Raw genomic sequence first — 113,814 nt, 5'->3', positions numbered from 1 at the left:
TATGAATCAAGGTGCTTGGTATGCATTTTAAAGTGGACGCTGCCATTCACTGACTCATCTGAAGATAATTTTCACCCCGCATAGTCAATGTATCCCAGAGCAATATCTACATGCTAAAATTCAGACCTGATGCTTTTCTGCTTAAGTTCTGTAATTTAGTTCCCCTACAAAGCTTCTCACTTCTCATGTGAGGAAGCATAAGGGCACATATGAGAAGAAACTTGGGCTAATAAGACTGCAGGTTTCTTTCATTTCTGTTAGGTTCTTGCACCCAACACTGCCAGGTCCTGTGTGAAATCCCTCAGATCTCATCCCAGAGGGCTGCAGCCACATATTGCACCAGAATGACAAATTTTCAGTTCTCTTAATCTAATCAATACTTTTTAATCACACACACTCACACCAAAAATAAATAAATAAATAAATAAAAATTGTACCAAAACATTTCAATACAATGAAAATTTTCTTCTGAAGCCCCAAAAATTATTTCCAGGAACCCAGTTCACACACTGCTTTTGTGACAAGCCAAGAATATAAGAAAGCAAGCATCACAGAATGTGCTGGGTATTTCACATACTGCCAATGAAGCAAACAGGAGTTATTCTAGACAAGTTGCTCCTTCTGCTTTAGACTGTGTTTCACTCAAGTTTCACTTGACTTCCTTTTTGCTCTGTATATCTCTTCATATCCCATTTTAGGAATTATGTTGACATTTCATCATTAAAGTTCTACATTTTCTAAAAGAGCATCTCCATTAAGGCCTGTGAGAAAAATTCCTTTCCTGATGTCTGATAAATTCTGAATGTACTACAGTTAATTGAAAGAAACCATGGGTAAGCATCTGCATTAATATAATAATAATAAACTAAAGCACAGCAATAAAGTGACTTTTTCTTTAAAAACCATTCGTGCCTTCAAGGCCATGTACAACCCTGAAATGAAGAGTGAAGGGAATTACATAAACAACAACATTCCCTTGTTTTATGTCAAATTATGTTATCTACTAATGATAAATGATAAAATCACTATCAAGATTACTGATGAGTTGTCAGAGAAAGAAGGCCAACAGACAGTAATTTCAATGTAATTAACTTTTAATATGATTTTTCAAGGAAACAAGACTTATGTGAATGTGTTGTAAGTGTATTTGTTTCTGACCGTCTGGTTTCTCCTAAAAACTCTTGAGAAGCTTGGCAGATATTAAACAATGTTTGTAGAAGGGTTGATGTGGTTTCTATGAAAATAGATGGCCAGGCAAAAAAAACAGACCATACAGTTTTTTGAACTTTGAGAAAATGTGCAGAGTCAGTTTGTACGTTAGTAACCAATAAGAAATCTGCATGGGAGAGACATCTTATAAATACTCCTTCCATAGGGAAAGTTGCTTCATTTCTAGAAACCAAAACAAGTCAAATGTGAGGCACACATTGGTAACAAAATAAACTTGTCTTTGCGATCACTGGGCTACCAGGTTTGGGAAACCACAATATTTTTGAAAGAAAGTAGTAATATCTACCACTTTTTTTTTTTTTTTTGTGAAAACTGTTTTGTTGTGTTTTGTTTTGAGAATAGTCTATTCCTTGCTGGACAAGTAAGACATTATTACTTGTTGTCACTCTAAATATTATGTTGATCCTGGCAAGAATCTATATTTATTCTGCTTCTGTAATTATTGTTTTATGTCCAACCTAATGTTTGCTGGATTGATTCACTGGATTGTAAGTTATCTAGGCCAAGGAAACAATTTAAATTTTTGAAACTGCTATTCTCCTCTGAGTTAGAAAAAATTACTAAACCCAGCAATATGCTAGTTTAGGAAAAGATGGAAATAAATAGCTTCAACTTTTCTTCCAGAAGAATATTTTATTTTCTTTTATCTAACTATACTGTTCTCAATAGATATTATCTTTGTGGGTTTTTGCCTGGAATTTGCTCCTGTATCACTGTTCCGTACAAAGGTGAAGACATCTTAGAAAAAATCTTCAGTAGCTGGATTTATTTTTCCTCAATGTAATGCTGTCAGCAAAGCAGAGGCTTTACCTGCAAGGAAAACATTACAGCACATGACAGTACATCTCTTATTAGCCTGCTAATAAAACAGGTTCTTTTAAGTTCATAACCCCTAATGTTCTTCTGCAAAATAACTTGGGCAGAGCTCAAAATCTTTCATTAGTGACAGCCAAAAGTAAATAATCTATTGTAAATGATGTAATTTTCAAAGCTTATTATTTTGTCTTTGTAAGTGTCATAACAATGCTTGATGGCAGCTTTCATAGCTGACACCTCACAGAATCCCTGTTGGCAAAATTAATCTACTGTTTTTAAAAAGTGCTTATTATCTATACATACCAATGAAACCATTGGAAGATTCCCCTGGGTTCCAGTGAACTTTGAGTCAGGTCATCCACAGATTAATGGGCTTTAAGACTAGAAGGAATTGTTAAGATCATTTGGTATGACTTGATGCACATGGTAGATCAGTAGCAATTTAGCAAATAAATGCAGCATCAAGCCAGCAACTTGTTCTCGAATGAGAACGTATCAGTTAAAAATGAACCCCAATGTAATGGTATCAGTACAGATAATATTCTATCAGCTAAATTGTAGAAGCTTAATGGTAACATGCTGGGAAGAGCTTGGAAGAGAGTCATTGAACATGGATTCCTGCTAATCAAAATGACACAGCACCACTCTGATTTCATAAACCACATTTAAAGGGAAAAAAACAGGTGCTAGAGAAAGTATAGATACATGTCTAGGCTTTCTGCTGCCTTTGGGGTATCCATCCTTATTCAGAGATGCAAATATCCTTACTTTAGGCATAGGTGTACACTGGTCATCCTTGCAGGATGGCTGTGGCTACTCAAAGAACACTTTATTAATAGTCAGCAAATTTCTTTTAATACCCAGTCCAAGATTGTTCAGGGTCAGGCTATATCTATTTGTTCTTGTGCCAACATTGTTCTTTTACTTAAACAGTTCTGTTCCCTTGTGGTGTTTATCCCTGAGGAGAGCAATCTTATCCCCTCTCAGCCTTCCTTTTGCAAAGTTAAACAAGTCACACCCTTCCACCTCTCATTAGTCAGGTTCTCCATTCCTCCTGTCACCCCAGTAGGATCCTTCTCTGCATTGAAACAAACTAGTTTCTGTTCATTTTCTTGCATGTCTTTGACCAGAGTTGTGACTATTCCAGGTGACTCCACACCAAGGCCTAGCACCATCAGCCTGCTTCTTGGCTGTCTTCCTGGAATTTTCCTGGTGGGGATATTTCAAAGGTACATTTGCCTTTTCTCATGGCTCTATGGCAATTTATAGCCATGCTGTATTTCTTCTCCTTAACTATTTCCCACTGAGAAGGTGCAAACCTATGACAAATGTTTTTTTGTTATCAGACCCCAAATTGCATGCTCACAACAGGTAATGAAACTCCATTCAGATGACATTCTGGACTAAATCTCTTCAGGACAGATGAAACAGTAGCAAGAGACTTGCATGCATGGGTAAGAGCAGTTAAAGATGAAAGCATGGAGTAAAATTGCTAAATCTTCTCATTTAACCACAATAGGATTAAGAGTAATGCTTGCTCATACAATAATAAGCATTTAGAGAGAGAGAGAAGGAAGGAAAAAAAAAAAACTTAGTAGCATCCAAGTGCAGATAAATAAAAACAAATATTGTAAGTCAATCCACAGTGGCTAGATTCTTTTGCTGGTAAAGTCTTTTACATTTGGTAGGATTTTTTTTATATATTATTATTATTATTTTATACAGTGAACTTATTAAAATTCTTAATGCTTTCAAACCTTAAAAATAATGAAAACATAGAAAGAAATATTTTTTTTTTGTTTCGCCTACACGCCAACCTGTGTAGAAAAGGCTGTCTTAGATTAAAGTTATAGAAAAACACTTCACAACTTTCTGACTGTATCATCTCCCACCTCTTAAGTGAACAGCCTTAACAGTGGAAAGTGCTCTCAACCTATCCTTGCAACCCCTAGTAATTAAACACTGCAGTGAAACAGGAGTCAAGGTGTCTCATTCCTATAATGAATGCCCCAGTGCCCAAACAGAGTCAGCATTTTCCTTCCTGTTTAGTGTGTCTCATTGTTTTCTTTCTGCAGTTTCCACAGGATGGATGGTAACAAGGGTAGTTAAGATAGCCATTCAACACCGAGGTAGTCAGGGTACTCTAAGGTAAAGGGACATTATTTCAAAATCTCTCAGGTAGAACAGAACACTAAACACCTGAGTCTGTGTGTCTAAATAAATACCTTCACCATCCAGTAACAGGAAAGGAAATGTGATCTTTCACTGGTTCACTTCTTCCTTTTTTTTTTTTAATTTTATTTTTTTTTATTTTCTTACAAAACCTGAAAAGCATTCGTTTTGAACAAAGTGTTTTGCTAAGAAGTGTGGGGCGAAAGCAAGGACCAAGCTGTTGTTTGTACAGCAAACAAAACATATTTTGATTCAATAGATTTTTTTTTCTTTGAATTTTCTGGATCAGCAGCCAAAACAGAGAACTTATTTTCTGCTTCCTATTCCACATCTTAGCCACTGCAGCTTCTTGCAGCTGCATGTTTTGACACTTTGACAGAAACTTCAAGGTCTGCCCAATGGCTAAGGAGGAATGACTCTCATTTGGAAGTGCTGTCTGAGGCATGGGGACTGCTTTTTAAAGGGGAACTCTGATCTTGAGACTGAACTAAGTTTTCCCTTACATTTTAGGTCCTTATATATATGACAGTGAAAAAAACACTCTGCAGTGACTTATTTCTTATACTAGAATGGTATTTGCTACCACCAGAGAATACTGGCCTTTTGATCTGATTGTGCATGAAATGTTATTATGGTATTACCTATTACTGAGGTATACCTCAGGCACTGCCTTTCGCTCTCCCAAAAACTGCATCTGATCAGCTAGAATTTCCCCAACAGCAATTTATAAACAAGGTGATTGTGTTTCCTTGTGCATTCGTGCAAATTTAAGGGCAAAGTACTACCTCATAAGGATAACTGCTTTTGACAGTTTATACTGGATGAAGTTTATTTTAGTCTCCCAGTTCAAGCCCTGAATCTTTTCTTTAATGTATATCTATTAAAGAAATCATGGGGAAAAAAAAAATTAAAAACATTTTGCATTTACATTGACCACACCTTCTGTGCTCACCATGGCTAAGATATTTTTTTTCAGATTCAAAAGATATTTTCAGATTCAAAGATATTTTTTTTTCAGAATTGTCACATCACTGTCTCTGACTTCTTTAATATGTAATCCCTCACTCCCTTCGTTTGTAGTGTAGGAAGTCTTCAGCCCAAAGCATATCTTATACCATCAGACATCCCTCAGAGATACACACTGGAAACTTCCTCAGAGGGGGCCACTGCTTTCTCTTTTGAAACGTTCATTATTAACATTTTGTCAAGCAGTAAGAATTGTGTTTTTTGTATCAGACAGTTTAGTTCCTGTTATTTTCTGTACAGTTCTGCAGGGTCTCAGAGGTTATCTGTCATTTGTCCTAGCTTAAAGAATATGCTTTTGTAAGCAAGTAGACTTGGCTAGAGGTGTAAAGCTGAAATCAGTTCAGCCTTTTTTTAAGAACATGTGGTATATATGATTTTTTAATTCTTACCCGTTGCATATTAAATCTGAATTCTCAACCGAGTAACACCAGCTTGTCAAAGTAATGACTAAATTTGCATTAGCAGAAAGTTTAAAAAAATAATAATAATAATAATAATTCCTTTTGTTTGTATAAGAACAGTATAAGCATGAAAAATAGTTTTCAGTTACACCATTCAGCAGTGACTTTGCAATTATTTTTTATTATATTTTTGTTTAGTTAAGATTGCTATTTCCTAAAACATTTTTTTAATTGTGGTTGTTATTTTTGTTTTCACAATTAGAGGGTAGCACGTGAGTTTACTTTGACTTAACAGTATGCAATTACATGATGCAGTCTATATTACATGATTGTGTCAACTAGAAAAATAGCAGATATTTTAGAAGAGCTAGAGCACCACATCTATTTAGGCCCTTTTCCTCATCCCCTCCACAGGGTTAAAAAGCAGAGACATACATTGCACAAAACACAACCAAAATAAGTTCAAAATGGGTTTGGTAGCAATATTTAAAGACTAATTCTGAAAGATGTTAAACCCATGAACTGGAGATGTCTCAGACTTTTACAGTCCTTATTGAGAAGCCTCAGAAAATATTTGGGTCAGTTCAGTTCAGTAACCAGAAATTTTAACATTTTCAGAAGCCAGAAATTATTAAGAACCTTATTTTTTGATATTTGATACACGTCAAGGTTTTCCAACCCTGTTGATTTGTATTTCCCTTTATTGGAAAGCAGATAGATTTGAAGGCTCTTTATACGTGCAATTAAAGTAAAAAAAAATACAAAGAAATGGAAGTATGAAGTATTAACACATAGGATTGCCAAAATGAAATTTGTTATCTACTTTTCCAGATAATTTTCCTGATAATATCTGTAATTTTTGAAATTACAGCTGTGGGGTTTAACCACTTCTCCTTCTCAGTGAAAGTTTTGCAATACTTGCTGTTTACAAGATGTTAAATACAACTATTAACGTTTCCGTATCATTTGGAATTAAGATGAAAAAGGAGAAATGAATGTAAGCTTTCCATTGAGTTTTTCTGAAGTTCTTCCACACTGTCATGGAAACTCTAAGAACCATTACTGCTTCCCACTTTCCTTCCTTCCTTCCTTCCTTCCTTCCTTCCTTCCTTCCTTCCTTCCTTCCTTCCTTCCTTCCTTCCTTCCTTCCTTCCTTCCTTCCTTTCTTCCTTCCTTCCTTCCTTCCTTCCTTCCTTCCTTCCTCCCTTCCTTCCTTCCCTCCCATTTTCCTTCCTTCCTTCCTTCCTTCCTTCCTTCCTTCCTTCCTCCCTTCCTTCCTTTCTTCCTTCCCTCCCATTTTCCTTCCTTCCTTCCTTCCTTCCTTCCTTCCTTCCTTCCTTCCTTCCTTCCTTCCTTCCTTCCTTCCTTCCTTCCTTCCTTCCTTCCTTCCTTCCTTCCTTCCCTCCCTCCCTCCCTCCCTCCCATTTTCCTTCCTTCCTTCCTTCCTTCCTTCCTTCCTCCCTCCCTCCCTCCCTCCTTCCCTCCCTCCCTCCTTCCTTCCTTCCTTCCTTCCTTCCTTCCTTCCTTCCTTCCTTCCTTCCTTCCTTCCTTCCTTCCCTCCCTCCCTCCCATTTTCCTTCCTTCCTTCCTTCCTTCCTTCCTTCCTTCCTTCCTTCCTTCCTTCCTTCCCTCCCTCCCTCCCTCCTTCCTTCCTTCCTTCCTTCCTCCCTCCCTCCCTCCCTCCTTCCTTCCCTCCCTCCCTCCCTCCCTCCCTCCCTCCTTCCTTCCTTCCTCCCTCCCTCCTTCCCTCCCTCCCTCCCTCCCTCCCTCCTTCCTTCCTTCCTTCCTTCCTTCCTTCCTTCCTTCCTTCCTTCCTTCCTTCCTTCCTTCCTTCCCTCCTTCCCTCCTTCCCTCATGATACAGAAGGTGAGTGGTCTCCTCTGCCACATGCAGAGTGCGTTCTTCAAGAAGCACCTGAAATAAAGCCCCAGATTATCGTCAAGGGTGTCTGAGATTACGGTACTTTCAAGATGTCCTTATGTACCTGTTACACAGTAAACAGAGAGATAGGCAACAGTCACCTGATACAAATGTTCCTTCAGCTACTAATTACTAAGAAGCCCTAAATAAGCCTTCTTTCTCTCTGGCTGTGGCAGCAGCAGTAAGCTACACCCCTACAGATGGGAAGAGGCAACTGGTAAATCATACTTTATTCTCTGTGACTGGAAGGACAATTGTTAGTAGCAGCAGAACCCATTGTATTTCCTTTCCCTATATCCTTCTTCCTCTTTTGCTCTGATTCTGGCAAAAAGCTGATACTGTTTGGGAACAAATAGATTTCAGCGATGTCAGGTTTTCTGTATTTTTTTTTTCCTTGCACAGCAAATAACACATCAGTACTCTGGCTCATGAATACTCAGAAATGCCAGTGTCCTAGAAAAACAAATAATATGATTCACTTTGGGGTTTTAAAGGGACATCATTCACCTGGAAAACAAGTCCACATATGTTTTAGGAAACCTCTCATTTGTCATGCTAAAAATTATCATTTGGCTTTGCCTATTAAAATTTATTGCCACATTCCAATAGCCCACCAGAAGCTTTGCAGGCCCGCTTATTTGTGATATTGTACTTTTCCATAGACACTTTCAAGAGTACATTTCTTTTCATATGATACAAATGCACAACCTGGTAGGCTGTTCTTGTAGGACCTGATCTGCTTACCGTATGTTTTCATTTGATCCGAGAGGCAGTACTATCTTACCGACAGTTGTCAGCATGGAAGGTTGGACTCTGCCAACATCCTCTCTGTATAGCAGTGCTCTTTCATGGGACCACTGAACTTGGTAACTGTCCTTTTTAACAAAACAGACTGTGAGGAACCTGTCACTAGAAACAGCAGCAACTACAAAACATCTAATATTGTTGCAGTTCCCAAGAAGAAAGCATAACTATGGCCAGCATCCACACACATAACATGGCCAAGTTCATGGCTCCAGGGTGTTTGCAATCATATTTGCTGCCTCTGAAAAGACTTGCTAAAGTCTGTTGAGCCACGCTGCTGGAATGAGCTGATGAAATCATAAGAAGCAATAGCAAGTGTTATGTTCAGATTACTAGCAGACACAGACCTCGCCTCCTTTTCTCCTGAAGTAACCTTCTGGGGCATATTTGTTCTATGATTGTTTTCAAGGTGTTTTATCATGCCTACTGTCCCCACCCTCTTGGGATCATAGCCAAAACTGTCTCTGCATCTGCAGAATGTTGGCAAATGGCCATTGTGCCATTCAATAGTATTGGATACTTAAGCTGAAGTAGTTTAGCAATTATAAGCGGAGATGGTCTCTACTGAGTAATATGTCATTTGGTCTCCTCAGGGAACTTCTCTGGCTAGGTGCTGTGGAAAAAAAAAAAAAACATCTTGCCAGAATTGAAAGTAGACCACTGTTACAGAAGGAACAGATAATCTCTGGGAAATGGCCAGCAACTCTTGAGACTCTGAAGAAGTTATCTGAAGTGATCCTAGCCTGACTAGTGATTATCTTCCTCTTCCACGTCATTAATGTTCTTAAAGTGATGGGCTGTACCTCAAGGTCAGAGTTTGGTTTAGGCAAATTCATATTCACCAATTCCTGGGATTCATGTTGCAAAACTTCCATATTAGTGGAACAGCTTCCTTTTCTTCCAAAAGTTAACTTTCTTCTATTTCTCCTTCTGCAGTACTGCTCAGAGGAATACTGCCCATGAACAGCCTGTACTGCTGTTCCTAGAACCATAAACTCAGCTTGCAGCATTGGGAATTGTGAGGCTGCCAGATCAAGCAGCAATATTGCGTTATCAGAGGTATTTTTCTCTCTTCTTTGAGTCAAAGGCTATTAATAATTCCCAATACTCTTTTTCATCATTCAGAAAGTATACTTATGTATGCAATCAGCCTGCTCTCGTGCTGCTACTATTTCTGTTCCTCTTGGCAGTCTCTCCCCAGCACAACTGTAAACAGGCCCAGTTTCAAATGACCAAATTTTCAACTATGAGGGGCAGACTGCAAGTGTGACCACAGTTTGCTATAGTGAGCCAAGAGCATCATCAGTGTGAACTCAGTCAATGGATACATGCAATAACATGTAACAGAAGCAGAACTTTCTGACATCAAACTGAAATGAAATAATAAAGCCCCAATAGTATATTTTTTTTTCAATTATCTCAAGCATGTTGCTGGAAATTTTGTTGAACCCAATGCAATTTATGTGGCTTCAGTTTACCAGTATTTTCTGTGGGAAAACACCATTCATGAAAAAAAATTGACCAATTTCAGAGAAAACTTAGACACTCATAGATCTGATCTTTAGAATATTCTCTGATTGCCTGAAAAATTTGTCCTCTGTTCAAGGGTGCCGGTATTTAGGAGCAAACTGAGGAGCTAAAATCCTGCTAAAGACACATGAATGAACAGTCACTTGATTTTACTTGTGCAGTAAAAAGTCTATATAGCAACTATTGGCATATATGCACTACAGCTAAATTGTTAGTGATGAATCTATTAAGTAAACTGAAATGCATAGCAGACTCACATGTGCCAGAGGCAACATTTTTTTTTTAATCTTCCATCTTCTAAATACAAATATCTTCCAGGAGTCATCCTGAGTTAATAATTCATTTCATACTCTATAGCTGTAAACATCCTGGTATGACAGACAAAATATTTAAATTATTCTTGATTTATGACCTTATTTTATTCCATGGCTAGGATGCCTCTAGCATGAGTTGCTCTAAGGTTAGAGAGCATTACACTTAATCTAAAATTACTTCACAATGGGTTGAGAATTAATCATCCATATGATCTCAAACATTTTACACTACCCTGAACTCATTAACTTCTTGTTTCCTATGTGTGTATGACGCAGATACACATCCACATATATGTTCTGTCACCTCAGCATAATTCTTGGACCCCATGATTGTTCAGACTTTCAACAGGATATGACAGTCTTTATGCCACAGGGAAACTCATCTACTAACAGGAAATCTCCACATGTTAAACTTGGGCAGAGTTGTGTCTCAGGGATTAGAATTCACTGTTACATTATTCAACGCTCTTCCAGAAAATCTGGGTTTCTTATATGTTCTGTCAGTGGGTATCTAATATTCCTTAAAGCATCTAAAATTACTTGGGGTGCCTGTGTTTAAGCAAGTGAATCCTTCCTAGTATTGTCTCTGAACTTAAGCAAAATCTGTATTATGAAATAGGGCGTAAGTGAGGTTTAGTTCAGTATTGGACCCCTGAGCAAAAACTGATATGATACTTTCTATCAAAAATTCTTAGGGAACAGGAGATCTTCCCAGAATAGTTACTGTTCAAAAGTCAGGATATTCACCCTCTTAGTACACATAGACGAAACCCATGACAGACTTCCTGCCAACTCTGAACTAAGGGAAAAATGTAGTTATAAGGGGTAAATCTACATTTTTGTTGACTATTGTTTATTTTCCAATTACTGTACTAAAGACAATCTATAAATACAACAAAGTTCTTACAGTTTCAATGTAAAGTTGACATTTTCTACCTATCTGTATAGTCCAGTTTCTTAAACATATGGGTATAAGGCCTGAGTTTATTTTTCTTTGGATATTTGGAAGAAAAAGAAATTTAGTTACAACTTTATGATTTATTTTGCCTTTATGATTTACTAAATTGTGGTTACCACATACTGCAGATTTCCTTTCCTCTGTTTCTTTCTAGTTCTGGTTTTCTTATTCTGCATTAATTCTGACTCCGTGTGCCTTTCAGAATTACAGCATTGAAAATTCAGCTGGATTCCATAACCAAAAAATGCTATCTGATTCCAGATAAAGAGACAGAACAGAAGTTGTCTCACAGTGGGCTTATACTCAAGTTGATTTATTTACCTCATTTTTTTTTCTCAACTAAAATACATTTTTTAAACAGCAGTCACAACAATTCATTGTCATGATAACTGACATCTCCTACTAATGCAACTTCTAAGTCAAATGAGCAACAACAAGCCCAAAGAAGAATTCAATAGATTCACACAGATCTTTCTCCTACTTTTCCTTCTGCACCTATCCCTCTCAGTTCATGCTCTTCCTGAAAACTATTTTTGCAATATCTAGATGAAATAATTAATCCTCAGTTATCACCAGACAGATTTGTTAATCATGGTTGGTAACTTATGGATTTTTATTTCCCATAGTGTTAGAAAGCGACCTTTGAAAATAATTAATTAGGTTAGAATTTAAATGAATCATGTTAGTATATATTTTAACTTTAAAGTTTAAAAAAAAGAAAAAACATAAAGATGGCAATTTCTGCAGCTACATAAATTGATCACTAAGTCTAACATAAACAAGCATACTTCAGGAAGTACTGATTTCAGTGCCGTAGTCTCAAAACAAGGGCAGTCCCCTGAATCAGAACAGTATTAATATACAGCCTGACAGCCTCATGGTTAAGACACTTTCTAGAGAGACATGGATTTTGGTTTATTCGTAATGTTGAAAGTCTTGAACTGCTTGGTCCTATACTCTACCAAAATACACTAATCCTTCAGGTATTCTGCAAAACAGAGCACAGTTTTCAGGTATTCTGCAAAACAGAGCACACCTCATACCCTTTAAATTTAAAGGAAGTGGCCAAAGTGGCCATATTTTGTCTGAAGTTAACATGTAATGGGACAGGTAAATACTTGGGTAGATAAATTTCCAGACTACCGATCAGATTTAGGTTTCAAAAGTCCATCTTAACTCTAACAAGATGGCAGCCACTGAAGGGAAGAATGGGATCTTGTGCATGACTACCAGAAATATAGTCTGTAACACTGTTCAGCGAGCTTTCAAGAATCAGTCTTGGATTTTGATTATTAAAACTCATCTTCAGCCCCTCTTTTAGCTTTTTAATATTTTTGTAGACGTTGGCTTGAAAATCCCTGAGTCCCCTGAACCAGAGTAATTGTACTGCTACAAAGAACTGGAGAGGTTTACCACAGGAAAGCTGCTACTACCTTTCACCACCTTGTTGTCTTCAGTGAGGCATGCCAAGAGCTACTAGTGCTAGTAGTACAGTATCAGCTACCGTTAGGACTGCTTCCTTGGCATGACAAGAGCTAGTGCTTGTAGTACTGTATCAGCTAACCATTAGGACTGGTAATAATGGTTGAGAGATGTAGAGCAAAAGGCTAGTATAGACACATCTCTGATTGTTTAGGCTGATTATTTGTTCTCAGTTACAGCAATATAAGGAAGCTATGCAATGAATTTGTGCAATAAATTAAAGGTGTTAAGCAAAGTGTTTTCCCAGCTACTGGTTCTTTCTCCAACTTTGCTGATTTCTGAAGCTCTCTCACCCTTTTGAGTTTGCTACTGTGTTAGCTCTGACTGATTAGTCATACACCTAAGTGAATCAGCATGAAATAATTCAGCTTCATTGGATTACATTTAGTCATTCAATATTTGATATGTCTTGGTTCCTAGATTCCTAGTGTATGATTTTCAATTTGCACATTCTTACTCTCTAAATTTTTGGAACTCTTTGCTGGTTGTTGAGACATCCTGCCTTGAACTTTCTGTGCTCCAGATGCCAGATGTGGTTAGTAACTTTGAGCTAGAGCCCAGGCACTAAAAAAAGACCAAAAGGTTCTGGAAAAAGAACCTGCAGTGGTGCCAAAATCCACCCTCACTTTTCGTATGAAGTAGGTACTCTGAAAGCTTGAAGCAAACAAATGCTCCATCCACAGGCCCAAAGCTGGAAAAAAAAAAGAAGAAAGAAAAAAAAAACTGCCAAAGAGACCCGGGGGCTCCAGCCTAGCAGTAAAATTTGTATTTACTAGCCACTTCTAATTCATCACATACAGATTTTACTTTTGTGCACTGTATCTGGGAATCCCCTACATAATTAACTTCAAGGTAACATATTTCAGGTCTACAGAAGTTAGACATAAATTAAATGAAAAGGAAAAAGGAATAACCAGGCTTACTTGTAAAAGCAAAAAGTCCAAAATAAAATAAATATACATATTCAGGAACGAAATACACTATGATAATAAGAGGCATTGTACTATTTTTTCCTATAAAAAAACTCATTCTTTTATATAATTAAAGATAGTCAATAGGCATTACAAAGGCAAAGAATAATTTTAGCATATTTTATTATCTTGTAACTTTATAATTTATGAAAATAACATATTTATGAAATTTTGTTCTAACCACTGCTAAATTTTTCCTTCATCCACTACCAAATATTGATTACCCGTTTTTATTCCTTCATCCCCTACCAAATATTGGTTGCCTGTTTTTTAAAAAAACTTATTATAAACTCTGCAGTGATATTGTCTTTGGAACATGGGATCATGATCCTACCAGATTCTTAGTTCTTACAAGCATAATAGGCACAGCTTGTACAAAACTAATTTAGATTCATACAGAAACTGTGACCTTAGTGCTTGACCTTAATCTCACTAATTCCAAGAGGAGAAAGAACAAAAACCTGTACTTTAAAAGTGCTAAATGTATCACATATCAGAGTTTCTTTCTCATTTGAACAAGAATAATTTTTCTGAGGTATTGAATCAGATAAATTCATTAAAAGGCACTTTGAGATATATATATGTGCTTTTCTTGGCACTGAACTATATCAGCCCCACCTAATGTCACCTAAGCCAGGAAGAAAAGTATAAACTCACTCTGTAAATATTATTGCCATTTTGCCAGGTTGTACCAGTTTGGGGAGTTCATAATGGGATAATTTATCTTTCAAATAGAAATTAGTGACATGGAGAACTGGACTATTTCCTAGGTTTTGAAAGGTGTATACATATGCAAATGAATCAATTGATTCAATGAATCAATGAAATCAAACTTGCTTCAAGAATAATGTTTTCTCTTGAAAAAAAAAATCTGAGAAACATGGAAAAGATTTAATTCACTTAGTGTACATGATAGTGCTGCTATAATACTGAAAACATGAGTGTACTCATTCTGAATAAAGAGCCACATATCTCACAATCCTGTCTTTGACAGTCATCAGAGCAAAACAGAAGATATACATTTTGCAATTCTTCTACAATGTACTATCCCACATTCACTCCTAGTAACTTTGCATTTAATTAAAATAAATTTTCTTAAATATTTCCTTAACCCATGTAAAATTACCACATTGCATGGCAATCAGTTACACAGCCTAGCTGCATTATGTATACTGTAGTAATTCTACAGCCATTAACATGGATATGCAAATGTTCCCTTCAAGTTAAACACTGATGCTCAGAAGTGGAGCTGGAGCCAAATGAGCAGACACCCAAAGTACAGGGTGCAGATCTGTGCACTGCAAGCATAAGATCTACCCTTGCTCGCAAGCTCAAAGCAACTCAGCAGAAAACTTTCCTCTTTAGATAACCCATCTAACTTTCTCCATGAAGTGTATAAAAAGCCTAAATGCATCATTTAAGTGGTCTGAATCTACCAGCTGGGACAAGGTGCCTCATATTTTGGTGTTGCATCACTTACTTGGGGGCGGTTGAATTCCATATTTTGGTCATTAAATGTAGATTTATACATGATACATATATATGTATAGCAATGCCAACTGGCATCGTAAGCCTGAGAAAAAGTTCTGTTGATGTGGACTTCTTTAATTTCAGTGCTGGATTATGAGTATCTTCAGATCACCAGAGCACTTTAATTAAACTCTGTTGAAGACTTCTGCTGCAATACTGTAAATTACCTTACACATTTTGCTGTCTCAGCTGCTTAGAAATGGATTACGTAGTCCTTTGCACCTAGACTGTGATTCACAAGCCAACCTAAAATTTCCCTCCAAAAGTGGTAGGATGATGTTTTTATTATATCCTTGTATATCTAATAAAAGGTTATACAGGACATACTTATCTTGTCAGAGCTTCATGATTTGAGGCAAAAGAAAAGGTAATAATTAGAAAACATTAAAAATTATTAATTGAAGGTTTCACTTACAGGCATGCAGTCAAGTAATATTATGAGGCTGAAAAATTTATCTTTGTTTTTCTCCAGGCTGACAATACATCTAAACACATTTGTCTAATAAGCCTTAAAAACCCATGACAAGGATGGCAGAGAATTTGAAAATCAATTCTATGGAAAATTCTCACATTTCACAGTTGTGTTTATTACTGGAAAGGAATTCACAGCCGTGAAATCTCACAACTATTCCTGGTATGGAAATTCTGGGCGGGAAAAAAAAATTAAAAAAAAAATGAAACATAACAAGAAAGAGTACATATAACAGAAACTATACAATGGCATAATACAACTAATAAGGTATAAAATCCTAAATGAACAATAACAATGCAAATTCAGAATGAGACATTCATTTTGCCAAAATGAATCAGGTGGTTGTTAACGAAATAAGAATATTCTTGTTCTAACATTATTTCTACACTTAGCAAAACAAATGTGGTTCCATAAGAGAGAAGGGATTTCCTAATATGGAAACATCGAATATCCCTGCTTACAGATAGTGACCTGGAACGTTGTGTGGTCCAGGGAGCTAGAATAATGAAATGATCTAGTCTGATTCCCTTCACATTTACAGAAATGCTCAGTGTGTCACTGAGCATTTGAGTGTGTCACTGAGCATCTGAGTTTCAGAGATTTTTGGCTGAGTATTTCTCTATGTGCCTTCTCATATTCCTATTTTAGATTTTTAGCTTCATATTTTTCAGGATTTTTTTTCACTTCCCATTTCAAAAGACTAAGAACTGATCCTTAGTATATCATATATTATACTGTTATTCAGTAATGTTACAGGGCATGAAATAATTAAAATAGGAGTAATATTTCTTAACTGATAGAGAATTTCACAAAATCAGCTAATCTTATTTAATAGTATAACAGTAAGATATTGACAATCACCATTCCGAGAAATTAAATTCAGTCACATACAGCAGAACTTGTAGATCCATAAAAATACATCTATATCTCAGTATTTGTATACATGTTTCATTTATATAGACCTGCTAACTCCCTCAACAGCAGTGTATTAGGAAATGCAAGAGGGGAATTAGGTAAAAAATAAATAAACAGTCTGCCTAGCTCAATACAAATTTGTTCAGCTCATTCACTGGTCATGTTTCAAACTTTAAGGCAATAAGTAGAAAACAATAAAAGGAGGGTAATTGTTGTGTCCTCTTTATATTTCACTTTGAGTCTGGCTTAATGAAATTCCAGTGTTGCCCTATATGACAAAAAAGGCAGAAGCACTACTCAAGGACTAAAGCAGCTTAAATTTCAGTGGGTAAACAACACCTCTCAAATGGGAGATGTGTGTATTTTTTCCCACTCCCTCACAGAAAAAAAAAAAAAAAAAAAAGGAACCACAGACCAGGCAAATATTCTACCATAGAATTATTTTGACAAGTAAGAGTTGCACAACAGCATCAGCTACTGAGCGCTGCCCCAGTACTGTCTACAAAGGCTAGCTCAGTATCTGTGCACACCGCTTTCTCACGTCACAGCACATAGGACCAGTCAGGATTCTGGCAGACTCCACACAAATGGGCTTATGCATGTACTAGACAAAGATTAACACAGTCAGTGAGACAGCTTTCCTGGTAAAAACAAAAACATCCAAAGGGTGCAGTGGCTGAGCACGTGTTTGAAAACTACTGCAGTCCTTTGGCAGACGTAGCTCTGCGTGTCACAGCCAAAGTACACAAGAAGCATGCAGCTGAGGGAAAAATAAAATATGAATGTGTGTTTGAATATATGAAAGGTCACAAGAATTAGTCATTCCTTTTAATCATCTCACCCTATGCTGCATTGACAGTTTGAATATACCAGATAAAGTATTTAGTTCATATAAACATCGCTAGCAATGTGCTTACCTGTTCTGGTGTGTTCATCTTCTCCAAGGCACCCACTGCTTCATAATCTCAATGTTGATGTATTCCTTCCTTAATCCCACCACCAAAGCAAATGTTGTTGTATTTAAATGCAACATCCCTCTGTAAAACTAACTTCCATTTAAATGTCTTAGTTCCATCTTCAACTTATCTGTCTTAATATCTTTTTGAAAAAATATTTTAAATTAAATAATTCTTTTTTAGTCCTCAGCTTTCTAATGTACAGTTTTAGCATGAATTATCATGCTCAAAATGTTAAATTAAGGAAAAGTTTAGGAAATGAAATGCTATTACATCTCACAATTTATCCCCAAAAGAGAGGTTTTTGACTAATTTGTTCAGACTCACACAGATTTCTCAAAGCTGCTATGAAATAATAACCAGAACAAAGCAGAACTAGGAAAAAAAATGATAATAATAACCATGAAATCTATTGTTAAATCAACACTATAATTAATATCTATCTATAAGTATCAAATCTATGTTAAAGCTATACTGTAATTAGTAATGGGAAAATATTCAAATGTTGGCTGAGTCAAATTCCATGGAAGCACATCGTATGCATCAGATACATCTGGACAATACTTACATTCCAAAGCAAGGCAGCTTCCTAAACAAGGAAGCTTCATATGGGTTTTACTGTAATCCAGCATATTTTGTTATTAGTATTGTTTCTTCACAGTAGTAACCAATTGCTGTTCTAGTTTTAAGTGCATTATTTTGCTGAACATCTTTTAGTTGCTGTAATCTGTAATGCACATTCAAAGGTTCTTGGTACAGCTGTATTACTCCAGCCATTAAAAAGGTGGTAAGGGGATCTCCTTTCTTCTTTGTTTCCAGAGAATGAGACTGGGTTGTTCTGCAAATGTGAATGCATAATGTTATGTTACAGAGTGGCAGGGAGAAATCAGTTGTGCATGTTTATAGCACATTTATATCCATAACTCTGCTGTACACTAAAAAAAATAAAATAAAAATAAATAATAAAAATAAAAATAAAAATAAAGTCTAATAACAATTATATTCCTTCTAAACAATAAAAAATATATATATATTAATATATTTGCTGGTGAGTTAGCTTGATGAACTTTTAAGTGCAATGGAAACTGTCCTTTTGCTATTTGTAACACAAATGTTGAGTTCGCAGGAACCTCTAGAGGCCATCAAGTTAATCCCCCATTGCGCAAAGCAGGATCATCTAGAGTAAGTTGTCCATTTAAACTCCATAGGATCTCTGGGCAACATTTTCCAGTGTTAGACCATGCTCACAGAAAAACAAACAAACAAAAAAAACTTTTTTAAATTTGCTTTTTTTAACGAAATTTCCCAATTTTCATTTTGCCTCTTGCCCATTGCCTCTTATCCTGTCACTGGACACCACTGAGTCTGAATGCATCTTCTGTACACCCTCCCATCAGGAATTTATAGATATTCCTGAGATTCCCATTAGCCTTCTCTTCAACATGTTGAACACTCCCAGCCCTCATTGCCTCTCCTGGTATGTCAGATGCTCCAGTCCCTTAGTCATTTTAGTAGCCCTTACATGCTGGTGACATTACAGAATATCCAAGTATGTTACCATATTTAATGTGGCTGTGGATTCTAGTTTTACATGATTTCTGAAGCATCTTGGAAGACTTATTTAAAAAGCTTCACATAAAAATAAAATAAAATAAAATCATATAATGTAGTATAGGTTTACCATCTCCACAAAACTATGTGAGAAATTTTGAGTTTTATTACATAGCCAAGATGTAATTTATCCAGTAGGACGAAAGCCTTTCAGATAACTTTAATTCTAGAAAGAGATAAGAGTATTTCTGCGTGTTTAAATAGCAGAAATGTAAAATGGAAGAGATATATATTTATTTATATTGTCTTAGAGGAATGTACTTAGTATTATTTCCAGATATCCATGGTGAGTCTGAACTTGGCTCAGTACATCAAAGATTTTAGCTTCTTCCTAATGGTCATATTAAGTAAACACTCTTACACAATTGGGAACTAATTCATAGTTCTCTGCAAATGAGCTCAGCATATGCAGGTGGAGCCTGACCTCCACATAGACTTGTACTAAATACTTCTGTCACAGCTTTTAGTATGAACAGATGGCTGAGTGTGGCTGCATTCACAAATAATAAAGGTGCTTATATCAGCATAATACGCTCCTTTTACCAAGCTGCATAGGTGAGTTCTTTAAAAACATGAACTCCTCTGTAAGTCAAGAGAATCTCAGCTGGAAAGCACATAATACATTTTTCTTGATCGGCTATCAATTGCAGTTTATTTTGTAGTTGTAAGCATTTAAAATAATCAGAAACAATATTCAGTAATAGACTACTTAGGGTTATCCATGTCTGGATTGTTTTTTTTTCATTTTCACAAAATAATATCAGTATTTTCATTTCCTTAAGAAAATAAGTCCGGTAGTTTTATATAGTTATTTATGTTTCTTAGTTTCTGGTTTGTTTTTATGTACAAATGTTATGTATGTTATGTATTTTATGTATGTTTGTTTTTCTTAAAAAAATAATTTTAGATTTTCAACTCATTTACTGATTTCATCTTAATACTTTGAGCCTGAAATTGACAGCAATGTATGAAGCAACATGTGCTCAAAGTTTTTAATCATTAAGAATGTATTAGACTTCTTGGATTTTAAACATATAGACATACTTAGAAATTTGCTAAAGAATGCTTTATTATAAGTATTCTATCTGGCATTATTTAATTATTTACAAAGCTATAGTATTAATTACCATAATTGTATTTCTTATAGAAAATCATTTATTTGTGCAATCACTTAAGTTTTGAAGAGATTCATCTAAATGAAAATATTGACTTTTTACCATTCACAACATTATTTATTTATCCTGGCAGACTTTTCACTAAGTATATCAGTAGAGGTTTTTCTTTTATCCTCAGATGTTCCGAACACCTCTCGAAAAACAAACAAATAATCATTTATGGTCAAACAAATATAACTCCCCGTGCTACATTAAAATGTCTTACAGTTTGGATAACCAGGATATCTGGTTATTTCCTTTCATATTGCAGCAAGAACCACAGTTTATTTTTAGGGTTGTCATTCCAGAGTTAAATTAAAATAAAAGTAACAGCAACAATAAACATTTATGACTTAAGAACTATAGATTATTTTCTCACTGCTGCTCTTTTTCTAGAGTTCAAACAAAAGGATATTCTGCCCCCATTAGTAAAAAGGAGGATGACTAATGAGGGTACTTATATTGCACTTTCATTTTGTGTTCTACCAGGATGTTGCTCTTGGCACTCCTGTGGAGAAGCAACACAAGATTACGGTCCAGAACTCTTTCTTACCCACTCTGTGATGAGAGGAAGACCACAGCAAGTGTTATTTCTGGTAAGTACATCTCTCCTTAGTTCTTTTTCTTACTTTTTTATATCTTTTGTTTGAGTTTTGGTTCGCTTTTCTATATTATTTCTGAATGTCACTGCATCATTCCTTTGACGTCAATAGTGCATTACAAGCACTCTGCAGCACTTCCAGGATTTTGCACACAAAATTGTGGAAGCTCTCTGACTTCCCTAAAACATATGTGTAACAATCACTTTGCAGCACAAAATGCTCTGCCATCACCTCAGAAAAAGCTCTGTATGTGATACTTTTTCCCAAAACAAACTGCCCAGAAATTGATGTACCCAGACAGTGATTGCATGTAGAGAAAAATAGGAGAGAGCAAAAACATTAGCTTGTAAGACAACTATCTCTGTCTGACCCTACAGAAATTTGGAAAGCAGAATAAGGAGAATTCATTAGATTCACGGCTCCCTGCTAATTCATTATTTTTCAAAGTTGGAGTGAAATTTTTCTGGGATTTTTCTTTAATTTTTTTCTTTTTAAGTTCTTACTTTTTAAAAGTTAAATCATAATCAAAAACATATGCCATCTCTCTTCAACTGCATATTTTTCAAAGAAAGCACACTGGTATTTATCAAATAAGGATTAATATGAATCTAGCATTTCAACAAATGCCAAAGAGAATAAACATTAGCTATGTGGATACAATCCTTTAAGGAGGCAGACAACTCACAGTTACACTAGAATTATACAGTTCTAAGAAGCACATTTTCCAATATTGTGGATAGTGTGGTTTTAATTGATCAGGCTAACTTTTTAAGAAGCCTTTCAGTGTAGGCATACAGTTACTTTCCAAGTGTATAGATATTTGCATTGCTCAATGAGTTGATAATCAAATGAATAGTGTAGACAGTCCTTCGTATGGTGTGTTGCCAAAGTTGCAAGAGGCATGGGAGGGGTTCACATATTTTTGTTGTGTTTTTATTGCCAGCTGCCATACTGCTGTGGTGTTTAAAGACAGTGCCAAATACAGGGTTTTAAAGGTTCTCCTGTAATTATATCAGATAGAGAGAGGGCAGGGCATGCTTTAACACTGAATCCTGCCTTATTCATTTAGAGCCTGGCTCCAGTCTTGAGAAGTTTAAGGCCTGGCAGAGCTGCCTGCTAGTGAGGAGGCCTGTGCGGCCTTGGCAGTGCAAACTCGTGCTCACATTCGTGTTCTTCTGGTACCCGGCACCTTTTCAAAATCTGTTGGTTCTCAGGCATGGAATTACCCCCCATGTTCTAGATGTCTAGTGACTTCTTAAAAGCATTCTAAATCATACTCATGTCCTCACTGGGCACTGTGTTAACTTACTTGCTTCATGTTTGTTTGCTAGCTTGGTTTTATTTCTTTAAAACGGTGGTAACGCTGAGCATAAAAGCAGGATCTTGAGCTTGCAAGAAAAGGCATGCTGGAGAGCTCAAAACCATCTCAGAATAGGAACCAAGACTGGATCCCCAAATCCTCATGTCAATAGCTTCCTGGGAAGCTATTTCTCTCTTCACCAGATATTTCCCACTAAATAATTTTATTTACCATAAAACTTTTCTTTCATCAATAGTAGATGTTTTCACCAACTTCTTGTCACTTCAGATAAGTGACAGAAATCTCTCTCTTATAATTTCCTCTTCTCTAATGTGAATTAAAGGCAATATAAAAACCAGTCATCACCTACCTCACTTCTCATTTTCTGTAACATGTTCCTCACAAGCCTTGAAAAATCTTTTCACAAAAACTGCGTGCTTTCTAGGCATTCTTACAAATCAGGAAATTGCACATCACAAGTTTCTCATTCCCGTTTTGAATGTTTCTAGTGACTTTTCTTTTTGACTTTATAAAGTAAAGTGATCTAGTCTTCTCTTTATAATCTTCCTTATGCAACTAAACCAAGCCTTTTTATTCTCATATTCTGCTAAAGCACTGACTGTGAGATTTTTTTTTTTTCTGCATGTACTTCTGTTGTTCTGGATGAGCAAAATATTCCAGCCACTGAACTATCATGGGCTGTGATGTTGTTCTGTAAATATACCTTTTGGCCAATCTTTGAGCCTGTTGTTCATTCAGTTTCTTGCCCTTTAAGTTAGTTTGACAACTTTGGCAACCAGTCTATCTATCAGATGTCTTGAATTTTTCTGTATACTGCAAGTTATAATATCTGAAATAAAGCATAGCTGCATAACCTCACCTTTTTATGCAGTAATTGCTGCCTTTCTACCCTGGTGCACAAGAGAGAGATCATACAGAAATGACATCATGAAAAGAACTCTGGGACATGAAAAACTGTTATACTTGCTGAACAAGGTTTCTTGTTAAAGAATGCCTGGTAACACAACACTAAGTCTGTGACCTGATTTATCTTTTACCTCTCCCACATAATTTTAGACATTTGGGACATTTCTCTAGCTTTGTTTTCCATCTTTCCTTCCCAATAGAAGCTGGCTAAAGGGACATACAAAAGTACACATGCTGTGGCAACTGTGTTTGAATGGCCTCCTACATTCATTGCCTGATAATCCATTCAGAGCTGTGATATTGCTTACCTAGTTGTCATAGCAGCTTGAATAACACCTTGCAGAGTACAGAAACAGTCACAGAAATTAGGCGTGGATCTCTTTTCTGCAAAAAAACCTTTTCTGAGTGAACAGGGTGACACATCTGAGAGAGATCATATTCCTATCTTCTTTTTAAAAATGGGTTAAAATCACCTGGTAATCTCTACATGCTTTGATGCCATTGTGTTCTGTGTGGAACACTGGAACATAAGCCATGGGATATTGAAAAGAGTAAATATAAGTAAATGGCGGGAAATGGAAGAGGAAGGACCATAGCAGCAGAAGGAAAACAAAATTAATGAAATTTTGCTAACAAACACTAGTACTGGAAAGCAGTAAAGTGAAATCACATTCTGCACATAAATAACATAAATATCACATGCATTTAGCATTGCAGTCAGTGGGGCTGGGTGGAAGATTTAATCTGAATGGCTTCAACATCTAGGGCATTATTTAGTGTTATTCATATTTTTAAAATTTGAACAGAAAGTGCAGATTACCTGCATGGAATTGCTTGTCGCTCAAAGCACCCAAATCAAACTTTCATGCAGTCATTTAAAATCTTTTCATGCCTGTGATTTCAGATAACAGTCGTTTGTGATTTTTATGAGTCCAGTTAGCATATTGTATGACAAACCCCTAGGGCAAGTAAAAAAAAATAAAAATAAAAATAAAAATAAAAAGACACATAAAGGTGCTATGATTTGGTGTGACTGTACCATTAAATAATGCAACATCATTTTTATCTCATGTTTTCTTAAATAAGCATAATCAGCTTCCACCACATACTAAATAAGATACCCAATGCATGTACTCAGTCTCTATAACTATTTAGGAAGATAGATCCTTCATAGTTGCTTGTTGAGACAGATCTTCCAAGCTTTTATATAAAGTCTGATATGGGTTTTTCTTAAGGATAGATTATGTGAAAATGTGGACCAACAAAAAGCAGAAGTCCTCATACTTCTCTATTCTTTCATGAATATTGAAGGCAAGGTTCAAAAACTGCCAATTTATGAGTCATGGAAAACAAACCCTTCATAACTAGCCACCCAAGTTTCAGCAAGAAGTCTACGAAGAGATGCTAACTCTGGATTTCTAGCAATGCAAATGTCTATAAAGAGCTTTTTTCTATGGGCAACATTTAATCCTTTATGCAGTTGATCATATTACAGACCAATGTTGTTAAAGGACTATGCCAGAACAAAATTCTTCAGAGTCACTGCAGTGAGTTATCAGCAAATTTGGTGCAGTGTGAAGGAGCAGAGCATATATATCCCTTACAGCCAAACAATCTCTGCTGGCCCTGGTAAATCACAATCATCCTTCTGGTACTTCCTCCTGTATTTGGAGGATTGGCACATTCTGTTCTAGCTGAGAATGCTGTCTTTGATTTCAGATATATTTTTGCCTAGGTTATAGGTATTGATGTGGAACTTTTTTTTTTTTTTTTTTTTTTTTTTTGGCCTTCTTCCACAAGTACATAAAATGGACCCTTTCCATTATTACATTCAGTGAACAAAATCAGATTTAGAAACCTTGGGTTAGTATATTACAATACTTCAATTTCTGTAACTTCAACCTACCATGTCCAGGATTATATTCAGCCAAGCTGACTGCTAGAACACAGACTTGTAAGATTTGTTTAACGCAGAGTGTGTGCACTCAAATCTTAAAGCATTCCAGTGTCACTGAAGAGTCCAATTTGTTCTCAATTTGTTCAACAATTTAGAAAAGAGCCGCCAAAGGTCATACTGACTACAATGATTTGACAACACAAAGGCTTTTTTTATTGATCTTTTCCTTTGCGTAGCACTTTAAAAAAATATTGATACGCAGTGAAAATAAAGACCATGATGGATGTTGATTGTGACTTGGCCAAAGGTTGAGGAAGGGGAGAAGTTATCGGGGTTGCGCTGAGGGTGAAAGACTCCACTATAATGTTATTGTTTGGTCCCTGTGTGGTAACACTGTTCTCATGATGTGCCTTTGACTGGGCACTGTACTTGCCTCTCAGCAGATTAGGGAAGCTGGCTCAGCTGGTTGGGAAAGACTTCATTAGGCATGGCAGTTTAGGTGGCACAAATTTCACAGCTCCAAAGCAATCTGGAGTCCTCCCAGAAATACAGGTATCATAGTCAAACAAATCACTAATCCCAGAGACCAGCTCCGACTGCTTTTCTGAAGTACTGTGAATCATGATCTTTAGGAAAACTAGATGGCTGCTGTCCAATTTTGCAGCTGGATTATATTAGTTCACATTTTTAAGGACAAAGGTTATAATAACAAGTTCTTGTGTTACTCAATTTACTCAATTAGGTAACATAGTTACCTTAATAGTTCTGTAACAGTTTGCTGGTGTTAGGTGTAATATAATTTGTTTCTTCTAGGGGAAAAAATGAATTGAATTAAGGGTGTTACATATATGAAGGCAGCATAGGAGAAAACAGGCAGCTGGGAGGAGAAACCAAACAGGTGTACTGTTGCTGTCGCTGAGAAGCAAGGAAACACTGCAACAGACAGTAATGACAGAGATGAAGTCTGAGTCAGAGTACCTTTGGGCCTCGAAAGCACAAGCAAAAAGTTTAAACGTGATACACCAGGCAAAAGAAAACAGAGCACCCCAAAGAAAAGCGTGTTGTAATACACAGATGCATACCTGGCATATGTACGTTTACGGCGCTTAAGGCTGGAGCGATGGATTTTCCCATCTGCCCAACACTCCACCGCAGTGGGTTTCCTGTGGGATAACATTTGTGAGCCTCCAGTGAAATATTAACGAACAAGAAACTTGATTTCAGCTTTTTGATCTATAAGACTGCTCTTATTTCTAACGCACGGTGATATATGTTACTTGGTCTTGATACATTCGCTTTTAATCAAACGTAATTTGCGCTCTGTAGGGGGATATTCGGCTTGCAAGCTGTAAAAGTGGTTAACCATTTCTGGAAGCACAAGCCGCGTTACACACAGACCCGAGCGTTTCTCGAAAGCAGTTATCTCCATGTGCCCGCCGTTCGCCCCGTTTAATGACCGCTTCTTCGCTATTCCCGGCTGTGAGGAAAGGACAAGCACCCTGTGCCTGTTTGCTTTTCGGGACCGGCTTCCTTCCCCCTGCTGCTCTCCGCCTGGCCCACCCGCAGGGCTCTCAGCCTCGGCCGGCTGCCGGGAGCCCTCTCGGAGCCCGCAGCCTCCTCTCAGCCCATCCGCGGCGGGCCGGGGGCTCTGCCCCAGCTCTGGCTGCCCCGGGGCCGGCAGGGGGAGCCGGGGGGGCTCTTGGCCGGCCCCCGCTGCTTAGTTCTTGTCCTGGAGAGCGAGTTAGCAGGGACCGAGCTGCTCCGCCCCCACTCCCCCCGGCCCCGGGCGGCTCGGGGCCGTACGCGAGGGGAGCGGGGGGGAATGGGCCGCAGCGGCACCGCCGGGGGGAGGAGGAGAAGAGCGAGGAGGAGGAGAAGGAGGAGGGCAGGAGGGAGGGAGCGAAGGAGGGAGGAAACTTGGGGCAGGTGACACGGCGCTAGGTTCCTCCGGCGGGGCGGGAGAAGCCTCCTGTGCGCCGGCCGGGAGGGACGGGCCGGCAGCGCCATGCACGTCAATGGCAAGGTGGCGCTGGTCACCGGCGGGGCGCAGGGCATCGGCAGGGCGTTCGTCCAGGCGCTGCTGGGCAAGGGAGCCAAGGTAAGCCCCGGGCAGCGCCCCCGTCACGGGCACCGGCAGCCCCCGAGCCTCGGCGGGGCTCCCCTCAGCCCCGCTCCTTCCCTTCCCTCCCTCCGTCCCCGGGCAGGTAGCGCTGCTGGACCGCAACCTCGAGGCCGGGCAGGAGAGCAAGGAGGCCCTGGACGAGCAGTTCGAGGCGCAGAGAACGGTGTTCATCCAGTGCGACGTTACGGACCCCGAGCAGCTGAAAGGTAAAGGGCCAAGCGTCAGCGCTGCGCTCCGGCTCAGCGCGCCGAGGGAGCCCGGGCTGCTGCACCTATAGGTGCGCAATTATGGGTGCTGCAGGACAGCCTACTCCCAATCGCTCCTGACAGTGACTCAAAAAGGATTTGTTTCTGAACCTGCAGATGTGAAATATGACTGCCAGCGCGCGCGTATTTCACTGTGTTACTTGGCACATCGTAAAGAAAAGCCAGAGAAATCATTTCCATTGAGCACTGTGTGACATTTTTGCATGAAAGCCTCTGCAGAAGATAGTTGTTATTTTATGAGTAATATACATAAACTTTAAAGCACGGACTTGCTTTTTATGAGGCTTCAGTACAGACTCCAAGCTGCATTCTCTCATCACAGGAGTAATAAATCTCCTCCAGGTTGCAGTGCTCTTTCTGTACAGCATGCTTGCCTTCAACGTCTGCTGCTGTGCCGAAAGAACAGTTGGCAGTAGATGGCACGCTGCTTTAGTGTGGGGTTGGATAAGGATCGATAAAGTTTTGCATATGTTTTGCAGATGCAGGGCATGGCAAGGAGCTTCCTTCACATGTGATTGCCATTCATGTTCTCAGTGAATAAATCCTGCTCCTCACTGACATCTTGGAATAGTTTGTAATTTTGACATACCCTTCACAACATCTCATAGTCACCACAACACTTCATTAAAGTTTCATTCTTAGGTTACATTCACAGGTAGTGAGTCACTTTCAAATTTTGACATAGCTGTTGTTAGTACCCTTTCCCCAGATTCATTTGTCAGGCTAGATGCGAGTGTTGTTAGTTCTACTTGCACTACACTTCACTCGCTGCTTTCTCAACGGTAGTGACGAAGCATATCCATTCCTCTTTCACAAAGCATTGCGGATAGTCCGGAACTCAGCAATATTGTTCCCAGCTCCAAGCTAGCGTGATTATGCCTAATTCCAGTGTTTTGCATGGGAGATACTGGACTTTAAACGTGAGATCTGCTCTGATCAGCAAACTTTTTTGTTTGTTTATCAGCTAGGTTCATTACTAACTTTTTCTTCAAGTGGGAGGAGTAACTCAGGAGCAAAAATAAGCATCTTAGGGGTAGGAATAGCATGTGCTGCAGTATGGCTGTTACCCCAGCATGCTTTCTCTCTCCCACTTCCCACATTTCCTCCTCATTTTAGTGCCAGGCTAGTGCAGGGCCTAAGGGCTGAGCCCTGGGAACTGGAGGGAGAAGGATGGGTCAGTGGGGGAGGATTTGCAACTAAGTTATCAGGAAAAGAATGATCAGAATAAGACTGGAGTGATGGCAAGGAGCAAGAGCAAGAAGCTGCTTATGCTTCTCTGATATTGCATTTTTCCCGTTGCAGGTTGCTTAGCAGAAATTTGCCATCACAACTGCAAATGCTGTAGGGCTTCTGTTTTTTACTGCTTTGTCATCTCTTCTCTTTCCTCACTTGCAATTGCAAACTGCTGATTAATAAACCTAATTTCACTCCTATAATTTCATGTGTTTAGTGGATGCATTGAGTCCTATGCTTGCTTTTTACAATGTCATAAGTTTTCTTAGTTTAAGTCTTTCAATATGAAACAAGTCACAGCATTAGAACTAATATCTGTAGGTATATATTGCTTATGGGTAGAAAAGCAGCTGCTTTATCCATATTCAATTCTTGCCTGTGCTTTTTTCTCTGTTGGCACTCTCACATATTCCCCCCAAAAAATCTTCAATCTTGTTCCACTTTTTAAAAGTTACTATACACTGAATTTTGCTTTCCCTGAAAACTTAGGAAGCTCACTTATGACTGATATTTAGGCTTACTTTCCACTGTTTTTCTTACCTCTCCATTAAAATGGATCCTCTTCTTCATTGTAATGATCAATGTTCTGCATTATCATCTGCTTTTATTTTATATGATTTCATAAGACAACTAGTCTGCAGTGTAAACAGAATTATTCTATATTCAAAAAGTGAAGAACAAAAAATCAGTTTAGAAAGATGTGTGGGTGATAAGATTCTTAAGAATTTGTAGTGAGAATCTTCTTTTCTTTGGGAAGGTAACAGATGGACTATTGTAGCCAGGTAAACTTCTACCAGAAATATATTAAATTTCATAATCATTCTTTATTTTAACATAGATATGCAAACAGCTGAAAAACACTTTGCTATTTTCTTAAGGTGCAAGCTAGAAAACTACAATTAGTCAAGTCAATGTGTGAATTTAATAGTTAATGCAGATCATTTGGCAGAAGTACTGCTATCTCTGGTGTTTTTGAAAGCAAAAGATTCTCCTAAGAGTAGAGTTGATGAAATAAGCTATTTCAAAAAGGCTTAAAAGTGAATAGGAGAGCCATTTTGCAAAATTTGGAAACTAATCAAGTACTCAAATTGCATTTATTGTATTAATTGAAACTAAGCTAAAGTACTCAATTCTGTTCCTAAGCTAAGTTTTTAGTTGACCTTGCTCATGCACTGGGAAGATGAGGAAGGATGATTGAAGAGTTAAGGGATCAGAGAATGAGACAGCAATAAACATAACAAATCCCCGAAAGGCAGAAAGCCAAAAAGAGATGCTTTAAAATATTAAAATATTCTGTTACAGAAGAACATTAGAAAATCTGTACAATAAGGGTAGTTGGACAAATAAAACCTTTCCCAGCTACTGCCCAGCTCTTGTTCTGATGTCAATATGATGACAGTGATGGATCTGCGTGATTCAGGGAAATATAAGCTTGTAACAGTACATCTGGTGCTTTTGTAAACCCCTGCAAATATCAAAAAAACCAAACCAAAACAAAAAAAGCTAGCTAGATCTCTCAGAGCTACTGCTATACCCCTGATTGACTTGATTGACACACTAATAGCCAAAGAAGAAATACCAGAGAATTCAGAGGATCCTGGGATCACCTTTTGGTGAAGTAGTTTCATTAAGGCCTGCTGAGCATAATTTCACTATACCTGAAATACTCTGGGTTTCAAATCAGTCACCAACTTATGTTTTTTAAAACAATATAGTGGAGGAGGAGTGTTTTGCATAATGAAAAATGTTTAGCGATGAGGAATATCTGGAGGAAAGAACAAAAAAGCTATATATGTATTTCAGATAAGGTCTGCAGTCATGGAAAAACTTAGTCTGGAAAGAACATCTGGAGGTCATCTCATCCAACTGTTCTGTCAGAGCAGGGCCAGACTAGATGCATTTGCTCATCACTATGACATCATTGTATTTTTCCATACACATCTTTTATCTTAGTTCAAACACTGTCACCTGGGAGAACACAGTGTCACTGTGGAAGTTTCCCAGTTCTTTATTTTTAAATTCTTTGGAAGACAGGTCATTATTTTCATCAACAGAAGAAGATTTGAATTTGTGAGATGTTATTAAAGTTACCTGATGTATAAAAACTTTTTCATAAATGGATAAATTTAATCAAGAACTGTGATGAATTGTTTTTACTTGAAAGATTCATATTAGTTATATCACTGGATAAGTACTGCATTCTTAAAATAAGTTAAATTCAGACTCAGACCAGAAAATGGTTCTGAACCTATGAAGCTTTTATTTTATATTTAAAATAAATGGAGCCAGATCTGGAATTTATTAACTACATCAAACTCAAGATGTAAGTGCTTAATTTATATAATTAGGATGCCAAACATCCAATCTAATACAAAATGTATGGGTGCTAAGAACTTTCATTTGCTCATGTTGTTAGGCATTATAAAACAGAATGAAAAGCTTAGTGTGGTATCTTAATTCCTTCAGTTTTCCTGAATATGTTTAATATTGGTGAATGGTTAGATAAAACATGTAATTCTGTGTTGCTCATTAGTGATTAAGAAAACAGCTGAAACATTTTGATGGATTAATAAAGCATTGTAAGTATATGCTGTATTTTTATATTTAATGAATACACGTATTTCTGTGTCTTATTTTCCATAAGTGCTAGGAAATTTTAACTTTGGATTTTACTATAGGTGCTTTCAAAAAAGTAATTGAACATTTTGGAAGGCTGGATATTGTGGTTAATAATGCTGGAGTGAACAATGAGAAGGACTGGGAAAGCACTATACAAATTAACTTGGTAAGCATTATCTCTTTTCACATAGTCACACTTTAGTAATTGATGCTGGAATACACTTAACACTTCTTGGCTTATACAGATCATGCCACGTGACAAAACATGGATTATTAGTCTGGCAAGCACAGCTGTTCAAATAATAATCATCTAACTGCATATGTACAAACAAACAAATGTCTGTCTGGTGGGTCCTTTATGTTGTCTATCCAAGATGTATGGCACAGTTACTCAGGCTAACACCAGACAACATTCTCCTTCTTGTGAAGCCCAATGAAATCCCACATAGGTGTAATAATTTGGTGCCCAACACAGTAGAGCTACACCTACATGAGGCCAGTCTGTTTACATGAATGTTTTAGAATATTTTAGTCCCATTTTAGAGTCAGCTGGACTGCATTAGAGAATAAGTTGCCATCTGTTGGTACTACAAGAAAACTTGTTCAGCCAAGAGCTCCTACATTTTCTTCACCACTGAGGCAAGCATACAGCTTGAGTTTTTAATATAGGTTATTTTACCATCATCACTAATTGAAGCACACCACTTAAGAGCATTTGATAAAACCAGATACATTCAATGAATGTGTAAAATTTATTTTCAAGCAGACTGCTACTGGTTCTTTGACGTTATCTGGTATCTGGCTAACCCTATGGTAAAATCTTATTCCTCTCATGAGGGGAGATCTCAATAACTATCTCAGTTTTTTTGTTTGTTTGTTTGATTGTTTGTTTTTTAAATTTAGGCTACACAGTTAGGAGACCTAAGCTCCAAAAGAAAGAAGAAATTTCTAGGTTAATAAAATTCTGGCCAGCTTGTGTTCTACCACCTACGAAGTTCTAATTGGATGGTGATTCAGCAAGTTAATCCTATGGCCGTGCTTAAAAGCATTACAATCTTGATCTGCAAAGACACTAGTAAAAGAAAGCTTGGAAGAGTACTGTTTGGAGTTTGAGTCCAATCAGTCATTTGGAATTTGTCAGACAAGCAGGATAGCTCAGGATATGAAAACTAAAAGCTTGGTTTTGTCAAAAGTTTTATGGACAAAGGTACCTGAGTCTTCGAATTCTCTCTCTCTGAAAACTAACAGACAATCAAAAAAGCCCAGGACAAGTAACACAAGATGTATATGAGAAAAGCTCTAGAAAAATAATGGAAAAATCCATATTAGAAAAAAAAAAAAAAAAGTTATAGACATAGCAATATTTTTCTTTACCTTTTAAATCTATCCAAGGTCAAATTTGCTTATTCTTGGAAGGCACAATAAGAGAAATGATTATTTTTATTATGTTCATTTTCCTTTGTCTTTCCTTTATATCTTCCTTAAGATGTAACTATACATATTTTTTCCTCTCTCTTTCATTTCTGAAATATTCTGACAAATTAAACAACAGGATATTTCATATTGTGAACCTATAGGAGTGTGACATCATCAGTTATATGCAACATCAATACATATTGTCAGAGATCCTTTGAATTTGAAAGAATTCAAGTTCTAGATTACTTCTTCCTTTTTATTTCTTGCCTGAAGTTAATATAAGATATAATTTACTGTAGGCAGCCAGCCACTTGTCAAATGTGCTTGCACATAGTTAGTCACAACCCAAAAAAAATTGAAGCCAATGTGAGAAATTCATTTGTCTGTGATTCACATATAAATTTAGCTCAAAAAATGAAGGTATCTGTGGTCGACAAATCTTGAAGATATTTAATGCCCAGGTAAATATCTTAACTTATAGACTGATGTCCAAACAAATTTGCAAATGTGGGAGGTAGGGGGAGGATATTGTAATTTATACATGATTGTTTGGGTTAGTTCACTATAGGTGTCCTACTGATTTAATTCGTAGCTGAACGTTGAATAAATGCATCAATTCATGCAGGTGACTAGAACAAGTACATTTAAAATGATCAATCCAAGTAAAAGCACAGCCATGTGGGTTAACTTAAGGACACATTAAGATCCAAATATCGTAATTATTCTTTTGATTTGAATATTCTTTAACTACCTAACCTTGAGCCAACTACCTAGCTTATTTCCATAGGGCATTTCTATCTAGTTACTGTAATTTCCATGAAACAAGATATAAACATTTCATGCTTCTTACTTATTAACTGTAACACGGAACAATAACAGCTGCTGCATGCAATATGCTATGTTGACCAGTTCCATAAAATATGTTTTGCTTCTGGTAGAGAAAGGAAAAAAATATGTACGAAAAATGCAATTTAAGAACGTCTCTATTTCCCCCGCATAGGGCATTTAAGCATCCTTTGCATTATCTCTAAAAACAAGAATAACCTCAATAGGCACACAGTTTGATACACATTATGCAAACATTTGACAGATTTTTTTTTTTTGATTTTTTTAAAGGGGAAAAAACCTCTACTTGCCAATCTTTGTCTTGCTGATATTATTTATATATTTGTACAACAAATATTCCCTGCCCCAGTTTAAAGTACAAAGTACAAAAGTAGAGCAGTACAGAGCAAGATAAATCAGAGCAAACACATACGGGGTGTGTTCTTTATGGCTAAAACAGTTCACAGAACCGGTTGGTCTTCAGGAACTTTTTTTTAAAGGAGGGCAAGTAAGTTTCCTGAGAGCACTGCTTGAGAAAGCATGAGGAACAGAAATGAAGAGCACATTTAAAGAATGGGACATGCTACAGAAGGAAAAAGAGGAGATAAAACACAATCCCTGCTTGTATCCATTACAGATTCCTATGAAGGAAACGACAGCTTGATAAAGATGGGAAAGAAAAAAAAGAATATCAATCACTAGAAAGATTTTTCTTACAGTGCTTTCCAGATCCTCGCTATATTTTGTCCTAAACAATATCCACCTTTTCATTACTTTATTAATATTTCTATTAACACTTTTAGTATGGCATTGCTGGAATGCCATACATTCCCCACCAGAAAGCTCCAAGGCTGGTAGTGTTGACTTGATCAAAATCAGCTTGAGACATTGATTCAACTATGATACCCACATTAATTCCACCGTAAGTGGATATTACCAGTGTTGTTTCAACAGTCCATCACATAAAAATACCCATACACAGAAAGGAATGAGACATAAGAACACACATTCTTATCAAGAGTCCTACCTACAGTCATCCAGAATGACAAAAACAGTGTTTCTTCCATTCAGCTTCACAAGAACTACCTACAGTCATCCAGAATGACAAAAGGAGTATTTCTTCCATTCAGCTTCACAAGAACTTATGCCTAAGAAATCCAGATATTTTATAGTCTGACTTTCCCCCTTCTTTTCACCTAAATGAGAGAGAAAAAAAAAAAAAAAAAAGAAAGTGCCCAAATTTTGATGAGCTTTAAACCCATGTTAGTTAAACACAAGATGTTCTGAAAGGCTTTCTTGTCCTGAGGTTCTATGCTTTCTGGAACAGATAGTGGCTGCTATAATTACAGTATCTTTTCTCTTTACAAATGTATTTAGTACATTTTATACTAACAGAATCCCAAAATTAACTTGAGGGTCTCTTTTTATGCTCATAGTAGAGGTTTCTGAAGACTGACATAGGTCACACTATACAGTGAATCACATAACCTTACATCATAAATATTACCTGAATTCAAAGTGCAGGAGCATTTTACATACAGTTTTGACCATGTTATTTTCTTTCTTACACCAAAAAAGAACACACAGGATCCAGTTATTAAAGTGTTGCCCTGCTCAGCATCATAGCTTCATCTAATTTATTTTGGAATAACTTAACAATTAAATGTCAATATTTTTTAAAGAGAAATTTAATACTGATCTCCAAAGGTTATATGCATTTATGATATACAAATTTGGTCCAGAAAGATCAAATGTATAAGCCTCTAAAAATCTCTAAAGCATTCTGCTAGGAAAGCACTATTAATTAACATGTAGGTGAATACCTGTTTAGTTTTTATGTATCTTAATATTAACTTGTTTATCTACTTTCACAGGAAAAGAATTGTGAGGTAGTTTGTTGTTGTTGTTGTGGTGTATTTTTTTCTTTATGCTGTAAAGCAAAAACGATGTAATAATATTGTATTGTAATAAAAAGTTCTGAAAATTGTTTCAGGGACAGTTCACAATTTTAAAAGACATTTAAAACGTATTATTTCCTCAATCTTAATAAAATAAGAGAAGATATGGTTTTAGGCAAAAGTAGAAGAAAGTGGGAAAGTTGGCATGCTACCTCAATTCAGGATTCAGAAAAAAATAGTTTGAGGTAAACTGTGTAGTGGAATTGTTGTTCTTACTTAATCCCTTGTCTGCATTGTAATGGTAACACCAGTAAAATGAAAAAAAAAAAAAAAAAGGAAAAATATACTTACAAAATATGTTAGCATAAATACGAAATGTCCAAAGTCAGTTATCAGAAATTTGTGACTAAAGTGTTCTTAAGGCAAACCAAACTTTTTTTTCCTCATATACTGTGGAAGTATGGGTAGAGGGGTAAGAACTGCCTGTGAAGAGGTTTATTAACATCTAGAAGGTCTTTGAGGATGGTCACAGGAAGAGATTTAGGGAAATGTTGAAATGCTAGCCAAATTTTAGAATTTATATCCCCAAAGATTTGAGTAGCTAGCTATCATTTGCTCTGATAAATAAATTAAGTAACGAGAGTTGTCTTACTCCCTTGCTTACACCATTTGCACTGCTCATTTCCTGGGTCGTAAGGAGGTAGTTAAGTTTCATGTGCAAATGATGAAGTACATTAGGAGAGGCATGAATGTGTGGCTCAGTCTAATACAGTTCATGGTGAAGTAAAATTTCCAGCAACTAGCAAACCTTGCAAAATCAATTGATGTGTTCATCAATAAGGAACTATTCCTCAAAAGGCCAATTAGCATCTCAACAGCAACCTTAAGGGTAAGTAGGCAAACTTCAGAAGTGATTCATTTTATTGATTTTGGGGACAAATACTTGGTGATCATTGCAAGGCCATTCCCTTGTGCAAGCCAGATAAGGGATCTCTTGGGCGTGTGCTATAACCTTCACCTTGCTTTGGAGGGTGTACACAGCAAGGTTCATATACCTTGCTTTCCCTTCCCAGTGTACCAGGAGAGATGACAAGGGATGAGCTTTCATCCCAAAATAATATGACCAGGACATATGGCTGGATTCAGCAGCTGGGAATTACAACCCGGCCCCACAGTACAGACAAGCAAGTGTTGTTTCTTAATGCTACTAACATAACTGCTCAAAGTGAAGCCTTCTGAAACAAAACAAAAACAAAACACAGTGCTGTCTGTAGATGAGTAAATGGCATGGGTAACTAGTTTGTCAAGCTTACATTCTAAGGCAACAAGAAATACTCCAACTCTGTTGTTCAGTGGCTTAGTCGCTTATTCCTTCAGCATAATTTGATGCTAGAAACAGGACTACATGCCTAGGCAGAGATATGAACACCAAAAAGTGAGAAGTAACAATCATCTTAAAATTGATGGAGTGAGGATCAATACTCTAAGTACATTAAAGAAAACAACTGTAAGCATAATAATTTCTATTGTCCATATTGTCTTAGGAAGCACAGATTTACCTTAATTGCACAGTAGGCCAATTAACTTCATAGGTTAATTTTTAATACATGTTTACAGTACTCAATGTTGAAATACAATGAAAGACACATTCTTTGAAATAAGGAGTACTTAAGCCTAGCTACTTAAAATGCAATATTATTCCTCTGTCCCTGAGGAACATTTGGGGAAAAAGGCAAAGAAAAACTACATAATAAAAATCTTAAATGTAGTATTTCTCTCCCATGCAGTGAAACAGCTACTGAATTCTAGAAAAGGAACAAAATCTACTACCCCTTCCTTTTGCCTCTCCCTCTCTAGGACTTCTTGCTTTCCACAGTTTGAGGCAGAAACTCAAACTCAAGACCCTACAATTTCATTTCATATAGCAAGCAAACTATTAGGAGTGCCAAGGGACTTGCATGTTTACTACAACCCATCTGCCTCCTAGAAAATCTACGATAAAATCAGTCCCACCTCCCTGACCTACAAGAAAACTGCTAACATTTTCCATGGGTTATGAAACTGTGAGTCAATGGCTCTTTCATTCATTTTATGTGCAGTATCCCTAGCACAAAGGCCTGGGCTCCTTTAGCTCAGAAACCTACATTAAATATTAGGACTGATTACCATTTCGTTTTCTCAAAGGAAGTCATATTTGTCACCTTGTCAACAGTCGTCATCTTCAGCAGCGAATGAATGCAAAAATAATTTCCCAGCATAAGATATTGCCGTCATTAAGGAGAAAACAGAAGTATCAGACTATAGGTGACAAGGGAAACCTTATTTAATATTATAAGAAACTACATCAGTGTTGAAACACTAAAAAAAAAAAAAAATGCACTAAATCACTTCCAAAAGAATTGCCATTTGCAAATGATGATGATTAAAGATATTCTGGAAGCCACCACTATAAAAGAAAATACTTTTATTATTGTTACTTATAGATCCAGCTAAGTGGTAAAATGAAATACAGAGTATGAAAATCAACTTACAGGTGTTATACTGGAATACAAGAACATTGTACAACACTGGGTAGGCAGATTCACAGAGCCAAACAAACTGAATTAGAGCTCTACCGAAGACTAGCAGTCTGACTAGAATCAGTTTCAATACATGCTTTCTTTTAGAGCAAGAATTAAAGCCATACAGCTGTGGGATACATAGACTTGTCAAGAGCCTCAGATTTTTGTTTCTGATTTTGACACTGATACATAAATTGCCAAACAATTTGTTACGTAAGTTGCTGATTACTGATAGGATGCTTCCAATAGCAACTGCAAATGTTTTGAGCATTCTCACAATTACTTTTCAAAATTTACCATGCTGTGAGATACTGAGTTTTAGTTTTATCAGTCTATGCTTCAGAATGTCTGATCTCCTCTAATGCAAATCTGAGTTTTCCAGAAGCTAATATTAGGAGACATTAAGATTAACTGAAAAGAATCCTAAGGCTTCTACTGGCAGGTATAGAGCAAAATTGCCTCCCTTGAGAGCACGCTCAGACCTGCAGTACACCTTGATAGGTTGTCTTCTTTATTTGTTAGAGTAAAACATTATATTTTGATAAGAAAACAAACAGCAGTATCACTGAGATCACAGGTTTGTTTTTGTCATTTTTTTTTCAACAGCTATAAGAACAACCATTTAGATGTTCTACCAGTTTTTAGCAGCCAGGAGCAAACAAGCTAGGCGAGAGCCGGCTGTCCTTATTTTTACTTTTCCTGCATTTAATTGTAAATTTGGCTAATTCCCTACTCTTTGTTCTTGACATGTTTATGGAGAACATCCAGCTGGGTGCAGTTGTAAACTAAGGAACTGTAAAAAAATTCTATGTTAAAATGCAAGTCTTTCTTCTATGAAGTTAATCCTCACAGCATATATCTTTGCCACATAAGATGTTGTGCTTTTTTTTTTTTTTTTAATTAGGACATTTTAAGTGTTAAGTTTCCCAGAATTTCTAATTATAAGAGACAAACTAAAAATTGTTATTGGTTACGAGCATAGGATTAAGTTACTATTCTTATATACACAGAGAATTCCACCACCTGAAAACACCTTCAATTTATTTTAGTTTATTGAAAAGTAGGTAGCAGACATTCTTCCATCACATTCCCAAAACCAGGAAAATGCGGCGCACAAAACACATCATTCTTTGTCTTACTTTCTGTTGTGAATTTCATGTTATAGTAAAGTAATAGTTGATAAACTTTCTTCTAGAATTCAGCCAAAATATTCTGATTCCAACATCGGAAACCAAAGTCACATTTCATACAAAAGGAAGCCTTAGGCTGCAATTTGCACACTTGCAAAGATGGATTTTTTCAGTACTATGATTTTGATAGAAGCATCAAGCTACCCACTTTTTGCCTGTCTTCTAATTGTGGTTTGGCCAAGGACTCATCTTGCTCTATTATCTCTTTCAATTAGAAAGCTGGAGGAATAGAAAAATCCTCAAGGAGCCCCAAGCTACTTCCTTCTCCAACTGATTTATTTCCTCTAATCATCCTAAATGGAATTCTCCTTTTCTGTTCAGCAGGCTGAGCCACTGCTGCAGGGCATGATAGGACCTGCACCTGCTCTCCAGAGACAGCATTAACCCTTGCTTTTCTAAAATGTCTAGTGTAGAGCGTATCATACGTATGTATGTGTATATATATATATATATATATATATATAAACTCATCACCCATCTTTAATACCAAGTCTAATTTCAGTTGAGCTGCCATTGAGTTTATCTTCAGAGTAAAAGTACCTTACAGCAGTGGTACTAGGCATAAATTATCTTGTTTTTCAATACATCCTTTGAAATTTAGATGTGGCCATCAACATTAAACACTGCGAGACTACTACTAAGTGTTTAATAAATAACATTATTTTGATAATAAGCAAAATGCTTCTAGTGTCAAAACTTTCCAGAAGAAAAACATAAAACAAAAAGCTTTTTATGGGAAGTTTTAATTTAAAAAATTTAAAACATTATTTCAGACTTTTGAAATATTCCAATATTGTGATTTTTATGTTATTGCAGGAAAATGGTATGTTGAAAACATATTTATAATACCACAAAATACAACTATAGAAAATTTAAAAAAGCTCGTTCAGTATTACAAAGCAAACTTGATAACGACATTTCAAGTTCTTTTATCTCTGTAAATGTGCAGTTTATTCATGTAACTCAGACACTGAAAAAGCAATAACAGTAAGACACGCAGTCTTACAAATATGATTCCAGTTAAAACAACAAGCATATTTCTTGTAGAAGGCAAAAAGACTTGAATTAAGATTCTTATGTTTTATAACATATACGTCTAAAAACACCAGCTAGTAAAAATGAGATGCAATACATGTCTTAAAATTTTCCTTTTTTTTTTTTTTTTTTATTTTTTAAACACACTGTGTTTTATTACTTTGGGACATTTCCTCCTCCGTGATTCATAGTTCTGCAAATCTTCCTTGGTCCTCTCCCTAACAGAACCCTCAGGGAATTGACTATGTGCAGATGTGGACAGATTTGTAGGGCCACTTCATTTGTTGAGCATCTTAGTTTGTCTGGGTCAAATAAATAGCGTTAGACACAAATAAAATATAAATTGAGTTCTTGTTTAAAAACTTAAATATTTCTAGAAATATAAAAATGATTAAATGATTTTTTTTTTTAATTTTAGGTAGAAATTGTAAACCAAATATGAAATGTTTCAGCAGAAATCTAAGAAAATTATACAAACAATTAATATTTATGAAACTTGCAGCAACATTTCACTAAAGTAAATGCAGCAATATTGCACTAAATATACTATCTTCCACTAGAAGCATCACCATAACTTTCTATTAGCAATTCTTAAAGTCTATGGTAAAGCAACTTACCTTCTGGGAGACAGACTTCCTCTGGGTTAGGAGGCTGATAACCTCAGGCTCAGCATACATTTAGGAATCTGTTTAAATGTCTTAAGTTCGGTGGGATGAATCCCAGCAGTAGGGTTCTAAAACAGATCTTAAGCAATCAAGATTATACAGGTCTCAACATGATCTTCTTCCTCAAAGATCTTTCTTATAAAATAAAATAAAATTACATGCTGCAAATATACCAACACCTTCTTTCACGTCTCTTAGAATATTTATTTTTTTTAACCTTACCTGTATTTGTCTGTTTGGGCTTACCTTCTTTTGAGAGAAATGGTAAAAATGATGTAACTTCAGTCAGAAAATACAAATTTTAGGACCAGAAATAGATCTCACAACTTCTTTTAGGATCACATCCTATAAAGTGCAAGTTTCTCATGCCCTGAGTCAAATGGGGCCATCAGTATTAGCAACATCTTCAAATTCAGTCTTTACATTTTCTGTAACAAAGAGTTCATCTCAATAAAAATGCTGGGACTTGGATCAGTTCATCCACTCCTTATAGAGAAAGTATGCGTTTCATTTATAAATTAGTGTGGATTTCATGTCCTTCACAGTGTTTATTTCAGGCTGCAACTATTTAGTTTTATTATTGATATCTTTATGAGAAAAATAATTAAGAAATAATAATTATTTCTATTCATTGCAATTGTACTTTTGAAGTTACTGAGCTGCATTACCGTGGAATATCTTTTGTTTATAATCTTCAAAGTAAAATTAAAATCTCAAGTAAAGTAATACAGGCTCTAAGCATCACAACTAAAGCAAGACTGTTTTTAGGAGCACAAAAGAAACATATTTTAAGAAACATATTTTGAATAAAATTATCCTTTTTCTCCTTATGTCAGACATCTGTGATTAGAGGAACCTACCTTGGCCTAGAATATATGAGAAAAGGAAATGGAGGTGATGGAGGAGTAATCATTAATATCTCATCCTTAGCAGGTGAGAATATTTTGTATATAAACACTTTCTCCTCACTGATTTGTTTCTAAAATCAATGAATCATACTGATCGCTCACACTTTTTCTTCTTTCCTATGGCTCTTCCCTGTTTATTCTCATTTTGAGCCGGTTTTCAACATAGTAACAGAAGTAATATTGAAGGAACATAACTTTAATTTGCTTTAAAATATTCAGTAATTTTCCTAATATATCAGTCTCATATTTAATAATATTGAGCATGATGTAAATACAGCATGAGTTTTTTTTCAGGTTTCAGTAGTACCACACTGAGCAAAACCTAACTAGCCTCAATTTGTTATGCTTATTCCACACTATTTAGTAACATTGCTGAGTTACAACAGTATGCGCTCCACAGTGTGAAACATAATCTAATGTGAAGACCTAACCTTAATTCAGGTTACTTTAAATCTGATTATTTTTGATATTATAAAACGTTTATCAGGCACCAAATATGGAAAATCATATAAGCTTTTTCACAGAAAGTGAGGAAGCAGTAGCAGGCCCTCTGCTCACCTCCATAGGGGCCCAGCTGTGACACTATTTAAGATTAGGCTGCATCTATCTATTAATGAAGATTGTCAAATACCACTATACCTATGCTCCAAGCCCTCTCAGAGGTGAGCCACCTCTGCTTGAGAAGCCATAAAATTAACATTCATATTTCACTGAGCTTAAGTTGACATGTTCTTTGCTCAACTATTTATTTATGCTATAACTATATTTCAATTTATTGGCACAGAAATAGAAATATATGGCTTCTAAGTCAGTCAGGGTTATTGCTGCTGAGTTGTGAAGCAAAATTGTACACCCTTTCCTGCAAGTAGGCTTGATGTTGCCATGCTCACTGCAAAAAAGCACAACCAAATGGGAAATGATAAATATAGAACGATATGTCCCCTGATACCCTTCCTCAAAAAGCATGTGCGGAAATGCTTGCCTTCTTTCTTGCTACTGTCATGACATCTGGGAAATATAACGCATATGCTGGCTTATCCTTGGATTGTCACTGCTTTCTTTTGTGTCCATGAAGGATACCAAATAATAGTATTTTTTTCCAGGGTATTCCTATGTGCTCTAATAGTGAAATCCAGTAAGACAGCAGTGGCCCCAGGTCTTGATTGTGAATGGGGATAAGTGCAGAATAGGTGTGAGTGTCCTGAGTACTGTTAAATGCTATTGTAAGCCTGGGCTTTGCAATGAGAAATCCAGTTCACCCTATGGAGATAAATCTTGAGGATCTCTTATCATATGAGGATCTGACTTAATACATACACGTGCCCCTTATGGGTGAGGGGTACTTCAGTAAAAGTCTCCATGTCCTTTTAAGTCAGCACTTGCAATACTGCCTGACACATTACCTACTGAAGCCAGCATGTTTTTCTCATTGGCTAAAATTGACATTGTACTGGGAGTAAATTAGCCTGAAGGAAAATGCTATTGCACTAAATGAGTTCATCAACACAAGTAAAAGATTAAACATTTTCACAGAAGTGCTGATGCCCGTGGAGTGCTTAAGAAAGGGCAAAGGTAGCGAGCAGCTTGATTCCTGTTCTAACTGTTCTGAACTGAGTAAAAATTGTTTTGCTTTTATGATCTAACAGCTAGTTTTTCTTTGTTTGGTAACAGCTCATGTTATTTTAATTATTAAAATATGCATTTATTTACTTAATTAACGTTATGCTCTAATGATTGTGGTTATCTGTCAAAAACAAAGTGTCCTTTGCTTTGTTTGCTTTTACAAGGCTTCTGTGTAGTAACCATTTCCAAAGACATAAGGAAAGCCACATTATAAAAGCTGACATACACTTACTTTTTATAGTTTTATTTATTTTACTGTCTGTGCTAACTCTCCTTTACAGTCTGAAGGTCTAAGTCCCACAGTTCACCCCTTATAAAAAAGGCAAGCTGCCATGGGCTTGTTTAATATTCCCTGCAAGTGTTTTCTCAGAGCTAGCTTCTGTTGATCATTAAACTCTCAAATGGTTTTGATCCCCCTCCCATACAATTTCTCTATAAGATTATATCAGATATGCTCTGCAGACAGCAAGCATTCTTGCGTCTTGTTGAGCAGCATGTAGAGTTATATGCAGTGCTTATGTAATGTTCAGTAAGAATAAGATTTGCTTCACACAGTAATTAGTTTCAAGTTCTTAACAATGGTAAGTTCTCCGATGATTGAACTAGAGACAGAATCTAGCTTTACTGTTTTATATTTTCAAAGAACACCCCTGGGCCTACTTAAATGCTTCCTATGACAAGGATACTCACAGTGGGGGAAAGCCAGAGCACCCACCATTCCTTTCCTGTATTGAATCTTTCTTTCTTTAGTGTCTCAGCAAGACAGGACTAAATATGAAAGGGAAGGAAATACATAAGCACGTGGAACACTCAACTCCTAACCCACTGCTCCTCAAAGCTATGAAGCTTTCTTAATTCTCTGGGATTTATACATCCAGATTAAGAGGAAGTAGTTCCAGTAAAACTCTAAGATCATAGGAAAATTTGTATTTTACTGCCAAAAGAGAATGCCAACAGCAGCAGGTTTTTGAATATATTGTGGTAAACTTGATTCCAGATTTAAAAAGTAAACTGTTCTAAAACTCCTTCTGTAGGAAACTACTTACATTAATTTTCATTTTCTTTAACAGAGAAGTTATAAGCGACAGGAAAAGCATACAATACTAAATTTAACTCCTGAAATTATTTACTTGACTAACTTTAGTACTGTCTCTTATCAATTGGTGGCTGGTACCTATACACTTTTAGTAAATAAAGGGAAAAGGGAATTCATATGTGCGTATGCACATTTGTTTTGATAGCTTTCATACCTTTAAGAAGGTATTCTGTAAAACTGATTTTGTATCTTTCTGGACTCCACAAAAAAATCAAAGTATAGGGAGCTTAAAACCCACTAAAATATTTAGCTTATGAATACACTAGATTTTTATGAGAGGTTGTTCAATGCGCAGTGGATCTGCATAGCTCTTTTGTGCAACCCTATCAGTGATTTGATTCAGCTTCAGGCATACAGGTTCCAACAAGCAGAGAGTTTGTCCTCCACCTGTAGAAAGCTTCAGCCAAAGGAAATACATAAAGTCTTTCCTCACAAAGAGATTTTTTTTAAGGATCTGATCCTATATATATATCTCACAAGAACAAAGCTAAGCATATGGTTCATATCATTTTGAGTAAAGGCAAGACTTTATCACGATGATGTAGTGCAGTGGAGTAAAGGTATAAATGGCAGTACAACTGAAGCCTTCAGTTCAGCATCCCGACTGAGCTTCTGTTTCCTCCCTTATGTAAATAATGAGAATGCTGAGCAGAATCCACAGGAATGAGATTAGAAAATTTAGAAACTATTCCCTAGAAACTTCAGTTCACTGTTACAAAATTTCCTAGAAATGACACAGCTTACAATTTTTGCTAGGCTTTCTATGTCTCCTTGATTTTGGCACAGATCACAGTAGCACAACTGACATAGTGAACATGATCTTGTATCCCACCATACTCTTAAGTATAGGGTATTACATGAACCCCTTTAATCAATTTTCTCTTCACTCTGTAGGACCATCATGCCCCTAGCTCATTTTCCTACTTACATATATTTGCTTCTTCACACATGGCTTTGACCCTCAGAGGATGTTGTAAGTGTATTCCATACTGTTTATTCAGACTTTTGCCTCAGGGTAACAAAGGAGATTTCCGTAATGTGGTTTGGAAAGACATTTAATTTAAATAAATGTGGCTAAATCTTTGTGATGTTATTTGTTTGTAAGTATTCTATGTGTTGCAATAATAGCTATACTTTATAAAAACAAACCCAATATAGTATGGGAAACAAACTACGTTGGCAATATTTTCCAGTATACAGAGAACCACACTTTTGGTTTGCTTTAAAATGGATTCTGTCAGTGACCCAAAGCTTACCTTTCAGCATTTTCTCCATTTCCATTAAAATAAATAAAATTTAGACATTTAGGATAGTACAAGGTATTGACATTATGAAACACTAGTGAGAGAAAATTTGAATATTTTAATTGAATATTTGAATGTTTTAATCATGAACATATTTCCCTAAAGTATCACTGGGAATAGAGCTTAATCATAGTGTAGAAGCACTGCTTTCTGATGAGCTCAAAGCCTTTGTGAGATGAACAGCCTTGTTAGAAAACATACTGTGGTTTCTTATTCTCTGTGACATTTTCATCCAAACAGAAAGTACACTTCTCAAAGAATTACTGAAACTTAAAGATACTATCAAACAGAAACCAATTTTGTCCCAAGCTGCTTAACTGTGCACTCATGAAGAAAATAGACTAGAAAGAGCACGTAAAAGCTAATATATCTTATCCAAAGGAAGGGTCTTGCTCAAATTTCAAAGTGAAACATGTTCAGTGGATAAGCATACCTGGAAAAAAAAAATCCTTAACTCTGTATTCATTAAAACTCTTCAGTGAACTGAAAGAAAATGGTTTCAATAAAGCTTACAAATGAAGCTTATTGATTCAATTCTCCATCTCCAATAACAATCTCTAAAGATGTGGACCATGAAACTTAACTAAAACTATTGATTTTGATAAAAAAGCAGCTGTAGTGAGAAGCCTGGCATCATGTCTGAAATGGTAATGACTGGTCTTGACACCTTACCAGCAAGGCATATAAATGAGGGCACGAGCTGCCCCTCTGTCAGCCTGTGAAGAACTAAGAAGAAAAATAAACAAACAAACAAAAACACAGTTATATAGTTGATGCACTGTTTTGCTTTTGGTAACCCAAAGGGCACCTTCAGTCATCATCCATTTGAACACCCTCTCCCCCCCCACAGTTATTTTGTGCATAATGTTCTCCAGCCTGTTTCAGTGATGCCATTCCACTTTGCATAAGATAATTATTTATGGGAGCAGTAAATAGAATCCAGATGTTCTAACAAATGAATGCACTAATGAATGTTATGAAATCATTTTCATGCACTGGTAAAATAAATACTCAGGCAGAGCAGAATCAATGTCACACAGCAGTTCATCCCAAGACACTTTCTAGCACAGTCCTTAGGACACACCATTAACAGATACAGGTTCAGCTCTCCCTGGGGCAGGGCAATGGCTCAGAGCTGGAAACCACACTGTGGTACTGAGTACTGAACTTGGGAACAAAAGTGAGGCAGGACTGTCATTGTAAAGGATGCTAGGACTATCTCTTCATTGTCACTGCTTTGGCTGAAAGTGAGTTGATTTCTTCTTAGTTCTCCATTTTAGAGAAAATAATAATAATAATAATTACTATTATTATTATTATTATTATTATTTCAGTTAGAACTGGTTTAAATGCTTTCATTTAACCAAACGATGATTTATTTGTTCCTCTCTTCCTGTCAAATTATTTCTGCTGTCTTTTGACATTTGTCTTTGAACCTTCTTCCCAGTTCATTATAGTGAGCTGTTTCCTTCCTTACTTTATTTCTCTTCCTTTTCAAGAGAAAAAAAAAAAAAAAAGTAACTTGCCTTACTGTGGTTTAAAAAAAACAAACAAGCAAAATAACCTTCTCAATTCCTCCTTTGTATTTCCCAGTACATATTGGAATTGTTTTCATCTTTAAAATATGTAAAACTACTCAAGGGTTAAAAAAATAATAATAATATCATAATATTTCCAATGTCTGAGTACCCCAACATTTCCAATTATCATGAAAAATGGTGATGATGGATGACAATCAGAAGTCACCAAACAGAGGAATGAGAAGTCTTTGTTGCAATCGCAACCCAGAGGAGACACCATGGAAGACATTTTTCAAAACCAGATTCTCAATCAGAAGAATAATACATTAATCCAAGCTAAGGACATAACCAGCCACTAGGTTAAGTTGTTCATTTCCCAGCACTGAACAGTGGTGCTAACAGTGTTGCTTTCACTGGATCACCAACATAACATTTAAACCAAGATAAAACCTTGAAGCTGTCAGGGTTGTAATTAGAGCTTTCTTCGAAAGTAATTTTCTTTGAACAAAGTGGATCCCAGAGCAAAGACCTCACAAAAGTCTCTGGCATATGTATTTTTCTCACAAATCCATACTTAATAGCTGAGTATTGTATCCATCATCTCCACTGAGATGTCACACTCTTTTTTGATTATATCACTTAAAATATGAAATAAGAAACGTATCTTAGATATGAATCCAGTTGATTTCCATTAGAACTAAACATGCAAGCATCAAAATCAGCATCAAGGTTTTACAATACCACATTCAAGAACACAAATTTTGTCCTCTAACTACACAGGCTTTAGTTTGTTATTCATTCATTCATAGCATTCAGGTGGAACCAGAACATCCATGTGGTGCAGTTCAGCTTTTATTTTACAGTGGATAGTGTTGGCATAGTGTTTAGAAATACATATGTACACTCATGGCCTATCTCTTCTTGATGAGCTTTTTGCCATCAAACTCAGTTTTACTAGAATTAAGTTCTTATTTTTCCACTGAAGCCTCTGCTCTTCTTTCAATACTGTAAATGAAATGTGTATGCTCTGCCACTCCCATCACAAAGGTTCACAATCTCAAAAGTCACTTTTCATTTGCTTCTCCTTTTCCTTATAGAAGATCACAGTGCTATTACCGAGTATTGTTAATTCTTTGTTCCTGTCCCCTTCTAAATAGCATCATCCTGGTTTTTCATTTCAGAATAGGGCCCACTGTAGGAGGTACCATACAGTGAAACCCTTTTCAGACTACCTAATTCAGCCTAAAAAAATGCTTTAAGAAACTTTCCTGTCCATATCTCTGCTTTCATTTCTTTCTGCTCACTATCTGAGGAGTTCATCTAATCCTTCCTTTTACAGTGTTTACTGACTTATCTCCATACCCTCTCTTCACTGAGGTCCTACATTCAGTCCTTGGTGGTTTTTTTCCATTTACTTATTGCAGAATTACTTCCCTATTTCATTTAAATCTCTTCTTAAAAACCATCACCTACGAAATATTACTATAGCAGTACTGTAAGTAAAATAAATTTTACACTGCGTCTGATGGCACATTGTCTGAAATATTTTCTTTATGCTTGCTTCTTTGAGCAAAAAACACTATGCAAAGGCGCATGTACTCTTTTGTTATAGTGGTTACTCTTTGTTATAGTACTAACTACGTTGTCAAATAAATAACAATGATATTTCATGGGCAGATGTATTGCCTGACTGCACATCTGTCAGTTGAGCAGCATATGCATTCCTCTCTCTTGCACTAGGGCTAGGGGAAAAGATCTCAAAAAAAAAAAAACAAAAAAAATCCCAGAGAAAAACTGTAATCAAGGGATTGAAGACGGATATTTTATTTATTTAGTGATGTATTACAACTCTAATACTAATTCAGTTACAGTAGCCAAAATGGACATTGATATTTCCCTCAACTTCCTTCTTCCCTAAAATGAACACAAGTGTCCAGTTTGCGTGTCAGTTATCAGAGTATTTATTTGCATATATCCAGATTCATTGAACAAGGCTCTAAAATTCTTGGTTTTGAGTGTATTCTTCCAGATCCTGTCCTCTGTTTTGTCTTACACTTTTATCTTAAACTATACAATTTTTTTTTCAATATTTCTCTTTTGCTTTCCTGTGATTTTATCTATTTCATTCCTTTTTCCCAACTTACTTCAGATTACAAAATGGAGTTTGAAGATTTTTACTAAACTGTCTATTTTGTTGCATCTCTATAAATCCATCACTGATTTTTTACATTATTAACTTACATACACGTTTAAGGTAATCATAAGTAGAGGTACCCAACATCCTTACTCAGCTACCTTTTTATTTTAAAGGACTCATGCCTGCTGCATTCCAACCTGTGTACTGTGCTACAAAGCATGGTGTAATTGGATTTACACGCTCAATAGCAGTAAGTATATGTTTTTGAAAACAGAGTCAGCAGCTCCTTGGGACATGCTATGTTTTTCATGCTCTCTCTCTATTGTCACATAAATGGAACTAATTTTCTTAAAGCAAATAAAGTGTCTGAAGTGCTGGAGGTTCCCTCCTTTTACAAACAGAATCTAAAGATGGAATAAGTAAGGCATGTGCGTGTTTATGAACAATTTGAAGTTTATGAAGATTTAGGGAACACAGGAGAAAGACATTGTAAAATAATATAAGGACAGCAGGAAGAGCCCAGAAGTCATACATTCTTTTCCAAGCTTTAAAAAAATATTTTTCATAACTCCATCCCTGTCATTTAGCATTTTGTTTTCTTTATTTGTAAGCCAGGTTGATTACTTTTTTTTTTTTAAATGATAAACAGGTGCTAAAGAGTGCAAAAAGTGATTGAACACAAATATGTTGACCATTATTTATTCTTAGCAACTCTTAACACGCTAAAAATGTAAAATGACAGAGTCAGGATGGGATGTGTTAGATATTATATGAGCACATCTTAGTCTGACTCCAAAATTTTCTAGTCAAATCAAACAAACAGAATGAGAAAATAACTTGGAGACACTGAAATAGAATTACATTTTCATAGATTAAGCTTAAATACAGTCTACTTATAAAAGAATTCCAACCTAATTTCCAGAATAAAGCACCTGAAAAAATCATTTCGGTAGCTATCTAAATTTGATTCCCCTACACTCCCCACAAATCACTCCTTTTTAAGATTAAGCTAAACAGCACACTATGGTTAAGTGTTGCACATCACATACTAGCCACAGAAAGAACCTCACACCTGGTTTTCTAGTTTTACTTTCACATGGTAATGTAATTTAACATCACAGTGTAAGGTCAACAATAAAGGAGTCACAAGAAAATTAGAGGAAATGCTGTCTCTCTATTGAACATGGTACAGTTGAGGAGAAAAAGAATAATAAACTATACTTACCAGGAAAGGCAGTCCAGTCTAACATCGTACAGGTGTGATACAAAGCATCTATGACTTTTTTTTTCCTCAAACCAAAAGGGCAAACTACCATATAATGAAAATGAGATGTGATTTACATGATACCAGAAAGGGTTCCTGTCAAATGTTAACATATATGGAATTTAGTTTTGAACAATTATGGTTATTCTTGGATATATCCTAAATAGTTCATAAGGTTTACGCAATTGTTAAGAAAGTTCATCCAGCATTCAATACCTGGCTGCTGATCAGACTTCTCCTTTGCTACAAGCATGCACTGGTAGCACCACAAAGGAAGGACCCAGCCAGACCTTTTGCTTACTTTCATCATGTTCCTGAGCTGCATCATGAAAAAAACCTTGCCCCTTTCCTGTTCACAGGGATTTTCCAGTGTATATACTTGGTGATAGATTTCTTCCTTGGCAGGGAGGATAAAACAGCCGTAAAAGTTTAGCATTACTGCTTTAGGGGTACAGGCCAAATCTTATTTCAGCTGAGGTGAGGGAGGTAAATGACATGTCAAGAGCATTGATACAAAAATTTTGGGGAAAAACAGACATATGGAAGAAAGTGTGTTAATTTCTCGTAAAATTGTTCTCCCAGCAAAACAGATGTTGGAAAATAAAAATATAATTACTAGAAAAAGCATACTTCAAACTTAGATGTTGAAACAAAACAATTTGTTTTGCAACAAATTTGTAACAAATTTTGCTAACTTGGCAAGTCTGAAATATACTTACTGTTAAATCTTATTCTTTGAAAAATTAGATACACAATACCATTTAAAAATGCTGATGACGAATGCCTAACTTCCTCTTTTCTAGTTAGCTGCTAACATAGAAAACTATGGTGTGAGACTCAACACAATTTGTCCAGGATTTGTCAACACGCCGATTCTTCAGTCAATAGATAAAGAAGAGAACATGGGACAATACTTCTCATACAAAGATGAGATCAAAAATATGATGCAGTTCTATGGCGTCATGGAGTAAGTCAAGTCAGATACAATGTTTTTTGACCTTTGTAAATGAAGAACAAGCACACTCATTAATATTTTCAAGTGATTCTCAGCAGGCAAAATTAAAGTAAAAAAAGGGAAATGCTGTCTCAAACCAAAGTCAATCAAATGTGTTATCCTATATACAAGGGAGTAATGGCAGATACTTAAGGCATCAAACACTTAAGAGCATCTCCTACTTAGCAGTAGTTCCCTTTATGCATTCCCAGTTCCAGCAAACTGCAAATCAAATTCCTGAGTTAAAGACAGTGTATTAGTTTGTAATAGTCTTTGGTGGATTGTTCCATAAATTTGTTTAATCAAACTTATGAGATTCAGGGTTTGGTTTCCACAAAACCTGGAATTGAAACAAGACAGACATCAAACAAAGAACGGACAAAAATGGACTAAGTTCATAAAAGCACAGTACCAACCATGGTGGGTCGTATCAGTCACCTAGACCGTTAGGGTATTGCCAAGAAAGGCCAAAAACAGACACCTAGGGAAAAAGTACATGAACAAGACAGGACTAAAGTGATATTTTTAGAATGCTTTCTCACTCTCTTAACAATCAGCTGTTCATCTCCTTCTACACAAAGGAAACCTGTGTTGTTTTGCCTGTCCTTTTTCATGTCAGATATATTGCATCTATCCACCACAACAAACCAATGTGACAAAGTTCAACTTACACTAATCTGTCAGCCCTGCTACAATAACCAAGATAAACAATCAGCAAGGAGCTGCAGAGGATTGTGTAAGGGTTACTTCTGCCCACTTCCCCAAAAGAGAAAACTCCAGCAGCTCCTCTATATCCACAGGGATGTGGATACCTACAACAAACAAATGATGATTTGTAAAGCTGCAGCCTTATGTTGTATGTCATGACTAAGGAGACAATTTCTCTCCTGAAACAGTAATACCACTTCTGCTTTTCTGAAAACAAATTTGTTCAAATTTCAGATTAAGTTTCAGGGTATACAGATTTACCTTCAGTTTCCATACCTGTCCTTTTCACATGTTCTATTACATCAAGATTCAAAGATTCTTAAATAACATCCTCACGCACCCTCCCCCCCCTCCCTTTTTTTTAAAGCCCATCAATAATTGCCGAAGGACTGATAACAATAATTGAAGATGATACGCTGAATGGAGAAGTTATGAAGATTACAGCATCCCAAGGGATTCATTTTCAACAATACAGCCAAACACCTTATACATCATCGAAGAGATAAATCTAATTGTTTTGTGCTAATTATGTTTTGCTTTTCTTAAATAGAAAAAATGTTGGAAAAAATCACTTTTGGAAAAAAAGGTTAATTTTGTATCCAGAGCAGTGACAGTATTCAAACATATCCTAATAACAGAGATGGAGAAGAAAATCCATCTCTGGGGATGAGGAAGATGTTATCATCCTACTTTGATTCTACAAGCACAAATATTATTTATTTAGTAGAACAAGCACACTGCTCTGAAGATTTCTGATTATGTAGTAGTAAGGGCCAGTTTTTTTCCTTCCAGTAGTTCTGTACAATTATCTGATCTACATAGTCCATGTATATTTTTCTGTACCTGACTTAGTATAATTCCTCTCACTGTACTAAGTGCCTACTTATTTACATCCTGAACTCCTCAAACCAGGAATTCAGTTCAGGAATCCAGAAGACAAATATACCTATAAAAAATAAGTATTTACTTTTTCTTATATGAACATGTAAAATAGAACAAGAAACGAAATTCTCTTTCCTCATTTATATATGAAACTGAATATGTAGCATATCATACAAGGAAGTACAGATTTTTCTCTTCTAGGATTTTAGCTATTTATAAAATACTTCTGAAATATTTTTTCTTTTATATATAAATATATATATATATATGAAATTTCTCTCTTTGTATATACAAGGATGAATACTTTGGCATTGATAGAAATGTCTATTTACTCATCAAATCTCATTTTCTGAAACTTTAAATCTAATCTCCTGCCTTGATTGATTAAAACCTGAATTAAATCCTGAGTGATCTGTTTGTTTTATATTTTGTACGTGTCCATTTTGGTGCCATGACTTCTTAGATGGAGCATATCATATAATGGCAATGGAACTAAACTGATGGGCCTTCTACTTTCTGAGCTCCTCTGGACCTTCTGATCTAGTTCAATCACTAGTTATACTTATGAAGCAAACCTTTGTACTCTATAGGCTCCATTCCTGAGTAAAAATACAGTTGTGCACAGTAATTTATTTAAGCTCATAGCATAAGATGATGTAATGATCCCTAGCAAAGCTGGGAAAAAATAATAGTCACCCTCCTTAGGAGTAGTGACTTTAATTTCAGTGATTTAAGCATTGTTGTTGGTTTCATTTCGTTTTTCAGGATTGTAACTAAAGAGTGGAGGCACTAATATTTATCTTCTGTGGAAGTCAGGGAGTAATAAGACTGTGGGGAGAAGAAAAGAAGCAGACACACATACCTTGAATTACTCACCATTCTCTCCCCACGTTCATTTTTGGCTATGTTAACACTGATACTTTTAAAGCCTATTTTGTATGAACACATGATCGTATCCATACCATCAGCATTCCTTAATGCATCTACCTGACTTGATTGTATTAATTTCTACTTTTACTTCATTAACATCAGAGCGTGATATAGAAGATCTGAATATTTCCTAATATGTGAATAAGCAGCACAAAAGACATGACATAAAACTTAAAGAAGTCAGCAAACTTTAGTCAGGTCCTAATACTGATAATTGCCTACCTCTGCTTCTCTCCTTGTTAAGCAGTATTTCAGCACAGCTTACTAAAAAAGGAATACATAACAATAATGATAGTATGCGCAAAGCCAACTAACTAGCAAAGACCACACTAAGTTAGGCAGTAACCCAGCAGTTGCTCTTAATAATATGATTCAAATAATGCTGGGAATACTGTATAAAGTCAGTATGTGTACTGAACATATATTGTTCCCTTGACCGCTTTTGTTCCTTGCAGCCCCCAAACAAATACCTGTTAAACATGAAGGATTATTTTCCAGGGGGTCAATGAAAGAACAAATACTAATCAGTTATAATTAAAGAGTGTAAATAATAGAATAGAAGGTCAGAATTCTGATGTTTGGGGAAAAAAAAATACAGAGGAAAGAAATTTAAAGTTAATTAGAGCCAATCACTTTAGATATTGCAAAGTTAACTTGTGGTGTTTCACTGGTACAAAATTCTAAATCTGTGAATTGGTAGGATCCTAAGAATGGATTCAGTTTATGTGGTATATCAAATAGTCACATAAGACAAAATTAGATTAATAAGATATACAGTTAGACTCCAGAACACCTGGAAAATCTGTGACTATGTTTGGGAAAGAATTAAAGCCATATCTTTCTTATACATATAGGTCTTTTATTCTGGATTATTTTTTTAACTCAAAGACAGAAGTTTTCAAATCAAAACTATATAGCATTCCTTCATGAAGGGTAAAGACTGCATTCACTTCCATCTGATAAGGAAGTCTCAAAATGTAATACAGGCTTATTTGATCAAATAAACATGTATAATAAAATCTCAAATTATTAGCACATCTGGAACTTACTAAAAGAAACAAGGAAGTAGCAATGAACTAAAACTCCTGATGCAAATTCTAAAAGGAAAAAATAGCCATCAAGCCTCTACTATTTAATTAAAAAAAAATGCCCCAAACCAAATATTGTATTTTTCCAGTTTCAGTTAGCCTGTATTAAAACACATCTGAGGGTTTCATCTGTGCAGGAAGAACAAGTCCTAAATATGTTTTGGAAAGGTTTCCTGTAAGACTTCCCCCCAAACTCTGGAAGTCTTCCAGAAAGCAAGAGAAAGAGCATATGTTTGATTTACAGACAGAAACACCCGGAGTAGCAGTAGGTAGAAAGATGAGCTAAAGGGAGAAAGTAAGCTTTTTGCACAAAGATTGTTTTGAAACTTTGTCTTCAGTTAAAAGTCTTGACATAATTCCAAGACTTAATTTATTTTGCCTGGGAGATCATCATTTTAAGACAACCGTTCCAGTTCTTAACGGAAATTTAGCCAAAAGAAAAAATAAATATTTTAAATTAGAGATGCTTATTGCCAAGAACATAAAATGACAAGTAATAATCTAGACTCAAATAGTGATCATTATTTGCAATGAACATTCAATGCTATGGTTCTATAAAATACAAGCTTATTTCTCAGCATGTCCTTAGTCTCAATTTGGAATCTTTTCAGGAATAAAGAATAAATATTACACTTTTTTCACTTATAATCCCACATGAAAGACCAATTCATAAGGCATTTCCACCCTTCCGTGACATTACAATGTTACTTTATTTATATTTTTTAGTGCCTTGATTCAAGGAAATCTTTAGGAAAATGTACATAATGCCAATCACCACGATAATTATGGTTCTGTACAGCTCAGGAACCTGAAATTAACTTGTTTTATGCATATCAAAATCATATGTATCAATTTTATTACTGAGGGAGCAATCCATGCGGTAACTAGTCTCCTACTAGTTTACTTAAATTAAGGGAGACTTGATGTGGGAGGCTAGGCCTCTTTCTCTTGTTTGGGACATAAGCTTTGCAAACAGAAAACTAAAAATAAACTTCATTATAACTAATATCTGATTTCCACTGAAGTCTTCCATACAAGCCTAATCTTTAAGGGTACAGCATTAGGTTATGTTCTAATGCTGTGGCTTTGGGGCAGGATGGGGTTATTCTGACAAATAATGATTTCCTTCCTCCAGCATTGAACTGCTCTAAACTTTCTACAGGATGATTCTCCAAGCTTGAACTTCCCTTTTAGCCAAGTCTATTTGCTTTGCATCAAGAGATGTTGACAGTTTGTGGCTCTGGCTCCAGAAGTCCAGATGGTTCAATGAAAGTGAAGGATAATATCATGACTTACTGTTTTGGATTTTTTTTCCTCCAGTACAAAAAAGGAACAGTTTAATGTCAGGTCAGATCTGTAATTTAAACTGATAGGGACAGTAAACACAGAGTTATGCTCTTTCTTTGAAGGGGACAATAAACAGTAAGACAGAGGGGCAGGTAAAGAGATATAAGAAGTAAAAGTGCTAAAAGAAAAAACAGGCCAAACCTAAAACACATCTTTAAAATAAGCAGCTTAATTCCACCGTGTATATAGAAAGCCATTATTCTGAACTGCATACCAAATCTAAGCTCAAGTGTCTTCTGACTTGTGTACAGAGACAGTCTATCATACTATTTTCAGGGATTCAGAGGATAAGATGGAGATCTTGAGTAAAAATAAACCTTAATGAAAAAACTTAACCACTTTCAAGCAATCATGCTTTAAGTAGTGAAGCATTCACAACTTGTATTGTAAAGGACCTGTATTCAGGTCCTCTAATTATTCATAAACTCTGTGCTAATTCATCGCTGTCATCTGCTGGAGATTATTATCACTGAAGAGGCAGAATTCATTTCTTAGTACAGAATTGCACTTTCTCAGCTTTTACTTTCATCAGAGGGTTTCTAGCCCTCCTACTTTCATCCAAAAGAGAGATCACTCAGGAAAGGAAAGTCATCTGGTGATAGGTCTGACACCTGGGGCAAGATTTCTGGATGGCTTAAGGCTTTAGATTTAGCCTTGTGAAACAGAGATTTAGCATAGTCATATCCAAACAGAACGTAAAAGGTCCACCAGACACTCTAATCAAACTCTTGCCACTTCCCTTTCTGTATCTTTCCATTGGACAACCATGAATACGAGCATTTCAGCAATAAGATAAGCTCCAGATATACCACCACACGACAGCCTCTCTTCAGCAGTCACCAAGAACATATTCTCCCCATAATCACCCATTTCACTGATTTCAGACAAACTGAAAGGCCATTTTTTTAGATCACATGATGCTCCACAGAAACAGACCAAGATACTTCATTAGCACTTTTCTTTGTGATACATGTTTGTTGTCTGAGCAGCCACAATCTTGAGAAACTAAAGAAAGAAGAATAGGAAACAGGGATCTCAGTTACATGTGTTTGACCTTTCACTATAGCACATGAGAATAAGCACACTTCTGCCTGCTTTCAGAAAAATTGCAAAACCAACTTTCAGTGCACTTTCCCACAGCTGCAAACAAAACCTACAGAAGAGAAGAGGAAATAAAGATATTTTTAGAACACTGGAATTTAAAACTCTTCAGAAAAAGCTATATTTTAGCTCATCTAGATGTTTCTATTTAAATAAATGACTAAGAGTTCAGGATGTTGTACACCGTCTGACTTTGAAGAGGTATTGCAGCAATTAACATGGCAAGTAGTTAACCTTGTATACATATGAATGCTGCAGCTCAAGAGACCCACAGGTGGGCAGAGAACATTGAAATCTCTGCCACTTACTCTGGTATAGCTCTTATAAAAGTGAATCAGCTTCCTTGTACAGAATCCTTCTGGCAATTTCACTTCAAACAGATATAGTGTTCCTTTATGGAGCTCTTTTATTCTCTGAATTTGTAAGGCTGTTTGAATACATTGCCCTCAGCCATGCTTACAAATTAGTTGCACTTATCAAAAATATTCCGTTTATTTTGATTGAAGAGAGTTACTTTCCTTGGTATGCATTAACAAAAGGCTAGAGAAAATGGAGCTATGTTTTCACACATGCCCAGTGCCTGAAATGAATGTTACATCAAGCACTTCATCTTAAACTCTTCTTTTCCTTGAGAAAGAACAGTACATATTGACATTTTACAGGGACTACTATGCTTTCACTTTTACACCTTCAGTACTTGAGTGTATATTACATACATTTCAGCACACATATTTGTATTTACATAATTACACACACAATACAAATTATTTTTGTATTGGAGCAGCATACGTTATCTATGCGTGTACCTGAAGCTAGAAACATTTCCAAAAGTTGTTAAGCATTATTTTTCAGTGACATTCATCTGCCAGATGTTTGGGGAAGTTAGAGAATACACTTAAAGCTGTATAAGCTGCATGTCGTTATGCAAGTTTTATCTAGCCAAAGTCTAATTTACAATTTCATGTTTCTTCTTAGTTCTTGAATTATACCAAGATTAGATTCTCTTTAATTTAAACATTTTCCCATTAACTGACATAAAATCTCAGGGATATATATATACTATGTCAAAAAATTCACCTGCTAATATCACTCTGTTAGAATATCTTATGCATTATTTATGTTTATTATTTATCAGAAGTGGATCAATTTCAGTCAGTGAAATTCTTGTGATTCTAAGTACTGAAAACTTCCCAAAAATTTCACAACAGCCTTTGTGGCAGGAAGAATTTACTTTATTCCATTTTCTTTCCTCCTGTTTTTGTCTTAGCTGTTAGTATTACTTTATGCTCATGGGGAAAGAAATGTCATGTGGGGGTATGTAAAAACAACTTCCCTTTGAAAGCTACTCACCCAAAGAATAATGACTAGTAGAAAAGCAGAAGAGAGCCTACATTGCCATCACATTTATTGAACAGAACAGTCCACTGAACACAACAGCATTTTGCTTTAAAAAAGTTAGTGTTACAACGTGTCCAAACCCAAAAATATAGGTTCTTTTGTGATAAGGAAGCCCACCTCAGGGACTGTGTTGTATTTTGTGATTAAAAAAATGATTATATGAGTAGTCTCATTATTCCTCATCATTCTTTATTTTGCCTAACACATCAGCCATTCAAAAACAAATAGAGAAAAAAACATTTCTGTAAATTACAAAATTTGTATAACTAAACAGAACTGAAGAAAAAGAAAGAGCTATTTCAGGGTAGATATTTGCCTATGGTGCAAACTCTGTAGCTGAAAGAATTAGACTCATCTGTCTGAGCGACAAATAAAACTGTCTGTATACTTACTGGTATGAATAGTAAGGTTGCTTTTGGCTATTAATTTCCCCTCACTTTGTCATCATACCATAAACTGTTGGAAAAAAAAATAGGTTCAGTAATTGCTCTACGCTGGAATATTCAAACTTAATTTCCAAGGATAGTTTTTCAAAACATTTGATCATGAATAGCATAAATGCTAAGGTAGCATAAATGGAAATATAGGGTGCAAAAAAGATCTGTAGGGTCTGTTTAACAGATATGGGGATTAAAAATTTATTAGATTTTATTAACAGCATTTTTATTTAGTGATAGCTGGAAAATCAGTCTGTTAAATAAACTAAATATATTTAATTCCAGTAAACTAGTGTAGGCACCAGGCCTTGGTGCTACATTTACAACAAAATATTTTTGTTTTAAAAATAAAATGGAACTTGGGCATTTAAGCATTTTGTAAAAACATCTGAATGCAAAGCAGTACTTAAAATGCATGCTCAGCTTCAGGCAAATGCTTATATCCCATCAGTTTGTGAAACCTTAACAAGTATACTAGTCAACTGAATCTGTCTAGATCTGTGCTATAGACAAGAAGTCACGTATTATCATACAGCACCAAGACATTAACTACATAAAGATCCTGAAGGCATAAAACTCCTTTTTGCCAAATATTCCGGCGAGGACTACGTGTTTTGGACAGCACTTGTAGTCAGGGAAAGCAAGAACTATGCAAAAATCCCCACAAAAAAAAAAATTCTGCCTCACTCCAATGCCTCTTGCACAATATTGCTCTCTGTGTCCTAGAGAAAAGCAGATTTTGTTAGCTGTTTTGTTCAGCTTTGCCTCCAGCTTCCTATAATTTCTGGATTTTCAGAGAAATGTTCAAAGTGTGTTTGTTTTTTTTTTTTTTAGACTATCCCAAAAAAACTAACACTCATCTCAAGATTTATTGGGTCACAGCTTCTGAGCTGCACAAATCTGGAGAAAATGCAGATGAAAGGGTTGGATTACATGGATTTAAGCTGTAAATAACAGTACACATCGTTCCAGAGCACAAGTGACAAACTGTCAAGATTTGCTAATCGTATTTAAAGACATGTAGAAGCTGAGAACTTGGGCTCAGTTTCTAAACAAAAATACCACTGTCACACTAAACTAACCGCAAATACTTTGTTCTCCAGGGACAGGTAACAGAGTCTCCAGTCCTAGAAGTCAACAAAGAGTATTCCAGAAGAAATGAACAGAAAACAAAAGAACTGTCATAATTACTTTTTCACAGTCACAGGTACAGATTAACACAAATCTACCTACAAAGCATTATAGTATGAAATCATTCTAAACTTTTGATATTTATAGAGATTTGCTTGAGAGGCCTTGCTTGCAAAATTTTATGTTAGCAAAGGTATCCTCAACAATATTATGGCTTAATACTTATTTTAATCAAACTCTAGAATATAAATGCATTTTAAATCAGCAAATATCAGTGTTATATATTAACAAGCATCATGTATACCCCCTTTTGGAACACAGCTACCTCTATAACTTTACAGCTTTGTGGAAAGATCTAGCCTACAGATTGCTAACTATTAGCTTTTATTTACCTTTTTTTCTGCCTTTTTTTTATATATAATTTTAAAAATTCAGAACATGTGAACAGGCCTCTAAACAGCCACTAAGCAACCTACACCAACTACTGCATCCTCAAAATTTGTCTGATATTAAAAATCAGTTTTTGCAGTTGATTAACAATTCCGGCAGTGGTGTTTGGCAGAGGAGCTGGAGAGTACGTCCCAAAGCAGAAATGCAAATTAAAGTAATGTAGAATGGAAATGTATTTTGATTCACAAATCTTTGCTTTGGATTTAGCATGTACTCATGTCTGATTAAAACCCAGAGACTGAAGTACAGCTATTATAATTGGATTTCTAAAGCCTACTCTAATTTTTAACTTATTAGTAATTCATGCATTTTGATCGTATTTTAACTCTCTAGTAATTCTTTAAGACATATCTTTGAAAGTGAGCTGCATAAGAAGTTCTGTGATCAGACAGATTCAAACCAATTCAGTAGCTTTGTTTATAGGGCAGCTGCCAAGACCTGAGTCACTGAGTCAGCCTGTGACATGCCCACTTGTATAACTTGTGTTCTTTGGCAGCCTTTGAGGGTTTTGTATATCTGTCATTGGATACACAACTCTACTCACATATAAAAAAAAAATGAAGTGATTTTTTTTTTTTTTTTTATAAAATTAGTTTTTAAACCGCACTCATTAAATTTAGTGGACATCAGTGCACCATCTTCTTACCTGGTGGAGGATCAAAGGAGAAAAACTTGAGCCTGGCAAAAGCCAAAGCTCTTGCTATACATCACACTTTTGATCAAAAGAAGAGCTTTAAAATGCACTAGGATACAGTATCTTTCTCTGATAGCAGAACCTGACAGGTATACCAAAAGAGCCAACTAAATCAGTTCATCACAAATACCAGCAACTGTAGCCTGCTGCAAACCTGTAGCCACATGTGCAGAGAGCAAAAGCACATTCTGTCTCTCTCTCTCTCCTTCTACCTAATCAAATTAGGGAAAGGACAGGCAGTGAACTTCAGGCAGATTGTTTTGCTTTTTAAGCAAAAGTTGGATGTTATACCAAATACAATAATATTTGGTCTGCACCATTCAGAGATCTGTCCCACTATTTTCCTGCAAATTTCACACCTCTGGGAGTTGTTTCCTAACTAAATGGCCCAAGAACAACAACAACAACAACAAAAAACCACAATACATGTTTTTGAGGGATGATTGGAAGGACTTTAGAGTTTGCTTTGCTTCCTCTAATGTCGAGAAAATGTTTAGACTTTTTCAACCTTCAGCTTTTAGTCTAAGAGATAGCACTTTGGTTTTGGACCATTAGGCTTTCTAGTCAACAGCTGTTATTTTTCCCTCCTAAAACAGAGGTTTGTTTAGTGGAACAACCAACTTTTATCAGTTTGGTAACTCTGCTATCATTTTTAGGTGGTATAATACAATCCAATTTCATATCTGATTTTAAAGCTTGTCAGAGCTTGTTTAGCTGTTCCTATTTATCTTTCTCTGGAAAAGAAAGGAAATGTTTTGTTTGCTTTCTTGTCTCATTCTGCCTTTGAGGATTCCAATGGGTCAGGTTGAAATCCAGAATATTAATTACCTTGCATACCATTACATCAACACGATCTGGAGGAAACAGATTTTTCTTGGTTTCCTGTTCTAAACTGATGCAGGTTCGGGTCAGACAGAAAATTTGATAGCTGAGGACTGGGGCCTCTCTAAATGCAGTTCATTCTTCCTTACCTCATACAATATTGATTTCATGTTATGTTAGTGTCAGGCCAAAGTTAAATTATTATTTTTCATATTTGACCTATCCACACCTAGAACTTTGTGTTTCTACACTTTGAGAGAAGGTTGTCTGATGGTCAAGGATGAAAATATGAAATAGAGGTAGCCATTAAGAAAAGAAAACTGTAGACGTTGGGGTCACGTTGGTGGAAACTGAACCTGAAGGTTCTCCCCATATTTAGAGTCAGACAGGTATTGAGTTAGTTTCAATGCATTCTGGAGAAACATGTTTACCAGATGACTAAATAGAGAACAATTTGAGGACCAGTATTTTGAGACCAGTCCAGAGCCTGAAATAAAGTGTCAAAATTCTTATGGAGAAAGAATATGAACCAGTCCCAGTGAAGAGTATAGCAGGAAAGGGGAGACACAAGATTCCACCCAAGCTACAGGAAAGCCTCATCAGAGACATCTTGTCTGGGTCCGAGTACTCTATGATTTTCTACACATTTCTTACTCTTTTAACATCCTCTGAATCAGCATGGTGCTTCTGAAGTTATTCATTGCACAAGACTGTTGCATAACACAACTACCCTGAACTCTAATCTGTTGACAAATTACTCATGACAGATGGTGGCAAGCAATGGCATAAAGACCCACTGTACAGTGGACAGCTAGGAATTTGCTTGCTAAAGGAAAAGACAGTTCTAGGCTTTGGGTCAGAAGGAAGAGAAAGGCAAAATCCATTTTTGGATGTTCTCGGTTTATATTGCAATTACTGAGTGTGGCTGCAAAGTTCCACTTCCTACGTAAGTGTAGTAGGTTTACATGGCAAGGTTTTGGTAGCAGGGGGCCATAGGGGTGGCTTATGTGAGAAGGATCTAGAAGCTGCCCCATGTTTGGTAAGGGCCCTATTGCTGATCAGAGCTGAGCCAATAAGTGATGTTGTTTTGCGCCTCTGTGAGAGCATATTTAAGACAGGGGAAAAAAACCGCTGTGCCACACAGCAGCTGGGAGAGTGAGAGGAGTGAGGAACAGCCTTGCAAGCGCCAAGGTCAGTGAAGAAAGAGGGGGAGAGGTGTTCCAGGAGCCGGAGCAGAGGTCCCCTGCGGCCTGTGGTGAGGACCATGGTGAAGCAGGCTGTCCCCCTGCAGCCCATGGAGTACCGCGGTGGAGCAGGGTTCCACACTGCAGCCCGTGGAGGAGACCACGGTGGAGCAGGTGGACCTGCACCGATGGAGACTGCAGTCTGTGGAAGAACCCCGCCGGAGCAGATTCTGGGCCAGACACGTAGCCCGTGGAGAGGAGACCACGCAGGAGCAGGTGACCTGGCAGGAGCTGCTGCCTGTGGGGGATCCAGGTTGGAGCAGTTTGCTCCTGAGGGATGGACCCCGTGGTACGGACCCATATCTGGAGCAGTTCTTGAAGAGCTGCTGCCTGTGGGAAGCCCATGCCGGATCAGTTCAGCAAGGCCTGCATCCCGTGGGAGGGACCCCACAGCACAGGGGACAAGAGTGACTGAGAAGGAGCGGCGGCGAAGAAGCACTATAGACTGACCATAACCCCCATTCCTCCGTTCCCCTGCGCCGCTTGGGGGGGGAGGTGGAAGAGGGTAGATGGGGGGGAAAGGTGTTTTTGGTTTCTTTCCTTTGTTTCTCACTTCTCCAGCTTGTTAGTAATAGGTAATAAATCTTACTATCTCCCTACGCTGAGTCTGTTTTGCCTGTCACGATAATTACTGTGCAATCTCCCTTTCCTTATCTCAACCCTTGAGCCCTTTTCATTGTATTTTCTCCCCGTTCCTCTTTGAGGAGGGGGAGTGAGAGAGCAGTTGTGGTGGAGCTTGGCCACGCACCTGAGTAAAACCACCACAGTAAGATGCAGAGGTTTAGAAATTACACATGGAAGAACAGGCTTCGTGTTTTTATCTCATACCAAGCAATTGATAACAACAGTGCTAACTGCAAAGTAAGAGGGGAAAAAAATACAAAAAGCAGAAAAAAACAATACCAGCTATGAGGTTGGCCACTAACTGAAACGTTCTGCTTCCATATGCACATCCTGCTGTGCTGGGGAAGGAAGGGAAAATACTGTTTATGGCAGAAAAACAAACAAACAAAAAAACAGTTTTTCTAGCAGATGTCAGAATGTCAGAAGCAATGATGACATTGTGCATGAGTTACCTTCTGAAGTGGTACCCTTGACAGAGAGAAAGCATATCTAAATCAGGCTGAGAAAGAGAAAGGCTTTTCTTCTAAGCTGCCCTGGGGACAGCTGTGTAAAAGGCAGTATCAAAGGGCTTTGTAGACCCTTGTACTGCACTAAGGAAACTCCAGATTTGACAGACAGGAGTGGAGTAGAATAATCTGAATGTCTATATATCCCTCTAAGGGGTCTGCCCAAGAGGAGATCTGGGGACACTACCGTATCTGCCTCCCTCCCATTTCCTTGGCCTATGCACTGGCAGGAACTGATCAGCAGATCTGCAACAAGTGCATCCCTTGGCTGACACCTCTGGTCCTGATTCTGCAACCTGGAAATCATGGACAAAGCATCACTGCAAGCTTACAATGAAAGCTGGCAAGAAGGCCTGAAAGACACTTGCACTCATAGGTCCCTGCTGCAGCACAGAGTCATATTTGGCTGTGCAATGGCAGACAGTTTTCAAGATTGTAAACACATTAACTGGGATTACTTTTAGAAAGGAAGGCTTCCTCACATAAAAAGATCAAATTGTTAATTATTAAAATATCTTCATACTTCTAACTTCCCTGTAATCTCTTATTTCTCTGAAGACATTGTTGGCTGTGCTAGTATCACATTCAAAAGGCTTAATATTTTACCAAGGTAAAAAGTGAAAGTTTCATTTTATCCAAATGATAAAAATTGCTTTACATAAAAATGTTATTGTCAATGATAAACGTAATCTTAATATTATTTTTTGGTCTATTTTTGAGTAGGAGTATTAGATGGACTTCTATTGTTTTTCTTGACAGGTAGGAAAGCTCAGACAAAATACTTCCTTTTCCAAAGATAATGTAGAATCATAAAATCATTTAGGTTGGAAAAGACCCAAAAGATCATCAAGGCCTGTTACATCACAGAAAATAGCTCCAGTATTACCAACGTGAGCTTATATCATTTACTGTCAAAAATCTCATGATGAGTTTGAAAGTAAAACTCACTTTGACCCTGTGACTAGCCTATTGTGTATGAGTAGCAATTTTGTTTCTAAACTAGTAAGTGATTTTAAATATGACTTTTCTTTTCTCATGAACACTGACTGTCATACATTTATCATAATACATTGCAGAGAGATTAGGCTTCAATGTGCAATATGTTAAAAAGCAAAGAAACTGATTGAGGAAACAGATGAAAGATAATTTATACTTATTAATATTTAAAAACATCTACATAAGACTGCAACACAACTTATTGTCTATAAACACTTAAGATAGCCAGAAAGGTTTTTGAAGGTCACTTTATAGCTTTGGTGGTCATATTTATATATACACAGATAGGGCTGAAATTTAGGATGACAGGTTAAAAGAAAAAGTAGCATCAAGAATCCACACTGCCCCTGTTCTGTCACTGCCAGACATTCATCCCATTTGGTCATGTTACACGTTTTCTCAATGAGCTGTTCTGTAAATAAGCCAGTTGCTGATAGAGTCACATAAGTAATCCACGAGATTCTCCGTGGTATTTTGTACCTCACAATACATCACTGACTCAGCTTTGAGAAGGTTGAGCAAGTTCACACTACTAGGTAGCACCACCATCAGCCTTGGTATGGGATCATGGAGGTATGAGGATGACTTGCAAGACCACATCCTGACCATGCAGGAAAATGTTTATATGTACGTGACCAGATTTACATGTTCTGCTTTTCTTTCCTACACTCAGCCTGAGGAGGAAAGCCTACTGGATTAACTTTTAATAATACTTAATTTCCAAACCACAGAGGATAGCCACCACTGCATAGCTGCTGAAATTTTTCAGGAATTAAATTATACTTTTATAATTTTGTCTCTCTTTTGACTTCTTGATTTTGACTTCCCCTGTGAAATTCTTACTTCCTGGGATATTTCCACATGAGAGTCATCTTCAGCAGAAATAATACAACATAAAATCAGTAGCCCTAACTTAAATAAAAGCATCTGCAACAGTAAAAAATTAAGACTCATTGTATGTGAAACCTGACTTCCTGCTACAAGAAGCCTTGCTGACCTTGATCATGAAATTCTCTCTCAATCCAGCCATAGTAAAGATGAGGAACCTTCAAATGATAACAATACTCAGCAGCTTCTGTCTGGCATTGGCAAAGGGATTTGAAGATCAAACTAGAAGACAAAGAGTGAATAATGAAGACTATAATAAATAAAACTGACATTCCAAGTAACACAAAAAGTTACAGTAGAAACACTACACAATGTTTTCTGTTTACATCTCTCACTCACCACTTGTATTGACATAGACCCTAAATATTTACATGACTAATACCACAACAAAACCAAAAATCTTTCTCAAAACACTTACTTACGTAATTTCATATTCTAAGAACTTTTGGTTTGCATTTTAAATGAAAAGTTTTTCAAATGTGCAGACTGTTTATCTCACTAAACCTTTATTTCTGTTAATTCTGGAAGCTACTTGTCTGAATCAAATGTGAAAGCAATTGCTTTGCCCTTAGTGTTTATTACCAATAAGAATGGGAAATGAATTAATTTAAATGCAGAATAAGAAAAGAATATTTACAGATAAAATTCAATTTTGTAAAACATTTGGGAAAAGTCAGTGAGCTGCAGGAAACATGCAGCTGGAAAATGAGATGTCCAGATAAGCAATAAACTTATTTATTTTTGATTTTTTTTTTCTTGAACATGATACAAGTTTGAATTTGCCTGAACCAGCTGTGAAATACCACACGAAAAAACATGTGGTTGAGTCAAAAATCCAACAGCAAGATATTTCACAACTGTATCACCAAAAAAGACCTTTTAAAAAATATATTTACAAAGAGATTAAAGAACGTATGTATAATACTCAAACATAATTATTAATGAAGTACCCTGAGAAAGCAGTGAAAACACTGTTGGTTGAACTGTAAATAAGTGTTGAAAACCACCTATTAACTACAGAAAATAGCTCATGTAGAGATAAACATATGTAGTATTTGATCTGTATTAAAGAAGGTAAAATTCTGGAGATTAAATTGTTTTGAATCATTATCTCAGCAGGGTAAAATTGTTTCATATACAGTGTGTTTGTATGGACATTTTAATCAATCTATATAGCCCTCCAATTAATTATTAAAATGCCTAAAGCTTCTACAGGTACTTTTTGTAGTTGACGTAACAGAAAGAGAAGTGAAAAGGTTCGCTTGTTTTTATGTTTGCTTTTTTCCAATTTTGTTCAATCCTGTGAACAAATATTCTTTTCAAACCAAAAAAGCAGGGTCAGCCAATCACATCAGTTGACTGTTAAGAAAGGATCTACTATTAAAAAGTTATGTAATTCTGTCTCAGATGCTGGTGTACTAATGGTAACATCTGAAAAAAAAAATTATCATGAGCTATGAATTCATAAACATGAAAACAAAAATCATTCACCCTTTCTCCACCCATTCAAAAGCTCTTCCTGTGTCTTAATATGGGGATACCTCCATCCTATTGCCCAGACACTTCTATGATCTTTCAGTATTTCCCATCCACTCTACCTACAATCACCAGACTTTTATTTTTATTTTGTTCCTATATTCAAAAAGGGTCCAGGAGGAAAATTACTTCCTGCATTTACAGCCACAACTCACAACAGCCCTAAGCTATGTTCATAATGACATTCCTTATCCATCATAATCTTGGCTTCCTTTTGTTTGCTATTTCTTTGGGGAATACTTTGTATAGTAATTAATCTAATCTTGGGTTGTTGTTTTTGTTTGTTGCTGTTTGTTTCCTCTAAAATACTTCCACATACAAAATGTATTAAGACAGGAAAATTAATTTACATTGCAAGAAACAAATCCAAAAAACTATAAAAATCCAAACATATGTGAAAATCAGACATTATAAACAGGGCAGAACCTGAACCCCAGAACTGGCTACAGTCAGGCAGATGACATAAATGGGAACACTCAGTAGTGGGTTTACAGTGCTTGATTTTTTTTTTCTCAAAACAGAAAAAAAAACAGGGATAAAAAATGTTATGAAAGCCCCAAAAGTAGGACAAAATAGACTTTTCTGGTTTTACTGCCTACAGGAAGAGGAAGAAAAATATCAATTAAAAGAAAGTTACATCTGAAATGCATGGAGCTTCTCCTGCATGTTTTATGAACTACTCCTTTGGCACACAGGCTTTTTATTTAGCCTTTTTGGATCTGTTTTCTCCATTAAAACTAAAAGCAATGCGGAGGGAAAGTATGCTTTATGTAAACACAACAAACATATCAGAGTACACAGGAACTTGCAAACTTCCATATCCTGTCTCTGATAGTGGTCACTATCACTGCTATAAGAAAGCAGGAGACAAGACCCTCGAAAAGCTGTTTGCACCTTCTGAAATCAATCCATGCCTAAAGACCTCTCTCCTTAAAATAATTGAAAAAAAAAAAAAAAAGTGAATAATCCTGCAACTCCTGTAAAGAAGCAAGCTGTTCTTTAGCTGTTCTTTTGGTTTTCATGTTTGATCAAAATTCTTAACTTTCTGGTGCATTTCCAAGAAGCATCTCATTTCTCCATCACAGGACAAGATGTCATCTCTTGCTCAATTCTATTGCCTAATGATAGAAGACCATTCTTTTCACCAGCTAATGGACACAAACTTCAAGTGCAGGACTGTCAACAGCAGCAAACAGAACCAGGGGAAAATACCACGCCAACTGTCCTAAGTTTCTTTACACTCACAACCACCCTCAAAGTGTATCAATAAGGTTCAAATAAGGCTGTGGTTTTGGTCACCAATAAAATTCAGATTACTACACAACTTTCTACAGAAACATGCTAACAATATCCAAGCAGTTTCCCTTATATACCCTGCTTTATCCATGACTATCTACAGGCCTTCAGTGAATCTAATGCTGCTTCTCAGCAACAGACTACCTAATTTGGCAAAGACATTCTGACCTTCCTAAAAACCTCTTTAATTTTTAAGGCATGCTCAGAAAACAATCAGAACTGCTTCACTTTTTTCCACTGCTTCGGCACTGTATTTATCTCTAAAAAATCATGTCTTCTTCAAAGTAAGATCAAATGTGAACTAAAAAAGAAAATTGAAATGGGAGCTTTTTCAGGATGAGTGTTTTATAATCCTTGTGGGCAAACTGAAAGGGAAATTCAGCATAAAATAGGTTTCAATGACCTTTATAGAATTACTCTTTGTAAACTCATTTAAATTTTCCATCAAGAACTTCAAGAATGTTATTCTCTGTTATCTGAGGCCACAAATTCCATTTTTTTTTTTTTTGAAAAGTCATAGTTTTTAAAAAAGATAAGTAGCAACAATGAAAATGTGTTTTTGTAGTGAGTGGGAAAGTCAGGGAACTGGTAGTAGGATTTAGACAAAACTTTGGAGTGAGTTTTCATTTTGGAGTTCACCTTAGTAACAGATTGTATTTCTCTTGTTGCTGGGTATTAATTCATCATAAAATTAGAACATTAGTATAGGATTTCAAAGTCAACTTTTTTTCCCTTTATCCTTGTCATGCAGTTCCTTTCACATATTCATATCTTAATTTTGTTTTACATATTTTATCCTGTTGTATTGGCTTCTAGCTCAGCAGACCATACTAAATAATTCCTCTTATTCTTTGCATCTGCATAAGCAAAAGATAAGCAGTTACAGCAACTTGTTTTTTGCCTTCTCTTCTTGTCTTTTTCTGCCATTTTGTTGAACTAATCTTTATCAGGACAAAGATGTGGGCCATGCCCCAGCTGGGTGTGAAAGAGGGACAGCAAAGAGGTAGGCCACACACTGCTCTTAGTGCAAAGGGAAATAGCTCTCAGTTAGTATCAGATACACTGGGACACAGCATAAAGATGCAAACTTCCCAAATTACTAACACTGCCAATGCCAACTATTCTTTTTAATAAATAATTAGTAACTGACTGACTTACTTTAATTTTCCACATTAAAACAACAAAAAAAAAAAAACACAATGTGAAAACTTATTACACAATGGAAAGAGATTGAACAAAAAACTGTTCAGTCTTTTGAGATGTTAGATACCTGTGTTATTTTCTCCATAAACATTTTGATTAATTCAGGATCCCCACAAAGGAGAGGCTCACTATGAATCACCTCGAGATTGGCTGGCTTTCTCAAGGCCACGGGAATGTTCCCACTCTGAAACGTACATTTAATTGGAAGGAATTCATCAACTGTTTAGAGTAGGAAAAAAAAAAAAACACAATCTCCATCTGTTTGAGAGCACAGTAGGTTTTAGTATATTTTGCTCAATAGTAAGTTATCTTGCAATTTTTTGATGATTTCTCTACCTTACTAAGAACTTGAAATATCTTCAGCATAAAGAGAAGTGGATTCTCAACTCTTCTGTTCTTCTTTCCCTTTTCTTCTCACTCCACACTTAACAATGTGAACCTTCTTGTATATATAGAAGCTGCTAACTATTGTCTAAGAAATTTTTATTCATGAAGTCTAAAATGGTTACAATTTATTCAATTATTCAAGCTGTAAACATTCCAGGAAGGGATGTTTCTACCTGACAACACCTATTACTTTCAGAACATGAATGGGTTAAACTTTAATGTGTTATGATGGAGTCCAGTACTGCAGAGCAATCTAGTCATCCCACAATGAAAAAGAACACCACATTGCAACACAAACGTTTCTGAACAGCCTGTACAATTGTCAGTTGGTATCACGTCAATGCTAATTAAGGAGATTTGACACAGCTTTTGTAAGAGGGTATGGAGAAAGACATCTCAACTTGGGGAAAACTTGCATTGTTTTCTTGAGTAATATTCAGTTTTAGGAAGTATCTGATTTATATAATGCTTACCAGATCTACCTGGAGAGAGGGATTGTACCCAACTCTGAAGGGACAGGCAAGTTAATCTCCTTGAATGCTTGATATCTCGCAATATCCATTGAATAAATGGATATTGCGAGAAAGAAAAACAGTATTTCTACAAAGGAATTGAGCTTATGAGGTAGAAAGATTTCTTTGTGCCTATGGTAGACAAATTCACCAAGATTGCACGTCATCGTAATAGCACCACTCTTTTCAGAAGAGTTGTTAGATGGGACGTAATCACTTACGTACCCTATTGATATAACAAATTCTGCAACACTAAAACATAAAAAGATGGTTAAGCTCCGTAACCACTTAGTTGATCAAAAAAAAATCAATACTTATTTTAAACAAAACAATATATATATGTTCCTAATTCCATCCCTATTTTAGATATCTCCTTTGTGATATCTTAAGTGGTAGATACCTGTACAGTGTCATATTAACTTCTTCCATATGGGCAGATTATTCATTTGAAGCCAAGGATTATCCTCTTTTGAATGAGTAAAAAGAATAGATCAATAGATCAACTCCCATGCAGCACAGTACTTCCAAGTTCATTAAGAGTGCCTGGATAAGAAAAGCTTAGAGCAAGATAACACACACATCCCCCCAAAAAAACAAGTAATGAGAACAAATAAGAAAAAAGTGTGCCCTTGTGGCCAAGAAGGCCAATGGGATCCTAGCCTGCATCGAGAGGAGTATGAACTGCAGGTCGAGAGAAGTGATCCTCCCCTTCTACTCAGCTCTGGTGAGGCCACACCTGGAATACTGTGTGAAGTTCTGGGTTCCCCGGTACAAGAGAGACATAGAACTTCTAGAGAGATTCCAGCACAGAGCCACGAAGATGATTAATGGATTGGAGCATCTGTCCTATGAGGAAAGACTACGCGAGCTGGGCCTGTTTAGCCTAGAGAAGGGGAGATTGAGATCTTATTAACCTCTCTAAATACCTGAGGGGACAAAGTAAAGTGGATGGGGCCAAACTCTTCTCAGTGGTGGCCAGTGATAGGAAAAGGGGTAATGGGTATAAATTGAACTACAGGAGGTTTCATTGCCATATGAGGGGGCACTTCTTTACAGTTCAGGTGACAGAGCACTGGAACAAGCTACCCAGAGAGGTTGTGGATTCTCCTTCTTTGGAGATATTGAAAACCTGCCTGGATGTGACCCTGTGTAACGTGCTCTAGGTGACCCAGCTTGAGCAGGGGCATTGGACTAGATTATCTCTGGAGGTCCCTTCCAACCTCAGCCATTCTGTGATACTCACTCAGCATCAGCTCAGTCCAATTTATAAATCAGGTTCACAAAAAGACAAAAATCTGAAGAAAGAAGGGTGGAAGTAGTCCATCAGAAATAAATATCTACACAATATTTCCTAGTTAAGGAAAGTAAACGCTAGTCCTTAGCATTTGATACTCTACGGCCTTTTTTGGAAAAGGATTTTTTCCTGTGAAAGCCATGTATGGACACAATCCAAATAGCTCTCTTAAGATCTTATGTCAATTGGATTTTTTTGGAGGGGAGGGATTTAGTCAACATTTAACATGTTGCATTTGTGATATCTGAGCATTGAAAGCGATGACAAATCGCAACTGTACTTCTGAGTTCAGATATGAAGGTGTTTCCACCATGGTACAGGAGAATTCTCTTTCTAACAAATAGAAAAAACAATAAAGATGTTGGATGGTTGTTGACCGGAATTGTGACCTCAAAGCAGGTACAAGGTCACTGAGAAACCAGTAATGAAAAGGATGAATTGCAGTGCAAATTACAGCACTATCTTTCTTTTGGACAAAGAGAGAAAGAATAACACAGCTTAATAGCATGTACTGAGACATTAATTTTACAATGACCCAGACAAAAAGAGTGTGTGGGTATTAAATAAAGGGAGACGTGCAGTGGTTGACAAAGCATTTTTTCTGGAAATGTTTGTGAAGTAGGTCTTTGACCATTTAAACACCTGATAGTAGAATAAATAAATAAAATTAAGGACATAAACAAAGCCAGTTAGATTATTCTTGGGGCTTTCCTTCCTGCATCTGCTTCTAAAATAAATGTAACATACTAGTTCACACAACAGAGCTATTTTGGCTGGACAAAGGAAGAACAGTGGTCACCAGGGTCAGAGGCATGGCACAGCCAGCAAAAACAGCAATTGTATGTACATTAAATAAACCAGGAAAGGACTACTGTCTGTGACACACCAGGCTAGCTTCCACTTTGAACAATGTGTAGGGAGGTTCATAATCCCTGAGGGCAGAAAGCTCTGTATCACTTTGGGAAGCAGTGGGAGTGTATCAAGATGTGCTCAAAACAACAGTGGTGGTTCTCTTACAATATACTATGCATCTGTAATTGAAAGCCTTCTGAGCTTTTCTACATGCTCTCACATGGCTCACAATATTGTTTTTTCACAATTCTGTAATTTGACACAAGCTCTTTTCTTTATCACAGTCCTCTCAAGTCTGTTTCTGACCTCTTTCCTTTGATCAGATAAAAAGAACATACATATCATCTGCAGTGGCAAGAATGCAGAAAAGCTCTCTTGCAAGTGGACAAGCCAACAGGGAAGACAAGACGTTGTCTGACAACTGAGCAAAATAGTGTCACACTTATTCACCTGAAGCAGTGAATCCTCCACAATCTGGAAGCATGTTGGGACAGCAGCTGGGTAGGATTCAGCATTAAATTGTAAAGACAACTTCAGTGCAGTAGGGTTGTGCACTGACAGCTGCTGCAGGCAGAGGAGCATGAGATCCCAGTCAAACAAGTTGGCAGAGAGACAAAGACTGCTGCAAGCTGGAGGCGCACACATGCCTACTCCCTGTAGAGCAAATTCGTTCTCTAGTCCAGTGAATCTACTTTAAAGTGGTTTTCCTCGTTTCCAAGTCCTTTGACACTTTAAATACTACAAATTAAGCATTTAACATCAGCTGTTAAGAAAATTCACTCAGTATACAGTAATTTAAGGAAACCTCAAGCATAAAACAACAGAATGAAGGACTGGAAAAAAGGTCCGATGCTGCAGTAGCAAAACAGTACAGTTTGTCACTGTATCAGCACTAGAGAGTGTGAATACTCACAGCATGGAAACTCAATGTGCATTTACTAAGTCATAGCTTACAAAGCAACTGTTGGTATGATATTCTCTCAGTTCCTTGTGTTGCTTCCCCAATATGTACAGCAAATGCTGGCACACTGCAAACAAAACTGAAAATGTCTAGTAATGTTTATTAGCAGCTTCTCTTTATTTCAAAGAATGAATCATCTCTTGGCTCCCCGAAACTCTGAGCCACTCCTGCAGTGATTCATACTCACTATTATTGTTATAGGAACTCCAGTGAGATATGCGAGTCCATATTACCATAACACATCTGATTCATCCCAAACAGTTCACAAACACTGAGCACAGTAATGACGCCAGGATGTACAGGACAACAGAAACATAAAATCAGAAATCTTAATATTTTTGGTAAAGAACTAGTAACTGTATAAGGCTCTGGATAGCTGTCAGCAACATTCTGCTGCTCAAAAGTGGTTTAGATTGAATTATTATGTACAGAGCCCTATGAGGTCTTAAGGCAACAGAGGAGGAAGCCACTTGTACGCAGGCAGGGCATCATCAACTGGGAATTTCCTCATTTGTGCCCTTGCATCAAAATGCATGCTGACCTCCAGGAACCATTTTCATCATTCAGCTTTCTCCGGAATTTTGAAGAACCTACCAGTAAATGTGTATATATATACACCTGTAATTCTCCACTGAAAGATTTTGCTATAAGCATACCACTACCATTGATAGGTGCTTGTGACAAGATAACACTGCAAATCTGGACTGACAGAGCTCCCTGTTCAAGTCTTCACAAATTCAAAACTACTTTACTAGACAAAAGTAAGGTAAGAGGAGCAATTCCTTAAGCTGCTTATTTAAATTCCTTAAATAAGCAGTTGTTAAGAATTTCATCGACAATAGAAGTAGCAACATAGCAGCATGATCCCTTTAATGGATAATTTAGCTTCAGGTTACAAATATCCTGCTGCGACTCCCATCAGTAACAAGTTAGCATTCAGGTCACAGGTAACACAGCCTCAGCTCCCAGCCAGCTCCATTGCAGATTGATTACAGGATCTACTGTAAAACAGCCTCCAAGTCCTGTGGAGTGTTTCTTCCCTCAGGTGACCTTTGCCTTTCCTGTTCTTCCCACCAACTTTTAGCACTGAGAAACTGAATAGGACAATAATCCACAGGCCCATCAAAACACAAGATGACAAGGTCATAAAACATGCACCTGAGCTTGTTTTGTCTGGAATGCACAGACACCTCAGAAGTGTTATTCTAAATGAATGTATTAAATAACAAAATAAACCAAAATGTCTTTCTATCTAATTGAACATAGAGTTGGGAAGGCTAAGGCAGGGAGGGAAAATAACTTCTTACTCAATTGCAGAACAAAACTTTACCCTACTTCTCACACTTGCACTTAGTAAATAAAATGTTAAAAAATTGGCTAGTGAATTTAACACAAAATGTGATTATCAGACAGAATGCTTCACCTGCATTATTGAAGTCAATATTCACAAACAATTTTCTTAGATGATACATTTAATTACTAGTAATCATCCCTCTTCCCTCTCAAAATCAAAGTCAGACAATTTTATTTTATTCTAAGAAATAATCTTCACTGAGTGTGATGTCCTGTTCTGAGCAAAGACTGTATGCATGCCCTCTCATGTTCTGGATCAATCAATAATCATTTACGCTCAGTGTTCTTTATACTGCGCTGAAGGCTAATCCAGAAGAGAACTGTTCATACATGGTCAAAGCATGTCAAAAAGAAACCATGATATAGGAGATTTAAAGTTACCTTTTGAGCCAGTAATCTACACAATTAACTAAGGGAGAATCTTTTTCAAAACAGAGAATATATCTGTCCTCTAAAGAAAAGATATCTCAGGACCTCGGCTTTTTATTATTATTATTTTTAAACCTTCTTTGGCTCCTAAAACTCACTGACAAATACATCTGGCTTTCTAACAATTTTAACATACCTCTTATCTTTACTTTTTTCCCCACCACACAATAGCTGCCTGCCTACAGAAAAGGCTTTCTAAGTCTTCCTTATCTTCATTTTTCTGTATTTCCTATTTTTATTAACCATTCTGATAGCTCTTCCTCCTACTTACCAGTCCTCTTCAGTTGTTTCCTTTTGTGCTTTTAAGTTCACATCTTCAAAGCTCCCAGTAACACCTGTTCTTTAGTGCTTTTAATCCAAAATTCTTTTTACAAGGTCTCAGGACTAGGACGATTATTGCTTCTCTCCTTATCCAGCACACAGCTTCCCCATTGAAATTCTGCTCTCTTATTTTCTGTTGAAGCTTTTGCCATCTGAACAAATGGAAAAGCATAAAATGTTGTATAACAAAATTGAAAAGGGCTAAATGAAACAAAACAGCGAATGTAAACTCAGCCAAATCTTGCAATAACATAGCCTAGTAGACTATGAATGTGAATACTACTCATAAAGAAAAAAAAATAAATAATTCACAACTGATGTAAAAAAGGTGCGAAAATCCAGACCAAACAGAGGGTGAATAAGGTAAATCAGGATTTATCCAATCCATCTACCTTATCCATTTTCAAACTTCAAATTAAAGAAACTGACTTCATTACTGACTTGATGAAGTAAAATGTTTTGAAACAGAGCAAACTGAGCACAGACTAGGCTGACACTGAGCTTGCCAGGTTATTGACACACTATGATTCAGCTTTGAGACCAGGCTGTTGTTGATCCAATAAAGAGACCTAATTCCAATTGAATTCCTCTTGTATTTAACTATTTGAATTATTACAGTTTTTCACTGGCTCATTAATACTGGAATGCAAGGTATACGCTATCTGTCACGCCTCATGTGTCATCTTTGGCTTGGCTAACAAATTTCAGCCAAGTAAACTCAATGTGGGTTTGTTATCTCTAGGTATCTTTGGTTGTAAATACCTCAGAGCAGTGACTGAGACCTCAACAAGGTACTGAAGTCTACTAAACAAACATCAGTAGTTAACCTGTACAGTAAGTTTCCATGACTTCACTGATTTCCAAACGCATTTCACTCTAACAATTACCAGACAGCTATGGAGGTTCCTGAACATGGTATTGACATCAAAAGCTGATTTAAAATTAAGTAAGGTATTGAAACTGTTCGATAACCATGGTAACATAACATAAATCCTACTGGCATCAAAATTGCAAATATATTTGCAGCACATCTTTTGGACTAGCTGTTGTAATTAGCCAATCAGATATTTTTGGTTGGCTACCTTCCATACACTGGCAAGATGTTCTTTCCATCATAACTCAATACACTTATTGAGACGCATAGCACGCAAAACAGCTGTATCACTAATCAGTAACATACCTGTGTAAAGCACTAAAAGCCTCAACACTTCCCTGAAACCCATACAGATTTGGCTGTGCCAACCAGATAAGAGGTAAGCCAAAAGGAGAAAGATAAACAAACTTATTATTCCTCCAAGATTGTAGCGTAGTTTTCGTGCACTGCTACAATACGGCAAGGTAGTCAGTACAGTTAAGCAAAATTAAATTTTACAAGGTGATGATAGATGGCTCTTTCTCGCTTAAGCTCCCATCAGATTTTTTCCTCTTTCCCATGGCTGGAGTCAAATCAAATTGTATGAAGCCTAAGTTGGCACATTCTGGCTTCCCACTTCCATTCTACTCAGTAAGGAACAACACAGCTTAAAAATGAAGTAATTGCATTGTAAGAGCACATTTGAATGTCTATCATGCTGGTAGGTTGCACTCTGTGGTAATTACCTGCTTCCCACCCATTCCTCAAATATATATTTTTTTTAACTTCTACTTCACAGATTGTTAATAGATAATTCTACAAACACAGAAATAATGCACTACAGGTTCAATATTTTCTTGTTGCCATTCTTGAGCAAGGCATACTGACCATGGTTTGACCTTCCTTCTTTTCCAGCTATACGTTTATCTTTTTAGGTACTGGGGAACATCTTCGGGTGGTGGCAGGGCGAATGCTTTAATCAAACTCAAGAAAATGAATTACCAATATTTTGCAAATAACAAGATCACTTACCTTAATTGAAAAGTCTCAAGTACTGTGTGCGTAAAAGCCCTCCAAAGTACATATCAATGGACAGTTTTTATTTCAGATTACAGAGAAATATCATTGGATGCAATATGCAGAACTGCAGAAATTCTCAGATGTCTCATTACTGTGAGATAATGGCTTTTTTTCCCCTGTCTGCTTGCAGTTAGTACAAGTTCCCTCACCATTTTCCAAAGAACTGGGATTATGCAACTGCATGCAATTTGTAACCCTATATTCTCATAAAGTGTCCTTTTGACTGGAAGACTCGTTTATCTTTCCCGCTCTAAGACAAATCACATGTTGATATTAGCATTCACCACATAACTGTAATGCAATGTGTAGTGTTTTATTATGTAGACAGTGAGCCAGAAGATTTTTTTTAAGTGCCTGAAGATGATATTGTGTCCAATTTTCTTAATTGCTTATTTCTGACATTTCTAAATATTCTACATACAAGCATTTCCTAAGCCCTTCATTTTCTTTTAAAACTTTTGCCCCAGTTTTGCAGAAAAAAAAAAAAACAAAAAAAAAAACAAAAAAACAAAAAACACCACACCTTAGATCTCACTAACTACCGAGTAAATTAAACTACATTATTTGGCCCCAACAGAAAAAAAAAAATCACTCTAATGATAAAGGATTCAAAGTTTATGTCTTGACCTAAAGATGTACTATTTTTATTGAAAAACATATCAATCCAGTAGTCATTCCATTATATAAAGGGCAGCAACCTACTGGGCTTGATTGTCTCAACAACATGATGCACATATAAAATGTCCATGAAGGAAACAAGTTATTCACAGACCCACCTTCAACAAACAAATGAAATACAGAAATTTGCAGACACTTTTTCCCCTGACTTTTCACATCCCAGTAAATGCTGGACAAAACCCTTTGTGTTTGGAATGTCCTATAACAAACTTGAAACTTTGAGAATAGCTAAGAATTTCTTTCAAAACAGACTATTTTAGATTTCCTCTTCTAAGAAAGAATCTGGGAGGAATGGTTAGTGTAGACTAGGCTTTGTGTTGATATAGCCAATGCTACTTTTTTTTTTTTCCTCTTTTAAATAAAGAATAGATTTATGCAGTTCTCTGGTATTTGAATTTGCTTACTTGCTCAGTGTGGTTCCATAATTACTTTTTTTTTCCTAGTAGCCTCAGATAACTTTTTTGTTTCATGACTTTGTACAGTTGCATTTAAAATCCCCATTGCATTTCAGACAGATGTCTCTTCCACAGTCAAAAATTCAAACAACTTCTTCACTGTTTATATGTTGTTTTCAAAGTCTTAAGATTCAGAAAAAAAAGATAAAAATGCAGTGTTGCACTAGAAGTGTAGGGAAGATTAATTTTTGTATTAAAACAAATATTCCTATTTTTTTCCTAATCAACAGTCTAAAAAAGCAGTCTAGCATACAGGCCTGAAAAAATATGGCATTTGGATGCCCCTCAACTCTGTTAAAAATAACACATATCTGCACTGTGAAAGCCCTTCTTGCGAACTCCTAGATCAAAGAATCTCTCAGATACTCTATCCAGCTCTTTCTGGAAAGCAGTGCTAACAGCCATCTTCAAAAACCCTCCCAGCTACGTTTTCCAGTCCTTTGCAGATGCAGCAGTTGCTCCTGTATGAAATGTGAAGCTCTCAAGAGACATCTACTGGACATCCTGTAAAACATCATATACCAAAAAAAAAATATATATATTTTTTGTCAAAACAGTTTTGTGATTTTGGTGTTCTCCAAGCCAGATTGCTATATGAAGTACAGACTTGCTAGCACTTCCTTATTAGATTTGTACAGTAGCTCCATGATTAAGAAGTTCTAAAAATCAGAAATTGGATTTATGGTGCACATGAATTCCACTCCCCAACAGGCCTAAGACCAATCAGTCCTGCTGAATTAAGCACATTAGAGCAAAATTCATACTAGTATGAACACTTATAATAGGCACCTGGTCAAACTGAGCAGAAGCATTAGTTAAAACCCTCAACTAACTTTTAAGAAAACAAACAAAAATTGCACTATCAGTCTCATCTTGAGAAAAACATGGGATTAATAAAACAATGAAAATACTGTGGGTATGGGGCATTTTGTTCCTCAGCATCACATTCTCTTCTCCAGAAAACCAAGATGTTTGTTTTTTTCCTTACGGAAGCTTCTACTACATATGCTTTGATGACAAACATTAGCCCTAGTTTTACTTTTGGGTTAAAAGATGCAAAGGTTTCTCATCATCTTCATTATAGGTGTTCCTTCATTATACAGCATATAAATCGCCATCGCATTGCTCAGAGTGCTTATGCCTTTTAACTACAAAATAAAGAAGGCAAGAAAGTAGTTATATATATTTTAAATAAACAATTTTAAAAAACAATATTAATGGAAGTTACTAAAATTCTGTATCTCTCAGAATTAGAATAACTGCAATAATACAACACCTACTCAGTAATTATTTTAGTTATAAATGGCTAAGTTATCACAACACCGTGTTGTTGTTTTGTGTTTGGTTTTGTGTATTTTTTTTCCCAGAGGTTTATTTTAAAGCACAGTTTAAAAAAAATGCACCTATACTGCCATCTTGTGGAAAGCATGAATTTTGCATCGATTGTATATTTTCTGCTGGATCAAACAGCATTTCAAAACAGAATTGCCTTTTCTTCTGGTATGATGCTTCTCCCTATTGAAAATAGGTGTTGGTGGGCAGGGAGGGGGGTTGTTTTGTTTTCAGTTTGGTAGTACATTTTGACTTGAACTCATTTTCATGTAAGATGCAGAGGATGAGTTAGATATTGCACTCAATTTGCAGCTTTAAGTATAGCTTGCCTGAAATCAGTAACTGAGAGACAAAGAAAATGGTATGCGCTGTATGCACCTCAGTGACTGACTCATTGGACATTCTCATTTTCTACAACCTCTTTCAGCCACATCCTCTCCCCTACAATTTAACTTTTAGATGTTAGATGGCTCCATAAGGTCCCCAGTAACACCTGTATAATGTTTCTTGCCCTCAGAAGAGCTGTCACTCAATAGAATTCACAGCCAGACTGGGAATGGGACCAACTCTTCAGTGAATATGAAGGAAGCACCTGTGTAAGGAGTTCTCCATCACCCTTTATGGGTTAAAAAATTGAGTGCTTCTCCTCTATGGCCTGTAACAATCACAGTGTAGTATTTTTTACTCAGGGCTGATGCATAACCTTTTAAAATTAGGGTTATGTCAGCCAGACTCAGTACAAGGATAAGAATGCATAATTTTCTATCTACCTGAATTTCATTCTGTTGAGACTGATAATGTTGAAGGAACCATCCACCAAAATTTAAAAGTCAAAATACTAAAACACAGGATACAAACCTTTGCAGCATGAACTGTAACTGCAACCAAACTAGAGGTGAGCTCTTAAATCTGAAGTTTTGCAAATGTACTCCAATGCCTCTTCTTTTTATGACCTGTCAAACTGATATATTTAACAAATGTGTCATTATGCCTTCCACACAGTCTCCTGGACCTATTCTGTCTTCAGTCTAATCCCCTTAAACAATCCTTCCACCTCCCTCTCTATCACACCTTTACAGGCCACGAAGTAGGAATACATCTTGGTGCATGCTACAGTCGCCCCCAAATACCATGGCAGTCTTGAGGTGCTGAAGACCACACAATATTTTCTTCAGGCAGCATTTCTTGTCAGTAGGAGAAAAACTACTGAATGTTAAGATCCTGAATGACACACAAGAGGTCATTTTGGAATTGGTTTCCCCCCCAAAACAGAAACAAACCCTTGTCCATCATGTCTGGGGCAGAGTAGTGGGCAAAGACAAGGAGCAACAACTCTAACAAGACGGAATGCATTTTTTTTGAGAGAAAACTTCAGTAAATAATGAGAACTTCCTCCCTTAAGATGAACTACCTAGAAAGATGAACAACCATTGTTTCTACTCAAGACAATATATGCCAGTTATCACTGGAAAAGCAAAGAGAATCCAAATGTTGGTAATCTGAGAACGCACATATGTAGCATTAACAGTTAACTGTTATGATGCAGTATTTTATAAAATAGACTTGTAGAGACATTATCAGAGTTATCAAGGTTAAGAGACCTTGAAGTCTTAATAAAATTGTCTACTTCATGATGGCAGACTTCAGAATTAGTCTTTTTTTTCATTCATTGTATTTTGTCTGAAAGCTGTCAAGGCTCTTACAGTTAAAACTGAACATAAAAATAAAGGTACACTCATCCTTCTGACACATAGAACCACATACCTGGAGAGGGAGTTCAACTTCCAATCCCAAAAAGCAGTTATGTTTTACTGCAGTCATATACAAACAAATAAAAAATAAACATATTCCATATATATATTGGAATATGTTTATAACATATGCTTTAAAACATGTTAAAAAGCATATTTGTATAACATATTCCATTTTATATAAATAAAAAAATAAACAATATTCCATCCACAAGTGGCTAGTTGGATTGGGAACTTCCAAGCATTCACTTCTTTCATAGTGCCTAGGTTGTGCTGGAGATTGCATGAGCATGAAGCAGTTATATAAAAAAAATACACCTTATGCCATGTTGTCGTCCTACAAATTTATCATTTTTTGCATAGTGTATGAAATCTGCCCAGCCTTGCATATCTGTTAAGATGGAAGTGTCAATGTGCTTTAAAACAGAGTGCTTCCACATACATGTACTATATTAAAGTTTTTAGAAGCATTAAGTACAAAGATGCTTACATATTTACAATTATAGGAGAAAATTCTAAGGTTTTGCTAATCTAAGGATGTGAATTAGTTCCTACCCATCCTGGACTTCTTCCTTCCTGCCTCCTCAGGCTCCACCTAGCTACCACCATGACCCAAACCATTCCTAGGAGCTGCAGCTCCTCTTCATGTACAGCAACACCACAAGCACGTTCTTGGCACAATTCAGAAACCCTCATTTCCACCTGCTGCAGTTCCAGTCATGGAAAACAACAACAAAATTAGTAAGAAGATTCTGCATATCAAGTTTATTTCAACTAAATAAATATCATTCAAAGAATATGCCTGATACTCTTCATCATCTAAAGAGCATAACTTATTTTCTCAGAGACCTATCCAAGGAAGGTACTGTTGACCAGGATAGGTTAATATTCATAACAGCATGCTTTTTTGGTGCAAGATAGGAAAGAGAAAGGGAAATAGATATCTGTGGAGTTTCATACAAAAACAGAATAAAGCCAGGTAAAAGTGTATAAAACTCTGGTAACACCTGTATATTAAATTTCAATGAGTGATAACAAACATTAAAATAATTATTTTCAAATATGTGTACAGAAGAACGTATGCGTACACAGTAAGTGCAGCAAGTTTAATATCAAATATATATTCTGCACCTTAATATGCCAGCTATCTCTGTATTTCATCAATCTGTCCTGACCAACATATAACAAGTTCTAGTAGTGTACGTAAATAAATCTTCAGTAAAATATTTCCACTTCAAACACAGAACTTGGCACAATATTGGTAAGATTGGCAAAGAGTTATACACTGCTGTTTCCTGGACATGATATAACATGTATTGGATACATGCCTGTTAAATAATTCTAGCAAACACAACGTGGACAGATTGAGGTACCGCGGGCATTTGCAACATGCTGCCTTGAGCTAATTTAATTTTTACGATATAAATTAAAGGAATACATGAATCAACAAAAGTTAAAGTTTGAAGCTGCTAAGTTTGAAGCTGTACCCTATGATCAACATCAAACTAATTACTCTTATTCATGTTGCCACGTGATATTTTCTTATTGCATTATCACAAAATAAATAACATTTTAAGTCTATTCCAAATTATAATGATGAAATTACGGAACAGACTTGTGGTAATATTTTTGTCACAATTTCATTTTTTTAAAAAATAGGTACATAACATGGAAGGAAGGAGCGTGTTATCCCTCATTTGCTGATATGAGTCGACTTGTCTCTCACTTTTTATTCCAGGTGCTTTCATTTGGAGGTGCCAGGCACTACAAGAAAATCAGCACCCTGGAAAACTAGAACAGGGCAAATTCACCAAAACTGACTTCACTGTCAATTCTTAATAGTTCTGTATTGTTCAGTACATTGTCCTTAATTTAATATTTGAACAGCAGAAACTATGTTTTTCTGCTCCAACTTAGAATGCTCTACCCTATGTGAGTTTAACTGTAGAGAATTAGAACCAATCAAACAAATGTTTTGAGACGATACTTGAAGTCTCTTGCCGCATTAATACTTCCTAGTCTCTCATGGTTACCAGGATAACTGAATAAACTTGAATACATATAGCAAAGTCAATTGGGCCCTAAATAATGAATCATTTATAGTATACCTCTCTAAGGCCTCTGCTGTTCTCTGCAAGACCCTCTCAAGTCTATCAATCAGACCTCTTAGCTTTAGAGAATACTGACTATGTTGTTGTTCCCAGGGATTACACTCCTCTGCAGTTGCCTGCAAGAAAATTTATTTAATTTTAAAAAGCAGGTAAGAAGCTTCATGCACCTATTTTTACTTTCTAATATTTTTTGTCAAAGTATAACCTGGAAAGCTGATGCTATACTATGAATGCAAGATGAAGAGTAGAAGGCCTTCAAAATCATCTTGTTTCTCGCCTATTTTGGAAGGAACGAAACAAAACAACAACAAAAAAAGCATACCTCACAGTTTTGACAAAAAATGTTTCAAATAAAAATACTTTTCTATGCTCATGCTATTCTTTCTTTCTATTCACCATTCAATCAGTCAGAGACAACAACAGAGTGGGTTTGCCATGGAAGAAATCTACTCTTAAAAAAATAATTTAAAAAAAAAAAAGTTCTATTTAGGTTACTGCATTGCCCTTCTTCCAAAGATAAACGTCCAAGCAAGGATAACATCACCTGTTGTGATGGGTCTGTCTTCCTCCTACTTTGAAAACTAATTCAGGACATCTTTAATGCTTTCCTTTAACTCTGAATAGAATTTGGTTGCCGTGCCAACAAGAGCAGTGACAGGAGATTGTGAAGCCACCCTGCAAGATGAGCCCTGCCTGCCATGCCTGCACTCAGCACTGAGGTAGGTTGCTCAGAGCCTGGGTGAACAAGGGCTTCGGTTATGCAGTCTCCATGGTCTCAAAGCTGCAGAGACGTATGTGCAGCACTGAAAAGGGCAGGATTGCAAATATGCAGCACCCTCCTAATGGCCATTATGATGCTAAAGCCCCAGTCTTCATACATAAAAATCTGAAGATCTATTTTTATTGCCTTAGAGATAGACATCAGAAATCACTTGAATATTTTGGAGCTGTCAACTTTGCTTGGCTCTAAAGACCGTGGCTCTACATTCTGTTCAACAGAGAATTGATATTAATTTACAATTTCTGTGTATCATTTAAACATCCAGCTTCAGGAGATTTTGTGCCCCTTTTCCTCACAGCATACTTGTATAATTTCTCACAGATTCTGCAGGACTCACAAGTTGTAAATATGTGTATTAAGATGCGAATAACCACCTTCAGGTCAGTAAAAACAGAATCTATTCTGAAAAGCTGTAGACATCAAGAAAGCTAAATATTTCTGGGCTCCTTTAGGGTCTTCACTTTGCATCTCAGGAAAACTCCTACTTTTTTAGCACTGCTTATGAAGTGGCACAATAGTACACAATTGCTCCAATGGTATACTCTTGGATACTGAACATTTCTTAGTCTGCAGAGATCAGGGATGTTCTTTAAAGGATTTATTTTTAAAGCTTTCCTACTAAAATTTATGATTTTGTTGTGCTCAGTTCCATAATTACAGCTTGAGCCTTTAGATACTCCTAACAGTAAATCACCGTAGTGCTTAAATAATCACAATTTAAAGAGAAAATGAATGGTTTATTCAGAGTCAGCAATTACTGCACAAGATAGCATTGGCACTGACTTAAGTGGAACAGTATCAAGTCTCACAAGAACAATCATTCCTGTAGACTAGGTGACTTCTAAGTCCAACTAATTTTACTGGTAGTTTTCTCATAAATCTGTCATTTTTTTGCACATTACAGAATGTTTATATTACTCAAAGCATTCATTCATGTAATAATTAAGTATATTCTCTGGTAATTTTCATTTAAGTAACAATATTATTTTGTTTAGATGGTGTTTAAAACACAGATAGGAAGATGACAGTATTTTATGCTCAAGACATATTTAAATTGTCCAGCCAAGATTAAAGTTTATAAAAAATGAAGTGACTATTCTTTTAGTGCATACATACTTATCTATTTATCTATCTTCTTTTTAGTGCAACTTGAAACACCACCAAGAGCTGGGAATGGAGAGACAAGAACAGGTCATAGAACAGCTTTAATTCTGAACCACGATCACCACCCCTAAAACATTCTTCCCCCTTTCTCCCTCTCTCTGATGAAAGTGGGTTATAACTTCTGCAGGTGGCCAGAAAACGGATTGCAGTGAACATCTGCACATCTCAGTCCCTGAAAAAAAATTACAAACATGCTCACTGTCTTGCTAATGTTCTTCCTTTGAGCCAAGGATATTCTCATGAAATAGTGATATATGTATCAAAATGGTAGCAAAAAGAACTCAGTTGAATTAAGAACTGTACAAGAGCCTTGAGACTTTAAAGAAAACCCAACAACCATTTCCTCAAGTAACATAACTTTTAATTAATATACTCTTAGATACCCTTCACTTACTGCACAATGACCTGCCACAGATATCACTACACATAATAAAAGAAAAAGTTAAACTGGTGAGTACTGGTACTTAAACAACCTTATACATGTGCGCAAGACTAACATGACCATAAAAACCCCGTTCACCACTAATAAATCACTCCTTTTATTTTAACAACACTAGCATAAATTCAGAGGATAGGTTACTGTCTAGATTTACAGTGATGTAGCTGAGGTCAGTATTTTGTTACATATGTTTTAATGCATGGTTATTTCTATGCAAGTTTAATGCTTTGGAATTGTATAGAATTGATGAGCCTGCAGACAATGTGGAGTAAAAGTTCTACTTTCAATTTGCCCGTACGTACAATACTGTTATTGTCTGTGCACAAAGAGAAATAGGTTTCTATAGCAGACCTAGTTTGAACTTTACATTTAAAGATACGTATTCAGCACAAGAAAAGCAAGTGCACAGTGCAGCAAGAACAGCAGTTTCATGAGCCACCACCAAACTGACTTTCACTACTGTCTTGCTCTGTCTCTATATAAGAAAGATGTGTGGTTTCAAGAGGTCTCACGGAAGAGAAAACAGACAACCCTTTAAATCAATTTTGGAAAGAAAATGAAACGGTCATATTGAGTACAGACAGATCAATTTATACCACAAACTACAAAATGTTGCAGAAACACTATAATTTAATTTAGCCAAAAAAAAAAAAAAAAAGAAAAAAAAACTTTTTACCAGAGAGCTGTATTTCATTTCACGTGGATAGGGGAAGGAAACAGAAAATAAGGAAGGAGACCAAGGTAGTTTTTCTCTCTGTACTCTGCTAGAGAACAGCGGACATGTCCTCTAGATTACTGACTGGAACAGTCCAGATCATGTCCTTGAAAAAGCTTCTAAAAAGATACCTGCATAAATTATTTCAGTATTCAGCATTGTACTTGGAAAGCACAAATCAAATAATTTTAGAATCACGCTGCTGTGCCACAGAGATGGTCCTTCTCCTAGCAGTTTACTGCCTATCACGTTATTACAACCAGCAAATGGAGATAGAGATCACAACAAAGAATGTAACTGATTTTATCATTTTCAATCACTTTTTAGGTTGTAAAGCCTGTTTTGAGAACATCTACCTTTTTTATTATTATTATTTCTGTATCCATAAAATGCATTAACTTGTGTGTTAACTGGGATCTGAGAACACTCCTGGAAGGATTTTATCATACATGAAATTATGATTTCTAGAGTCCTTGTTTTTGTACCCACATCAAAACTTGTCTGCACCCTATTTAAAGTCATCTTGCCCAGAATTTTCCTCATATAGCTAGAAAATCTCTGAAAATAAAACTCTCGCAGAGATAATGTGTCAGAGATAAGCAAGAGTCACTTGCTTGCAGGAAACATTTTCAAAGGAAGATGAAAGGAAAAGAAAAGCTGCTTATGCTTACACATAGGATCATGATATGTCCAAAAGGTTTTGTATGCTTCAGTGTATTGTACCTCAAATTTGAAACACTGCATAAGATACTTTTACCAAATGGCATTCTCCCCTTTCTTCGGCAAATATATTTGGTTTATGTAGGAAAATAAACCACTAAACTCCTACTTAGCCCTTCAATGCTCTCCTCATGGAGCTCAGATGCACCCTTATACACCAGCTTCTAACAAGCCAGAATGATTCCAGAGAGCCTTCAATGAAAAGAAAAAAAAAAAAAAAAGAAAAAACCTTTAGAAGGAGGCCCTAGTTAAAGTATTGGCAGCACATAAACTTGTCTTTTTAATGGCAACCACTCTACATTGTTTAGCACATTTAGCAGGATTTAAAGATGACTCTAATATAGCCACAAACTCTCAAAAAAGCCTGTGAGGTGGAGGAAAAAAAATGATGAGAGATGAAATACATAGTCACTGCCAGCAGGTCCTGGGCAAGCGCTGCATGAGCAGGTGAAAAAAAAATCTAGTGACTGTGAAGAGCTTGATGACAGCTCTTGGTCCACTTCCCTTATTCAACTGTTTCCATTTATATTCACTTCTGCATCTGTTACATATTTAGGGGTGTTTTTATTAGTAGCTTTGGATCCCTTGAAGCAGGTGAGCATGTGTTCAAAAGACAACTAAAAAAAAATGAGGAGTTAAAAAGAACACATGAAATGGTTCAGAGAAAGTAGACTAACAAGGCATGCTCTCTACAAATAACAGCATAAACATTTTAATTGGTTTTATGCCATTTGAATAAAGTGAATAGAACAGTTTTATTTTAAAGTAAACCAGGTGAAATTAACTTGACTCAAGTAATCTCTCTTGGCAAACGTTGCCCAAGATAAATAATAGAAAATACATACATAATGCTTGCAAGCATCTTCCATACAATGCAATGAGCTTTCATAAACAATCTTTCCCCCCCACCTCTTCCCACCCTTCTTTTCTATATGTTATTTAAAACCCTCTTTATAATCTTACCTGTTTTCCTCCGTATATGTGTCGACAGAGGTCCCAGTTCAGGAAAGCACCTGGTATGCACTTGGGGTCCAAGAGCATAGTTGTAGCAAGAAAATTAATTCCAAACAAAACACTCTTCCTGAACAAGAATATTTTGGCCAGGGGTGATGCATTTATGCTTTTGTTTTCAAGCTATTCTTGCAGAAAAAGACAAAAAATTATCATGCAGGCTGTTCTCCAAAATGCTTATCTTTTGGGTTATAAGTAGAAGTTATTGCTTTTGGGCAGTTATCTTTGGATATATATGTAAAAATATTAAGATAAACCATAACAACAATGAATTTCCTTTGTACTGTTGAGATCTGACCAGAATTGTGTGGGACAACACAATCCAAAAAAATTATATTTCCATCTCTAAAAAGTTTAGAGGTGCTAGAGAACCTCTTAAGCACTTGATCAGCTCCTCCTTCAAAGGAATACAAAGGAATCCAAACATCTGTATGAAATCGTAGTTACGTGATACATTGTCCTGGCTACAGTCAACAAAGCCAGTTTAAGATGTTCCCATGCCTTTTCTCCCTCAACCCAGTTACTCCTTCCTTCCTTTCACCTGCTCCCTGAAATAAGCCTATTATAGAAAACTGTTATGAAAAATAACAACTCCTTTGGAACTTTGGTGTTTTACCCAGAGTAAGACAATTTTGTGAGGATCATAGATCAAAACACTCCCCAGATGATAAGTACCCAGATGCATTTTTCTCTTTTATAATACACAAGGTGATGATGTATAAAGTAATCCAGAGGAAACTGACTGGGGCACAATTACAAAACCAAATAAAAAAAACAACAAAACAACAACAACATGAAACTCCTCTCTGGCAGTCAGAGAGCTTGCAAAGACAGGTGACATGCTGATTGCCTTCCCAAGAATGCATACCTTATTACTGCAGTGTAATAACTGTGAAAAGTTACAAGTGAACTGTTACTGAAGTAACTGTTGCAAGAGAAACTGGGTTTATGTTCATTTTTGTCAAAAATATTTGGCAAATTCACAACTACCTCTGGAATGTTAAATCAGTGAGTGGCCAAGGAAAATTCATATAAAACAAACTAGATAAAAAGTGAACTTATTTTGATGAAGTACAAGAAAATTATTCAGAAATTCAGCTTATTTTTGCTTGCAGAATGCCAATGCAGATGTAGTCATACCGCTGTAGCAATTTCTCTGCACCTGTTACTGAACCTCAGATCATTGAAGGTTTTAGTTTTGTTTATAATCTAACAAAATTTGGTTCTTAAAACTATAGAAGGCTTATATCTTAAAATTGTTCATAAGCCACTTGCCTAAATCTAAATATCTGGAAGCTTGGGGGGGGGGGGGGGGTGCGGATTTAGAATAAGAAAATTATTCAAACCACTCATTTTCTAATTGCTATTCAGTTATTTAACCAAGCAAACATCAGCTAAAATATGAATTTCCAGAGCAAAAATTAAAAAAAAAAGTTATGAATGATTTGGGTAGGTGAGAACATGTTCAAATGTTGGCATGAAACTGTTATTCAGGTTGCCTGTTAAAAGAGGTATGGTTTAAATCTTATGCAATTTATTTTCCTATATTAGAGGGCTTGTTCATCATTCCTGATTGCCCCATCCATATAGGGTGCACACTATATGATCAAATACATATGTGAAAATAACATTTAATTACACTGGTATTCATAGAAAAAAAATAAATAAAAGAGGTCCCACTACCCACCCACAGAGTGTGGCAGGAACACAAGGCACAATGATATAAAACTCTGAAGCAATCTACCACAGAAAATGTCTTCTAAGACTAGTTTCCCTCTCCCTCCCAGTATTGTTACCTTATTTATGTGCTGAAATTTTTAAACTATATTGCTTCTTCCGGACTTAATTCCTTAAAGAACTTACTAACAATGATGAATCGCTTATTTATTCCACAGCAGAAAAAGAATGTATTTCATTCAGTTTGAACTATTTCTGGTGCTACATTTACATGCACAATTTGATCATCCGTGCATACTACATTGTGGATAAGTAAAAACATTACAATGTAATAGATGTGGGACGGAGAAAGCAATATTTGAGCTTTCCTACAGTAAAATAGCATTATTAATCCTAGCTGAGAGCAGTCTCAATTTTGCACTTAGAAATTACAGATACCTTATGAGCGCCTTTACTGGTCAGCCTAAAATAGGTACAACTCCAAACTGATTCTGAAAGTCCTAGGTTTCTCAGTTAACAAGACATTTATCATAAAGCCAAAACAATAAGTGACACAAAAGATAACTTGCCAGAAGCCCACACTCACGAAATAATTTTATGTGTATTAAGCTCAGAAGTGCATACCCATCATTTTTCTCATAGGGTTCATGAGTATGTTTCCTTACTAATTTCATTACTTCAATAGTCATAAAAGACCCAACTTCTCTTTAAAGAAAGCCTTTTAAGGTTTAATCAGGGTTCTACAGAAAATGAAAATTTGCTAAACTTTGTAAATACATACCAATTTCAATATTCTTAAGGCAACATCCTATTTGTTGGACAAACACATGAGTTCAGAAATGTTAGGATTTACACAAGCTACAGATACTTTTTCCCAGCCTGCAGAAGATTGTAACCCTTCAGATCAAGACTAAACTGATCTCCTTGGTTTTCTTTAAGGCCTTTAAAATTCCTGATGCATTCTGAAAATAATTAAGCAATTCATTTACTCTTTAGAAGTAGTCAAGAACACTTATTCATAAAACCACACAGAAAACAGTGCCATAAGACTACATTTTGTTCCATCTCTTCTGCCTCCTTTTTCTCCTTAAACACAAGTGTGTTCTCCCTTCCTCTAATATTATTCAACCCCCACACCATGAATTTCTGTCTTCTAAGGTTCTTTACACCTAGCATTTTAATCAGGCATGATTTGCAGAAGCAAATCTCCCTATTGTCTGCATTTACTATGCTTCAGTTTGCACCACACAGAACTCCCACAGTTCGTAAAGTGAGCTCTATGGAGTGGCAGCTAAAACATCCAAGCAACTATCTATGGGACCAGATCAGAACTAATCAAAAGTAAAAGATGCACTGTGTGGAACACATTACCAACAGTTTCACTTCAGAGATCTAGTTTTACAGTGCAAGAGAAAGATGTGAGAAAGACATAGCCTTACATCAAAACACACCTCTCCCCTAGCTACAAGACTTCTTTTTTACCGTAATGTACTTTCTGAAACACATTCACATTTAATTTTTTGCTAGTCTGCCTGCCCAGTGCATCTATAGTCATCCTACATGTTGCAATTCTAGGCTAACTTACAAGGCAAAAGTCAATATTAAAGACTTGAACTAACCACAAAATGAATTAAATATTTATACAAAACAAAAGAACAAAACCGGGTTTGTGAGGAAAAAAAAAAAAAAAAAAACTTCATACTTCTCTGGACAGTAACGAAATGAAGTTTTTCAATAGGTTTTGAATCTATGCTCTGAAGTGGGGTAAAAATGAGCAAGGACTGTTTTAATAACAGTACCAAAAGACTTAAATGTCACAAAAAGCATTTAAAAATATTTGAAGTAAACAAAATAAGGTTTAAAATGCGTATCAGTTCTTTAAGCCAGAAGCAGAGCTGACTCACATTAGCTGCAAAGAATAAGACCTGTATTTAATATATAATAAATGAGTCTAACTGATGAAAAAGATACAGGGAGGGGAAACAGCAGTATGTATGTGTCAGAGCTGAGGATTTAAGGAGCAGAAAAGATGAGAGCATGGCCTATTTAGAGATGGATTTCTCAAATTTTGTTGGTTCCCTCCAAAACGTGAAGAAATTTGGTTTTCTCCAAAACATATTTAGGAAGGCAAACAGGAATAATGCACTACAATGTCATTACAAAAATAAATGAAAATTAAATACATCATTTTAATTAAATTTTAGTGATACTTTATCAGAAAAGGTTTTACCCATTTTCAAGAAAAATTACAAAAAATGCTTTTGCTGATAGTCTGTTAGAACTTGCTTGCTGCTTTTGTGAAACCATAATTGATCACCTTCATTATTACACTCAAGACATTTCACAGAGCTGTAGAAATGCTGGGAAACACTTGTTGCTTTCAAGTTCCTGAATGTTCTAAATATATCTCAAAATTCCATTTCATAGAGAAAATAGCTCGAACAGAAATTATCCAACATATTTGTTTCTCATTCAGGCAGCAGCAACTAATCTTCCTCAGTAAAATATCCAAATACAACAACGGACACCACTAAATGGTGTTGTTAGAATTAAATCCTCAATATTCTGCTGTTTGGACAGACTAGCATTATATTCTTAACAGATGTAGTGTTGAAATGGTTTTATACTCTTCAGAGAAATTGCATAGATTTATCACCCTAACTCAAGTGAAACTATACTGAATGGAGTGCTGTCAGTGATAAATGACAATTCCAGCTGATTGAAATTTACTAAAGAAAGCAAAAGTTGGCATTATTGTACTATTTTAAAGCTCGAAAAACAGTCTGGAGTGGTGAAACTTGCCAGCGTTTACTATAACTAGTGGCCATGCACTATCTACTTTAAGCAAGGGAATTATACAGTGTAGATTACCGGGCCAGAGGCCACACACAGTGTAATTTTTGTCATCTCTGAAGAAGGATTTAAACATCAGTACAGATTTATGCAGACACAAATTTTCAAATTGAGATATCATTGGTATACAAAAGTACTCAAAATTAAAAAAAAAAAAAAAGCAAATAACTTTTCCAAAATTCTTGCAAATTGAAGCCTAGATTTCCAACATACTGGGACAGAACCTCTCTGCTACACACACACACACGCACAAAAGCTAAGCAAAAGGTAACTTTCACTAAAAATGACATTTTAATTCTTTGAGAGATAAATCAGTTTTCCAAGTCTCTGAGTGGTGTATATAAACTGTGAGGATTTAAAGCCTGCACATTCTTCTTCCACTGAAATAACTTCCAGGAGAACTTGAGGTCTATTTTGGATGGCCAAGCCAACACAAAAAGAAAAAAGTCCTGTTCAAATTACTGCAATGTTCCTCAAATGACTTAAAACTTTACTGATTTTTTTTTCCAAAAGAATAAAAGAAAAGTCATTTCATTCATTAAAGAGATCAAATATTTAAACCTATTGCCCCCCTTGTTTTTAAAAACATTTTGACCTTAATATTTCAGGTTTTGAAGTTCTAGTCAGCATTGCATTAACTGTTGCACTAACAAGTGTTAATACAGTTCCTGCCTTTCCTCTAAAGAGCCATAAAACCACAGTGCTTTCAGAATTTAGGTAAGGATATAAATCTTAGCTCCAGGTGTTTCTGAATCACTTTCCATAATCTGAAATGAAACTGGTCTTGCCCAACTCTGACTAAATTTTTGAGTGCAGTATAGGTTCGTACTAAGTTAAACTATCTTAAAAATGACTATGTAAAATAAACCAAAACTTACTGACGTATTTACTTTCTGGAAGGCATGTTAAATGAACTTTAAAACCAGATTTGAAAATCCAGCTGTAAAAGGGGTATGCAAAAGTGATAAATGAAGGCTGAACACCATCCAGATCACATACTTTGTTGGAAGAACTACAGTAAGCAAGTAAAAATTACACCTTAGAGTAATGATTCAGTTTAAATTAGAATTTGCAGTTAGTCTTCCAATTAAAGTCAATAACTATCCTGTGTTTTGCTGTACATCAGAAAAGGGTGCTTAGTGGGTGTAAAACAGCTCAGGGTAACCAATATAAACAGTGAACTTTTCAAACATTCCCAAGCACAGAATGTAAAACTTCTTCACTGCCAGCCCTAACAGAAATTCTCTCAAGCCTGTACCTACTAATCACGTTTCTATTTTCAATGAGGTTCTGAACCTCTCCAACGAAATCTTGAACCTCTCCCTTATCCCTCCCTCCCTGCTTACTAGGTAATCCTCCCTCATTATCTTGACTGATTAGCAAGCAACTCAGTCACTCACATTATGTTCTGTGCTTCAATCCCAGGAAGATAAAGGTTCAATGATATACCTCTGGTTTACTTAATTAGAAAGAAAACTAACTTAAAACGTTCTGTGAACACAGTGCTGAGGTAGACTGCCTGAATAATCCTCACATATAATTTGCACCAGCCAAGGCCATTCTTGACCACAGACTGCATTCTCTACATATTTCTAGAGACATATTTCTCTATATATTTATCCCAGAACAACAAATGGGTAATGGAAATTTCCACCAGAAATGCTGGAGTTTAAGATTTGAAGCTAGTAAAATATCCATTGTGTAATATATATCCATTAAAAATATCTATAATTCATATCCAAGTGTGAAAACTAGTCAACAAGATTGAGTCCTGTGGTAAACCTGACACCTGTTATTCACATGACTCAATCACAGGTGTGTACCACAAGGCAAACAGTGTCTTGCAAACCTATGGTAAATATGTAAAATACATTCTTAAGAGTATAGTAAGGACAATGCTAAACAGTAAAGGGAGAATGTTGAATTACTCTGCATCAGTAATTTGATGGACTATTAGCAGTTTTTCAAAAAAAAAAAGACAAAAGCCACAGAAACAAGCTGTTGTGGTGTTCCATTGTTCTGTTATTTTATTTATTTGTACATTAGAATATATAAAAAGATATGAACATGCTTATGGTAGTCTATTTTGTACCTTCATTCTGCTCTATATTTAGAAATGGATTTACATATCCCTTAGCAACTATCAGAAATAGAATATTTTCTGTGAGGAAAACATTTTATGTTGAAAAGTGACATTTTTCCATTGCTTAAAATAAAAATGTTATTAATGCGTGGGGAAAGGTGACAAAACTTACATGTTACTAAACTTACATACTTTGCATCAGCAAAGATATAAAGCATCATCTACAGGAAGAGCTTCTCAAAAAAAAAAAAAAAAAAAAAGACGTTTACCAGACACTCCACAGTTATTGGGTATTTTCTTTCCTGAATATAAAGGAGGTTGGTAGTAATCCTTAAGTCATATGAAATATGTCAGCAAATGCTAGCAAGTATTGAATAACAACTAAATATAAGAGGTCAATGTTAAGGCAAGTTTTGGAATAGGTTAAGCTACTTCTTCAGTGTGAGTCCAGCAGAACACTGCAAAACCTCTCAGTGCACAGAAATACACTTCATATCTAGTTTAAACTTCATGTAACTTTCTAGCATGAAAACCATACAGAAAAACTAATTAAAATTACAGTTAATCAAAAAGCCTGTATAAAATCCATAAAGGTTTTTAAAACACTTTAAAAAGTTGTTAAACTCAGATGTGTCTTAAAGTGTACCTCAGGTTATCACTAGAAATCATAAGCATACATGTTACGAAGGGTCAGGGGAACCAAAACCAATACAAGACGACATGCAAAAATTAATGTTGGGTTAGAAGCACTGGGGAAAAAAAAAAAAATCTACTGTCTACACACAGTCAGTCAACAATTCTTAAGGTCACTCACTTCTCCTTCAGGGCCTTAGTACCAAGAACATGGCCCTACTGTAGTCAACTCACCTTCCAACATGGAAGAAATATGTTAGTGGGGATTTAGGAAGTACACACAAATGGAAGATCCTTGGAACGGTCAGGAACTACTCACCATTATAGAAGATTTTCCAAACCATATCACCACTCTCCGCCTACAAAAAAAAAAAAAAAAACTTCCTAAACTTTCTTGAGGAAGGTGGCCTTTTTATCTAATGCTAGTTTCAACAGGATTTGTAGCTAAGGTTGAGAAATTAAGGAACACAGTTGAATTTACTCACTTCCAAAAAATATCTTGCCTTGTGATAAATTCCTTAAGCAAACTACAATTTAACATGTTCTCAACAGCTTCTAGATAGAGGTTGAAACAGAATCAGGGATCCTCACAGGAAGACAAAAAAAGAGGAAAAAAAATATTTTGAAACATAAGAAATCTAATTCTGAACATTAAAATAAACAGTGGTGTAAAAAAATCAGATTCAGCATTTAGACATTTATTAGGCATTTATTTTAAGCTTCTTAATAGTAACACTATTTCAAAGTAGAAAAATGAAGGTGACAAAGATCCTAGTTTTCTGTGTGAAAGATTTGGAATTTTTTTCCCAATGCAACACTAACATTCAGGTAACTACAAGTAGAATAATACTAATTATGAAATGTTGTATCACACTATGCACAATGGTAAATAACCTTTCTTATGCGTTTTCCAAGTGAATGAAGTATCCCATCTTTAGTCAACATCAGCAGTTAGGCTTTCTACTGAAGCGACAACTATCATCCACTACCTTGCTAAAAAGAACCCTTCTCGTCCTCGTTCTATTCCATTTAGAAATGCAATGTGAAATCTTAATTTTTCTTAACTCTCAACTTTTAGATCACCCTAAGCTTTGAAAAGTCTCTAGAAGCAATCAAAAAGAAGGTAACTCTAATGGGGAGAAAAACAAAAAAAATCAGCTCTTTGGAAAGAGGTTGGAATAACAGGTACTTGCATTAAACTAAAGCAGAGGAGGGAGCCACAGGGAATATTATGAATAAGTACTGGAATTTTTTCAATTTTAGAAAACGGAAGAAGCGACTTGCTACAGGAAGGGAAATATAAAACAGGTCAGAATGTTTCTGATTACAGCTTATGAAATACTTAATTGCTTTAGAAGTAAAAACTAGTACAGCAAGTTTGAACAGTTTTAAAGAAATGCACATTGATACACTTGTATGCAGATCATTTTAAGGATCTGAAAATAACTAACAAGGTAGCCTAAGGAAGAAGAGTAGCCTAAGGAAGAAGAGTTGAACTGCATGTATTATGCTGAACAGATTATTTCTAGAAAATTATTTTGTCAGAAATGTGACCTATCTATACAGCAAAGAAGTGCTGAAACCTCATGTAAGCAGAAGCAGTTTGGACCAGCTGTCCTTCATTATGGGTTTCTAGCTTAGCTGAGGGTTAGGCCCTGAAGTCTCTGCTGACAGATGTTTGAATAATACTTTATTTGGTTGATTTTGTAAGAAAAGGCTGGAATGACTGCCTTTGCTGACAGGAACCTTAATAGTAACTTGAATTTGCAATGGTACCTGTTCCTCACAGGTCATCTGATGCAATTTTAGCTATGTAAGTAAGCAGCTTTGAAACTTCCTCAATTTCAAAGAGATTTTTAAGTAGCCATAAGGTCTCAGGCAGACAAGTTGCTGAAACTTAGTTTCAGTGAGAGGGCCTCAGAAATCCAAAAGAAAAAAACTGCATAAGGTCTTTCATATTAAACATACATCATGGTTAAGTGAGCTGAGTGGTCACAGTTTTTCTCGTTTAAAGGTGTTTATCTTTTTAATAGGAATTTACATGCAAAATCATTACCCCTAAGTTAATGTTGCTTTTAAGTGCCAAACACTGTTACGTTACACAACTGAAGGTATGAGATTAAGTTCCTTTTGAAGGTTGCTGCACCTAGTCTAAATCTGCAATTATCTGTGAAGTAAGCACATTCCTAAGAATCCATCAAGTTTATATATTTGTCTTTTTGCACTTTGTTGTGACAATTGCCTAATTTTCTCCATGCCGTATAAACATTAGATATGCAATACTTTCAAAGGACTCAGCAAAGAATCAGCAGTAACTTTCTTCTTTAGCATCTTCATTTTAAAGGGATATTTGAGTGAGACTTTATATTTGCTCCCAATATTCTATATACTATGCTACCAATATTCTTCATTAATTGATGAATTGTTCATCTACAGCTAATATGACAAAAAGAACTCAACCACTGACATAAGAAAGGAAAAAAAAAAGAAAGTGAACAGGTAGAATTATTTTAGCTGTATAAATCAGAGAGAACAGGTAAAGAAATAGAAATATATGGAGGTATAAGGCTGCAATTTGGAAAAGATTCTGAATATAAATTAGAGGCATTCCCGAATATTATTATTTTTTAATTTTTCTTTCAGACAATCCTCTGAAATGTCTAGAGAGCCTATTTGGTTAAGAGTCAGATAATATACCGACAGTCTCATTGTTTTCCAGCAGAAACTTAGAAAAGGTAGCAAGAAACAATGCAAAAGACAATACAAAAATAATGAAGTAAATTTACAAGAAGGCTTGGGACTGTTAGGATAAAGATTTAATGTGTACTATCTTTCTTACTGATTTAGCTGAGCAGTCAATGCTATAAAGCAGAAACATCAACTCCAAAGGCATTCATAAATGTTCTTGAAGATAATATCTTGTGAGACATTTTTAGCTGATAATATTCAGGTTGTTAAGATGAGAAATACTGAAAAAAAATACATATTGAAAATACTACCCAAGTGAAAAAAAAAATAGTGACAAAGTTCAATGCTGACAAATATAAAAAGATATATGACAGTTCTAATTTTGCAACAATGGGTTCTCAGTTCATTCTGCATATTCAAAAATGAGATACAGAATGCACAAATAGGTTCAGACCCTTTTGAAAATCACAGAGACATTAAATTTTGCTATGAAGAATTTTATTACCCAAACACAAAGTAGAAAATCCAAGATGAAAATATGGTTTATAACGAATCCTAGACTTACCTCTACAAATAACATTGAAAGTGCTTGTGCTAGTTCCCAGCTGATCTGTTTATGTTCTGACAGCATTGTTATCATACTTGGAAGATTATTGTCTGTGTCTTTACTCTCTACTGTCTCTTTCCAGTCATGCAATTTACACAAATATAGTTACAATTTTACTAGAATGCTCAACTGATATATTTCCCAGCATTACATTTTCTAGACCTCTTTCATGGTTCATGTTCTGGAATAGCCTGCAGAAAATCCATAGCGGTTTCCCTTTTCTGAAAAATATCCTAAGCAATAATTTCCACCAACACAATAGGATGAGGTAACAAAAGCAGCACTTTTACCATAGTAATTGACTGACCTTGTCTGGTTTTTTCCTCAATTTCTTGTAGATATACTGGAATGCAAACACCATCGCATTGTAACTGCCTCTTTCTGAAACACAAGGCATAAAATAAAGTATTTGGAAGCAAGATACTAACACGTTCATTTGATACAGTAATAAACACCATAAATACTTTCTTTCTTACTGAAGTAAAAAAACGGGTTAGCTTAAATGTAATGTTATTCAAATAAGATGATGCAAGGGGCAAGGGTTTAAAGTAATAGGCATGCTCAGAGTCATATTAGAATAATATTGCTGGAAACTATTTCTGGCATTTCTTAAAACTTTAGCTTTTAGGTTCCTCCCTCCTCCCAAATAGGCATAGAACAAAGATATAAGAAGATAAAACCAGAAGGGAAAATTGATTTAGTACTGGTAGTAGAAACAACAATCTCGTTCTTCTCTCTCTTCCCAGACACATATTCCAGACGTTAAATCCAAGAAGCAGTTTCCACAGTTCTACAGTTTCTACAAAGTAAAGATACACTTTTCTGTTTCAAAGAAGGAAAATATTAACTGGCCAGGTATAAGGAAAGTAGTAGAGAGGAGAGGGAAGGCTAATAAAACTCACTTTCAGCTACAAAATTAGTTCTAACTGAACTTGAGGACTATGTGATTGACTTGCTAATACTGATAACAAGGAAGCTGGAACTAACTGGGCCCATGCACCATTATGTGCACCATTATGTGCAATCATATTCATCACTGACATCAGGAAAACATTTCTCATCAGGGGAGTAGATACACATTTAGAGATGCAAGAAATGCAAAACAGCAATTTCTATAGAGCTTTTAAGAAAATATTCTTGGGCATCAACCTTTAAAAGTTACAAAAATTTAAATCAAATTACTAGTTTTTTGTTGTTTTTTGTTTGGTTGGTTTGGTTTGTTGTTTTTTCATAATACTGGCCCAGAGTTATAAACAAGTGCTCAAAGAATGAAAAATGAACATAAAATCAAATTTCTCTTAAAAAGAAAATTCCACAATTATGAAATATTCTCTATATTGCAGAGAGCTTTATAATTTTAAAGTTTAAGAACATTTGTGTACTTTTAAGAAATTTTGTGTACTAAGTAAATTGTATAATTCAATATGTTTAATGTTTTTCTGGAGTTCACATTTCTAACCTATTGAGAATTTCTATGAGGAAAAGACAGACGATATTGTCAGCTTACTGGGAAGGTCTTTAGTCTTTAACCTTTCCTGAAACACAAAGACCCTGCTGCAAACTCACACCATCGCGCCATTATTCAAAGTTGTTATCTTCTCAGTGACTTACAGAACTGTAGCTAACCTTTTCCCTGATAAGACAATGTTGGCTACTGTTATCTGGAAAAAGCAGCAAATGTCAGTCTTATATGAAAAAATGTACCTTAAAGACTAAACTGTTTATATTACAGTAGACACTTCTGTCTACAACTGCCAATAAACTATACTGAAATAGAAAACTTGTATCATAATTTATATGTTTTATTTAGATGAACATGCTATATTTCCATGGTTCTATTTGCTGCAAGAGTCTGTTTTTTACCTCGTATAATGACTAACACTGGAGCAGTAACAACAGAATGATCTTTTAGTAAATTATCTGACTTAAAGTTCAAATTTAGGAGCATTATTCCTGCATGGATAGCAGGTTTACTTTACATGGAACAGGGTTTTATTACTTAGATCATTCCAAACACAGACCCAATTTTATCGGGAGAGTACTAAGCCTATTTTAAAATAGAAATTTTGTGTTTGAACACATTCTAGGTTAGCAAAAACCCATTAGTTTTAATGTGTTACGAAAAAAGAAAAAAAAAAAGCAAGAATTAGTCCATAGTTGATCATATCATTTCTGTTGCAAGTTATTATTTAAATAAATTGTTTTGAATCTTTTTCTTCACATTTTTGGAGGTATTTTTCCTTTAGCACCCAGAGGAAAATACATAAAAATACACAAATATTTTAAAAAAATGAAAAATACAGGAAGCAAAAAGGATTAAAATTGCCTCATTGTTTATGCTATTGGAATATACACATCCTTACAGGAATAATTTTTTTCTCATTTCACACAGCAATCTAAAGTTATAGTTCTCAAACTGAGAACTTACCTTAAGGGGCTCCTCTCACATAACTCTTGTGGGATACGTGGGATACTACAACTACATAGCGTGAGGTACTGGGAACACCACATAAATTTAGATCCCCCATTCAGTTAATGATTTATATGCTGCTGTCCATGTTGTTAAGACTAGAGTTATCAGACTGGCCCAGTTATCAGTACAAGGAGAGTTCCAGCAACACAAGGACTGCTGTGCTCAGGACCAGACTTCCTGGGTCTCGCAGTCCATGCTGACCTCAACATTACCACTCTGGTAACAATTCAGGTCCTGTGCTACCTCATTTACTCATAGCATGAGTATGCTTACATAGGCTACAATTACAATTTTATTTAAATGGACAGAGTGAGAAGACATTATCTGAGCTAGCTTACTCTGCTGAGTGTACCTGGGCTTTAAGTATCCACACTAAAGCTTGCTCTGGCAGACAACAACAACAAACTCCAATCATTCTTCCCAACCTTCCAAATACTACATGTATCAACATAACAGAAATAGTGTTAGCATATCTGATGTGACTTGTACTGTGAGAAAAATGCAAAGACACAGCAAACAAATGAAGAAAGAGATAAATGAGTCCAGAAAACTTAACTGAGCTGAATTTCTTTAGAGCTAGCTATCTATGTGCTGCTGAGGATCAGAAATGAAAGGTCTATTATCTAAAGTCTGAAAACCCTCTCTGACATCTATGCAATTTTAAATAAGATGTTAAATTAAGTCATCTACTCTCATTTATAGGTCTGTGACTTGTACAAGCTTACTCAAGATAGCTATTGTCTCATTTTGTCCTCATAGTGACTAAAGGTCTACAAAATCATTTGTCAAGACAATATTAAAGTCCCAGTACTGGGACAGGTTAAATAACCTGTAGCACTTTAAAAGCTTGCAAGGAAATACAGAAACAGGTTTATTACACACTTCTCCTGAGGTCAGAAAAGGCATAGCAAAGCAAGAGAAAACTTGCAGTCAACCATGATGAAAGGATTTTTAAGCAACACATATCTGTTACATCAGTTAAGCCATATGGTCACAAGCCCCTAAATAAGAAATGGTTGGAATTCCTTTTGCTGTATCTCAGTCTTGAAAATAATTCATTTTATGTACTAATCACTATTTTTGAAGTGATCTTCTTACTGTGCCAGTGTTTGGTTTACTTTAATCTGTTTATTTATTTATTTTTTCACTCCATTACAAATTCTAATAGTTTGGAAAGCATTGGAGGGTATTTAATGGATTAATGACAGAGGCTGAATATTACCAATTCACTGATTAAAGAGTTTTGAGTCTTATAGAGCTAAGAAGAATGACAGTATTAATTCTGTTACACTTCCTACTACATTGTTTTTATTGTTACACAGCCATGTAGTCATAGCTGTCTTTTAAGACAGGAAAAGAAAAAAGATACAGACTTATACCAGAACACATAATTCTAGCTGGCCAGTAACACCTAAGAAAAAAAAAAAAGAAAAAAAAACCACAATGTTTTAGTTTTCATTGTATTCAAGGCGACTGTGATATCTGTTACACTAGGCCTGACATCATATATATCCTAAAACATAACAGCACTCAAAAAGCACACTGCAGACCTAATGGAGGCTAAGAAGAGACTCTCTGAGGAGGTACTATAATAGGAGACAAGGTACCAAAATATTCACTCACCTCGTAAATCATAAAAGAGGAAAATTAACCCATGCAGGCAAGCTATTAACAAGAAAGCCCTTAGCAGTGAAGGGAATTTCAGTCCCCAGGAAACTGAGGGCAATGTGTAATAAATACTGTAATGCACCAATTTCACAATCTCTTAACGCCAAAAGAGGATAACCTCACCACCAGTCTCACTTCTGGGTACCCCCAGCTGCGTGCACCTGTCCTCTCCCTCTGGTATTGCCTTGATTTTGTGCCTGGCCAATGCAGCTTGGCTGAATTCTGCTTCTCTCTTGTTTCTGGTCTCCCCCCTGTCGAACTGGCCCAGCTCACACTGTTTTGTGTGCGCAGCTTCCTGACAGCAATTCATTAAGAAGGACAGTCTCTGTCCTGAACCAATTCATTAAGGACAGTCAGAAGGTGAGGGCAGAACCGCACTGGAAAAGAGGACTAACGTTTTTACCAAAAATGATGTTCCTCCAACAAGCTTCTGCAATGGTGCTTCTTATTCATGCAGCAGGGAAAGTAAAATAGCTGGTATCTTTGAAACTTCACTTGCAATGTGAGATGGAGAAATATGACCCTGAATAGCTGCCTGTATGGCTGTCAGCAAAGGACGAACACACACAAATGAGCAAATTATATTAAACTTTGCATTAAATTTGAACTGAAATACTAGCATAAATTAACATCAGATTTTTTTTTTCTTTTTCTCTCAGAGAAACAGAAATCCCATTCTGACCCCCACAAGTCCCTGATTCTTTTCACCAATCATGCATGCACTGGATGCAAACTCCTTTTTAGACCTTGCTAGTTATGTTCTGAAGCATTTTAATATTTTTGTTTTAATAGAAAGCTAAATGCATTCTGATAAAACCATGAAGAATGCAGGAGGGATTACCTAAATCTTAAGAGTTGAACAAAAAAAAAAAAAAGCTTTGAACAGAAACATCGATTCCAAATCCAAAGCCAACTATCTCCCTCCAAAAGGATAGCATTGTTTTCTTCCCTCAAGTACGGAATATGTCATTTTCATTTTTCACACCACTGTTCACAACCTCCCCACTTTTAGGGGGGTTAGTGGGTAGAATGCTGAACTTTTGAGAAGTCTAGGAGTCTGAACCATCCCCTCTCCTTCCACACATCACCTTTAAAGGTTTAGTTGTAGGGTTCCCCACACACACCAGAGGATAAAAAGAGCTATTCTACTGTATTACCATCATACTAGAAGGTAATTTCCATACTCATTTGAGCATTTTTAATTTCAAATGGTTCTCAGTGTTAGTATAGTTTTAATTAAATGCAATCCCTCTTTATTTCATGTTGCTTGTTTGTCTGATACACTGCATTATGAACTTACCCTTGTAAGCATTACTTGAATAAAAGGTGTTCTGCTGATACCTGCTTTTAGCATATCTGGAGCATTTTTTCTGCTTCCCTTGTAATTTCATTTTTAACTCACAGAAGAATCTCCTGCAATATGGACCGTATTTCAACAATGAGGGAAGACTTTCATCTTTCATATTCTGAACATACATTTTTAAGCCCATAAACATCTCTACTAGGACTCCAGCTTCTCTCCTTAAACAAGAGGTGATTCCTGCGTCATGATGATTAGTCTACCTTCTTATACAGTAAAGCTGTACCCTTACAACAAAGCTCACTGTGTTCACAGATGAAATTATACTCTTCGCTTATAAGAGAGAAGCAGCAATATATGTATTGATGTAATGTAGTGATCTAACAAAACTTAACTGTTAGTAAGACAGGGACTTAGCAAGATTAGAGATGGTAAGTTACCCTTGCTTATTTACTGCACAGAGACCAGGGTAAATTAGACATGTCAGGGAGACCCTCCTGTTGAGCCATAAGGTTCAGAGTGGATCCCCTTGCCTTCTCAACTCCTTAGACTGAAGAGGTAAGAGACTAGGTGTGGCTGAATCCACTTCTAGTCCCAGACTTGGTCAACAGTTTATGTCTAAGGATTATTTGTGCACGATCTAAGATATAATCTTAGCAAACTTTATAACGTTTAGTAAGCTACTAAACACCAAGGAGTTGCAGCAAGGAATCTCTTGCAAGGAGTATGGGATCTCTGCATCAGGCATGACCTCGAGAAGTGTCCCTACTGTAGGGAAGATGTGTCCTGCAGCCAGCTGCCATGCAGAAGAGCTCAAAGTGCTCTTGGCTTCCTCACTATTTATGGGGTAAGATGATGAATATGAATAGTCATAGATTTGACGGTGCATGCTCCATTGCATGCAGCAATGCATGCAGCTCAGCAGCTGCTGAGTGTCAGTTTCTCCAGCACCCAGTTTGAGCTGATATTGTGGTCACTACCTGCCTGAGCAAGGTATTGTTTGCTGCGGCCAATGTTTAAGCAAGACAACAGCCAAATTGAGGGCCTGGGGGAAGCACACTGCCACAAGCTACAGATAGATCACACCTTCCTGTTGTTCTAGCTCAGTGTCAGTTAGTACATATTTGTCAATCTTATAAATCGGAGGCAAGACTATCAGATAGGTCACTAAATAAAAATCCAAACAGCATATCAAAGCCAAGCCTGTCACAAAAATTTAATTGAAGTCCAAACTCCTGAAATCAACTGCAAAATAACTAAAGACCATCAATCCCTTTCAATCCCCTCCAAATCACTAGAATGATTTTTTTTTCTTCTTCCCTCATTCTAAAATAACCTAAAGATTGTATCCTTCCTTCTGTGCAGGTACGGGAATCTCTTATACTAGGGACAAAAAACGTTCCAACAGTGATGTACAAAAAAAATCATACAGAAACTTAAGTCACGAGACTTAAATCGTTGTATCACAGCTTAAAAAATGATTTGATAAAGTATTCAGTCTAGCAATCCCCCACCATATCAGCACCTATTTTTCTGTAGTTCACACAAAAGCACGACTACATTATCTGAAATTATTGCAGCTGTCAACTACTTTTATAACTACAAGAAGCTGGAGCTTAAGTTACTACTAATACATAAGCTCAAGTAAGTTCATGAACTCACCCCTCAGTTCCTTCCATAGGTTCCAATGGAATGGTTTCAATTAAGAGAACTCCTAAAACCAGACTACAATTTTTTTCCATTAACTTTTTTCCTAAGTAATTCCTAAAGTGGGCATAAACAATGAACCAAATCTCATAATACTCTCAGGAGGAAAACAAGAGGAATCTCTTAGTTTTACAGTTGAAGAAAGCAGATATAAAATAACTATAAATAACTTATGCAACAATATATGGGTAAAGATTCTATGTAATCCCAGATCATAACTCAGTCTGATAGGAAAGGTATAGCACAGTCAACTTTATCACCTATGAAACAATCACGCATGCACTACTAAAAATAACTGGTGTCTTCATGTATTTTAAAATTCACGCACATTGATATCACTTAAATTAAACAACATTAATTGGTCTAGCTTGCCACTTTACAGTCAAATGAAGGTTGAGAGGATTTGCTTCTTATTTTTATAACACAGTGTGACCATCTAAACAGAATATTATTTGATATGCTTTACATGTGCATATATGTTTGCAACATAATACAAAAGGTTTCCAAACATATTCCCTAAGGATTTGTTTTGCATTTGACAGTACATTTTACGGTCACTTTATTTAGCAAGAGGGTAGTAATTTATTTATTTATTTATTTATTTATTTATTTATTTTAAAACACAAAGAAAACTAAGAAGCTAAACCCACAAGGCTGGAAAAAAAAAATCAGAAGCACATGTAATACAAAGAGCTATTTTAAAACTTGAAAGCAGACTCAATTCCAGAATTAGATTCCCTGTAATGCTATTCTACATGTTCTTTCAGACGCACATTGGCCCTTTCATTTGGTCAGTTCGGACATAAATTAAACAAACATGCAAAAACAAGATTTCACGAATGTAAATGTCAAGACTTTGCATGAGAACTTTTTCACTTCTGGTTTACTATGAGCTCAGAGAAAAATTCTTCAGCAGTAAAAACACTAACCTGACACACCCTCTCTCCTGCTGCCCAGTTACCTGTTGATACCACAGCATGCTGCTCCAACTGGAAATTTAGACACAAATGTTTGTATGCCGTGTTGTAAGGTGGATCACAGAGCTATCTGTGGATGTGGATAGAAAAAAAAAACAAAATACCACAATACCCTGCATGTCATGTTTTCAGACTAGTATACGTAAGTCACAACAGCTAAGAAATGCAGTTCACAGCACAGTCAGATGGGAGTGGGGACCAGAGGGAGGAAATCCCTTAAGCTGGTACTACCAATAGTTCAGCTTTACAAAACTATTCTCAGCATTCACAGAAAGCATTCAAGGCTCTCTAACTGTATTTCCCTTAATCCCAGTTCATATTTCAGCATGCATTCAATGAAGTGCAGCAACACTGGGTAAGATGAGAATAGAAATACAAGCATGAAAATTTGAGAAGACCTTGCAGTATTTTTTAGAAATATAATTGTCTCTTTTATTAAAATACCCTGAGGTATAATATTCTGATAACACTTATACCAAAAATTAATCCTTATAAACCTAACGGGCAAAACTATACTCTGCTGGTGGTGGAACCTATCATCAGAAGTTATTTTATTTTATTGCATATAAAGTTTCCTTCATGATAACTGGAAAGGTAAAAGTGAGGGGAAAAATAACTCATTTTGCTGCAGTAGAACACCGTTGCTCCACACTACTGCTTGCTGTTGTAAACCTATAAATAGAGAAGTTTTCTCCCAGATAATAAAAAGCATTACCACTTCCAAATCAAGTATCTGCTCTGAAAGGTGTCTAAAGAGAATGAGAGTTTTGTAACCAAAAATACAGCATCTTATACAATTAAATAAGGGTACATTGCATATACAAAGCTACTGAGTTTATTACAACTCATGAAATAAGCTGTGATACTCATGCAAATATCATATAGTTAGTAGTATGATCATGTCTTTTCCCCATTTGAAATGCTCAAATCGCAAGCATTTTAAATAGTTTCCTTCAACTACTCCAAAATATCACATGCATTAGTAGAGTACCTTTACTTAAGGGTTTTGTGTTTTTATTTTGTTATTATCTGTGTTTTCTTTTTAAGTTTTCAAAGGTTTATTCAGGCATTAGATCCAATAAACTTTGACTTCTATCTTCCACCACTCTTCCCAAGACTATTGGGATCTGTAATTCCAAGCGTAAAAGTACAAAAGTATGTTCCAGATACCCACAAAACCCAAGCTTTCCAACTAAAAGAGTGATGTTTCTTGGTTAGATACTTCCTGCTCCCCAAATCAACCAACCTCCCACACCCAAAACTGCACTAATTTACTGCAAAAGTGTAGGAGGCCATGTATTGAATAGCTGATCTAGACACAATATGCTCAGAAGTATTTTATTATGTCTGAAAGTGGTAAGGCAACACTAAGACATTCATTAATTCAATTTTTTTTTTTTGGCAGGTCTGCCAGTTGACAAATTAAACAAGAAATATAAGACCAGAAGTCAGTATTGGACAAAATTAGTCAGTTGTATTTCAAATTCTGCATATTTTAACTGCAGACTGAATGAGAAATGCATCCTAGATTTAAAGCCTAAGGAAATTAAGTTAAAAACAAAACAAACGAAAAAAAAAACACACACGTATTCTTAAGAGAAAAATATTAACCTTTCAGATTTGTTCTTAAGCTGTAGTGAAGATGCATTCTTTTATACCACAATGGGAAATAACTTGATTAAATTTTGCTCCCTAAAAAAAAAAAAAATCTTGTTTTCTTATTCCAAGTGAATGATTTGCTGTACAATAATGAAATGCCTAGCTATTTAGAATTAGATTAACCAAAGTACACATAAAAATATCGCCAAATATTTTTATAACTACCCTTGTATTGATTGTTCCTCTGGCATAGCTGCATCATACTAAGAATTTTACAGAGAACAAAAAAACAGACCTCTGTTGCACAGCTCTGCCTAGAGACTACAGCAACATACTACCGTGGCATATGAAACACTTTCATATACGATGAAACATTTTTTGCAGATTTAATATCTTTCTTAACAAAGCTTATTGTGCTGTCTGAGGGTCATGGGTGAACTCCTTAGGTTTTTACCATACAGAGTTTAAAAAAGTTCCATGAGAGAAACTGAGAAGGAGCTATTGGCATAAAGCGTTTGGAATGATAACTGTAATGTCAAATACATAATTTTAAAGTGCAACATATTACAACTCAGACTGTTAGAAAAAGCTAACTTCCCATATCAAAACAAGCAGTTGATAAAAAATAAGCTGGTTTAACTTCTGAACATTGATGATTAGGAAAGAATTTTAAATATCTCTAATAAAAAATAACTAAAAAAATTTCATTAATATTAGCAGCTTCTCACATTTTTATCACCATATTTTATTCCTCCTCTGGAAATCTAACCTTTACAAAGCAAGAATGCACCTCTTGAATTTTAGTGTTGCCGTATGTCTGATTTTAGCTGTACCTAGCTTTTCATAACAAAACAAAAATAGATGTAATTTGTCAAAAAAAAAAAAGCCAATGGGAAAGGGGAAAAAAGAACCAAACAGACATTACTTGCCATAATAACAAATTCAGAAATGAAGAAAAAAAAAAAACTATTGTGAAGCGTACGGGCACCAGACACAACTATTTCCCCAACTCTACACATATTCTTGTTTTTAAGAAATTAAAAGGAATAGTTCATTTGAACAATCACCTATTTGATCTTCCACAGTAAGAAAACTGCCACCCTCATCAAGTATAGCTAAACTGAAGTCACGCTATTACTATTTTACCAGCAGCACAAGCTAAAAAAATAAAAATAGAAAATACGGTACTGGAGTATTTATTCAAAAACTTTTTTAACAATTACACCAAGTTAACAGACAAAAAAAAGCAACAAAATTATTTTGACTTTGGAGTTCAAAGATGTCTCTACTGTTAGACAGAGCGAAGGAAAACCAAGTAATCTCTCTCCCCAGAGAGTCTGGATTGCAGTTACAGAAATTTGTCCTTAGTGGAACTGATTTCAAGAAAATGAGTATTTTGTATCAGAAAAATTTAAAGGAAAGAAAAACATTTTTAAGGACACGATTGTTTTTGGACTACTTGAATTAAGCCTGACATAGGATATATAACTAAACCAGGACCAAAACATATAAAAATAATTCAAAGAATAATTAAGATAACTGGATACACTCGTAAGGAAATAGAGCACACAGTAATCATGGCCCTCAGCTTGAATACAATTCTGATGATGAAAAACAACTCAAGTTAGACTTAAGCGCTGGGGTATAACTGAACTCAGCTTGTCTCACAGTTCAGTACAACCAAATTTGAGTGATCTGCAATACAAATTAAGTACCAGATCTTGAACATCAAAAGTGACATAATACAACATATATTCTAGTATCATAGTCTCCAATGGTTTTCTTAGTAACTATGACTTAGAGCACTGGAATTCCTCAACTTGTATCAGTATATGTACTATCTCAGAATACAACTAAAAGATCTCATCAGACTGCCTTTCAGTATTACAGGTTTGGAGTAAGATGATTGTTTTTTATAGCACATTTTAATTTCATTAAACAAATTTAAGTGCATATTGATGCTTTATAAGGCAGAGTAAAAGAACATAATGGGAATAAATTAAGTTTTATAAAACTCATAATCTGCTTAAAAATCAACTAAAAATCCTGTTTTACTGGAGGCTTAGGTTTTAGTATTTTACTTAAAATGCAGTTACATTTTATTATCTTAAAAATATTTATTTATTATATAACTGAATGTACTTGTGCATTACAAGGTGGAATTACTGATACTTCAGGAAATAATGATGTCAAAAACCTTATGTATAAAAACAATAATAAACTAATGGTTAAATTCAGTAACTTTAAGCAATAATAGTACTTCAATTAATGAGCTATAATCATAGAAAATTTATCTTCATCAAAAGGAATTTTTTTCCAAGTCATTGGAAAGAGGTAGTAGGCATGATGGAAACTATAGTAAAGAATATTATCTGGATGAATTTAATTTCAGAATGCTTCCAAAGTTTCCTCTCACTCAACATGATTCACCCAATGCAACTGGTTGCACATTTGGAACATCAATTCTTAGACTACTATAGCAATGCTCAATTGGTATAACAATTTTCAAAAACAGCTGCTATTTTTGTTCTTGAAATGCACTTCCCATCATTGCACTTCTTCTGTGAAGTTCTATGACATGACTAGTATTGTTTCCAATGATATAATTGAATAATTAAACAAGTGTAATTCAAAAACATAAGGGATTAGAATGCAGTAAAAGTATTTATTTTCCTGAATACAGAATAATCTTCCAGAAGAAAATTTTGTTTAAAAAAAAAAAAAAGTGTGAGAAAAATACCATTAGAAAACCAGTTCCACTGCCCTAACAGTAACGCTCTTGGCTTGACTTTGATCAAAGTGAGAGCTTGCTTGGTCCTGAAAACAGGAGTAGCAAAACCTTTAACTGCAAAGGCTGAATCACATTATGTAGAGAAAAGTTTCTCAAAAAAGGAAATAGTTGAACAACTTTGGGTTTTCAATTTTGCAGTACTGAACAGAAATGATATTAAATTGCACTATAACAAAGACTTTTTTCTAACATTGCATCACTCAGCTGTTTTCAATGCTAAATCCCTGTAACTTGAATCATTTTCATTGATTAACACTTTCTCAAACTGAACACACCAACATACACAGGTTCATTGTTTTTCTCATTCCTGCCATGAACTTTACCAAATATCATTCATAATTATTTTAATTAAATTGCTTTTCCTCTTCCAAGACAAGACAAAAAAGGAAACTTTAAAAACGACATGGTATTTCAAAGTGTTTGATCATTATTAGTTTAAAGCAATGTTTTTAACTGTATACTTTTTTCCTACTCTGCTTATTATTTTGTATAAATTATTTCCACAAGATGGTGCTGCAGTCCTCTTTTAGGAAGATAACATCTATTTTCCATTTAAGTGGTTCCGTCTCACATTTAGGAAAAAAAAATCATTTCATTGTTAGGTTAACGAAGTG

General features: G+C 36.0%; 1 protein-coding gene and 2 long non-coding RNA genes across 6 annotated transcripts; 2 read left to right on the top strand and 1 right to left on the bottom strand.

Moving 5' to 3' along the window:
* Positions 1-1,155: 1,155 nt before the first annotated feature.
* Positions 1,156-26,770, bottom strand: LOC106041768 (uncharacterized). Of its 2 annotated transcripts, XR_007159981.2 has the most exons (7): positions 26,071-26,770; positions 23,912-24,050; positions 23,400-23,475; positions 18,066-18,335; positions 17,459-17,527; positions 2,350-2,427; positions 1,156-2,040 (listed from the first exon to the last, which is right to left on the bottom strand). It is a non-coding gene; the product is annotated as an uncharacterized lncRNA (long non-coding RNA). The 2 variants fall into 2 exon arrangements; XR_007159980.2 differs by lacking the exon at positions 2,350-2,427.
* Positions 26,771-26,793: 23 nt separating this feature from the next.
* On the top strand, positions 26,794-61,685 carry HPGD (15-hydroxyprostaglandin dehydrogenase). 3 transcript variants are annotated; one of them, XM_066996172.1, is made up of 7 exons: positions 26,794-27,086; positions 27,193-27,316; positions 31,288-31,394; positions 41,655-41,751; positions 49,580-49,656; positions 51,474-51,637; positions 60,659-61,685. In XM_066996172.1, exons 1-7 carry the CDS (start codon positions 26,994-26,996, stop codon positions 60,666-60,668), a joined length of 672 nt encoding a protein of 223 aa, XP_066852273.1. In that variant the 5' UTR covers positions 26,794-26,993; the 3' UTR covers positions 60,669-61,685. The 3 variants fall into 3 exon arrangements, with proteins under 3 accessions (XP_066852273.1, XP_047910019.1, XP_013045796.1); XM_048054062.2 differs by lacking the exon at positions 60,659-61,685 and adding an exon at positions 52,740-53,661 and having other exon boundaries at positions 26,829-27,086; XM_013190342.2 differs by lacking the exons at positions 26,794-27,086; positions 31,288-31,394; positions 60,659-61,685 and adding an exon at positions 52,740-53,661.
* A 23,522-nt stretch (positions 61,686-85,207) lies between these two features.
* On the top strand, positions 85,208-87,395 carry LOC106041742 (uncharacterized). The gene is made up of 3 exons (XR_001210659.3): positions 85,208-86,033; positions 86,417-86,475; positions 87,239-87,395. It is a non-coding gene; the product is annotated as an uncharacterized lncRNA (long non-coding RNA).
* The last annotated feature ends 26,419 nt before the right edge of the window (positions 87,396-113,814 follow it).

This window comes from Anser cygnoides, chromosome 4 (assembly GCF_040182565.1).
Source record: "Anser cygnoides isolate HZ-2024a breed goose chromosome 4, Taihu_goose_T2T_genome, whole genome shotgun sequence".
In the NCBI taxonomy this organism is placed as follows: Eukaryota; Metazoa; Chordata; class Aves; order Anseriformes; family Anatidae; genus Anser; species Anser cygnoides.
Note: the sequence above shows the minus strand (reverse complement) of the source record. Positions and strands in the feature narration are given on the sequence as shown.

What these genes read in the sequence shown, in the direction of transcription:
- HPGD (XM_048054062.2), top strand. Translation starts at nt 26,994, where the DNA reads ATGCACGTCAATGGCAAGGTGGCGCTGGTCACCGGCGGGGCGCAGGGC. An exon ending in GGACCCCGAGCAGCTGAAAG is followed by an intron (nt 27,317 to 31,287) that starts GTAAAGGGCCAA and finishes ATTTTACTATAG; the next exon opens with GTGCTTTCAAAAAAGTAATT. An exon ending in GATTTACACGCTCAATAGCA is followed by an intron (nt 49,657 to 51,473) that starts GTAAGTATATGT and finishes CCTCTTTTCTAG; the next exon opens with TTAGCTGCTAACATAGAAAA.